General features: G+C 40.3%; 2 protein-coding genes and 4 long non-coding RNA genes across 8 annotated transcripts; 4 read left to right on the top strand and 2 right to left on the bottom strand.

Moving 5' to 3' along the window:
• Positions 1 to 4,310: 4,310 nt before the first annotated feature.
• On the bottom strand, positions 4,311 to 32,411 carry WDR26 (WD repeat domain 26). 3 transcript variants are annotated; one of them, XR_013773262.1, is made up of 15 exons: positions 31,586 to 32,411; positions 29,963 to 30,062; positions 29,787 to 29,843; positions 23,080 to 23,216; positions 22,431 to 22,528; positions 21,437 to 21,593; positions 16,671 to 16,809; positions 13,117 to 13,257; positions 11,718 to 11,837; positions 10,812 to 10,957; positions 10,241 to 10,319; positions 9,533 to 9,662; positions 6,981 to 7,166; positions 6,038 to 6,200; positions 4,311 to 5,621 (listed from the first exon to the last, which is right to left on the bottom strand). XR_013773262.1 is itself a non-coding variant. In XM_079297775.1 (14 exons), exons 1-14 carry the CDS (start codon positions 31,945 to 31,947, stop codon positions 5,596 to 5,598), a joined length of 1,878 nt encoding a protein of 625 aa, XP_079153901.1. In that variant the 5' UTR covers positions 31,948 to 32,411; the 3' UTR covers positions 4,311 to 5,595. The 3 variants fall into 3 exon arrangements, 2 of the variants coding, with proteins under 2 accessions (XP_079153901.1, XP_079153902.1); XM_079297775.1 differs by lacking the exon at positions 6,038 to 6,200; XM_079297776.1 differs by lacking the exons at positions 6,038 to 6,200; positions 31,586 to 32,411 and adding an exon at positions 30,307 to 30,365.
• Positions 32,412 to 33,275: 864 nt separating this feature from the next.
• On the top strand, positions 33,276 to 53,162 carry LOC306798644. Its single transcript, XR_013773423.1, has 3 exons — positions 33,276 to 41,109; positions 49,033 to 49,063; positions 52,960 to 53,162. It is a non-coding gene; the product is annotated as an uncharacterized lncRNA (long non-coding RNA).
• Positions 53,163 to 53,488: 326 nt separating this feature from the next.
• Positions 53,489 to 55,096, top strand: LOC306798460. Its single transcript, XR_013773357.1, has 3 exons — positions 53,489 to 53,563; positions 53,771 to 53,807; positions 55,018 to 55,096. It is a non-coding gene; the product is annotated as an uncharacterized lncRNA (long non-coding RNA).
• An 11,032-nt stretch (positions 55,097 to 66,128) lies between these two features.
• Positions 66,129 to 67,220, bottom strand: LOC306798820. Its single transcript, XR_013773471.1, has 2 exons — positions 67,102 to 67,220; positions 66,129 to 66,309 (listed from the first exon to the last, which is right to left on the bottom strand). It is a non-coding gene; the product is annotated as an uncharacterized lncRNA (long non-coding RNA).
• Positions 66,993 to 110,680, top strand: CNIH3 (cornichon family AMPA receptor auxiliary protein 3). Its single transcript, XM_079299096.1, has 6 exons — positions 66,993 to 67,171; positions 86,431 to 86,499; positions 89,312 to 89,359; positions 105,437 to 105,549; positions 107,945 to 108,088; positions 109,407 to 110,680. The coding sequence occupies exons 1-6, from the start codon at positions 67,091 to 67,093 to the stop codon at positions 109,432 to 109,434; spliced, it is 483 nt and encodes a 160-aa protein (XP_079155222.1). The 5' UTR covers positions 66,993 to 67,090; the 3' UTR covers positions 109,435 to 110,680.
• On the top strand, positions 67,672 to 68,488 carry LOC306798821. The gene is made up of 2 exons (XR_013773472.1): positions 67,672 to 67,762; positions 68,366 to 68,488. It is a non-coding gene; the product is annotated as an uncharacterized lncRNA (long non-coding RNA).
• Positions 110,681 to 110,907: the final 227 nt, after the last annotated feature.

Consider the following 110,907-nt stretch of genomic DNA (forward strand, 5'->3'; position numbering starts at 1 on the left):
TTACCTGGCACATACTGCCTAAACTGTAAGAGAGAGAACAAACTTAATACAAAGGTGCTACTAGAGGGGGTGAAGACCTCTAATCAATATATAACTTAAAAGAATTCAAAAATTGCATGCACATCAGCAAAATGCTTGAGTTGGGAAAAGTTACAGGAAATTCAGGCACAACTTTTTAACACAGCATAAGCTAGAGCTGAATAAAAATGCAGGACAAAGATGAGGTTCTGGTTTAAGGCCCAGGAAGGAGGGACAAGAACATGGGGTCAGGTGGAGGGAATAGAAAGGCAGGAGATCCAAGTACTTTAGGAGACCTCCTCACTGTGAAGTATCAAAAAGCCCCATAAAACTGACAGATCACCTACAGCAAGCAGAGTCTGGTATTTAAGCCAGCTGCAGCATTAAGGAACGATGGATTTCACAGAGCCTCAAGGGAGCAGATGTGGAACAAGTGAGAAGCACAGCCTAGGACATGAACAAGTTGAGTGCTAAAGTACAGCACAAACACAAGGGTGAGCTGGATTAGAGCCAGACAGCAGAGCCTGAGCACAGCACTGAGTGACTCAGCTGCAGCTACACTGCCACAAATTAATTTTCCTAGCAAAGGAGTGAAGTACTATGGCAGAAATCTATAATTAATGATCAATAAATTAACATCCAAGTCAGTCATATAAGTGAAGTTAGGGAAACTAAGAACTATTCATTCCAGTTATTTATTGTTTATTGAATTGAAAGAAAGGGAATACAAACATTTCTGTTAAGTGCTGTGCACCAACATGGAAAAAGTGTATTTTTTTTTAAAAATCCTAATAAAAACAAATCAGAAGTTAATGTAGTTCCAATTGAACAATTTTTAAAGATATGTTTAAAATACTACACATTTATAAAATAAAAAAGTTAAAACGGTGTTCTGTAAATAATTAGTAAAACAAGTGAAAATAAATACGAGACCCAAAGTTCTTATGTTTTTAATGTAATATAGCAAAGAAATTTTTAACTACTTAATAATATCTGAGGAGAGTAACAAAAATCCAGAAAGTTTAAGAACGCAATCCTTTGAAACATTTAATATCAGTCCATAGCAAATAGTCATTACATACCAAAAGCTCTAAGTGTTAACTAGTTCCACCACAACTCCATATAAATCTTGACAATTTAGAAATCTTGAGATCAACAATAAAGTTCTTTTCTTGATCTCTACAGCTTGGTTTGTAAGTACATACATGCTTTGAGGATCCATTTTGTCCCATATGTTTTCAAGGAGCCAATAACTTTTTCCATCTGTGCCTAAAAATGTTAAATTTCAAATCTAGCACGTATACCCTAAAAATGAAAAATGTTTATGAAAAAAGATGGGGCACAATGAATTTCAAATTTATAAAAATATACTGATATTAACCAAAACCTTCTGGTCAAAGGACACTTCACATACACATGACTTAAAGTATGCAATAAAACACGACAAGTACCTAGAACATTTGGTTCTCTGTCTGTTTGTGGAACACATACACACACACACTCACACCAGATGGGAGGAACACTCTCACAGATGTTTTACTGAATCCAGATTATCTGCATGAGTAGACAGAAAACTTGGCTACAGTTTATTTCAACTAGAGGCAGCTACTGCAGCAGTAGTTCAACACTGCATACTTCAATTAAGTCCACCCTGTTTAAAAAAAGTGTCATAGTTAATGATTTTTGCTTTCTAGACAGCGTTAAAAGTAGCAGTTTTCAAAAATCAAGTATGGCAGCTGAAAATGGACTCAAGCCAATGTGGAAAAGACAGGAGGAGGGCAAAAAGAGGATTAGCCATTTATGGGATGGGTGTTCCTCTTAATAGTCGTCTCAAAAGAAATTAGATACAAGTGTATTTTGCAGCTAAAAATATGGACAAACTATTGAAAGTGCATTTTTCCTCCTCCCCCTTGAATTACAGTAGTTTGTTTGTTGGTCAGTAAATCCTGCTTTTTATGTCCATTCTTTTTTCTCTACCTCCCTCCCCATTTGGATCTACAACATATCCCCTCGAGCTACAGCTAATTGCACTTCCTGCTAAGGAAGCCTTTACAACTGATTTTGGGTGGGAGTATCACTTAGCAGTGTAAAAATACACAACTAGACACCAACTCCCAACAGCAGACAGTTTTATTAAACATTACCTGGTTGAAGCCAAGTTGAGAAGTAACTGGCAAGATCTGGGCAGATTCCTAGCTTGCATCTTTGCTCCAATCATAAAGAGAAGTTAACTTTAAAGTTGGAGAACTTTAGAAAAGACAGAGGGAATTTAAAAACAAATGTGTCATTTCCCCAACTTCCCTCCCCTCCAAAACATGAGCAGAGCTACCATTTTCCCTTTTGTGTTCCATTGTGCCTTCAAAATTACTTACCTGAACAGCTAAAGAACATTCAGATAATAAAATGCTTCTTTTTTTTTTTTTTTTTTTTTTTTTTTTTGGCTTCTGCCTTGATAATAACCTGGGGCTACTGTGAATATTTGAAGCCAACAGGTGACCAGAGAAAGTTACAAAATGAGTACACACTTACAGTATTTTCCTCTCTAAAACCATGGGCCTGCTGACTAGAAATACAGTAATTTATTGTGGGTGTGTACTTGTTCCAGACTTACACTCCAGCCTATGAACATTTTTAAGCACATGGAAATCAGTGTGTTGCAAATGAGCAAACTGATTTGGGTCTCCCCCCCCTCCCCCCAGTCTCATTTTATTGTCTGTGCACAAAAAGTATTGGTACTTTTCAATCCATATAGTGTGAATATGCAATGTGTTGGAAATAGTTTAGGTTGCTCTTTCACCTCCAGGTTGAGATGGCACTCATGGCTACACCTCTAATGGCAGCTACTGTTGGACTGAGTAGTGTGGCAAAATGTAGATTAATCTCACCTTTCTGTCCTGCCTGCTCATGGTCCATGAGATGCAAACAGGCTGTCATGAGACACTCTGGAAGCAGTGCCACCTGCCTGGAACTTGCCTTTACATGGCATGGCTGCATCAGAACACTAAGGGAGAGAGATCCCACAAGTGCTTCTCCCTAATTCAGCTTCTAAATACCTCAAGTGTCCTTCAGAGGAGAGAGACAAACCAAGTCCAGAAGAGATGGGCAGTGCTTTGGCAGAGGTCCTATGTTTAAATTCCTAATTGCACTGCTTTGGAAAGCAGGCATCAGCCCACACACCACCCCAGCTGTACCAGCCTCACTCTGGTTAGTTATGGCCACCACATTAGAAATGCCTGAAGTGCACATGAGAATTCAAATCTGCACTTGAGATTTGAACCAGCCTTCACCACCTGCCTAAAGTTCCCACTTTATTTCCATGAGTACATAGTGACAGACCACAGTATGAGACGTTAAGAGACATCAAAACCATTATTCCCCTTACTCTCCCTAAACAAAGTTTGGTTTGAGTTGGTTAAGTTCCAGAGTAAGATAATACTAGAGTAACTTCCAAAGATCCACACACTGGCACTGCTTATGAATTACACCCCATTTTGAACATGTAAAATATTTTTACAATTCACTGCTTACAATTTTTCCTTAAACCCCAAGGTTTAGCATATTCAAATTTGACCATGGGAACTTTTCTGTTTTCCTGCAACATTAAGGCCACAGGCCTAACTCATCTTCCACTGTTTGAACTAGGAAGGGAAATAAAGAGCTTCCTCCAGAACTGATTAAAGGAAAAAGGAACTGATGTATAATCATAAGTTCACACATTTATTCTCAGTGCTGTGAAACAGTAATTGCTATCAAAGCATTCACCTTAGTTTTAAGGCTGAACATGAAGTCCCTACCTGGTTTTGGAGGTATTAGAAGACTCATATGTCAGATTCAGGGCTGGTCTCAACCACATATCAGAATCTTAGCTCATGTTTAAGTTTGCACACAAGGCAAGACACACACACGTCTGGAATCTAAAAGAAAAAAAAATAAATCTAACCTTTGTTTTTCTGGGAAACACCACACTCCCTTTCATCATAGTGGCTACACATCTCTTCCCAGGAATTCCAGCACACCTTCCCCCACCCTTCTTCTACACGTGACTAATAAGGACACTAAATCATTATCTCATGAAAGGATGAAGTCCACACTTCTGCTCACATGACTCCTGGTGGCATGCCCTTCCCTGCTCCTTCTTTACTTTGCAGCAGAACCAACACTACCTTTCCACCCAAGGTGGCAAAAGGGAATCCAGTGCCATCCCATAATGGATTTGTGTGTAGTGCAGAAGCACAGAGATGCCAGGCCATCTGTTTGTCAAAAAGAATAAATATTTAAACTATAAATGTCTCTTCTTTTTTTTTTTAACATGGGACATTAGTGGAACTACTCCTACATGTCTCAAGATGTTCATGGCCCCAGCTTGCAATAAAGTCTGGGAGAGGCATTTTTATCTGCAAACTTAAAAGCATATTCTCAATAAAATAATCTGTCCACCCTCGTTTATCAAATGAAGAAAAAAATTCCATCATAATACAAGTGTTTAATTATGATTTGTACGTAAATTACTTATACAAAGTGTTGACTTTGTGAAGAAAGGACTTGCAACTCATTCTTCCCTCAAAGTGTAGTCTACCTTTTACACCAGCATTGTTGCATATATTTATGTAGTTAAAAAACCAAAAAGACCTCTTCTTGTTTCATCTCTTAGACTGGTGGTGCAGTCTGAATGCTTTTTTCCCCTAACTAATACAGCTTATCTGTTAAGATGGATAGTGAATTCTTCCATCTGAAACAAGCTTCGCTGCCTACACAAATCTCCTTCCAGCCACTGCTTTTGATTGGGTCTCAGGACACTCCAGAAAAGCATCAGTGATACCGTGTTTCACGACACTTCTTGCATTGTTTTAATTCCAAATGTATACAAATGAAGTCATTTTAATCCTATAAATAATTTATTTTTAAAAAATTGTGCTGTTAACCCCTTTGCAGGGCAACGAGCTATGTGAAAAGTACAAAACTTTTTGTCAAATGTGATACTGAGAGTGCTTTTGACATAGTTCATTGGTTTATCCTCTCAATTGATAGATATACTGCGCAACGGGCAAGGCTAGAATCCATGAACCAAGCTGCAAAGATCTCAAGCTAAGTAAGGCGGAGAGAGACTTGAGAAACAAGAGAAGGAAATACTTTCCTATCCAATGTATACTCTTCAGACTAAAGCACTCTTTCTATCAAGCCTTCTAAACTGTTAAATAAAGTGTTCCAAACAAGCATTTAAACTTCATTACACAGAAGAGCAACAAGAACAGTAGCCTGCCAGACAAAAAGGCAGGAGGGAAAAATATATATACTGAGTTCAATGGTTAGCCTGAATGTAGCACAGTTCTTCACAACCGATGGGGGGGTAATTTCAACACGGTGTCCAACAAAGTTCTAAAGACGTGCTTCATCTCGACTGGTTACTATGAAGCAAAGGTGGCAAATGTTTGGCCCCAACCGGGCTTCAGAAATGGTTCTTTTTTCATGACGAGCATGTCTGTCCAGCTATCAATCATGTTTGTTTGCACCAAATCCCAAGCCATTTAAAATACGACTAATTAAGTTAAACTGAAGTCGTCTGCTCCAAATTCGCCATCAACTATCCATGCTACTGCATTCCTCTGAGCAAAAACAAAAACAGAGAGAAAGAAAGAAATCACAGCTTGAAGATCTTAGCAACAGTTCATCATTAATACAGTGTATTTACATAAATTTTAACTGAACATGCACTAGTTAATGGATCTTATACTGTAGCTAAATTCCATGCTTAAAATCACTTATTTTAGATAATATTATTCATAACAATCTAGGAATTATTTTAGCATGTTAGGTGTGGGTACTCCAAAAGCACCTGGTCCAAAAAGAAGTAACACACATTGACATAGAGGTTCACGGGAAGTGTGCTAATTACAGAGCTGTCTTGTCACCCATTCAGGATTCCTAAGTGGTTAGGCATTATTCCATGCACCCACACCTCTTGTGAAAGCACTGCTGTGAGAAATCCATTTGCGGTTGGTTTGGTTTTGATGGCACTTACTGGTTCATTTTCTGGAGGAACTAAGAAAGAGTGAGCAAGCAGCTCAATGGAGAAAACCAAACAACAAAGCCATGAGTAAAACCAGCTGGAGGACAGGCTCTGACTCCTTATGGGGGCATTCCGGGTGTTACGGATTAGCCATGCTGGTCCACCTAGTCCAAGACTAGAAGCAGATATATCAAAGCACTGGAGCAGGGAGAGGAGGTAATTCTTCCTCCTGACAGCCTTCCAACTTTCAGTCATTTTTACCTAAGGAACATTCTTAACCAGAGGTGTTTACTTATCTACCAGCACTTAATGGATTTCTCTTTGATTATTTTTCCCAGGTTCCCCTTGAAGTCACATCCATGAGGTCCTGTGGCAACAGGATATACTATATATCATTTTAATGTTCCCTGTAAATTCTTACTGCAAGACTGAATACATAATGACAGAAACATATAAAGTGCACAATAACTCCCAAGTAGTCATCTCCTTTAACAATCCTGGGGGAGGCAAGAAGGGCTGGGAACACCTGGGTGCATTTTGGCAGCAAAAAAAATAATTGTCTCTCTCCCCTAGACACATATGGTTACTGATGGTTAGTAAAGATTCAATTTTGTGCAGATTTTTTCCAGTAAAACTATACACTCTCTAGACATTGGAAATTCCTTTTTTAACCATCACAATACCATTACTCAATCTGCAGTGTGGTTACAACACACTGTTTAAATTTTAATAACATTGCACATTACTAAACCTAAGCACTGAAAGCAAAGTTTTTATGGAGTAAGTTAATACAATCCTAAGGTCTTAGTGACAGTTTTTCTAGAGGGCCATGTCAGAATAATGGTGGAAACATTGGTTGTGTCTTTTGTATTCTACGATAACTCAGATAAAACCAAGAGAAGCAGTAAAAAGGCCCAAAGCAGCGCCTGCTCTTTCAGACAGGCGTTCATTTTACCTTCGATATCCTGGCTGTCTAGGAAAGGCGCTGGTCCCCATATCCTAACGGTGCCGTCGTCGGAGGCGCTGGCCATCATGGCCGGGAGCTGCGGGTTCCAGCTGACGCAGTTGACGGTGCGCGTGTGGCCCGTCAGCTCGGCGATGGGCAGCTCGCTGCGCTTGTGCCAGATGTACACCTTGTGATCTGCACCGAGCACCGACAGCAGCGTCAGCACCGCCCGCGTGCCCCGGCACTCCCACACTGCTCACACTGGCAGATCTCACCCCCCTCAAATAACTCTATTTTCAAATTAGTAAATGAATTAGAATGTCGTGAGTACTAAGAATAATTATAACCACCTCCTGTTGATGAGTACCAGATAAGATCACAGCTCCACAGTTTATGAAAAATATCTTAATACTAAAAACCTGTAACACACTAATGAAAGTGCAAACAGAGCAAACAAGTGAGGGCAAAGCTTAATGGCTCAAATTGTGAGCTATTACTGTCTTTGACAACCAATTATTGTGTGGTATTTAAAGATATCAATTTGTATATATAAAGTAGACACAAACCCTACACATCCTATTTTGTGATGGGAAGATTTTAATTACTTCTAGCAACATACGAGATATAGAATAGGCAACTGGTTAGACACTCCACTGCAATGGTTAGAGAAGAGTCATTCTTTATAACCAACCACATTTAAGAATAAATTGGGGGTGTTGAGAAGAAGAGGGGAGATGGCCCAGCTGAAGACCAGCAGCCTGTAACAAGTCTGTGGGTTTACCTGTCTAGGAATGCCTGTGGAATATTCTAAATAGAGCCACATAAACTGGACAAGTATCTACTGCTAGTATCACACAAAAGCCTAGCATTGGGATCTAGAAATCAAATGAAAGTATTTAGATCTGGCTGAATGGCTTTCACACAGACGTCACTCTGAAGGCTCAGCAAATAAACCTCCTTCCTCTATTCCTCCTCCCAGCCCCTCATAAAACATTGCTGACTTCCCTGCTAGAAAAGCCTCATGGCTTTTGCCCATGTGGTAACTCCCTTGTCTTGTGCTGAACCAGCTCATTTGAGGGTGCCACCTTTACATGTGCTTGTGTTGATGCAAATGTTCTGTCTGTGCTTCCATTCCACTTAGGATTTCAAGGAGACTACATATCCATGCCATTCACCAAACAACACAATTCACACACTAGACACACACACACAGGCCTCTGCTCTGTCAGATAACCAAAGCCTAAAGACCAAGCAGTTTTTGGAAAAATCCAGATATCTACATTAAGGCAGCATTCAATTCCTCTCTGAGACAGAGACCTCAGTTTTCTTCCTATGTATGCAATTGTTAGAAAAACCCCTACCTAGCTGACAAGATGTTTTAAGAGGTAATGACAAAGTGATCAATGACTTTTTAAAGCCAGCTACGACAATACGACCTGTTATTATTATTTGTTTGTTAAAAATAGTCTCAGTAGCCACATTTACAAAAAGGTGACAGCTTCAGACAGTTGAAATCTAAGGAACCATCAGTTCCTTACCATCAGTTTCAACTACAGTGGTTTTTAAACAATGAAGACAATAGAAAGCAAATAAACTGGGGAAAAAAGGAGTGGTGCATGACAGTATCTACACCTACACAACCACATAGTTATGGCTAAACAAATCCTGAACTTTCAGGCACTCAGGTCTCAAAGAAGCTTGTCCAAACATGAAAAGAGGTTCACACTTGACTGGAGGGTGCTGTCCTTCAGTCATACTCTACTGGATATAGTCTCAGGGTAAAACTTGGTTTTATTTTAGACATATTTAGTATTTTCCAAAAACAGACAGCAGGAAATGCCTTTGCCAACCTTGTTTCCTAAGAACTGTGAGTTACACAGTACTCATAGTAATTTGTTTACATATTACAAGTGCAATTCTTAGCCCTGCATAAGCATGAATTTTAAGTGACCTCCATGGCAGGTTGTGGCACTACACCAGTGACAAAACTGAACCAATTAAACACACAGCCTTTAACAAATTTCTACTCTTGCCACAGACAGCTGAATAAAGACGTACCACAAAGCCTTTAATCACCAAGAAACTCTACCAGACTACGTCAACAACTGCCTAATTTGAGGCTACTCTGTCTGTAATTAAAATGATTCTACTGAAATCAAAATAACCTCACCACACCTGTATCTTCAACAGGCAAATGAAGCTGTTATTCCCCAGAAGTAAATTTTATTCAAACTAGAAGTCTAAATATCATACCACAAAAAGAAAAATACTCAAGAACACCCCACCCACTTCTAATTAAAACTGTGCAGATGCTTTTGCTTTAGAGGAGGAACACAAAAGAGTAATTAATGCATTCTACCTCTGCCATCCTCTCAGAAGATTCTTCCTGCCAGCCCACAATTACTTCTTGAAGTATACCACAATCTCAGCACACCTCAAATTTACTTCATGAGCCAGTTGGTTTGCTTTTATAATGTTGTTGTTAGCAACTAGCATCTATAAGATGAAGGTATAGGAAGGATACAGTGTCCCAGTTTTCTGCTAAGGAGAAGTGGTGTTACCTTCACTGCCACTCGCAATGAAATCTTCATTATGACCTCCAAAACACGAGTGAATTGTGTAAAATCCTTGTGTAACACCTTGATACTTTCTCACTAAAACTCTGTCTTGTAAGTCCCATAAGTGAACTCCCTGGAAATAAGAAATACAAAGAATGTCATCTTATCATTAAATATTATTAATGGCATTTTTCTGAACAATGAAAAAAAATACACATGGAAGTGCACAACTTTAGAGCCAACTTTGGTACTGTTAGTAGGTGAAAAGAGTAAAGAAGCATCAAATTACTAATCCTGACTTTCACCCTTAGGTCCCTTCCATTCTGAAAGCTTTATTCTTACCCACTGTTTCTAAAGAAGAAATAGATACATAAAATCTATGCCCCCAGACATGTAAAACACCACAGTTCTTGCTGTACCTGGCTTCTCAATGCAGCAGCCAGATAATAATATTTAATAGTATATATTTCCCAATATAAAACTCCTGACTATAAATCAGTAAAAAAAAAAAATTTAAAAAATCAGGTCTCAATAATAAGATTACCTTCTTATTAGAGAATTCCATGCTATATTTATGACCATTAAGGCCTTCATATTACACAATACACAACTTTTTAATATCAAACATTCCAGGTCGCATCTAAATATTTACAAACAGGTAGCAGTTGCAAGCAGATCTATTTTCATTTCCTTTCACCATCCCCAACTCACCTGAGTTGCTACATTTAACAAAGCTAAACGGCCATTTTTTGAAATAGTAAACGACATAATAGGATGATCCTCTTGTACTCTGAAATGATAAGACATGAGAGTCAAGATAACCAGATAATTATGCAACACCAAGAGACAACAGGCATATTCTGTCTCTGCAGTATTCTTAGGCAAAAACAGTTACAAATCTGAAATTAGGTATGACTCTATACATCAAGAGAAGGCAGGTCTGCAATGCTTGTTTATATTTAGGCCAAACACCAAGACCAAAAGGGACTTCAGACCTCAACTCCTAAATTCAAGGCAGAATCTACTAAAATGTGGCAGGAATTGAGAGGACTGTAAGTACTCGTGATGACAAATTCCAAAACATCACCAGAAACCGACTCTAGTGTTTATGAAATTATTTCTAATACTTGATCTAATGCTGCTTGCTGAAACTTGCTCACTAATTCTTGTTCCGTCTTTTAATATTGAGTATATAATTTCCCATCCTGTCCTCCACACTCTTCCTCAATTTTCCTCTGGTACTAAGAAGCAGGGATTCAGGACAAAAAGAAGAGGCAGTTACATGTTCCTGTCTGTGAGATCCTCGAAGTTATAACCCCGAATTCGCTGGTGTGTGTCCGACGCTAGAACAGTTTTCCCATCACTCAAGCACCAAAGGCATTGTACTCTCACCCCTTCCCAGGAGTCAAGCAGATTACCATCTAAATCCTGAGCAGAAGTTAAAAAAAAAACAAAACAAAAACATTCAACCATTAGTCTCAGGTTTCTGAGGAGCTGTGACACAAAAGTATTTTTCACTTTCTATTCAGACAATTGCTACAGAAAGCAATCTTACCCTTTACAAAGGAGGGCTTAATGAATTAGGAGTTGGTCGTCTTAACCAAGGGCTTTTGTAGGAATCTGCCTTGGAGAGCAGCAAAGCCCTTCTGTTACTTGTTTTCTTGTGCATGACACATGCCACCTGCACCTCATCACTGAGCAGACCTTCACAGTGAGGTCTGCATACTACATTACTGCTCTGGGAATCAGTTGGAAAAACAACCAATAATATGGTGGAACTGTAACCACCACCCCAAACCAATACCAGTTAAGTAATGAGGGTTTCACATTTCAGTTCTCACTAAGCAAAGACAACATGCAAAATCTAAGAAAGATGTAGTCACAACTCTGGAATAAAAAAAAAACTTGTGGACAAAGATACTGCTTTTTATTAGTGTTTTTTTTTCTGAAGTAGCTAACAAAAAAAAATTCTAGACCACAAATCCTCCTTGAGGCAGACTAAAGATGCTGAAACCCTTCATACTGCTCCATACAAAAATATTGCTGAAATACTTGCATTAATGTATTGCTTCTTTGAATTACAAAGAATCAGAAACTTTAGTGTACACACACACACAAAACCTGAAATGCATCAAACAAACTTTAATCTCTTGCTTTGGTTTCAAAGGGAGAGATGGAGAGAACTTACACACTGATAGAACTGTCCACGCTGCCCTCCTGTTACAAAACGCTTCCCATCAGGATTCCAGGCCACGCTTGTTAAACTGTCTTCATGAGACTGGCTCATCTTTGTCCTCAGCTCCCCAGTCTGGAAAATAAACAAAGGCAGCAGGGCCTTATACCAGAACTTTTCCCAAAAAGGCACTGGTAATTTTATCTGACACGAATAGTGTTTGGAAGTGTATGTATTTCAACAGGTTTATTAAAAAGCATCACATATTTATGAATAATGCAATGAAAAGGCAGGACTACTTTGGCATATCCAGTGAATCTGGACTTGATTTGGGACAATTTCTTTGTCTCTCAAATCAAGAGAGAAGGGATAGCTGGTGTGCTAGACAACTAAAAGATTTTGAGTGGAATGAAAAGAAACTACATGAACGAGCCAAGAGAGTGAAAGAACTACCAAACGAAAAAAAATCAAAAAACTCAAAGAAAGAAGGGAGGGAAAGATTAGAAGAAAAGAGGTGACAAAATACATTTTAGTAAGAAGTTAGGAATATAACAGTAGTTAGAATGTTTTCCTCCCTGAGCTGAAGTTCTCCATGCCAAAATGTAGCTTTCATGCCAAGCATATAAAGCCACCGTTTCACAAGACAGAACACCAATGAGTGGCATTGTCAGTAGAGCTCTTCACTGAGCCAATTTAGTCAATTAAACAGAAGAAAAGTGTTCCAAGGGTGAAGAAAGGGAGTGTTTTTGTTTTAGGAAACTAAATTAGTTCAGAGTCCAAGACAGCACAAGGAAGTTTATACAGCTCTCAACCAAGGCAAGGGAAGCTTTTATATCAACTCAAGTGCCCATAAAATTCAACAGCAGAAAGTGATTTTCAAATTCAGAGGGAATGGCAAAATGCCCAAGTGCCTGACAGAAAGATGAAGCTCTGAAATCATAGATTGAAGCCTCTTTAACATCACTGGGAGGGTTACAGGAAGTAAAATAGTTTTCATCTTTTACTTTTGCTACTTGTTAAAATCATCAATGAGCAATTCCCTTCAATGATAATAATGCCCTCAGCCTCTCTTGATTCATTTGCTGTCCTTTTCTTCAGGAGCTTTCTGACAACCTACACATTAATGCCATCCCTTCTCACAAATGAACAGCACATCAGAATTGCTGCACAATCCCAGACACTTAAGACTTGAAGTCCAATTTCAGTTCTGTCCAAAGTGCAAAGAGCATTTTCAGGCTGCCATAATTATTTTTTCAAACTGAGAGAACAGCAAGATCAGCATCTCTTCTTTACATTCCCACCTTGGCACGAGTTTGCAGCAATTACTTCTTTCACACCTGAAGTATTTAGATATTGAAATAAAAGCAGCAAGCTGACCACAAAGTTTTCTTTTTCACTTTTAGCCACCACTTACTTGTACATTCCAGAGCCAAAGCTCAGAACAATCATCTGGGCCACAGGCAACAAGGTAGTTGTCATCTGGACTCCAGGCAATGTAGGAAACCCCGTACGCGTGACCTTCTAACGTCTTAAGTAGTTTTAGCTGGTGAGTGTCCTGGAACAAGAGAGACAATGCAAATGAAATCCTACCACTTTTCATATCTCCACAGCATCCCTCTACAGTATGACAGGTTTGCTAATTTACAGGGCCAGAAAATGAAAGCAAGAACACTTATAAGTATTTTTGTTCTAATCTTCTGTGATTCTGAACACAGAACTCAAGAAATGCCACTGTGTACAAAGCTTTACATTACATTACACTTGCTTAGTACAGAAGATTTCTGTAGTGCCAAATCTTTCTACACCTGCTGGAATACAAAAGTAGTATTATCTGTATTTGATAGAATTGTTTTCTTAAAAGTAAAGACATGTTGGAAACCTGGTACAGTTAAACAGAGAACCAGAACCTTCAGAGCTGCTTAGAAGTAAAAACCTTGAAGTGCCAATATTTTTATAAATTTGCATTTATCTTGTGTGTGCTGCTCAAGGAAGGAGATTTACAAAAAAGTATTTTTAAAACTTCCTTGAGAGGTGTTCTTATTTCAGAAGTGTTGCCTACAGCAAGCTGTTTTCTGCCAGATTTAGTGAATGAAGCATACTTGGCACATGCAGTATCTTGTATCATCTCTATATTACAACTGTTTTACTGCTGCCTCGTTGTAGGAACTTAACTTTTCAGGAAGCTTGTAAAAATAAATAGTACATCTAGATACTGTGAAACAACCACACACTGGCTTCCTAAATACAGAAACATGCCTCAGTACAGTATTAGCACTGATTCTTGGTAACAGCATACATATACATAAGTAGGACAGAGCCTGTTAAAACACTGATAATAATTATTTTGAAGCCTCTTGGAAAGGGCCAAATTGTCCTCCCTCTACCCACCCTCCTCCATTTTTTTTCCATGCATGGCAGATGCTTATATCTCCAACTTCTTTCCAGAAAGAGTGACTAGTTTGAAAATCTAGCTTGATTTCTCTAATTGTCCCTTCTCTCTCTTTTTTTTTTCCCAGTATTAATCAACAGAGCACTTCTTGATTCTAAAGAGAAAGACCAGAGGAAGAGTGACATGAAGGATTGTTTCCTGGGATCAGCTGTGAGGGATTTGGTGACTCACAGCCAGCCTGCAGCACTGGGGGTTCTGCTGGCTAGAAAAAATAAATTCCTCAAAAGAAAGTGAGCTGAGAATAATCTTCACAGTGCAGAGAAAGAGGGGCAAACGAATGGACCTCCTCAAGACCCCTTTTCCATTCTAATCATTATTCCTGGACTGCATTAGACATTCCTGTGTGTATAGCTAAAGTGATTTTCAAGGGACCTGAGTCATGTCTGACATCATCTCTCATCCTGGAGCTTGTCTGAAAGAGACACATTTCTTTTTACAACAGGATTAAAGTATCTGCCCCTTCAGTGAATTTGAAACTCATGAGAAACAGGATACATAAGATATTCCTCTTGTAAAGGAAGCACTCTGTGGCTGTTACTATCTTCCATACTGCTCTCATACTTCCCTCCAAATTCCATAAAGCTGCTATACCATGCTCTAAAACAGCAGTCAGTGATATTTCAGGCAAACATCCCCAAATGTAGTCAACCTGCCTCCCACACACCACCAAAAGAAATCTCAGCACTTCTATCCCTTACATACAGCTTCCCAAATTTTTGTTGAGTATGACAAGCAACTATTCAGGCATCAGCTCAAGTCTGCAGTATCTGAATGCCTTGGCTGAAATGCCAAAAACCTGTCAACTGCTTTAAGAAAATGCAGAATGGATTTTTAAGGAGCCAGTTAAAGGAGAACTCTTAACAAAGAAGATGCATGTTAGACAAGGTGATGCACAGTGTGCTCATCCTTTGTGCTCCACAGAGATTCTGCCACACTTCCTGACAGTCAAATAATGCATCCCACACAAATCTAGTCAACTCAAGGCACTATTTAATGCTGCTGAGTCTGTGATAGAACTTTGAAATTAGCACACAAAAACGACAACAGAAGCATAGGTTAAGACAGTCTAGACATGTGGCAGAGTCTTAGAAAAGAATAAGAAATTCAAGGTATAAAATTAAGACAACACATTGCAGCAGTGTCCTCACACTTCAAGAAGGGTGATGAAGAAAGGGAGAAATGGATTCTCACACACAAAGTGTGTGTAAAATTCAAACACTGTTCATTTATAACAGGGCTCCCTCACCACTTCCTAGACATTGCTGGACATTTGCTTCCATGTAGTTTATGCAAACAGATTAGAATAATTCTGTATATCTAAAGCCTTGAAAAACAGATTAAATTTATAGGTCAAAAGACACTGTCAACTGCTACAGGAAATGTGAGAAGCATGTTTTGGCAAATACAAAAATGAATCACTTGATGTGGCCTAATGCTATTTAAACATTCACCTGCCTGAAAGGGTTTCAATTTTTTTTAAAACACTCAAAAAAAGAGACAAACCAATAAAACTCAACAAAAGTTTCCCCACTACTTATTTTTTTGAGATTTTTATTCTTTAGCAACACTTGGTCAAAAGGATTAGTCTACACACTCACAAAACATTTATGTGGTTTTACTAAGCAGCTATTAACAATTCAAGATATGCTAATCAAGATGTTGGGTATTAAAACCCAATTATATAGAAAAAAAGATGTGCATCTACAGTCAAATGACAAGTTAACAGTAAATAACTTTAGATCCTTAATTCATCTAAATTACTCTTAAAACCAAAAACAAAACCAACAAACAAAATACAGATAGTTTCCAAACTAAACAACAGAAGTCAGCTTTGCTGCTATGCAGCTCTTGGCCCAGAGCACAACTGGCCCCAGTAAGACACAAACCACAGCAATCTTATGCCTAAAAAAGCCATGGTGTCTGCTGTTAGTTCTGTGGCTACATAACAATTATGCACACAGAACAGGGTTTTAAAGTCCTCCCATCATTTAAATAGTAAAAAAGGACTCAGATTGTATAGCTTCCTAACCTGAAATGAAAGAAAAGGAACTCAGCTTTCAAATCCTACCTAACAGCAGTATGGAAGTGCAGAAACCTTTTGTTATCCACCTCACATACCAGCCTGCAGCTGTGTGGTTAAAAACCCTAAGGATCTTATCTCTGATAGTGTTTCACAAGCATTAGCAACTTCAAATGCTTTGTGTATATGGTCAAGTTTATTCCCAGTCTTCAGTTATTATGAAATACATGGACATACTTCTGTAATTACTTCTACAAGTCAAAACAGGATTAGATTAATCAACCTCTTTATTTATATACTAATAGATATGTGTAGGAAAGATGTACAAAACATCCTATAGCTACAAGACTGACAAGACTTCTGCATCCCAGGGAATAGGATGTAACAGGGCTACAGTCCATGTCAGCCTGTCCTACAAGGATCACACCATCCTAACAGGAGAAGGCTGAGAGGAAAGGGAAAGACAAGTCATACACATTTTCACACTTTGCACACTTACTGGATCAACCTGCCATATAATAACAGTTGTGTCCTTAGATCCTGTTGCTAATTTAGTGCCATCGTTGGAGAATTTACAGAACCACACTTCATTACAGTGCTCCGTTAGGATCTGTTGGGTATAGCATGGAAACTGTTTCCTGGGAAAACAAAGTGATGCATTCACAGATTAGTAAGAAAGCAGTAAGATTTTTTTTTAAATCACACTATTAAAAAAAAAAAAATCAAACAAAAAACTTATTTAAATGCAAGACCAGTCAACTCAGAAAGCCCCTCTCTTAACAGCTGTTTCAAGTAAGTACAGAACAAAGTGTTTTATCTGGCAACAAGCTTACACCATCAAGTCACCATAATTAACCATAAGAACACAGAACTTCTTATTTCACTCATAATTTGTTATGCTTTCATGTAACTTGGAATTAAACTGACATCACCAGGAGTGTAACAGTTTATTTCTATATAATTTTCTACTGTATAGAAAATACTATAGTGTAGGTCTCATTGATCCATAGTTGCAATGTTTTTACTCATGAGGTTTTTGTAGGTATCTACCTCACTTAGCTGTATCTAGTTAAGAAATGATTCTTACATAAAAGTTCCTTTTCCTGAATGTGACCTTGCAATAAATAAGATGTTTCTTTGCCTTTGTTTTGTCATTTTTACTTTGCAGAGTACCACATACAAAGCCTAACTATAACTAGCAAAATACTATTGAGCTTTCAACTTTTCAAATCTAAACTATTTTGTAAAATGCTGTTTATCAAACATATAACATGATAAACTACTGAAGAAGAGTCAAACATTCCTCTAGAGCCAATATTTATTATCTACAATATTTATTACAACAAAGAAAAGGCTAACAGTCAAATTATTCAGATAGGTCAGAACTGGAGACAAGTTTTATTTTATTTAAATCTTGCCTACAAGCTCTCAAGTAAGAATTTCAGAGCTAAGATAAAATAAAAGTAGGCTTTTGCAGCAGATTTCTTTATTTCAAAGTAATACTGCAAGAAGTCAAAGTTCATTGCTCAGATGCACTAAAAGATAGTCTCTAACCACAGACATTTTTCTTCAGCTGCAGAGATCCTGAAGTGGTTTAGTTGTAGGCTGCTTTTACAGCACCCAGTGCAACAGGGCAACACAAATCAGATGGGACACAGTGGTACTGAGGAAATGACAGTGCCCTTGAATGTATAGTTGTATTTATCACTGGAGATAAGCTGTCTTTAAAAAAAACCCAGAGAAACAACAAAACCACATCACAACTCACCCACCAAAGGAAATAAAATAAAAATTTTAAAAGTCAAACAACCCTCCCATTAATTTAAGCAGGAAACTTACTTCCTTCACATTCATGTTTGCAAATACAGTTTGGTGGCAGCCAGGCTGACAGACACCTAAAAAACTACTTGTTCCCCAAAGCCAGAAAAAGTCCTGCTTCACACAGTGTTCTGTACCCTCACAGTCCATGTCCTTTTATCAGAAGAGGCTTCCCAGTCTGTGCTTAAAGACTATCAAGCAGCACTAAACAACCATACAATCTCATTTTCTGTCTCATGGTAGAGAGGGTTAAAATGTACATATAGATGTACACATTTGGCTTCCCTGGGTATGTCCATACTTACTTGTTTATAGAGAAACACAAGTGTGTTCTGCTCCTACTTTCAGCTGACCAGGAACTGCCTGGCTGCCCCTGGAAGAACACTGAACCCAAGGTAAAAAGGCCCACTCATGAAAGAAGACACTGTTTTCCTTCAAGTCTAGAGGGCAGCAGGCAAGCCCTTACACAGAGATGTGCACCTACAGCAGCAGTGTTTCATTATTATTTAGCCATAATGTTATAAATTAATGGTTTTGCTCAGAGCAGCAACCAGCCCTAGGAGGTAAGGCTGCATCCATAATTTACACAAAGTACAAGGGGCATGCTGTGTCCCAGGAAAGTCTTTTCAGCACATTCCATTTCAAAATGGTACTCTATGGAACAATAGCTCTTCCATCTTAAAGCTTAAGAAAAGCAGCCAAGGTTTTGTAGACATGAAAACAAGCAGGATAATGCTAGAGCACACAGTTCTCAGAGTAAGATACTTTCAGGTTCCTAAAAGAGGTGACACACAGTTATTAGGGCTGCTGCAAACACATCCCAACACTGAATTATGCTGCTTACAACTCAGTTGGATCAGGGTGCTGCCACAAAACTGTTCCACTTCACTAGTGAAACAGAACTCAACAAGTTTGACTTCACAGATAGCAAAACCACATTAAATAACCTGGCTGTGGAAGAAAATAGCAGCAGTCTTGAAACAAGAAACCAGAACCAGTTGTCTTAACAGCTTCTAGTTTTGGTAATTAGATAGTACTGAAGCTCAGAGGTTTTTCTTCATCTTATTTGAAGTGTTTCATTACAAATTGTTCTGTGCAGCACAAAACACTTGAATTATGCCATTAACTTACTGAGATAAAGCATCTAATAAAATTGCCTGTTGTTGTATTTGCACAAGTTCAAAAATATAGAATAAAACACTAAATAGCTGCCTTTTTATTCCCTGTACCTACAACAAGAGATTCATTCCTCAACAAAGAAAATCAAAAAAGCAAATGGACAAAAAAACCTCAACACACCCAACTAGGCCAAAGACTCTCAAAACCAAAAATCATGATCCCCAAGAGCATCAATTCTCTACTATCAAAATCTCTGGCATGATAAGATCAAATCCTTCACCTTCACTCCCAGCAGTGCCTCACTCACATTCTCCCAGTCTCATCAAGTGAGTTTTTCCTTAAACATTTTGCCTTATAGTGCAATTCAAGCATGCTTAACCAAAATATTGCCCTAAGTCCAAAAGGGATTAGGTTCCAACTAAAAAGGGCAAACTGAACAGTAGTTCCACCAATTAAACAGCACAGGAGTTAAACTGTCTAAGCTGTTAGGCTACTGTTACTTCTGTCACCTTCATCAAAATTTGGCTTCCACTAACTCACCTCACTATGTCCAAGCATGGCAGCACATACAGCACACCACAAACTGCACTCACACCCCTGCAACAGGCAGCTACAACAGCATGGGGACAGAATGGAAGCCTTTCTTTTCAGGTGGACTTTTAGGTACTTTTTTTGTTGTGTTTTTTTTTAAATTGCAGTAGCCATGTGTATCTATGTATGCATACACACAGCAAACATGTGAGTTTAGGAAGTACTACTTTAGCAGAAAAAAAGGAACCAACAAACCAAAAACCCAAATTATGGCTAAATTTTTATGTCAGCAAACAGATTAAGATGGGGCAAATTCAAACCCAGGTTTGTTGCATGTAGCATTTTTTCTATCTGTCTGTCTGTAGCCTGGCTTCAGTAAAACAAGCTCTTCACAGTGATCTTGAATGCTCCTTGGGATTTGATTAGTAATATCAAACCTGTTGCACAACAGCCAGTACTACTCATGGACTTGCTTAAAGGTTAAATCTCTTCTAGGCAGTCTGATTTTAAGACTCACTTATGAAGGAGGGAAGCCACAATATCAGTATATGATAATTTCCAACAGCTCTTAAAATGGGCAACATTCAAATGTCTGCACACACACACAGCTGCTGAAACAATGCAATGCAGCAAAACTGTAAGCTAAAAGGCTACTTGAATACATCAAGTGCCAAAGACAGTAATTTTCAAACCTTAAGATGGCTACAGCAAAGTACTATGGAAGTCTGCATCTTTAAAAATTGATTTCAAGTAACCCACGAATGCAACTTAAAGCAGAGTACAGAAAATTTCTATAAGCAAGTTTATCAGTTCTTAATTAACTTCCTTAGATGAGCTAACCTTAACTGAAAACAATTCCCCTGTAAAGCCAAGTGTTAGCTTGTTAGGACAAATACATAAGGACATATTGACAAATACATAAGGATATCTCATACAGTCCTTACATTCTAGCCCTTATTATCTTAATCCACCATGCACAGCACAGCAGTTTTCCATAAAAGCTACACTGAGTTTTTAGGTCCTTAGCCAAGTTTTGCTGGATGAAGAAAAACTGCTCAAGTCAGCCATTTGTTAAAAACTAACATCTTCCTGTTTCATGTCTATTTAAGAGTATTGCATTTTGAAGGTTCAGAAGCAGCCTCCATTTTGTCACAAAAAAAATATTATCCAGTCTAAAGAGCCAATGCAAAGGCATAAGAAACACTCAATTCTTACCACCTTATAAATCTGAGAAAACAGTTCTTTATATTATTCATGTTATATATTACGTTAACTCAGAAAAATCCACTGCACATTTCTCCTCTATTTTAACCTTTGTGTCTAATACCTGTGTCCATTCTTAAAAATTACAGGTGAAAATTGAGTTCATGGAAGCCTGCTGAAGCATGCTTTCTGCATTCCAGTAAACTTGAAGACAGAGTCTGTATAAGCAATACACCACTGATTCTCCAGTGAAAAATCACAACAATCCTATGTTGATGAACAAACAGACTGGCTATCCAAAATTATAAGAAATAAATAGCTATGGATAAGCACAGCAGTAATTTTTTTACACCAATCTGATTAAAATTTTTAAGCTTGAGTCTGATCCCATCACCCCACATCCAGACACCAAAACCTCCTCTACACACCATCTTTACTCCCCACCTCCATTGCTCATTTAGCGAGAACTGTTTTTTTTCCCAGCAAAATCCTGTTCAACCAGCTCAGAACAGTTTCCACATTTCTGCTAACAATCAGATTATTTTAAAAGACCATGAGAGAGTGGCCATCTCAGAAGTGAGGAAGGGCTCTTACCTACTACAAACGTGATCTATTAGCAGCGAGACAGAATCTAGATTGCTGTCTAGTTTGGTGTTGTGATATAGGCACCGGTCCCGTTGGAGTTCCACAGCCTGGCGCAGCAGGTTCTGTAAACGCCTCGGAGGAAGCATCACTGATGGGGGTAGGTAGGCTTCAGAGGAGTCAGGAAGAAAAAAAACAAACAAATTGAGAAGTAAAAGACTTACCAAAAGCAAGTGTCAAGTAAGAGCATACTTCGATTGGAGTGGTTTTGGAAGAGACCTTAGTAAATAATAGCACACAGCCTGTTGAATTTACAGCTATACACCTGGAATTAGAAGCATGAACTTCTGGAAAGCAGAGCTGTATGCAAGGCATTTGTTGTTACAGAGTACATTGTCCTGGCCAACAAACACCATTTACACAAGCTAACTCAAAACTCAGTATTTAACAAAATCTATAATGCTGTATAACAACACCATCAGCTGTGCTCCTTTAAGTAATTCTCTATCAGCACTATGAAAATAAAGAACACCATGGGTTTTATGACTCTAGTACAGAGTATTACAACAGCCACAAGAGAGGAGAAATCGTAATTCAGAGCAAAGTATGAGACCACTATCAATCAGTACCAGTATCACTACTGGTTATAGGCCACACTTTGTATCCACCAGTCACTGTGGCTAGCATTTACAACACACACACCCCTCCCTAAACCACGCATTTAATCACCAAGTTGTATCACTACTGCAAGCAGTAGAGCTAAGAAGTAACAGCTCTTATTACAAACAGTTTATCAGAGACAGCAAAAGGTTAGGTACAGAAGACCAAAGGGCAAAGGCACCTAAAGGTATCCCCATGAACCAAGAAAAAAAAAAAAAAAAAAAAAAAAAAAAAAAAAAAAAAAAAAAAGCAACCAACCAGCAAACACAGTCAATTCCCTGGGATGTGCAAGTTATACTGGATTTAACAGAGGTGAGAAGAAATTCTAAACACTTGAACATCTTACTCTGGAGTTTGTCCAAAAGTTTAGATCTGGAAGCTGTTCCTTTCCCTTCCCACTCTGCTTTTGCACGCAAGTCTTCTGCATGGCTACACATCAGGTACCTGTTTCAAAAGTGCACATACACCAACAGACCAAGTCTTTTTGGAATAGTTCTTTTCACTTTTAAGCATGATACAGATCATAACACTTTTAATCAATTGGGAACAGGTAACTTAATCTTGAGACCAACAGAGAAAAAGGCAGGAAACTATTTCTCACAAATGCACATCTTCTGAACAAATGTCTGCGAATTGTCCATACAAAAAGAAAACAAAACACATGCAAATTTAGGAAGGTAGAAATGTCTTATTTTCATCTAAGAACAAACCAGATTATACTCAATTAAATTATAAGGTAACTGGCTAATAATTCTCAAGAACAGATGAGCATACCCGTGTATTAATTTGGGTTCTAGCAGTATTAAAATCATCATAAGGTTATTTTCAAGCATCTACTGTCTACTGAACAACACTTTATCACATCTTGGTACAGCTTATTATTCACCAGGATAGTAGCTTTAAAACAGCTTGAGTCTTCACAACATCAGCTATCAGAAGCTACAGAATTCCTTAAAACACTTCTCTGCAAGAGCTCTCAAAGCCCAAGCACTTACCCACTGAGGACATGAATGCGTTCTGTATTATATTTCAGAGGCGTCAGTTCACAGCGTAGAACCTGAAGTGCCTCCAGGACCTTGCCATCCTCCAGGTATTCCAGGTACTTCTGCTGCAGCAGCAAAAACTTCATCCTCTGACATGACAGAAAGCAGCAGTCAGGGGAAAAAGGTTGACTGAAGTTTCAGAAAACGTTTGAGCCTAAACAGAACAGTAGAAACCATTCTACTATGCCCTTCAGAAACATAGCTCTAAGTAATGTTTCATTACTCAATTTCTTTTGTTGGTTTTTCAACAACAATGCAGCAATTAACCTATCAATGAATTTCCTCCCTGCCTGATGGGGTTCCAAGTATGTTCCTATCTCATTCCTCAGATCCCCACTGCAACTGGTCTCGTTTTCACCTGCTCTCTTGTCATCATCCTTCAAACCCTGCATTAGACAGGCTTTCCAGTGAAATAATATATCAATAAAAGGGCCCCAAATCAACTATTCACATATTTAAGACTGCAAGACAGCACAGAACACAAGAGGACAACTCAACAAGTTCTCACACTGCCTATATAGGTGTTGACAGGGATTGTTTGTGTAGCTGCATAACATAACAGTAACAAACTGACACTGCCTGAGGTTTGGGTTTGGTTGTTTTTTTTTTTTTTTTTGTAGTTCTGTGTTAACTGGTTTTCCTTTGGGGTTGTTTTCAGGATTATAGAAAATAATAATTTCCAATATTTAGGAATCACTTCAACACCCTGAATTAAGTGCTGTTACTTCACCACGTTCCTTTCACTTATACAATTTTTGGTTGTTTTATTTAAAAAATATAATCAAGCCTGCTATTCTATCAACAAATATTCTGTGGGTGAAAAAAAATAGTATTAAAAAAAAAACCCTGAAGGCCTAGAAATTTCTAATACTAATTTTAGTAGAAACACTGGTTGTTTCTGGGCGAAACCAAGTATCTTGTGTTTGTACACACTCTTTACAGCTCCCAGTTATCAGACAGAAATGACAGGTTTAGTCCACAAAACTCACCAGGTTGAAGAGGAAAAGGAGGAAAATGTACATGCTTAGACAAGCTGGTGAGACAGACTGGAGATAAAGTGTACCAAACCACATTTGCTTTTCTAATGAATACACCACCAGCTCAATCACCAGTTTCCTTTGCTTTCATCAGACCTCAGGCACCTCACTGTTTTCATGCTCATATTTGGTCAATGTTTACTTAGTTTCAAACACACTGCCAGCCTCCTTAAGTAGAAGGATAATAGGGAAGTTTAAGATGTTCCTGTCCTATTAAAGCTCACATGAAAGTTTAAGGCTCACTAAATGTTAAATCCAAAGTTAAAACATAAAGCATTTTCATTTCCAGAGACACTCAGTTCTTCAAAAGAATGAGGTTTCCACATACAGTGCCATTAACTTACCACACAGCTTTGTGAAGCATAAAACATGACACAGTAAAGATGATTTATGTTCAAACTTGTCTGTAGTGCTCTGCTGTCCTGCATCTGACAGGCAAACCTGTATTGCACTCCCAATCCAGCTCTTTATTTGAATTTGGAATTATTACACCATTACTCTACAGTTCTTCCAGGTGAGACAACTTTTTTCAATGTTCTGACATGTGAAAAACCAAATGAAAGATATCCCAATTATTTACAAGCCCAGTGGTTGGCTCCATACAGCAGGCCAGCAGACCCCACGCTGTTTGCTTATATACCAGCAGCAGGAGGGATAAGAAATTCCTCCACTAGCTGTGCACATGCTCTCCAGGATACAAGCAGATGCCCAGGTAGCAGACACACACTGTATTTCACTGCTCTTGGTCACCTCACACTGATGATCACCACCAGATAAAAAACAGCCTGATATTTCCAGTTTGTAAGAAACACTGCAATCCCTCCCCATCTTCCTTCTCCATTCACTGCATATAATATTTATTCAATTTATATAATCTTTCCATTAAATGTGATAACCTACCTTTTCTCCCTCCTTACTTCCAGGACTTGGCATATTAAATTCATTTTGTTAGAGGAAAAAGTAAAAAGAGCAGAAAAACCTCTTAACATGGGTTTTATAACATCAGTCCCAGCAATTCCATGAAAGCATTACAGGAATACTACCACTCAGAATGCTGTTGCCAAAGAGGTGTAATTTCAGTTCTAGGCTAAAAAGTATGGTTTAAAAAAAGAGGTCATCAGTGCCACGTGTGATTTAGGCATATCAGGAATATAAAAGCCTCCAGAAAAACAAAGCATTATACATTTCTTGCAGCAATCTAGTGTCCCATAATGGAGAATTAGAATAAGAGATAAGCAACTTGAAATAGTAACTTATCAATAGCAGAGGGCAGGGACTAAAGTCTTGATGGGGAATTTAAATTGAATTTCGAAGCTATTTTGATAACTGCTCCAAAACTTGCCCTACAGCATACTCAAAGAATGGTATGAACCTCCTTAAGCCAAGAGTCACACTCCAGTAACATCACACTGCACGTCATTTTTTAATGTTGGGACACACTGTCTCCTACTTCTCCTTTTTATGCAATTTTTGACTTTGCTGACAAATAGATTTCTCTCAACTCCTCTATGCTGTCCTAAAAGTACTTCTAATTTCTTTCAACATCACCTTCTACAAAATCCAGGACCATTTTGGGTACACCATCTCTTCTGGAGCCCAAAAAACCTCTTCTAGAAGCAGAGAATTGTTTACAATATGGAAGCAAAGAGAACTGTCTATAATGACAACTGTAAAGCAAAAGCACAAACTCCACTAAGTAGCTTATTCTTTCTCCACATTTTTTAGCTGCCTCACAAAGGAGGAAAATCAAAATGATCATAATCAAAACCATACCAAAGTAACACAAGTGCCTGGGATTTCTTATCATCTCAGTGTTTGCAAAGGAAATTCAACATCATTACACTCATTACTGCTGAACAATTTAAAATTCAGACACAACCATTGCTTATATTATAGCCAAGATTCCTCACCCTGAAGGACCCTTGGAAAAGTCCAATCCAAGTGTCAGCACTGCAGTCTGGCTGGTTTTGTTTAGTTATTACTACCTCATCCTGTCTTTCACCTCTACAGAAAGGAAAAGGATAAAGTGCATTACTTTGTTGTTTCTACAAGCTATTATTTAAGTGTAAATTTAACTCTGATTACCCTGGGGCAACACTAAGAGTTAACAGATTTACAGGGTTTTGTTTGTTTGTTTCAAGGAACGCACTATTAGCATTTTCCTTTCTTCAAACTACAGTCTTTGATTACTAACATCAGTGTTTAGTACTGTAATCCTTCCTTGTCCTAAGTGTTAGGAAGGCCCCTTCCAGAATCCTAAATTCTAGGAAGTCTGGCATGTACCATAACTCACATCACCACATAACCAAAGGTGAAAACCTCAGCAAACAAAACTGTGAAAGGAACAGGACAAACAGACTGCCACAGGCAAGAAATTGGGCCATTCTTATCAGTAATTGTAACCAGAAGTGAATCTTCAGAAGTTTAATGAGCAAAATGCAAAATAACCTAAGTTTAGGTCTAGATTTTGGTGTTATTTTCAGCCTGTGTATTTTAACAAGCTCCACAACAGTTTTATTAATGTACTAGGAGTGCAAAATAAGTAAACATTGTTGAAACAACTGCTCTTTGAAATTAAATAGGTAACTAAAATACATGGTGAAATTATCAGCAGATGTTTCAAAACAAACTCAACACAGTAGCTATCTACTTACAGCCTGCAGGACTAAGAGCACAGTTTTCTTTATCCTGTAGTCTTTTACTTTGATAGTTTTGTAAAACACTGATGAAAGGACTTAAAAACAATCCAAAACTTAAATGCCCTGATATGTAAAGGGCAGAAAACATTCTGCTCTACAGAATTCAGCAAGGAATTTAATGAGGCTTCAACCATACCAAGTCCTTCCACACAGGGAGTAATTAACTCCAGTAGGGAACTGTCCTTAATGCTGGTAGCAAGAGGGACATCATGCAGGCAGGTGGAGCACTTCACTCAAATGATAATATTTAACTCACTTTTTAGATTGTATTGCCTGCTGCAGGCTGTATACCTCTGGAATAAGTAAAGAGAACAATTTGAAGGTATTTTCTAGACAACTATAGAAGAATAATCCCAAGTTTCTTCCTAGGTGCAATTAAGTACCCAAGACAGATGCCATCACATGTTTGAGTAGCCCCAAAGTAAGCAGAACCTCAGGGTGGCTTGAAGTTGGTGTTTTCTAACTGTTCCTCAAGGAAAAACATCATGCTTGATTAAATTATCAAGTTTTCCTACAGAATTTCTAAGACAGCTGTATCTTATATGCTGGAAAAATAAACATGACTAATCACATACTGTACAGCACTCAGTTGTGTTGACACAAATAGAAATAGCAAACTGTCCCATGTGCTGCCACACCCTCCTCCCCCCATATCAACACACTGCATCAAAGCTTTAAAAACTGACATCAGCCATGTCACATTTAGTGTTTTCACCTGTAGACCTTAAAGCACTTCGCAGAAATCAGGAAATTAAATGTGAGCAGGATTTTAAAAACACACATGCCTTTCCCCTCACTGACCAGACATTTCAAAAGCAACTATGTATCCTGGTTATTTTGTCCAGGTCATATTAACTACAAGGAAAAAAAAAAAAAAAACCAAAACAAAAAAACAACAAACCCACCCAAACCACAAACCAAAAACAAACCACAAAACACACACCCTACTTAGTTAAATACTCTGTGTCATCTAGATTTTTAGGTACCCATTCTTCTTGTATGCACACATTTCTAAAACATCTAGTCACACAGTGTGAGTCACAACTCAGGAAACTCAATATCCAATTTTCTATTTTTAAAGAGCTACCTGCAGCAGCACCCTGTTTGGACTTTTCCTGATCCAGACATTTATCACCTTCATTAGCTCTGACTTCACTGCAGTGGGGAATACCTACAGAGCACAAAGCATCCCTCCTCACCTGTAATGATCTTTCTCCAGCTTCCCAGCTGCTGACAGCACTGACACCCACCCAAAACCTCAACCATGTGCACAAAAGCTGGACAGGGAGGGAGGAGGAGACTCTGTGCACACAGCAGAACACACACAAGCTCAACTTATCCTTGCAAATAATGCTGTCCTACACGTGTGAGACATTCAAAACTGTTACCTGTTTTAAATTATATCAAGTTTATATAAAGGAGATCAACTTTAAAAGAAAACAGTTAACATTGGTTCAGGTAAAGTTCAGTCTAAAACAAGTATTTTTACTCCACCAAGCTTTACAGAACCAGTTAAGACATCAATACTAAATAATGCTCTTGGAGCCTTTCAGAACAGAAGGAAAACATTCTTTTTTCTCAAACTGAATTCTCAAAAAAGTACAATGTTGATACCTCAATTAAACCTCTTGACTCACTGACATGCAAAACACTTTAATACTACAGACAAACTTTGTAACTTCAGAAACATGAGAAAACATGAGAAAATTTGTTTCAAATGACCATTCATATTCCCATATGGCAATTCCATACTTTCAGGCTGCACCAACTATTGAAAGCTGCACACAATATTCTCAACTCCTTCAGATCTTTGACAAAAGAGAAAGTGAACTACTGGACTAACTAAAGGTGCTAAGCTTTGACCAAATTAATAGAACCAAATGTAAACTTTTGTCAAGTACCCTCTGATGTTTTGCTAAACATCTGTTTTTCCTACTTCATTTCCTGTTCCCTCTTTCTCTCCCTCCCCCACCAGACAGGAAATTGTCTTGACAACAAATGAATCAGCTAGAAGTGGAACTAAGCAGCCATCAGCTGATTCCTCATTGTTTACAGTCACAGAAACTTCAAAAAGCCTTGATACTGTTTGCTTCCTAAGTGACCATAGCTGTTATAACTTCATCTCATTAAAATAAATGCTTAAACACAAGAGAACAAGCTCCTGGAAGAGCCAAGTGATGATTTTTATCTTGAGATCCAAAAATCAAAACAAGAAACACTTTACTCAAAGCAACTGAAATCATAACAACACATATTGTATTTGTCAAGTCACAGGATCCACCAACCTTCTATTTCTAGGTTTATCTTTTTAAAAAAAAAAAAAAAAAAAAAAAAAAAAAAGCAACCCAAAGAGAAAAAGCTCTAAATAAAATCACAAACAGCAATACAAATGCATTTTCTCTCTAAAAGCCATCTGGAAAAGCAACAGTATTGTTCATGGTCTATAGCAGCCTCTATATTCTTGTAATGTGCTATACAATGCCAACTCCACATTAGTACTAGTGCATTTTATTTCTAAACTTCTCTTCCCTCAAGAAAGCCTAACTCCTATAAACAGGATGATTCTAAGAAGCATTTCAAGGTTGAAATTAGTATTCAACATAGGCAGTTTCTACAGAAACTGACCTATTTTAGGACTGTGACAGGATTTATATTTTATCAGTTAGGTATGCTTAATAGAGTGTTAACATTCAGTACACCAAATCTTAGCCTCAATACTTTTGGGCTGCCTATCTCACATTCTACAACAGAATAAAAGAAGTTCAGATTAGTATGATGTTTGAGATAGCATGCAAGCATCTTAAAGTAAAAAAAAAAAAAAGAGAAAACAAGAACTATGGACAATCAACTCCATAGTTAAAGACTACACCACTACAAGTAGTCCAACTATACAGCTCTGAAAGAGTTCAAGTGTGCCTCTTACCACAATTGCATGCGGAGAATGCACTAAGGCCTTAAGTTCATTCAGGTCGTTCTCAGCCTGCAGAAATCAGTATAAGAAAAAAAAAAAAAGTATATAAGGAGGATGAATTTTGAATTGTCTCATAGATACTATAAATTTCAACAGTGGTTAATACAGTCCTATAAGCCCTACGTTACCTTATCCCATTCTCCTTCCATGACATGATTGCGGAATTTGGTAGCTGAAGGATGTTCTAAACGACATCCTGACTCTTGCATGAGGAGATCAACAGTCTGGCTGCAGGAGAGATACAGTGTAAAAAAACCCGACCAGTTTCACCCTCACAAATACACCGCCTGCCATGATAACAGTTTACCATACTTTAAAGTCACTTTAATAAAACAAGAACATGATGACCAGATTCAGATGCTTGTTCGAGATGATCATCTCAGTTGCCTGAGATATGTAAAAAAGCCACCTCTACCTAAGTTGTCAAGGAGCTTGAAAGCTTTGCTGAAGTACCATAAAGTACGTGACTTACCAGCCACCACAAACAGCCAGCCCTGCACAGAAGATAAACTTCATGAAGGAAGATACAGTCTAGAAAGCTATTAGCTACTGGCTGCCATCCCCTGCCCCCTCCCTACCTCCCCCCTACAAGAACAAGGAGAGCTACAACATCTGGCACAGGCCTAATTTTTACTTCTTCATCACTTCTTGAAAGACTGGCTCCTTAAGAAAAAATAAACAAACTCAGGAACCTGTAGCCCTCCCCCTTTTACACTAAAAATAGCTTATTTACTGTGGTGTCTATGAATAGTCACGAGTTGTCTGCTGCTGTAAACTTGCCTCTTGTGTCAGAGGCAATTTATTTTATAGAATATGTTCTTCACAGCTGACCCATTCTGCAGTGTTTTGAAGGTTTCTTTTGTGGCTACATAAGCACTTTGCAGGTCTTCTCTACCCTCCTTCCAAAACATACTGGCTAGCTTTAGCTTTACTCACAAAGTGTTATGATTAAATACTTAACACATCCCCTATTCCACTGGGAAATTATTTTGCCTATTCTGTTTTTAAGAACGGGCCAACATTCTCATTTCTTGTTTACGAGTAAGATTATTAGCAAAAACACGTGTCCAGCACAAATCTAGAGAGGCCTTCACCATTTAGAGGGCCAAAGGTTTCCAGAGCGAAACCAAGCAGGCTGCTTAAGTGGCAGTTTACTTTGTGTCGCTTCCTCCGAGCTGACAAGCCAAATCTTGGAGCTCATCTGCGAAAAGCCGCCCCCCCACGCCCAGCTGCGGGCTCCATTATGTTTACCAGATAACTTCTCCCTCACTAACACATTGGTATTGATCTACCCTTATCGGTGTGCAACTCGACTTCCATATTGCCATCCCTGGCAGGGCAAGCTCCTGTCCTGTCCCTCCGCTAGACACCGGCACGGGCTTGGAAAACACAGCTCCGGCTCCATTTTTCCGGGAGCGGGCCTGCCCCAATGCTCTGCCTGGCAGCCGGGCACTGCTCTCCCCTCGCTGGACACCACCGGGCAGCGATGGGGCGGCTTTGGCCACCAACCCCCCCGCCGGGGCCACCTCGCCGTCCCCTCCTCCCCGCTCCGGGCTGCCCATCCTCCACGGGGACCCCGCGCCGGACCCTCCCCGCGGACGGAGCGGAGGGCGGCGGGGCGGGCGAGCGGGGCTGCCCCGGCCCCGGGGGTCCCTGCGCTCAGGGCGCCGCACAAAAACAAGGAAGGAAGGAAGGAAGGAGCCTGCCCCCCGCCCCGGGCGCGCTGCCCCTCGCCCACCGCGGCCACTTACTTGAGCCCCAGCCCGTGGAGGTGCTGCCCGATCAGCCGGATCACGTCCTCGTCGGACTGCGAGAGCCGCTTCTTCTTCTTCAGGGCGCTGCCGCCGCCGCTGCCCCCCAGCTCGGCGGCGGCCGGGCCGGGCCCCCCGGCGGCGGGCACCCCGTTGTTGACGCCGAGCCCGCCGGGGCTGCCGCCGCCGCCGGGGCCGCCGCTGTTGGCCGAGGGCAGCAGCCCGTTGGCGTGGGCCAGCTGCTCGCCGGCGGCCGTGCCCGCCGAGGCCTCGCCGTTCTGGGCGCCCAGGCAGCCCAGCTCCGGGCCCTGCGGCGGCGGCTGCTGCTGCTGCTGGCCCCCTCCCGCCCCGTTGGCCTGCATGGCGCTGCTGGCGATGCCGCCGCTGCTGCTGCTGCTGCCTCTGAGCGGGGCGGCGGCGGGGGCGAGCCCGGCGGGCACCGAGGGGGACTGGGACGAGGTGAGGCCTGCTCTGCCCGCGGAAGCCCCGGGCTCTCCTGCTCCCTCCACCGCCGCCGCCGGGGAGGCCCGGGCTTTCTTCCGCGGGGGCGGGGAGGCTCCGCCGGTGTCCGAGTCGGAGGAGGAGGAAGCGGAGGCCAGAGTTTCCTCGCCGAGAGCGGCCGTGGTGGGAAGCCGGGGGGGCGAGGAGGGGGAGGCGGCGGGGGCGAGGGGAGGCGGAGCGGGGCCCTGCGCCCGCCGGGGGTCCCGGAGGCAGCGCCGCCGCCCGCTCGGGGCTCCCTCTGGCGATGGCGGCCGCCGCTGCCCTGAGCCCCCGCCCGGCAGCCCCAGGCGCCCGGCCCGCTCCGCTCGCTGCCCGCCGGGTTTGTCTCCTCTCAGCCCAGCTGCACCTAATGGAGTCCGGGCCGGGACGTCACAGGAAATTCCTGCACTGCCCCCTACACACACTTCCGCCGCCCGGGGCCGCGGTGGGCACGGCCCCACGGCTGCCGGGGGGCGGTGGCGGGCCGGCCCGCGGGGGGGACGGGGACGCCCCAACGGCACCGCCCGGGCCGCCGCCCGCCCGCGCGGGGTCCCGCGGCGCTGCGGGGGCCGGGCCGCGGTGCCCGGGGCGTTCCCGGGGGGTTCCCGGGGGTCCCGGGCATGTGCCCGGGGTGTGCCCGCGCCTGGCGGCGCCGGGCTGGCGGACAGGGCACAGGGCAGCAGGTGCGGTGGGCGCCCGCTGCCCCGACGTGTCCCGGTGGGACCGGCTGTCCCTGTGACACCCTGGAGGTGACCGGGTGATTTCCGGCCTCAGGAGTTTCCTGATGCCGTTTGGAGGGGAAAATTAGGTTGGGTGCGCAGGAGAAGTTCTTTGGAGACACTGGCACAGGTTGCCCAGCGAGGTTTGGATGCCCAGCCCTGGAGGTGTCCAAAGCCAGGTTGGACGGGGCTTTGAGCAACCTGGTCTAGTGGAAGGTGTCCCAGCCCATGGCAGGGGTGTTTGGAACAGGATGGGCTTTAAGGTCACTCCATCCCTGATTCTATGATTCTGTGTTTGAGGGTTTTCAAAAAAGCAAAATTCTTAATGAAGTTGCATCCTGGTGTTGCACAGGTTGGTTATGGAAAGGTTTCACACCCGCTGATGGCCTTGTCTTTTGTAGTCTTTGCACGGAAAAAGTGGGGAAATGGCAATTCTGCTGTAGACCTTACAGGGATGTTGAGAGCTGGGGCACATTTGTCAGGACAGGCTGTCAGAAGACAGTGGGAATTGTAAGGGTCCCAGTATCTGCCCCTTGGTTTCTCCCTGCTAACCTTCCTGTGTGGTGGAAGGCAAACTCGAATCCTAAGCCAAGCCTCTGGTCAAGAGTCATGAGATGAGTGAAATCTTGGTCTTTAAAAATAGCATCTTGAAATAATATGTTTTATGTTATTTGATTTAGAGCCTAGAATTTTTATCTTTGGTATGCTCGAACTTTTCTCCAAAACCCAAAGGGAAATAACAAAACTTTTTTTTTTCTTTATTGAAAGCTGAGGTTAATATCTAATTATCTTCCCCTTCAGAAGCTGAGGTTTTAGGAGTACTGGCTTAGGTCAAACTAGCAAGTTTGAACAACAGTGCTTTGTTTTGAATGGAGCTTTGAAAAAGTCCAGCTGAGGGAAACCACAAGACCAGTGGAGAGCTCCATGGAGGGACAAAATGCACAAAAGGAGTGAAACCAGAGAAGGGGATGAGACCTCATGGAGGCCTGGCCAGCTGAAGTAGATATCTTGGCCCTATTTAGAGGCTGCAAAAGATATTTGGCTGATAACAGCCAAAGCACTCTTAGGCTAGAGGGAGAGGTTGGAAAGAGCTTTGTCCCTGACCTCTGCCCAGGTGTGGCTGTAGGGTTAAATTCAACACTGGTCTTCCAGAGAGGAGAATGTTGATTTTGATTTTTTAGCTCACCAGCCATTGCTGGAGAGCACAAGGCTTGTGTTTTAGCCACTTCACTGCTGTATATATTCTCATTGTTGTGTGTTTTCAGCATTCTTGAGTTCTGTCTCGATCTTCCCCAGATGCCATCACTGGATCTGTAATTGAAGGACTTGGGTAAAGATGACAGAAACAGTTACAGAGGGCAGCACAGACCCTGTGAAGGCACCTGAAAGTGAATTTTAAAGATTAAGACTAGGTTTTCAGGAAAGTGAAGTTGCTCATCATTCTTTCCTGCCCTGTGCCTCAGTGTCCAGGGGAAGGGGATGGTAAAACCCCTTCCCACCATCTGCTCCTGCAGTCCTTTGTCACCTATGGCTTTCCTAGTTGTAGAGGTGGTTTTTACTTCTCTTGGGCTTTCCTTAGTCACCAGAAGGGGATTTTGGAAGACAGGTCTGGGGCTGGCACAGTCACAGGAAAAAAGAGAATTGTGAAAGGGGTAATGGCACCATGCTTCGTCGGTTTTTCATCAGCTAAGCCCTGATTTGGATCTGATTCTATTCTGCAGCCAGATGAGAGAGGGCAAATTTAATAATCCAAATAAGTGTGCAGCTTTTTGAGCAATTAGAGAGTCAATTGGTAAATACAAAACATGTCTGACTTGTGACAGATGACTCTTATTATATCAGAAGTGTGAGTTCATCATATTCGGGCATATTTAAAGTTCCCAATAGTAGAGAATTAATGCAACAATTCAGCTATAAAAAAATTACAAACTTATAAACACCCAGAAGAGGAATTTTGAAGAGAAATTTGACAACCTTAAATGTAGTTGTAGTACCAGCCATGTTACTGAAGCAGAGGTGCCATACATAACTGTGCAGGATATGTACAGTTCTGACTCTATTGTAATTCAGACAACTTCCTATTGTGTAGATTCACATCTTTAATAGGAAAAATGTTGCAGAAATACTTCTTATTTATTGTGATAGTTTACAAAACTGGAGAGACCAATCACTCCCTGTCAAAAGCAACCAATGAAATTACCAATGTAGAATATTTTGAACTAATGGTATTTCTTAAATATAAGAAACCTGTCTTTGGACATTCTAGACTAAATAAAAATGCTTGAAAAGCAAGAAACACTTCAACTTTCTATGTCTGGAAAGTCAGAAAAAATCCTTGAATTTATTGTTTATGAGCTGGCTAGAAGTAATAAACTTTGGCTAATTTAGGTTTTGGAGGTTTTTTACTTATTTCCCCCCTCCCCCCACCTTTTTTTTTTTGTTGTTATTTTTTGGGAGGAGGATGGAGCACATAGTCCAGATCTGAATAATAGGAAGGAACTCTCATTAAGGGCCTGGGTTATTTGATAATAACCATGTGAGGCTGCTTCAGCAGAGCTATAATAATACAAAATATTAGAGAAAATCCTCGAGAGATGGATTAGCAGTCAAAGCTGCATGCTGAAGGAAATTAATTGTTTGATTCACTATCAGGTGTGTATACTTTCCCTTTTCTTCTGTACCAAATTTGAGGTTACTGGAAAAAAACCAACCAACAACAAAGAACAAAGAAAGAATAATTTAGAACAGTTGCACTTTCTACAGTATCAGCTAAATAAATGCTTGAACAGGCACCTGGATATGCTTGCAACTTCCAAAAAACAAGATAGGGATGAAAGATAAGCAGCATTTCTAGAAGTCATTCAGCACTTAGTAAGCCAATTATACTGGTCTGAGGTTCCATCACTTCATGCAGAGGAGGATGGTCAGTATTTCTCTAGAGGAGTGGAATATGGGAAGCCAAAACCTGGCTGGAGTTGCAACTGAAGGACATGAAGGGCAACATAAAGAACTTCTACAGGTGAACTGGCAGCAAAAGCAAGACTAGGGAAAATGTGGGCCTGCTGCAGAACTGGATGATCAAACTGGGCCATAAAGGTCAAGGAAGAAGAAGAGAACTCTTTCATCTTGGACTTTGCTGGGAAAAAGCCTTTCCACATCTCCCAAGCTTCTGTGGGTGGTGCAGGGTTTGGGCAGAGGAGGGGAACTACCCACAGAAAGTCCACTCTGTAAACAGGGCATGTACAAGTCCACTGGACCACATGACACTAATTTGAGTGTTAAGGGAGCTGGCCAGTTTTATTTTGTGCTCACACCCTGTGACATTTGAAAGTCCATGGCATTTAAAAGACTGCAGGTGACTGAACAAAGGCTAGTATTACACATTTAAGTTCAGTTCTGTCTGACCCAGTGTCACTGACTTTGGGCTCAGTGAGGACAGGGAAAGCAGGATGCCATTCAAGCTTATCTTTATGAGGGCTTCTGGTGGACTTCCTCAATAACCTTATAACTGAGGAGATGGGGGTGGGGTGGGCAGACTGTGTGTGTGAAAAACTAGCTGTACCCCCAGGCTTGAAGGTTGTGTCTCAATGGTTTGCAGTCTTGACTGATGCCCTGTTAGCAGGGGTCAGGGATCAATACTGGAGCAAGTCTTGTTTGACAAGGTCACTGCACAGGGGGTGGTACAGAGTGCACCCTCAGCAAGTTTTCAGCTGATTTCCTTGCCAAACTGGGGAGATCTGTTGATACACAGGAGGCCACCAGTCAGAGCAGGCTTGCCAAGCTGCAGGAACGAGCCAGGGAGAGCCTTGTGTTGGTCAACACAGACAAGGGCAAAGTCCTGAATGTGAGACAGACTAACCTCATAGGATGCTACAGGCTGAGAACCAGCTGGCTTGGAAGTAGCCCAGCAGAAAAGGACCTGGCCATCCTGGTGGACAAAAGAAGTTCCTCATGGGATTTCAACACCTGCAGGGCTGCATTATCCATATACCCAGCAGGTACAAGCTTTGTGAACAGCACTGGTGAGGCCACACTGTATACACACTGTCCAGTTTGGGAACAGCAGAGGCTGCTGAGGTGGTAGGAGCTGCAGCACATGCTGTGTGAGGAGGTGAATTCTGCCACAGCAGGATCTAATTACAATGTTCACCTTCCCAGAGAGAATTATAGGGAAGATGGCACAAGGCTTCTCTCTGAGATGGTCACTAGCAGGACAAGAAATAGTGAGATGCTGCACTCAGAGATACTCCAATTGTGTGTAAGAAAACAAAAGTTCAAAGTGAGAGTGGTCAAGTAGAACACTTTCCCTGAGTGGCTGTGGATTTTCCATCCTTGGAAACAAAACTAGACAGGAAAATACTTTGAGCAATCTAGTTTATCTTTGAAGATAGCTGTGGAGGGAGCACAAGGTTGAACCAGATATGCAAAATATCTTGCCCAACTTTAATTTTTATGTGATTATAAATATACTTTCTACAAGACTATCCTTGTGTTAGGGGAGGAACAGTATTGGTGACTGGATAATCATCACGACTCAGGGGTTACTGATATCATATCCCAAAGCTTTAGTGCAGCCATCATGTTGCTTTGTAGCTGTGCTTGCCTGGTGCTATTGTTGCAGCCTAATTAAATATTAGGTAATCACACAGTGTCTTCTGTCCACCAAATTCATGTGCATACACTGATGTTGACCTCTGCACTCTCCTGGGTAAGCACAGCGTGGTGTGGTCACAAAAATAAATGTCAGAAAGGGCCGAGGATCCCGTGTGGTACAGAACGTCCTGTTTGACACAGGGTGGGTCATGTTATTACATGGCCAGTGCAATTTCTCATAGGAAGAGCATACATGGAACAGCTTCCCCTGTATTTCTGTTGCCACAGGTGTCTTTCTGGATGTGCAGGATGCAGTGCATTGGGAGAACTCAGACTTCCCTGCAAGGACAGATAAAACATGCATGTGCAAGGGGAGTGCTGACAGATTGGTATTTACTGTGCAGCTTCTCTGAGCAAGAGACAATATTGCATATGCTGTGAATCTGACATGTCAGACTTGCTTTGCATGCAGGGTTTATCTGTCTGGGACTATCCTAGATATCACCTTGCATAATCTATCTGTGTATCCTGTGATGTATAAGGCATCTTCAGGTATATTCAGAAGTTATGTGTAGCCAGGATTTGAAAAGACAGTAGGCCACCATGTCAGTGGATTGCAATGGACAATAACAGCGTGCTTGGATTTTTCTTTTTTTATTCTCCACATCTTGATAGGTGTAAATGTTCACTCTAACACTTATGAAATCCCCTTCTGACCCCTGTGTGCAGCAGGAGCTGGCAGATATTCCACAGAAAAGCCCATCACTGATTTTATTCCCTGGAGGTTTCCAAGCTTGTTGTTTCTTATGGTCTGTGTTCCTTAATATCAGCGTGTCGATTTCATGTCCAGGTCTCAGATGGGTTATTGGTGTTTTTATGTGAGATTAGATTTGTCCTGCTATTATTTTAGTTATTTTACTTTTCCTACTTGAGGGCTGCTCCCCTGCCTTTTATTTTGTGCTGGCTCTCAAGGCAATTGTTATTTCAGGCTTGTTAATTGTGTCTGCCAACTCCCACATGGCTCCCACAGCCTAACCCTGAGTGAGGTGACACGCCACCTTCTATTGCCTATCCTTGGAATTAGGTCCTGTCTCTCCCAGAATGACATGTATACTTGGCCTTTCTCTAAGCAACTGCAATGAGCTCTCACACCTGGAAGTAAACATTCAAGACCAGGCATGCAGACTGTAGTATCTCATATACACTTTGGAATGGGCAGAGGGGAAATTATTATGTAATCACCAGAAGATTACATCTTAACATTAAGTTTGTGAATAGCTCCTTGGAGCCCTGGGATTACTTACTAATTTTTTCCCCTTCTTAATCAGGAATATATGGTTTTCCAAGTCCATGGTTAAAAAAGCAAGTGAACCAGACCCTCCTTACTTTGGGCAAGAGATGAAAGGCTTGTGTCACAAGAGTGTCATTGCACTATTTAAGTCCCCCTTATTTTAAGGGAAATCATTACTTTTTCTTGTAACTGTACTTTTACTTAAAATACTATTTCCTGTACAAACTCCTCCTTCCTTGTTGGTGCATAGCATTTACATCAGAAATAAAGAGCCACAAAATTAGAGAAAAGATTCCTTTGTGTGGCTCCATACATTTCTGTAGTAAAAAGTCTTCACCTCTTCATCTAATGTTTTCTGGTACATCAGCTCTGGCACTTACTCTCAGACTTAAGACCTCAGGAAGTTTCAAATACCTACCCTGGTAAAGAACCCAAGACACCACCACTAGTCCAGCACAAAAATGCTTTTCCTGCATGCTTGAAAAAGGGTGTTGTTGTAGAACTAGACTGGCCTGAGATGCAGGAGTGGGTGAGAGTATTGCATGGTACTGCAGTCTGGTCACTCAGGCTTTCAGGAGGACACTCATGCAAGACGCAAGTTCTGTCTGAGGCTAACATCAGGCAGTAAGCTGTCAAATCCATGTGATCCAATAACCTTTATTTTGATTTATTTTGATTTCCAGATGAGTTTCTTCAGGTCCTTTTCCAAAGGCTCTTAGTATCAGAGTGTCAGTTTTTTGTCTTTGACTAATGTGTTTTGGCCTTTTGTACTAAACCAACATGATTTCTCCAATCGAAAATGTAACATTCATGAAATTTTCTATAATACTTGAGGGTTTTTTGAAGAAGGTACAATCTGTGGAATGTAGGCAGAGATAATTTTTTGCTAAGACATATTTGGAGGAACTAATATACCTTATTTGAATCTGCCTCATAAATAACATTAATAATTTCAAATACATGCAGATGAAACCTTTACGGTTTCATGGCTTTTCTCTTAAAGAAGAGTGCCAAGAGGGTTTCTGAAGCATGGTGTGGTAGGTAGGATTTACTGACATGCATTTGGCTACATTACTCATCACCAGTTGGACTAATGGGCAGGACACCCTAGATATTGTCATTCCTATTTTTATCCAGCAGGACAAGTTGATACAATAGACACAATTACATCTGTAGAATTTCCAAGGTAGTTCCTCATTTTCTATAAATACCAACACCTTCTTTGTCAGTAACTCTGATTTAACAGCACTTCTTCAGAATGCCACATTTGAGAGGGGAGTGTGTCCTGCTGGAAACTGTCAGTGCTGGGAGGCATGGTGGGAAATAGTTCCAGCTGGAAGGAGGAAGGGAAGTTTCCTAAAATTAGCATCAAGGGCTTGGACTTTTAAATATTTCAGTGCATGCATAGACATTACTTCTGTGGGCAGTACTGTTTACTGTTTTTTCACATTTGGAACCTGGTTTTATGAATTATAACAAATCTGTCACCTCAAAATAACTAATTATATTACACACCATGGCCTCTCAAAATGTTACAAATGCATCCTGAAATGAGCTCAAGTTTTCTGTCCTAAAAGACAAAGACTCCTCTCCCTGAAGCTAAAAGAATACCCATGTGTTGTTAGGAGTCTCCTGCCAAAGATTTGCAGTGCCAAAGACACAGCTGAACAGAGCTAATTTCATTTTGCCAGGAGCATTGACAGAAATGCAAAGTAGGTAGCTTGATAAATCTGCTTTGCTGTTATTGTAACAACAGTGTTAGCAGGAAAACCTTGATAGAACTTTCTTTTTGAAAAACACAGTCCATGGCATTAATCTAGCCTGACTTTGTACATCTCTAAGTTAAGTAGTTAGCCCAAGCTATTTTTCTAGGCTTCCTCTGGAGAGGTGAAGGCAGCCACAGAGGTGATTCATCCCAGATCCTTATCATAGGATGGGATGTGCCACTTTCTGATGTCTTGCAGTGACACTGCAGGAGCCTAGCCCAGAGATGTTAGAGTACATCACTAACTTGTAGCTGAGCAGAGTTAAAAGAGGTGAATTCTGGCCTACATTCTACCACTGTGATTGTAAATTTGGAAATCCAGAGAGTGTCATATTGGCTGAGAGATGCCAATGTGCCATGGACAGCCCAGTGAGCTGTGGCAATGCAGCATTTACTCCTGTGTTATGGGAAGCCAGCCTGTGGCTCATGGATTGCAGAGCTGTGCCATCACACCCCTTCTTGGTCACAATGGCTCCTAAACCCAGCTGTGGGAGGAAACCAGCCACACAGGGATGCTCAGGCCAGTATTGACAGAACACCTGAAGAAACAGAAGGTCTCCAAGGATGTTAGCAGGAAGGATCCAAGGATGACCTTTGGGCATTTCTGAGGGTCTAGACCTACCACATCTTATCTTGAAGCTGCTCCCAGAGCTCTCCATCCTCTTGACTCCTCAGGGTATCTGTCTTGTGACTCCTGGGCCCAACTAGAGCCTATGTGCAGTTCATTCGATAGTAAAGGGTAGTCACTGAGGCTTAATTAGTTATAAAAATATATACACTATTAAAATTATTATGGAAATATTATCAGAGGAACAAAAAGCAAGGGGAAAGCTTAAAAACTTTCCTGATTAAATGCAGTAAGCATTCTGTGTATACAGAACTGCCAGCAGCTTCTTCCTTCCCACCATCTCTTATCTTTTGTAAAAATAAAAAAGAAATACAAGTATCCCATCTTGAAAATAAAGCCTTTTTAACAAAACTCTAAAATAGGAACTTTTGTTCACTAAACACATTCATTTTTCATATTAATTTTTGTATTTTATAAGCTCAAGTACCCCATAACACATGCGTGCATGCCTTCTTCAACAGCATTTTGATAGATTTATTTCAACACTGAGAAGGGACTTTAGATAATCTACTTCATTGTTAAAGTTTGACCATGCAGATATCCCAAATTGTCTGGTATAAACACATTATGACTTCCCTGAAATCTTAATGAGTTATTTGATACTAAAACATCCTTAATCTGTCTTCTACACAGAACTAACAAATTACTCTACATCTTACTTTTATAATGTATTAAATGTGTGTGTTTTATCAATATTAACAAAATATTAATAATGAAACACATTGCAAATATTTTGTGAAAAATAAGACCATGCTTCTTCACATATGTTCTGAAGTTTGTTGTAGGAATAGAAATTTTAGCTTTACCCTTCAACACTTTTAATGTTTTTTTATCATTGTACCTATATCACATGAATACATATAAACATTAATTTAAATTATAAATAATTTAATATATGAAACAAAGCCTATGGATACTCAGTCTTGATTTTTTTCAACTAGAAGACAATAAATTGAGGCAGATTCAGATTGTCAGCAACTGCTTCCATGACTAGGCTTTTGAAATGAGTCTTGATGAATAATATTGCACAGTTATTGCACTATCAAGCATTTTCAAGACATAATAAAAATATTAATTTTTTAAAATAAAACTTTCTGGAATGCTCAACCTACTGAATTTTACACTGGACCTTTGTATTCCATAGGGAATAACACAAATGATATTTTAAAAAGGAGCATTTTCAGGGGCAAGGCAATATAAAGCCTCTGAGATGGGGAATTTTTGCTGCTTGGATAAACATAATCAAAAATAGATAGAACAGTAGAAATCATGTCTTCTCTGGTGTACAACCTGTGCTGATTTATGATTTTTGGTTTTTTATCAGTGGATGTCAGACTGATATCAGTCTTCTTATCTCTAGAGATGTTTTTGTTAAGGGTTTTCAAGTTCACCTATAATTTTTATTTGTCATTACATTGGATTTCTCTTTGTCCAGATCAGGCAGAAAATTCTTCTTTCAGTTTTTTCCAATGTTTTCATAGGGAGGAAAGAGGATTGTATTGTTCTGAGTGACACTGGCATGCAAATAAATAACACTGAAACTTGGAAGAGTGTTAATTAAAAATTATTATAACCTGACTGACCTGACTTGGCATCATGGTATCTTGCCAAACTGGCTCTTTATTCTCACGCGTGTCTGATTTGTGTTTGTGGTGTGAAGCTAATGAGCTCATGGAATTGTTTGGCCTAATCCTGCTCTCTTTACACTGCAGAAGTTTTATGTGAGGAAGAACAAGGAAGATCAGAATGAGGTTCACTGGGTATGACTCATTAACCCAAGTAATATTTGGCATAGACTGCTATTTTTATAAATTTAGGTAGATGATATATTTGGCCTGTTCTTTGTTTACCTAAATGAGATTTACATTGTTTTAAGACTGGCTTACACTGGTGTAGGCTCTGCTGGCTTCAGTGCACATTTTCTGTGCCACATAGGGTCCACTAAAACAAATTGGGATGCGTTTAATGATGTAATTAATCAACAACAATGTAACACTCAATTTGCTGTGACTTCTGATCACATTGTAGCTCTGTAAAAGAAGAGCAATTTGGGTGGTTGTGAACAAGAAGGACTGGAATCTGACTTAGAGAGGTCTCTCAGTTAAAAGAGAAGCAGATCTTATCTTTACATCCGTGTGTGCTACATAGACATCAAAAGGCTGTTTCTTAAAGTCTTTGAAGTGAGATAGGTCTAATGATCGTCCTGTTCCTCATTCCCACTCCCAGAGGGACACTGGGCTGTGGGCTGGGGCTGTGGAAGATGCAGGTGTCCCACCTCAGCCCGCCTTCCCAGCCGGCTGCTGCGCTCATTATCCGGGGTGGAGCGCCCTGGTGACACACCTCTGCAGCATCTTGTTTTGGAGTCAGTAGGTAGGAGTGCTGTGCTGAGCTGTGCAGCCATATCCTGCATTTAACTATAGGGTTACAGGAGTAATAAGGTAGGAGGTTCAACCAAAGTTACTCAGGATATGTATCACAGGTGATGCAATTACCAAACACACGCTGTGGGACCCCACTCCATGGCCAGTTCTGTATTCAGTAATTGTCAGTGTGGTTTGGCATGTGACCAGCACATTCTCTATATGATTTATCACTGTCCTTTTTTTGCATCTCCTTTGTTTCATAATTTTTTGTAATATTTCAAGAAGAATTCCTGGAGGTTATTTTCTCTGTTTCCTGAGGTATGCAGCAGTAACCACAATTTGACATTACATTACATTGCATTATTTACAATACATAAATGTAATCTCTTTAACCATTAATGTACCAGTAACCCCAGCAGGCCCAGGCAAAGTGAGCCCTACTTTTGTAGGTATTTAGTTTGAATTTATATATATCCATGCCCTTGCAAACTTACAGTTTAGAAAGAGGAGACAAAAATTGAAAGGTAACATGGACAGAACAGGTTGGATAGGGGCAATTCCCTTGCAGGTTTATTCTTAACATTGTTATCGGTCTTTCAAACTATTGGAAGGGAAGTTACTGATGAGAAGTGACAGGAATGGGAAAGGCAAATAGTGGCCTACAGTAGTGTGAAGGAAAAGAGCAGAAAGAATGGATTTGACTCAGAGAAGCTTTTAGTGACTGACTTCATAGAAATAATACAATAGAAAGTGGAGAAAAAGTCCATGGTCAAATCACATGAGGAGTCAGTCCAAAATTTCCAAATAGGTCGCTGATGTTTGCTGGCAGTTTTTAACTTCAGCTGGAAGAAAAGAGCCTCTTTTCTCCACAAACCAGAATTAATCTGTAATGCTTTTCTCCTCCAACTCAAGTGACTTGTGTTAAGAGGGCAGCTTTCAGACAAGGACCTTGGACCAAGTCCTGTTTGGGTACAGTGGAAGATTTCCAGCTGTATTTTAAAGCGCCATTCACCTCTTGTGTCTGAACTGTTAATTTGCAGTGGGGTCACTCCCAAATTCCACTACTGCTAGGACATTAAGGGTCTAAATAACTGCACCTGCTATGTTAATGAAAGTGTGCAGAAAAGCTCAAGTAATTTAGAAAATTATGTATTGTGTTGGGGTGCCAAGAAGGACAGAAAGGTACAAGTGGCAAAGAGCTGGTCAAAAGAAATGGGATTTCAAATCACTTGCTGAATTATTGCCATGGTGTTAGCAGTGCTGCTAATGCTTTCAGTATTTTACTGTCTATTCAGCTTTGTAATTGAATGTGTTGCAGAGTGGGAGGGCTTTTTGACTAAGTTTATTTTTTAAGAAGTCCTTCTTATTATTTTACTGGCAAGTTTTTAAGATTGTGAGATTTGTTTGAGACCAATCCCTAGCAAGAAAATAGGTCATTAGGCATCTTTGGATCAAAAAATCAGAGGAAAACAGAACTGAAATGGACTTTAACCAATCCATTCCTTGCTCCAGTCAGCAAACATGTATACCAATATGATTCCTGATAAATGTTCGTCTAATCTGTTTTTGAAATCCTTTGCAGCCTCCTCAAGCCATCTATTCAAGTCCTTATTATGCCTACTGTTAAAAGAAGCCATTTCTAATGTCTAATCTAAAACTCCCACCTGCAGTTCACACCCATTACTTTTTATCATGCCATGCTGGGCATGAAGAACAGCTTAATTCTCTTCCTCTCTGCATCCTTCTTTTATATATTAGATAATGCTTGCATTCTTCTGCATGTGCCTTTTTCTGTGCAGCTGGACTTGGATGAATATAGATTAAAGGAAAAAAAAAAAAAAGAAAAAATTCACATTTCTGGCTGAGACAGTCATTTTAGCTGCTCAGGCAGCAAGTGGCTGAAATGGAGGAGTTAGAAAATTCTGGGCAGGGCAGGGTGATTTGCTTAAGGCAATCTGAGGCCCTAAACATAGTGCTTGAGAGAGAGGCTGGTGCCTGCCATGTGTTGCACATCTCTCATGACAGTGCCTGTTTGGCATTTCTGTCTCACCTGCCCATGTCTCAGCCTGCATCCCTCACCCATCACCTGAACTGTGGCCAGGAGCCTGATTTTCAGGGACTAGGTTAGTTCTCTGCTTCCATTTTTAGTTGTCTCCATTTTTTAACTCAGAATCCCTAAGTAAGAAAAAGTAGGGAATGAGAAATGTGGCAGCTGGTAACTGACCCACACTCCTTAATTCAGTCCTTAAAAGTCATATTCCAAGATATCCATATCCATGAAATAGATAAACCTTCCTCCTTCCTTCTTCCCATCTTACAGGTCCTGGCAGAAATCCCCAAAACTCTGTTGTCCAGAATTAACCCAAACATGAATCGCTGACTGCTCTGAGCATCTGCTCCAGACCAATATTCCTTAGCATGGGTACAACAGAGGCTTCCCAAGTGTCCTGCAGACATTCCTAAGCACGTAGGAGCACCAATCCTTTGGCTGTCCACTCTGTCTTCTCCCAAGTGTCCCAGCCATGCCAGCCTTTCCTCATGAATCATTTGGGTCACAGATGTGGTGACACAGTTTCTAAAATAATCAAGTTTACTTGGTGCTTGGTTTACTTGGTGCTGCCCATGCTGTGGAAGCACGGAGCAGCTCTCCAGTTCTCCAGGTGTGAGGCACACACCTTAGTGGGTGAAATCCTCATCTCACTGGGATTTTGTAGGGTGAACAGTGATGTGGCATGAAGTGGTGGTGAAGTGCCACAACCCTGCAAAAGTGTCTTCAGTAAAGGAGGAAGGCCGCTTCAATGGCACAGGCTCACTCACAGGGGAAAACAAAGCCACACGCTCCAGATAATCCGAACAACAAATGAAGGAGAAGGGTCTGTATGGGGTTCCACAGAGCTGATTCATCCCAGTCAAAAGTGAAGGGCCCAAGGACAATGACTGGTGGAGGGTCCAAGTTTAAATATGGGGGACAAGGGGGTGGAACAGAGCATCAGGGCCAATGGGCTGAGGGCCCAGGGGTGGGGCAAAGGATGACAGCCAATAGGATAAAAGGGGTGGGGCACTGCAGCAAAATGGGGCCAATGGGTGATCAGGGAAGGGAGAATGTTCTAGGAACGTACATATAAGGGGAAAAGGGTGGAGAGGCAATGGGCCAACCGGGGATACAGAACTGGGGATATTAACATGAAACTGCAAAGGACTGTGGGGAGGAAGTAGTTCTTAGCCATCTCCTCAGTGTCCTTCCAACAGCTTAGGGCCACTTTCCCCATTGCATAGAGGCTTGTACCAGTTGGGATGATTCCAGGGTTCCCAAAGAACAGTGCTTTGTTACCTTGGGACTGACAACTGAACAAAGACACAGAGCAGTTTGTGTGATTCTAAGCTGTTGTTTGCAAACCTGAGTAGTCACTGAGGTCACATTTTCTCTTCTGTGATGCAGACCATAAACTTACTTTTAAATTAAGAAAACTCACGTTCTTCTGCTAGTTGTGTGATTCCTAGAGCTGAGATCTGAAGCATAAAGCTATAGTGCTATTTTATAATACCAAAATATTTTATATGAATGGGATTCTTACAAAGTGGAGAGGAAATAATTGTTTCTCACGTTACTTAATTTTTGAAAGAGAAAGCCTTTTTCCTCCAGTCCATGAAGTCTAGAATTGCCTCATTCCACTCCAGTGGAGAACTTCACAAATGTGCAGTATGACAAAATCTTACCTGTAGGCTAAATTTGAAAGGTAAATCTCCATTATGCTACTTTGATATTTTCTAAAAGAACACAGTTTGTATTAACTCTGATTTTTAATTTTTTTTTTTTATTTTTTTAATTGAGGGAGCCATTTTCTCATCTTGAAATGGGAGCGGGTATTAACATTACAAGTATAGGAATAGGTGTTATCTCTGATGATATGAATCTCAATTGAAATGAACCTGGAGAAGTCCCCCAAGCATTTTCTGTTGATAACTGTGACACCCAGTGGTTATTTAAAGAAGTATAAAAATGTAGTACAGTAGGATTGCAGTGAATCTAAAGACTGCACAAAATACTGAGGTTTATACAATAAATGTGTGCTTTTAGAGTAGTACTCTTTTCCTAGGTAATGTGTACAGGTACTAAATATAAGCTTTTTTAGGAATTGTGAGGCTTTGTTCCATTAAGTTAATGTTTTGCCCTATTTAAAACACACACACACATACATACATATATTTATACATACATATATTTATGTATTTACTTGTACAAAGCTTTTAAATACATTGTGAGGCTGAGATTATAACTCCAGTGAAACACTGACAAAAAGTAGCTATGAAATATGAAATGGCTTTTATTTCTTGTTGGCTGGCTCAGAAGTCTTGGAGATAAAGGAACCCTGTTTCCTCTCCTTTGTTTGCCACTGACTCATTGTGTGGCTTAGAACAAATTGCTTGTGTGCATGGCTGATAAGTGCTTCAGCCAGTCTGTTCATAAAGGTGCAAGGTGTAATTAGTATTAATCTAGGTGGCATTCACCTCCAACCATTTATGCCAGAGTTAAGAATGATTAAGTTATATGCTGTGTGTAATGCCTCATATTTATATTCCAAAGCATAATATTACTTTATGAGCTGTGTTTTATTACAGAGCACTGAACATGGATTTACTCCCATATACCTGGTAAATGAGAAATTAAACTCTATTGTTTAGGGATCACTGATTATTAAATATTTACTCTTGGTGGCATGTTTAAAATAAAGGAATGCCATCAAAATTCAGAATATCTAATTACAGTGGACCAAACAGCAAGTGCCCATTATAAATAGATTACTATACTATTGTTTGGGAATGTCTCAGGAAACTGCTGAAGCTTTTCCTTGCAGGTAAGAAGAGTTAACACAGCAAAAGGAGCAATGTCAGAAGGCATCCAGTTCTAAGCCTGGAGATTAGACAGAGCTGCAAAGTCACTTGCTGCCTAAGGCTGTCTTGGCTGCATTAGCTGTGGTTGTACTGCATGCCTCAGCAGTGCTCTTCAGCTCCTAGTGTGTGCCTTGTCTTCATCCAGACCTGGGGTGACACCTGTATTCCCACCCTTATTTAGCTCTACCCTACCCAGTCTTCATGCAGGGAAACTGCAGCCAGAAAGGGAGAAATGAGACATTCTGGCAAGTCCAGCAGTATCAGGGTGGGGAGAGAACCAAAACACACATACACAAAAAACGACAAGCTGAATGGCTGTGCTACAGCATCACTTTGCACGAACATCAATATTATCTATTTCACACTGGGTTTTTTTTATTTTTATGAACATCAGTGTTTCATATTTAATAGGATCATATTTAAAAGGTGAAGTATCTAATTGTCTTTAAATCCTTAAATGCTAAGTTCAGGATAAAAATACCTTAAAATAACTGCATATGTTGGAGCTAAACTTGTTTATTATGAAAAAACAGGGTTTGGATGTTATCACTTGTAATTCTGTAACATTTAGTAGTCTTTGTTTCATATTTGCTGCTCCAGTCTTTACAAGGACACAAAGAGATGGAAACAGGAGAGTGAAAATGAAGTAATGCTTGATAAAGTGCACTGTTTACTCTGTTGCTAACAGATTGTCACCCATTGTTGTTAACTGCAGGATGAAGAGTTCTTTTGTCTTCCAGCTTCTGGTAAGAATAAATGTACGTGATAAAATGTTGTTCTAACATAAGAGTATATACTGGTGCTTACTAATATACTAACATATATATATATACACATGGCTCAATCCTGGTTTTCTCTCCAGAAGGATATGGTGAGCAGATCTTTTGCTCTTTAACCTAACCCTGAAATATAGATTTGCAGAAATTTGGTTTTGCTTGGTGTCCCTCCACTGTTTACTCTATACTCAAATGACTTGAATTCTGACTCTGGGTCATTGATGCCTACTTTTGGTTTTTTGAATTATACATAGCTCATTTCAGTCCTTCCACTAGGTTGGCTGGTTGATTGTGTTGGGTTAGCTTTAAAAAATTCGGTTTTATTCCTCAAAGACTGGACAAATCATGTTAGAAACCAGCTTGTCTTCTGCTTTGTTTATAGCATATTTTGCTAGCCAGCATAAACAAAGCCTAGGGCAATTTGCCATCCTATTCTATGCAGGATGTCCAACAAGTGGAGTAAATGCAGTCTTTTGTTTATACTGTGAGCTGAGTTAGGAGTTTTTTGTTTCCCTGTTTTGGATTCTTTATCCTAAAAGTGATTTGTTATCCTATGAAGAGAAATCTACAGCTCAGAGTGTGCAAATCTGCTTTTTTTAGGTAAAAGATATGTAGTAGGTGGAAGAAATGTGTCCCAATACTTGGATTACAGGAAAAAGAGCATGCTGTGAGAAGAAAGAAGTCTGCCATGTATGTTGATATTTACCTTAGTTTCTGCATTGGGAATAGCATGCTTGACATGAGTAGTGATGTGCTTTACCCCTTCCCACACACTGGGGCTTGGCATGCCCTGGAAGAGTCTCCCAGTAATTGTTATTAATTGCTATGATGCTGCACTCCAGTGGCTCAGAAGTGCCTCTGGTGTCTCACTGAAATGGAATGTTTCAGATACAGACACGAATATCATAAAAGACACTTTTCCCAATAAAGCTACACCCCTGCTGATTAGCCAGTGCCCTGAGGTCTTGTGATAATAAGATCTGACTTAAACCTCCACACTCATCCTCTGCACGCCTCCCTTCTGTGTCAAAGCAGCTCTCCCAGCACTCGAGTTCATTTCAGTAGTTAAAATTTGGCTCATTGCTCTCATGAACATTGAGTCTGGCTCTTTGAGAGTGGTGGCTGCTAGACATGCACAGTAATTTATTAATTTCAGTGAGAGAAACAAGGAAAGGGGGAAAAGAAGAGAGCTTAGGAGTGGAAAAAGAGCAGGAAGGTGACTGCAGGAGCAGCCCCAAAGCTTGGTGGTAGCAGGGTGAGCCACAGTGCTCTGTCGGGAGATCAAAACAAGTGGATCCACCCTCATAATCTTCTTCTTGCACAACCCCTGGCATGGCTGTGTGTGGCTGTGTTTCACACTGAAAAGAGGTGAATAGAGGACATTTTGGACAGTCCCTGCAGCCAGATCACTGAGTAAACTGACAAATATAAAGGATATAGTAAGCAAGTTGATTTTGTATCAGGGTGCAACTAATTTAATAGTTACCAGACCAAACTCCTGCCTTATGGTGTTTTGAATTCTGAGGTATGAAAATAAAATGTGTGAAGTACAAAATAAGATTTCTAGATGGTGGGAGTGAGCAAGATTTTATTAAGGATTTTTGTTTAAATACTGCTACAGCAGATGTAATACAGACCATGCTATCTCACTCACAGGAGTTCAAGAGTTAAAAATGACCATTTAAAACTTGTGTGTATAAAGAAGTGTTACAGAAACTGAATAAATTCTCTTCTCTTGAAGTCAAAAAATCTTTTCAGGCACTACAAATGACAGAAATTTCATCTTATTCACCAGAAAGCCTTTCCAGAGCAGTCAGTGACTCACAGATTCAATGTCAGTCTTAAAAGCCTTCCAACCTGAGGAGAATATGAAATGATGAAGTATCCTCTGCTGCACATCTGCTTGAAGTACAGCATAATGCTGTATGAACACTCTTGATTTCAGGAATACAGACACCAGTCTCAAGTCACTGAGCACCTCTGTTGTGGCAAGACAGGACTGTCTTTTTTCTGTGGAGATTTTTTTTTAGTTTGGTTTGTTTTGTTGTTTTCTGGGTTTTTTTCCCATCTTCAAGCATAGATAGACAAGGGAGGAAGTAACTGACTGATTATTTGTGACTACTGAATGAAGGCCCCTTTAAAGAAATGTCTTTGAGCTTAAGCAGACAAAGTCATCACTTGATAGCCTGTTGATTTGCAGTAGGAAATTACTTAGATAGATATTCTTCCTGGAAAAGTCCTGTCTGCCACTCTGCAGCAGCTCAGATAGAGCAGGGTGTTTTGCTTCATCATCACTTACATTGTGTGGTGTTCTTATAGGAGTGCGAAAAACAGGCAAGAGACCAACAGAGAAATTTTTAAAAGCAATATAGTATCTCAGCCATTGATTACAGCAGGATTTCAACCCAGCTGGAAATGTGCTCCATTAGTTTGGACAAGCCATTGCACCCATTGGCACCTCACAGCTGTATTGGATTGAGGACACAAGTTTCATGATTCACTTGGTCTGAGACTGTACTGCTGCCAAAGGGACATTCCTCCCCCTCTTACATCAGACCAGGCACCCACATGACCATACAATAAACTGACCCATCTGAAAACCAGCCCTGGCGGGGGGAAAAGAGGAAGAGATTACTTTTTTAAGCCAGAAGCAAGAACCCAGAAGGTTGCTGGGGCTTATGAAATGGTTGGACTGGCAACAAACAGCTAGGGGGATGGAGAGGTGAGACAGCCACCTCTGAGGCAGTGGGATTCATCAGGTGAGTTCATTTGCAGTCCCTTTAGCACACAGTGTGGCCCAAGAAGGTGTGTCTGGAGAGAGAAGCAGGTTGTGCTGCCACAGCAGCAGTGCTGAGTGTTTTGGAGGGGTTGTACTTCAGGTTGGCTCTGGGCTTGTCCCATGCAGGAGCCTGCTGTACTGGGTGTGCTCCTGGAGCGTGTCTTACACCTCAGTTGATAACACAAACTTGGCAGATGCATCCAGTGTGTACCTGGGGGCACCACTGGTACTTGTGCTTTTTGACACTTTGAGATGCTCCCATCATACGAAAGTATTTAGAGTCTGTTTAAACTCTCCTGTTTGGGGATGAGAGGCAGGAATATAGCAGAGCCAGTGTTGAGCAAGAAAAGAGAGACCACAGAGATTTCATGTGGTTTTACCCCCACAAAAAACGGAGTGTTTTCTGTGGTCCTGGTTTGAAGCAATGGAGATGTGCCAAGGCTGAAGCTCAGCTCTCTGTGTGGTTCCTGTTGGCCATGGTGCACTCGATGTTTTTCCTCCTTGTGATCATTCCCAACACAGAGCTCTGCTCTTCTCGGCTCCTGGGTGCTTCACCAAAGCAGCCTGTGAACTCATACTCTAGTTTAAATGTGCCTTTTTGATCAGCAGCCTTACTTTGCCCTTTGGGGGTGTTTTGTGCAGTTCTGTGTGTTTAATCACTCATATTTTTCATGGGTCACTCTGGTAGTAAAAGACAGCAGGGGGCACCAAATCTGCATAATTCTGTTAAAATTGCAACATCTAGGCCCATGCTCATAAAATTTAAGTTATTATGCATACTTTCAGTTTACCAGTTATTATGCATGCTTTCAGTTTAACATCTGTAATTTTATTCTAGCACTGATATTTTCTAAGATACCTTCTTGCTTCTCAAGAGTTGCAGTGGTGGAAGTTGGGGTTGAATTTCCACAAAAGTATACATTTGGGAAGTAGCAGAGTTTTCTCCTGTCAGTTATTATCCCATTTCCTTCCCTACTTAGAGCTGTGGGCTCCAGAGCTCATGCCCAGGAAGATACTCTCTCTAATACTTATTCAGGAAGCTGTTTGTATTTGCAGAATTGGATTAACTGAAGGCTTTGCTTTTCAGCTCCAAAGTATCCTGATATTGGCATTGTGAAAAGATTTTGTGCTGAAATCAGTGTTGGACTACCTAAGGGACTTCTCAATGGCCATGCAAAATGTTTTCAAGCCTGGAATAAGTGATGTAGCTGCCTCTGTTCTTCTGGAGAAGCTGGAACTCAATAGTCTAACAGGATTTTAAGGAAAAATCCTCTGAAAAATAAAAATGAAACACAAAATATATTCTCTCATGGTTTTTTTGAGTATTGGTTTAAAAGTCATCTGTGAACATGGATCTGATTCAAAATTCTTCCTGAATTGATTGGTTCACACTCATAAAGCAGCTGTGGGTACACTCAAGTAAACACTATTATTTGTTTATACAACAATAAGTATTATTTGTATTTTGGATTAATTGTGTGCTACTAGTAGTGTAACACACTCAAGCCTTGATAAGATGGCCATCATATGATTTTTTTTTTTTCTGCCCTGCATTCCCAGTATTGGATTTCTATTCTACTGTATTTAAAATCCTTCTTTGAAAAATCAGGCCATGAAGAGAGAACAAGTCATGCACCTACAAAGAGAACCTAGGTCTGAGATATGACTGCTCATGCTGTAGCTTCTGCTAAGTCATTTTAGTGTCAGATTCATAAAATAATCTGGTTATTTGAATTGTAAGTTAAGATGGGTAGCTGCATGCCTAAATAAATAGCATTTCCAGGCTTATTTATCTGCTTTAAATGTAACCACTCATTGAATAAAACAGGTAAACAACAGACCTGCTAAGCTTTGCAGAACAGTGTGTTCTTACAGGCAATTGCTATTGTTTCAGTCAGCAGGAAAAGAACATCTCATCAGATGACCAAGACTCAGGTGAGAGCAATTAATGTGCATATTAACAGCCTGCTAAGTGTCTAACAGTACCTGTCCTGCTCCGTGCTGAACTGATGGCACACGCTCCACTGATATGTGCGTGCCCAACCTATTGGAATTCAGTGATTTGGGCAGATCTGAAATGTTAAAAGCAGCAGCTAGAAGTGTGATTTCCTCCAAGGAGATACCACTGGATTACTCTTTATGGTTGGTTTACTGAACATTTTCTCTTTGGGTTCACAAATCTTTTATTTTCACTTGTGTGGTTTCACAAATTCGTTGACCTTAGAGCATTATTGTGAAGAGAAATTGTCTCGGTTTGAAAGACAGGTGTCTGTTAGGGGAAGCAGAGCCCTCTCTTGAAATGGAGAAGGTAAATCCTCTCCCTCCGAATCGGTGTAATGTTGAAATTAAGGGGCAAAGATTGGGGAATAGGATAGAGCAGGAGCCGGAGCGCAGCTGGGCGCTCTCCCGGTGCAGTTCCCGTCCCAGCCGGCAGCGGCGCTGCGGCTCCCGGCGGGCGGGGCGGGTGCGGTGGCGCCGAGGCGGCTGCAGGGGGCGCTGTGCCGGGCCGGGAGCGGCGGCCATGGCAGCGAGATGGCGGCGGTGCCCCGGGCAGCGATGGGAAGGAGAGGCGGGCGGCTTGGAACAGCGAGCTGAAATGGCAGAGAGGCCTGGAAACCCGGGATGGGTCTGACGGCAGGAGAAACAGCAGCTCCCAGCGTTGGGATGGCGGTGGCATCGAATGAGAGAGCGAATGCCCCCGCTCTGCTTTCACCTGCTTTTAATCCCACCGTGTTTCCCTCCATCCGAAAGAAACTCCAAACAACCAGAGGGATTCTCCCTCCCCCATCGCCAGGACCTAGCCATCAGTGCTTCTTAGCATGTCAGAGGGAAAAATTCCACAGGCAAAGAGGAAAGGAGAAAACCCACCCCAGCAGAAGTACATTCAATATTGAGAACAGTACTAATACTGCCATAATGGGGATTGCATAAATACCTTGTGTAGGTAGACTCTACATTGCCATTGATTTCTTTAGAGAAAGTTCACACCCCTGAACTTTTGGCTTCTCACAATAGCGGGTTAAAATAATGATTTCAAACCCACATTTTACAGTCACCTGTCAAAAACTGTGTAAGACTATAAATAATAGATTTGGATGGTTCCTTAATCATCTGTAGGGTTGCTGTGTTTTTTCTGTCTCCATAGCTCTTAAACCTTGTCAGCTGGAATATCCCTGGAAGCATCCAAGGTCAGGCTGGATGAGCCTTTGAACAACCTGTTGAAGGTTGTAGTCTTTGTAGTTTTTCTAACTCCTAATTTAAATCACTTTATGTAATTTCAGATATTATATTTCCACACTCATTACCACTTTACATTTATGTTTTCATGTGTGCCTCCAGTGTTTTCTTTTGGTGGAATGAGCTCAGTTCTTTCTGCCTTATCTCCAGGGCCAATAGGTCTAATATCTCCTAATTCTCAAATATGTGCATGCAGCTTTCAAAACTGTAATGTCCCAAAATGTCACTTCTTCACATCTTCAGTGCTACATTTTGGCTTGTTCATCTCAGTACAATGTTTTCTGTTTTCGTTCTGGATTGATATTATTCCATTCGTTCTATTTGTGATGAAACATGCAGCTATATTTCTGAGTGCTGCTGCATCATGTTGGGAAAATGCAGCTGCTTTTGCTAACCATGATTCATCATCAAAATGAAAGGTTTCTGCACATGGGATTGTGTAGAATCTTACCTCAGGTCCAGCACTAGTCAGGACTTCCATTAATATTTTGGTTAACATGGGGAGAGGATTATTAAATAGCATCCAGCCATCAGGATCCCTTATTTGCCCATGAAAGGGTAGGATGTAAATTGAGAATCATCATGAGGGTTCAAGAAATCAGTGTGAAAAATATGCACAACCCAAAAAATTAAAATGAGAGCTATTTCATTTAGTAGGAATAATTAAATACACAACAGTAAGAGTGGGAACAATCAGGCAGCACTGTGAAACAGATTGCAGAGCTAGCATACATGACTTTAATTGCTCATTCTTTTTTTCCAAGACTTTTTTTTTTTTTTTTTTTTGTTATAGAAAGAATTTTGTTTAGTTTCATACAATTTTCCTTTTATTATTTTATTTTATTGTTCTCTTCTGGATACTTGCTTAATTTAAATCAACAGACAAATAATGAAATAAACAATTAAACATGCCAAAATGTTGACCATTCCAAGGCTGTTCCTTTTTTTTAAGATGGTTTTTATCTTTACCAGTCTTCTGAAACCTCATCTGTCTTTCAGGATTTCTCAAATATGTAGTGAGTCTGAGATTACAACAACTCCTAAAATACAAACCAGACTGGAAATATGTGCCAGTCTCCTTAAATAAACTCTCTTTCCTGAGGGGACATGTCATGCATATCTCAGACTGCCTCATAAAGTTCTATAGTATGTAAGAAGCATTTTTATTGCTGTCAAAGATAGTAAAATATTACTTTTTGTGGAGAAGCACATTTTCACAGTATATAGAGATGCCATAAAACTTGCACATTGAAGCAGAATCTCATTCAAGAAATTGTATGGACAGAAGGGAGAATATCTGCTGTTAGCACTAGTGAATTTGAGAAATATTCAGATATGAAGTTGTGTGGCAATCCACTTTCACAACACAATATGACAGTAAATTCACACACCTCAGATTTGCAGGGTTTAGAATTCACATATGCTGTCCAGAGACAGAAGACATTAAAAAAGTTAACAGAAGCAACTGTGCATAAAATGAGTTTATACAACTATGATCTGTGCAGCTTTGGACTGAAATACAGCCAGGGAATTGCTCTTGTTTTATCTGGAGACTCCCTCCAGTTTGGTTTCACACCTTGCCTAGGAATTCAAACAAACTGAATGTATCTTTGCCTTGCAGCACTGTTAAATTAATGTTCCTACAACTGGAATTTCTAAACTCAAAGTTATCTTTTTAAAGAGGACCCTGGCTTTGTAGAGGGGAGCAATGGAAGATTTCATGCAATTTCCATATGGTTTTGTAGTTAAGAGCATATTTTTATTGATTTAAAATAAAGTCCTGCAGCTGGCAACAAAGAATATTGATAAATATAAGCAAAGAACTGCAAACAGTCTGATGTGTTTGGGTTCAATTCAGGCCTGGCAGCCCTGCAGGATGAAATAATCCATGTAGGATAATTCTGGGATGGTCAAAGGCATAGATGGTCCCCAGTGCAGTCTCTGGATTTTAGTGTGGAGGTACCATTTGTTGGAGCAGAAGGATAATTAAGTTTTTGTTCCTCTTTGTTTGCACCAGGATGATTAGCAGGGGAATCTCATGCTTCTGAGTTTTGCAAGGCAGACACTTTCCTGATAAGAATTGAATTTGCTCATTCCAGTCAGTCTGGCAAACAAGCATCAGAGGACAGTTTCTGCCAGCCTCTGTGTCAGGCTGTGAGGTGACACTCACACCTTGCCCTGCTCAGCTCTCTTGGCTCCTCAGGTGAGCAGTTAGTTAGCAGGCACTTCAAACTCTTTACTCAGCTACTTCAGGTCATTTGCAGTAATTTGCCTTCCTTCCTTGGGGTGCATTACTTCCTCCTCTTCAAGGTGAAATGAGCTCAGTAACAGCATTTGTGGACGTAACTCATATTAATTCTTTTCCCTTTCAGGGCATTTATTACCCTGTCAGTCTGCTTCAGCCACCTGCCCTATTTATGGGCATTTTAACAGAAGGAAGTTAATAGAAACTCACATTGGGTGTGAATTTCCATTTCACTAATTCACACTATTCTTGCTGGGGACACTTCAGTGTTAAAAGAAAAATAGCTTACAGTACTTTCAAAGCCAGATTACTTTCTCCCAGCAAGACAAAGTGGCCTTAGTGGGAACTAGGGCAGCTAAGCTGCAATGCTTGGAAATTTACACCCTAATTATCACAAATTAGCTTCTCCATCCGGGCCAGAACAAATATATGAAGAAACTAAGAAGGTTGTCCAATGCGTTGCCTTTTCCTACAGGATGATCTCTGAGTGCATGTGGGTCATACTGGGAGCATCAGAGTGGAAAACCCTTTTGCAGTTCAAATTAGCAAAAGTGCTTTCTGATTTTCAGTTACCTGAAAGTTCAAAGTACCTCTCAGAATGCAGCATGCATGTAAATTACAACAGTAACTGATGGATTGGAAACACCAGTACTGCTAAAATGTTGTATTTGCTCTCATTTCAAGCTCAAGTCCCCCAGCTTGGCTGGCTTTGCTTAACTCAATGGCTTTGCTTGTGTTAATTCCTTCAATGGACATGGAATTACTGTCACTAAAATGAATGCTTCAGAAGCCAAAATAACCCCTCACTGGAATAATTGTTGAAAAATATTTTTCCTTTAGAACACTATGTCCTCAAAGAAAACCTACCTGGAGTTCATTTGATTTTGAGACTTGCTTTACTTGCAATCCAAAGCAAACTTGTACAAAATCTCTTCGGGAAGCAAAAAGAAAAAATAATTTCTGTTATGTGTTGTTTCACAGAAGTTTATAGGTCAACAATTTATGTAGCCCAGTCAGCAAGAAACACACATATATTGTGTCTACTTCTCTGAATCAGAGAGCTGGCTGATGCCAAGGAAATTACATTGATGTAAGGCTGTTGTATGTTCAAGGAGATGAGAGCTGAGTTTCCCTATAGAGGAACTAAATGCCTTGAACAGAGAAGAAGATTCTGTGTATATGAGTGAGTGTGTATGCAGTACCTGTGAGTCATGATGATTTCTAAAAGGCTGTTTAACTTTCTGAAGCTGATGTGAGTCACAGTTCTCTTCCCAGGTAATGAGTAGTTAAGATCACATTTAGCTCTTGCATTTCTCTAGTAATCTCTGAGATCTGTGTTTCATTGATCTTCCAGTGAACTTCCAGAGCTTCAGAGCTCTGAGTGACAAGTGAAAGCTTTGTGAAACAACACAGATCATTCCATTTGGAGAGCATAGATGACTAGAGCTGGAACCTGTCACTGCTCAGCCACTTCTGTCACGTAAAAGTGACAATTGGTTTAACAAAAGAAAGCTTGTACTAAGTGTTTAATGTGGGTACAAAACATACGGGATTGGGAAAAAGGTGACTTTGAATGACACAGAATAAAATTAGGCACAGGTTTTTTACTTATGACATCACAAACTCTTTCTCCTACCTATTCCTAGAGTTAAACTGAGTATTTCAGAGGGCATACTGAATATATTAAGGATCTAGACCCAAACTTATCTTGTGGATTAGGCAAGTTTATCTAGACATCTCAAGGTTACAGAAAGAAAAAGAATCACAGAGTGGGTCAGGTTGGAAAGGACCACAGTGGGTCATCTGGTCCAACCTCCCTGCTCGGGCAGGTGCATTGTGTCCAGATGGCTTTGAAATTCCAGGGAAGATTCCACAACCTCCCTGGGTGACCTGTTCCAGTGCTCTGTCTCTTGTACAGTAAGGAAATTCTTCCTCATGTGCAGGGGGAGCCTTCCTGTCTTCCAGCTTCTGCCTCTTGCCTCTTATTGCTTGGTAGAAGGCAGAACAGAAATTGAAATGTGTGCAATACAAAATGCACTGGAACCTTCAACCAGGATTTCAAACCTTCTCTTCTTTGCAAGAGATAGGTAAATTGCGGAGAATCACCTTGTCTTGCTTTTTCTTCTTCAGACTGGCAATAAAAATATATTAGGATGTTAAAGCCAGGATTGCTAATGTATTAAAGATTTATATTTAGAATAAAAATGATCTTTCAGCACAGTGTTCTCATGAGATTTCTTGCTAAACGTGTTCCCAACTCCTCCATCGCCACCTCCAACCTTTTCTTCTGGTATTTTTCCAATTTACAATATGAATTCTTCAGTACTTGTTGTCAAATGCTAAAATAGTTTTTCTAAGGGATTTTAGCTGAAGTGACTAGAAATTCTAAGTGATATAGAGTGCTGTAATCATTAGTTTTACTCCTACAGTTAAAAATATCCCTATTTATGGATTTTCTATTTTCTCTGGTTTAACATGAAGAATATGTTTCAAAGTTACAAAAGCTTAGGGGATCAGTTTGGAGAGGGTTTAAATTCAGTGCTTGATCGAGAGTTGCATTGCTGATGTGCTAATAATACAAGTCATGTTTTTTGACAACTGATTTATTTATTTCCTTTAAATAGAGGCCAGTCAAACCTGATACTGATTTAGTGAGTTAGAGGACAAGGAGACAGGCTATAGGGGTTCTGAGCTGTTGCAACCAGATCATTCCTACTGTTACTGCTGCACATGCTACTGTACCTGCATGGCCCCTCCTTCCTTTTGTACTCACCTCTCATAAAACTGCATCAAAAAACAACTTTTCTGAACAAATAAAGCCATAATTTAATGTTTATGTATTCATTAGTCAACACTGTTAGTTATGCAGACCATATTGTAGCTATTCACTTATGCCTGCAAGTTAAAAATGACTAAGACCATTAATTCACTGAGAACACATATGTCAGTCTGGTGAAATACTGGAATTTTTTTTTCCTCAATTATAGCAAAGACACCAGGTCTAGGTTTTCTGCAACAGATTGTTGTTTTTTGGGACAGCAGGGATGAGCATTCAGTATCAGTGACAGTACAGAAAGGCAAAGAGGAAGAGCATTTGGTTTAATAGGAGATAATTTAATCATCCTCTGAGAAGGAGAACTTTTGAAGGGCATCGCAGATTTGACTTTGTTCTGGCATCTCTGTTCAGAATGATGGAGCCATGGAGTGTGATCTGATACAGCCTGCAGTGGGTGGGAGCACCAGCAGGTCTTGGAGATTAGCAGAGTGTTACAGGGTGGGAAAAAATTGTCAAAAATATTGTCAAAATCAGAGGAATCTAGCCCAGAATGTTATTTCAGGGTTTGGACAAAGGCATATCTTATGCAAATTGTCTTATTAGAGGTCTGCAGGGTCTTCAGTGACTAATGAAGGATTTCTTATGAGAAAGGTTATTCAGAAAATTTGTTATTCCTTTTTCATTTATTTGGTGGAATTTAGTTATTCAGAACTGATAAAGTTGTAACCCACTCTCTCCCCAGCACAGACACAAATTAAATTCCTTCTTGGCAGGATTAAGCAATGTTAGCAAGAATTACTTCTTTATGCTTTCCATGTATTGATTTGAAGCGAAATAGGCAATTAAAACTGTTTCAGATATTCCACATTAGGATCTTACTTTCTCTTCCCTTCATGGGCTCCTATTTCTACGTTGGGTTTCCCCTTCAGACTAAAGTCTTGACCAGTTCAGAAAAATCTTCTTGGGAAAAACAGAGATGCTATTTTTCCAATGCTGAAAATGTCACTACTAATTTATGGAAGATTCCTGCCTTCCATGCATTGGAAGGATTTCACATCTGAAGGGAGGTAACTTCTGAAGATGACTTCTACTGTTGCCATGAATAATTATGGTTTTGTCTAATCCTAATCCCCCTGAAAATTCCACACATAGTTGTTAGAGATGTAATTAAGCAAATCCTTTCCCCAATCCATTTCATTTTAAAGCAGGACCTCCCCTGCAATTGCTTTTTCCACTTGCTTTTTCTACTCTGTCCTGGAACCAAGGGCAGAGATCCTGTCTTTCTAGGAGGAATTAACATCCTGTCAGATATTTCATCACTGGTGGGGAAGCAGTCTTGATGAGCTCCCAGGAGATAAAAGCTGGATTTGGAGGAGTTATGGAAGTGAGAGGCCAGGTTGAGATGGACCAGGGTAAGACAATGAGCTAACAAGAAAATAAGGGAAAAATGGGCTAATGGGAAAGAACTGTGCAGTAGAAGGACAGAGGTGGCTGGAGCAACAGAGGAGAAAATCATATCTTAAGAATTAAGAGGTGGAATGGTAACCATGCTCACAAAGTTGCTCCACTAACCCTGCAGGTCATGGAAAAAGTCACAGATTCCCTGATGACAAACATCTGTTTGCTAGAAGATCATGAAGAATCAACACGTGTGTCCTGCCTCTGTGGTGCTGGTTATCAGAGCACAGCACAGAACTGAGATCACTGAGTTCAGGAGGGCAAACCTGCTCATTAGGAACATTTCTGTATTGTATATTAATCCATGCTTTTAAAAGTGGATTTCAATAATAAGGAGTTTATAGCCTAACAGGAACCTTACAAACTACAAATGTAAAGTTGTGTACTAAGCAGAGAATAATTCCTGGCAATGAAACAGACCTGGACCTGACAATTCTGCTGAAGATGACCTGAGACAGGGAGTGGAACAGGCTGCCCATGGAGGCTTTCAAGACTTTCAAGATGAAGCCTTGAGCAATAAGCCTGACCTTGTGTTTGTCACTGCTTTGCACAGGAGGTTGGACTAGGGACAGCCTGGAGTCCCTTCTGACATAAACTTTCCTGTGATCTTATGATAATATAAGTAAAATTTATTCATCCAAGTCCTACAAAAAAAGGTGGGAACAGCTGGCAGTAAAACGAGATTATAGTCAGTGGGTTTGTGAACTATCTTATTCTTGGTATCTGAAAATGAGACTTCATTAACAAAATGTCACTTGCTTTTATTATTGCAAAAGTAACCTTTTGAAAATGAACTGACCATGAAATAATAGAGTAATTTCATGTAGAATCTGCAGATAATCTGAAATAATAATGCACAAGGGTATGAAATGCTTCTATTAATCTCTGTGGGATATTAGCAGTAAAGCCCGATGATGGCAATTTATATATAAGCATTGTTAATAATTTAGTATTACTTAAGGTTCACAAAAGAGAGAGTCACACATATTATTAAAATTAATCTACGAATGAGAGTTCTCTACTATAATTAATATAATGGCTTTTACTCAAACAGGCACTCAGTATGCATGTAACACTCACATGTTACACTTAAACAGGAATGTAGCAATAATATATAAATCTTAAAGCTATGAACTCATTTGGCTGAGGGTGTATCACCTTGTGGGTGGATTTACAGTGATTTTAGCCTCCCACTTCAGGGATTGCAAGCCTCTTAAAAACTTCTCCTTTAGGTTTATCCAGTTGTGGTAATTATTTGGGAGTTGAAAGACTCATTAGCAGTCCCTTCTCATCTCTGATGCCATTCTGTAAATTAGCCACTGGAAATTTAAATGCCTTCAAATTCTTTCATTACCTAGCACAAAAGGTCATTTCATATAAAATCAAGTGCTCTGAGACCTGCTAATCTAAGGACATCCTGAACTCATGAATCTGTTAAATTATTTTCACAATCTGTTTTCACAACTGGATGCTGTTTGTTTTTGAGGGCTGTCTGCTGCTCACCAGATGTACTCCTGTTATTATTTATCTGAAATTAAATTTTTATAGTACCTTCATAGAGGTCCTCACAAAGTAAAACCCCATGCTTAAGTAAAAAAGTTCCTGATCCTGTTTGTGTTTTGAGATATGGTCATATTTGCAGAGTTATAGCTTTGAAAATCAGCATCTCAGTACTTCTTGTACAAATGCATCACCACCATCTATCCTCTTGTGATGACTCTCTGTGAAATTGGGATCAGACTGTACTGCAGTCATATTTTTCAACAAATATGCAAAATAAAGAGAAATTCTTTCTTTTTACAAGCACCAAATCCAAAGAGGGATAACTAGCATTCCAAAATTTAATCTGCTCAAGGAAATCAAGAGTCCTAACAGCCTTTGTAAAACCCTTTTCTCCTCAGGGTGTACAAATGCATTGTCACGATCTGTTTGTGGGTACTGTGGGACAAAGCAAACTAATTGTGCTAGGAACTATTGCCAAGCTGGAAATGCCTTGTGTACCCATCATCAAATATATTTAAAAGAAAGAGCCTCTAGTTAAATATCAGAGGAGAGAATACAAACCCTTTTAAAATCAGTCTGAACAGAAATTTACTTTCCATTTCTTACTGACTTTCTACTTAGTCTGCAATTCATCTCGTGGTTCAGCTTCCTGACTCTTTTTTCTGTTGCATTCCTGGGTTACAGGTGGGAGCCACAGAGAGACCAGCAATCCCTTGTGGAAATGACTTGGGAATACCATGGAGGAAGCAGGAGCATTGGTAAGATTTTGAAGATGGAAGAGTGAAAGATGAGGTGCTAAATCTGAGACTGTGGCTGCTAAAATGAGCATCAGAGAGCAGGAATTACTGCATTCCCTAAGAGTGCTGCAGAACCTCTGAGCCTTTTATTTCTAGTAATAGAAATCCATGTGGGTCTCAAGAAGTGTTAAAATAACAGTTTTTGAAAGCAAGAGTTTTTGATAAAGGCAAAAATCTATTTTATATATATAAACTGTGTACCCTGTGCTCTGTGTTTATCTGGTTTGCCCGTTCCAGGTCCCCTGAGTAGACAATGCTGCATCCTCAGCTCCCACACCCTCCACCCTCAGTTCCCTCACCCTCCATCCTGGCTGCTGTGCTGTACATTATTTCAAAGGAGCACAGCTGGGTGCTGGACTGTAATTTCTCATGCAGCTCAGATCAGATCCATTAATTTATTTGAAGACCATAGAAGTGCACGAGGAGCTAATAGACAGACTGGTGTTCCTGTTGTGTTCACAGGGGCTTAAACCAGGGAGAAAATAGTCAGGCACATACTTATTATTTTGCCTTGTGCTTCCCAATTTGCAGTAGTCTCATTCATAAATGACAAAGAAACAGCTCCCTGCTGTGAGGTCCTCGTACCACAGAGAGCTGTAATGAGTTTGCAACGAGATGGAGATAAGGAAGATTTTTAGCCATTACTCAGACAAATCTCTGAGTGCAAATCAGAGGGGTATATCTTTCCATCACCCTCTTAAACATTTAAACATCTGAGGATACTTAAGGTATTCTCATGGTATTATGTAACAAGAACTCAGTAAGGCAAAAATGTCCTAAATGTATCTTTATGGATTTTTTTGCCTTCTCTGTATGCCAGAAACTTTTGTAATTTGACAGCCACTAGCAGTGATTAATGGCTAGCAATATGGCTAGGGGCAAAGTATGTTTCAAAGTCAGTATCAGGAAAGTCCCTGTGATCTGGGAAGTCTTTGGCTGTGGAGCCGTCTCCTTGCAAAGTCAGGAACAAGTGTTTTGCCTTGAAGAGCTCCAAATAAATAGCTGGAATATTAATGAAGATGAGAGTGAAAAACAGGGGAGTGTTTACCTTGGAGTGTGGTGCTAAACTGAGATTTAAGGGTTATTTCTGTTCATAAATGATAGCTACAGTATATTTGTATTTTTCATAGGTATGCATATACGTATGTGGAGATGTATCCATGTAAGTGGTCCAGAAAAAAATGTTTTATTTTCATTTTCTTAGAAGCAGCAGGTGTTTTCTGTGTTGAATCTTAGCATCGGTAATATATATCCAGATATTAAAGTAACCATGGCAAAATAAATAAATAAATAAATATTTCCAAAGATGACTCCTGTACTTCATTTACTGCTCTTTTCAAAATGTGTGCTTATGAATAAACCATTTACTTCCACAAGTATATGCTCTGCAGGATTTCAGGTACAAAAAAATTAAAAAGTCAGAGAGTTACAATAAATAGGTTTACTGCATCCCTGTATAACATGAATCTCATTTCTATTTGCCTTATTCTGTCCTTCTTAATTAAAACATCAGACCACATGTACAGTCTGGAGCAGCTCAATTATGAAAGGTTAGATCCATCAGTTTATTCCTAATTGGTTTATTAATAGCTGTCCTTGACTCTTGATTCAAATCAACACTCTTGTCTCAGGATAAAAGTGCATATTATGTTGCAAATAATATACTGTCCTTTTTAACAAAAATATATTGGAAACATTTACAAAGAAAGCATCCACTTAACTTGGCTTTGATGGAATTGTATTCTCCTGTGCCATGAAATCTGACTTTGACAGGTGACCACCGGCAAATTTCTAAACAGTGTTACTGAATCCCTTTAATCCATAAAAGGAATGAAAAAGGCTGTGAACTGAAACTCTGTTTCAGTTTTGTAAGGATATTTCAAATACATGACTTTCATTAATGTTTTTCAAGATATTTTTAAATGGGACTTCTGATGGTTCTCTGGTATTTTCTCATGAAAACTTTTTGCATGCAAACCTGCTGTATTGTGCCAGCTGATGTGCTTCAAAGAAGTGGAAGAACTTTGGATGGTAAATCTAAACCAGATCTGCAGAAATGGCTAAATTGTATCTGGAGACACTGTGGGTGCCGTTAAAGACAAGGTATGAAGGAATCCATCCATTAAAGATAAGGCAGGAGCTTGCTCTTCCTTTGTTATTTGACATATGTACTCCAGCAATTTGGATATCACATATATCTGAAAGCAGTAGCTGTTAAGGAGGGCTTTATTTATTTACTCCAACAGTAAATGCCTTTTTCACCTGGTGGAATAGGCAGGCTGATCCTGCTTTGCTAAGCTGCTCCGCTTTGCTTCATGAACTCTTGTGCTGGGTTCCTGTCCCCTCTCTATCAGAGGATGGACACTCCACCGCTGGTCCACCCACTGAGCCTGGGGGATGTTTCACCCGATTTAACCGACCCTGAGAGGAGAAAAAAAATGAAACAAAAAAACACCAAAGCGCTTCAAGTTTAGGCACATAATTATCTTCTCAAGATTTGGCCTGAACTGATCCCAGCCTACGCTCCTTCCTCTCACGCTGTCGTGACAGGATTTCAGTCAGGAACACGCGGCTGCAGACGCTCGAGCGGCGGCAGCAGCCCCGCACCGCCGAGCCCCGAACCCCCAGCGCATCCTGACCCCAAGCGCATCCAGACCCCAGCGCATCCGGACCGCCGAGCCCCGAACCCCCAGCGCATCCTGACCCCAAGCGCATCCAGACCCCAGCGCATCCGAACCGCCGAGCCCCGAATCCCCAGCGCATCCTGACCCCAAGCGCATCCAGACCCCAGCGCATCCGGACCGCCGAGCCCCGGTCCCCAAGCGCATCCGGATCCAAGCTCATCAGACCCCAGCGCATCCGCACCCCCGCGCATCCGGACCCCAGAGCATCCCGCCCCGCCCGCCCCGCCGAGACCCGGACCCCCGCGCATCCCGACCCCCAGCGCATCCCGATCCCCCGCGCATCCCGACCCCCAGCGCATCCCGCCCCGCACCGAGGGTCCCTCCCCTGGTGGCCGCCCACCGCGGCGCCTTGGCGGGGAGGGGATCGCGGCGGAGGGGCCGGGCCGGGGGCGTTGCGGGGGTCGGGGCGGGCCCGGCCCCGGGTGCGTGCGGTTCTGCCCGCCCCGCTCGCCCCGCTCGCCGCTCGCCCGCTGGCACAGCCCGCCCGGCGGAGGGGGGCGCGGAGGGCTCTCCCCGCCATGGCCTTCACCTTCGCCGCCTTCTGCTACATGCTGTCGCTGGTCCTCTGCGCCGCCCTCATCTTCTTCGCCATCTGGCATGTGAGTAGCCCAGCCCCGCAGCCCCGGGCGGAGGGTCCTGCCGGGGGGGAGCGGGGCTGAGGCGGGGGAGACGGAGCTTGCCGTGCGACAAGCGTGGGGGACGGTGTTTGTGACATTGCTGAGAGCGCAAGGAGCCGTGACGGCTTGGGGTCTGTGGCACCTGGGGTCTGTGGCACCTGGGCTCTGTGACGCTTGGGGTCTGTGAACTGGGGTCTGTGGTAGTCTGGGGACTGTGACACCTGGGCTCCGTGACACCTGGGCTCAGTGCCACTCGGGCTCTGTGACACCTGGGCTTTGTGACACTTGGACTGAGTGACACTTGGACTCAGTAACACTTGGACTGAGTGACACTTGGACTGAGTGACACTTGCCTCAGTGGCAGCTCTGTCGCCGCGCCGGGAGCGCTCGCAGGCTGAGCGCTGCCCCAGCCCCGCGCTGCCCCAGCCCCGTGTCTGATGGAGCAGATACAGTGTTTTCCCTCCAGTAATTGCTATGTTAATGTTAATAACTTCCTAAAAAGTCGGGGTTGAATGGGAAACTCATCCTGCTGATGCATATCGTGGTCCACCTTCATTAATTGAACTCCACAGGGTCTGTGCTCCTTCCTTACTGTTCGCTGGGTGTCTGTGGTAGGTGTGTGTAACTCAGATGTGAGATCATTCTAATGCATAACTTGCAATTCTTTTGAGCTGTTACATATTTTAGAATTAATTCCACTTTATGTGTGCTACACATAACTCCGTGCTGTAAGCATTCAGGGTGGGGCAGGATGAATTGGAAAATAGAGCAAGTCTCATGGATGCTTCCACAGCTACCTGATGGAGTATGATAAAAGAAAAATCCTCCTTTGACTAACAAGCAAGGGAGATGCAGAATTTATTTTTATTGAAATGAAAGCAAAGCTGCTAGCTTGGTTGTATGAAATAAATCCTTCTGCTGTGAGAATACTTTGCAATTTAATTATTTTGTATTCTTTGTGGGACTGTTACAAGTTTGTTAGTCTTTTGTTTTTTGTTTTTTTAAATAAGGAAACCACAAAGGTGTGATTGTAGTGCCAAGTGCTGTTGTGATGTCAAGTACTGCAAAGCTGGAAGGGATCTCTAGCAGCCAGCTACTGCACTACTCTGAAAAAAGGAGTAGTAAAATTTAGATTATTACTCATGTTTTCTCTCCTCCTCTTCTGCAAACCTTTAGGTCTCTGAAAGTGAGAATTCCACAGCTTCCTCAAGGGGCTTAGAGTTAGAAGTGTGTTCTCCTCTGAATTTCTAGCTTCAAATTAAACTGCAGCAATTTTAATGGTTGCTTTATATATTTGAAGTCTGACGCTGTGTCCTCCTTTTTTGGGTCTCAAATGGTCATCATGTGAATTCATAAAGGACCTGAAGCAAATATGGCAAATTATTCTTTCATAAATAAGTGCAGTTACTGCAAATTTACTCTTAGTGAAACAATTTTAAAACTTTCAGTCTATAAACTCGTGAAGAGCAATCCCTCAGTACGAGAGCTCTGTAAAGGCAACTAGGAAAGAAAACCTTTTCTCAATACATGTAGGTTTGTGCTGCATGTTTCTTATACCTGTTAAAAAATTGTTGAGGGGTTGAAATGGAAAATGTCTGGAAATGCTCTTCTGTTGTAAGAGAGGAAGAATTGGTACTATCTTTCCTAGTAAATAGGAAAAAAATCTATTAAAATACATGTTTTGGGAAGGAAAGTCATAGAATAACAGTTTTAACACCCTGCCAAAATAAACTTTTAGGCTATCCGTGCAGACAGAACACAAGGATTTTTTGTTATCCTTTCTATAAGAACTGGTCCAGTCTGGTTTCTTCTGTAAGTTATGTATTGAGTCATAGGAGTTTCTTTTACCTTAAACATCTCAGTTATGAAAATCTTCCCAAGAAACAAAACTCCTACTCCTTTCCTGTGACCTGATTTTTCTTCCACTATAATATACTGGTAAGGGACAGTAAATATATTGTACATAGGTTCTAATAGTGGCAGAGGAGTGTTTCAATAATTATGTTTTCTTGTTTTCTTTTTTTTAAAGACATTCTGCTGTAAGAATAAGTTGGTGAATAATCTGAACGTCTCATCACTTTGAAAGATTTCTGAGAATGAGAATTTGTATTTTGTAAATTATTTTCAAGGATAAGAAAAAACTGTAGTATTTGGACTTGATATTGTTCTAACCTGAAGCTGAGTGAGGTTTGGGCATATATCTGGAATGCTTTAATAGCAGATCAAATAAAACTTCATTTTCTTCCTGCTGGCAAGTCAGATGAATTATAGGTTTTTTTCATATTGATCTAATAGGTTCAATAAAAACTGTACAACCAAAACAGGAGAGTAAGATGAGGATTTTTATTTTTGGACACTGTCCTCCTTATCTGGTGCCTTTCCTCTAGGAAGTTAAAGACTGTCTATACATTCCTGTGCTCCTTATTCCTTGGAAGCAGATGAAATGAAGCTGGTCAGAGCATTTTAAAGGACTTGTAAGCAAAATGCACACAGTCCTCCAGATATCTGGAATATATTACAATTTTTTTCCTGCCTCTGAGTGATCTTCTTGTATAGGTAGCCAGAAGTGTCTTTTGTAAAAAGTTATTTTTTTATAAAAAAACCTCCCAACAAAACCAAATTAGGTATTATCAGAAACACTTGTTTAAACTCTGCATAAGAATTATCTTCATGTATTATTGCTGTAATTTCAGTCATATATATTCAATGAAAGAAAAGGAATTTAAAATCTCCATGTACTACATTAAACCAATGTGATATTCTGTGGTAGAGGAATTTTTCAAGCATTTAGGTTGTTCAGTGACCACATTACCTCTAGCTGTAATGTCACAGTATTAGAAATACCATGTAGAAATGCATGATCAGCTAATAGCAGAATTTGTTCTACTAACTACCTAATTTGGTATCCTCCTCTGATCCTGTTCTATGCTCAAGAACAGTGTTAGTCTTCCTGCTGGCTATCACAGACACTTTGTTTTGCTGTCCTCAGCTCTTGTTCTTTATATACAGCTTTTTCCTGGTCAGTTTTCTTCCATTCCTGAATGATCTTGAGCTAAGATTTTAGCTGAGCTGAGTCAGGTCTGCTTGAGCTTCCAATAAGGCTTAACACACCACATTCATCTCCAGTATAGCTCCACTGAGTTGTGTCTCAAGTGAAGTTGACTAAAGTTGACCAAGTTGTGCCTTATTTGTTCTCAGTTAAAAAGGGGTGTGCTTGTGTTGAGTCCTGCAGCACTATGTTATCTTAAAACATATTGGTTTGGAGGAATCTGAGTCCTTCCCTTCTGGTGGTATTTTAAGATAAAAAGAGCTTTTCAAAGTGGTCTGTCTTACAATACCATGGCAAAACAATCCACAAATACCAATAACATTTCTGTTAAAAAGAAAAGAATGTCCATGGTGGAAATTTCCATGGTGGGCCATCTCTTTTTCAAGTAGCACAAGCATATCTTTGCATGTGACTGCTTCATAACCTAGGGATTGCCAGAAAGTATCAGAGGTATCCTGCCAGTGAGAAAGCTGGCAGTGCCAGCCTGAGAAGTTGTACCACCCTGGATGCATTTTGGAGTATTTTGATATAGTTGTGAATGCAGATGAATCCAGGAACAGCTCTTTGGCAAAGAAACAGCAGTGTGTGTTGAAAGTGATGGCAGCTACCTGAGCCAAGCATAAGGAGAATAAAGCAGCAGAAGATGGAGCTTTTTTTTGTTTATGCCCCCTACACCACCTTATTTTTGAATTGTGAGGATAGTATTAATATTGATAAACTACCTTAACATAACTTTGGCTCCACTTTACAGTTACAAGTTCACAAGTATAATTAAAAACAGTGATAGGCAGTGACTGAACAGAGTAATACAGCCTAAGATTGACTTGTAGTTTAAATCAAAGCATCATTTTTTTTTTTTTTTCAAACACCAGGCAATGAAGCTGTTGGAATCTGTATTCAGTGTTGTTTCTGCTAATGGCTTTGTGTGTTGTGTTTATCAGACACCTTGAGTTATCTATGCCTTGTTTTCTCATTTGCTAAGTTTTTACAATGGAACTAAACTGCAAGTACTGCCTGTCACTTTATTTAAGGGCTATTCCTAAAATGTCTTTGCTTTCTGACAGAAGGTGCTATACACATCTAACATGTTGCCACTTCTGTTTTTTGTCACTGTACTGCCCTGGTGATGTGGACTGTATTTTATTAGCACTCAAGTTTCAATAGCTCAAGTAAAAAATTAAAAAGCTCTCAAAGAGTTATGGATGTGCAATTTGGTGAGTATTTGGTTTCTGACTTACTTAGGCTTGCTCAAAAAATTCCTAGCCTAATTTTTGATAAATTGTACAGCCTTAATTTTGAAGGCACATAAAAAGCACATAAGGCTGGCTTGATAGCAAATTCAGTTGAGCAAAACACTTTGGTCACAAACTGTGCTCTGATCTATCAGTGTTCTCTGTGTACCTGTGTATTACTGTTTCTGTGACTTGCTTTGGAGGAGAGCTCTGCCCTGTAACCTGTAAAGAGATCTATGATTTAACTTTTCACCTAACCTGGTGAAAGCTACCAGCCCGCTCAATTTAACCTCTTTGCAATTCTTTAGAAAGAAATCTTAGAAAGAAAGTAATTTTCTTTCCTTGTGGTCAAGCCTGAATTTCTTTCAGATATTGAAGTTCAGTACTGTTCTTTAATGAGTCATTAATGCATTTCCCTCAGAATGTTGGATAATTATGTGCTTAAAAATAAAATAGGATTAAGGTTTGATGAAGAGGAACACAGATGCTGTTGCTGTATGTTTTATATATTACTTGAAAATGTCTTTTCTTGCCTAAGCAGCTAAGCACATTGTCCCTGAAGGTTTTATAGCCAGGACAGTTTAAGGAATGAGTTTGATATTTCCACTCTTTTTAAAGACAGCACAGATTGCCCTGGCTATAACACAGCTTGACAGCTCCCTTACAACTTTTCTTTCAGAAGTTTGTCACATTAATGCTGACAGAGATATTAGTCCAGGCAGCACAGGCTGTGAAGCAAATTGTTATATATTGGGAAAGAAGTGTATCTCAGTTTAGTAACTTTGCCATGCTCAAATAATAATTAAAATTATCATAGAAGTCTATGAGCTCCAACACAAACAAATACTGTGGAAAGACTAAGCAGGATCTCTGTGTATGCTTGAACTGTCACAATGAGATTTATTTGGAGAAAGATTTTAAATGGTGTGTGTTTGCCACTGGCTGTAATTCTGGATGCCTCACAAGTCACAGTGACTCCATTATCTGTGTAAAATAAATTATTCTGTGGAGTCTCGTGCCTCCCACAATATGTGCAGAGAGCTATTTAAATGTTATTTGGTTGTCACATATCCGAGGGGTTTTTGGTCTTAGGATTAGTTGTAAAATCTACTTACTAAAGGGATTTATATCCAAATTGGTAAATAATGTATTTCTAGTGTTTTTAGATAAGTCCTATGCTTGCTAATAAGCAAGGCAATACAGCTGTCATGTTTTATTAGACCATGAGTAAAACTCTTAGATTGAGTTGGAGACATGAGTTTATAGCTCATTATGTGTATTTGTTTATTCAGCCACCACACACTACTTTAATCACATTTAAAACATTGAATTCAGCCCTCAGCTTAGTGGATTACTGTGACCCCAACATAAATACCATTTTAGCAAAGTATTTTTCAGGAGGAGGAAGAAGCTCAGCAGAGAATGTTTTCCATACTGATAACAGACATCCCTTTGGCCCATTCCTTTTTGCCAGTGCCTGTGATGTGCCCCTCCTTTATAACAAATGTGCTGCTGACAGCTGGAGGTAACTCTAGCAGGCAATGGAACTAGGTTTCACTAAAGCTGTAAACTGGGGATACTGGGAGGTTTACTCTTCTGGTGATGGTAATTTGGAAAACACTTCCCAATCCTGTGGAAAGTATCTGTCCCACATGAAACAGGCAAGAATTATTGTTATTCCCATTCTGAAAAGAGTCACTTAAAGTCACAGGGTAGAGTCAACTGATGGGATAAAGGCAGAAGAATGTCAAATATGGTTTGATTTACTAGGTCACCTTCCAGTGTTTCACAGTTGGAAGTTCCCTGTAGAAAATTCAACTTGTGACTGTGATGGTGTGCAGAGAGCAAGAAGAAATTTTATTAACAGAACAGTTCCTGTGTTCCTTGATAGTAATTACAACTTCAGACATGTCCTGTTCCTGTTACAACAGATAATAAAAGGTTCATAGAATAATTTTGATTGGAAGGAATCTAGGAAGTCATCTAGTCAAATCTCTTCTTCAAGGCAGGGCTAATTTCAAAGATAGGCCAGGCTGCTCGAGGTCCTGTCCAGATCAGTTATGATCTCTCCATGGGTGAAGAGATGAAACAGTGCCTGGATGGATGAGGGGAGAGCAGTGGGTGTTGCCCAGAAGGACCGCAACAGAAATAGGCAGAGAGGGACTGTCTGAAGGTCATAAGGGCAAATGCAGGGTCCTGTGCCTGGGCAGGAATAACCCCAGGCACCCCCAGGCTGGGGGTCAACCTGCTGGGAAGCAGCTCTGTGGAGAAGGACCTGGGGGTCTGGTTTAACAATAAGTGTCCCTGAGCCAGCAGCATGTTCTTGTGGCCAAGAAGACCAATAGTATTCACAGATATATTCATTAGGAAAACTGCTGCCAGCAGGTCAAGGGAGGTGATCCTGCCCCTCTGCTCAGCCCTGGTGAGGCACATCTGGAGAGCTGTGTCCACTTCTGGGCTCCTCAGTACAAAACTGTGGAGTGTCCCTCACTGAAGAGATTCCAGAGCCATGTGGACACAATCCATGTGCTCTGGCTTGACCCTGCTTGAACAGGAGATTGGACCAGATGACCCGTGTGGTCCCTTCCAATCTGATCCACTCTGGGATTCTGCAAGACTGAGAACTTGTTCCAGTACTTTACTCTTTGCACTGTGAGCATTGTTTTCTTACACATGGCTGGAATTTCTGTGCTGCAGCTTCTGACTTTTATGTCATCCTCATGGTGCACTCCCCTGAGAAAAATTTTGTGCTGTATTCTGTGGAACCCACCCCAGGAAACTGAATGGAAGATCATGGAGCAAATCTTCCTAGATGCCATACTAAGGCACATGGAAAAGAATAAAATGACTGGTGACAGCCAACATGGCCTCACTAAGGGCAATTTGAGAAATTTGAGAAATTTGGTGATGTTTTACAACAAGATTACAGTGTTGGTGGGTGAGGGAGGAGAAGCATGTCATCTGCATGGACTTGTGGAAAGCATTTGACACTGTCCTGAATGACATCCTTGCCTCTAAACTGGAGAGACATAGATTAGAAAGATGGATAAGGAATTGGCTGGATAGTTGCACTCTCAGCAACAGAACAAACAGCTCAATTGTTGAGACCAGTGACAAGGGCTGTTCCTCAGGAGTGGGAATTGGAACCAGCACAGTTCAGTGACTCTGTCAGTGGCATGGAGAATGGAACCAAGGTCACCCTCAGTGGGTTTAATGCACTGTGGGGTGTGGTCAGCCCATGGGAGGGAAGGGATGCCATCCCCAGGGACCCTGGCAGCTGAGAGCTGAGCCTGTGTGAGCCTCCTGACATTCAACAGGGACAAGGACCAGATCCTGCCCCTGTGCCAGGGCAATCCCAGCCACAAACACAGCCAGGGTGGAGAATGGAGGGAGGGCAGCCCTGGGGAGAAGGACTCAGGGGCCCTGGTTGGTGAGAGCTCAGCCTGACCTGGCAATGTGAGCTCACAGCCAGAAAGACAAACGTGTCCTGGGCTGCATCAGAGGAGGCAGCGGCAGCAGATCAGGGGGGGATTCTCCCCTGTACTGTGCTCCCATGAGAACACACCTGGAGTGCTGTCTCCAGCTCTGGGCCATCAATGCACGAACAATGTGACTCTTAGAGTGGGTCCAGTGTAGTTCAGCAGCTTGGAGCACCCTGAGAAGGCTGAAAGAATTGGAATTGTTCAGCCTGGAGCAGAGAAGGCTCCAGGGAGATACTATAACTGGAAAAGTGCCTACAAGAAAGCTGGAGAGGGACTTTTTACTAGGACATGTAGTGAAAGAAAAGAGGGAATGGCTTTAAACACAGGGTAGGTTTAAATTCAGAGAGGCATCAGTGCACCTTGTGCAGGCAGGACAAAATCTCTACATTTTTCTTTGCTTCCCATTGAAAAGGTATTGCTATAAAGCAAGGGTTTATTTTAGGAGTGTCATTGTGGAAAGTTACATTTAAATCATAAATCATTTACAATAGAAGTAGGCTTTCTCAGCAAGATACTGCAGGAGTGCTGAACTTGTAGCTCCAGTTTTGATAATGTGAACACATGAAGCAGAACATAAGGGAGATGAAGAAGTAGTGCCATCACTGAATTCTTCCACTGTACACAGCTTGCAACTCCCCCACCAATGTAACAGGTCATGAAAAATCTGAGTTGGTTTTGGGTCCTTCTGTATTTCTATGCTTTTGCAGGTCATGTCATATTCTAGCTGTCAAATATAGATTGTTTTTTTTAAATACATCTGGAAGGCTAAGCACGTTGCTGGAGAAATCAAAGCTTAAAGAATTGAGGAAACCTACAGTAAAATTCTGATAATTAGAAACTTATAGCCCCTGCAATTATCTCATACCAGATAGTGTGCAAGTGCCAGGCCTTGTTGATACAAGCAGCATTTTTTTTTAATAGAATGACATTTGATTTTTAAAATGCATTTAAATGCCAACCATCTTCACGCTGTGTGTGAGTCACAGTTTCGAGTGTGTAATTGTTTAGTCAATCTTCTGTTGCATTATTATTTTATCACGCTATGAGTTTGGGCTAAATAGTTCACATTGTATCACCATCTAACTAGAAACTTCTTTATACATTCACAGAGTGGGCATTTATAAGCAAACATAATGAAGGCTCCACTGAAACCAATTTGATTGCCTGTACTTCAGAGTTGTTCTTCCCTCAGAATTATATAAACACTATTAGCAGATCCTTTAGAAAATTGATTTGCTGATCATCCAAGTGACAGGCCTGTTTGGAGCTATGCTGAAATGTATCCTTAATCATGCTCCTGTAATTAAACTGAGGAGTTTTATGAGAACATAGCTGAACAGATGAGGATGCTTTTTGGGTTGCTGTTCTTTTAATCTCAATTTTTGGTCACTTCTGCACATATCTGTGCCGCTTTCCCTTCCCTCTTTTCTGCACCCACAGCTCCAGTGCTGCTTTATTGCTTCCCCTTGCCTTAGCCCTGCAAACACAGCTGTGTGGCTGAAGGTTATTTTACATTTGTGTGTGTGTGTCTTAGCCTTGGATTTATTTCCTCCAAGGTCTGCCTGGCCTCTTTTTGGCAAAGAAAGAAAACTTGGAAAGTCTTTAATGTAGTCATCCCTGCCTGATGCTGCCCTGCCTGTTCCATTGTCCTGCCTCTTGCTGGTCCAGCTGGGCTCCTGCTGTGCCACTGAAAGCCAGGAAGCACAGATCCAGCAGAATTTCTGCCTGCCACAGGCTTCTGAGACAGCATTAGTAGAACCCCCACTGCTGAGTGGGTAATGGGGAATAAAAATGATTGGAAAGGGGGAAAATGGAACCATGGGAGGGAGAATTTCAGGGAGAAAGATGTGAAGGAAAGAGGAAATGAGAGGAAGAAAATCCATCTATGAACAAGGGGCTAACAAGAAGGAAGATTGCTGTGTTCTCATTCTCATTTGGGAGGCAGTTATTTGAGGCTGCCTGAGTCCAGAAGGTATGGTTAATTCAGGTGGTGGATGTTTTTGGACAGCCTGTGTCATGAGTCTTGTGTGTGGGTATGGTGTAATGTGTGACATGCTTGAGCAGATTTTTTAGTGGCAGAACCCAGATTCCTTTATGTGACTTCAGGATTTTGGTGAATGTGCACAAATTGCTTCTGGTATGGATGGAGAACACGTGAGAAAGGAGGAAAAGCCTCAGCAGCAATGAGAAATCTGAGAGGAAAACTAAGGAGTGTGTGGGGGAAAGGAAGGTAATGCTTCTCCCAGCATTTATCAGCATAGCAGAACTTTAAAATATCAAAATAATAACTTGCAGCAATATGTAGGAGTCTTTGGAAGCACAATAAAAGAACAAATTGTGTTGTGGTGGTAAGATTGCATACTTGCTTAGAGACAGCACCAGCCAGCTGGCCACTTTCACCCATGACTTTTATCTACTGATACTGAAAAGAATCTTCTCTTTTGATCTCATTCTCTTACCATCATCTTTGGGGCAAATATTTTTTCTAGCTGTACCTATATTGGTGCATTCTCCCATCTGTTTACTACCCTTTCCCTGAATTTATTCTGCAGAAACAGCCTGTTTATTCCTAGCTTTGGATTATCAGCTTTGGGCTCTTAAGTAATAGAAAAAGCTCTTCAGTTCATTTTGAGAATAATTTATGAAGATGGAGCTTTGTGACTGTAATGCATCTGTGTGTTTCTCTTTGCATATACTAGAATTCTGATGAGAATAAAAAAGATAAGTAGAAACATTGCATGGGAACACACTCTATTTAAGGTGAGATAAATTAGAAATTATTTGTAATTTTGAGGAAAACAAGAGCAGAAAAACAAATGCTCTCACATTTATATCTTGCTTCCAGACAGAGTAAACCAACTATAGGTCCACTGTAACCAGGCCACCTTTCCTCCTGTGTTTTGCACCTGACTCTTGTACAGGTGTTTCACCAGTTCATGTTTAGCCTGTCCCCAGTTTGATGTGGAAAATACTGGATAGTGAAGAATTTGGCCTATGCAAGTAGTAGATGTACAAGTCTGTAGTGATGCATCTGTGATATAGAGGCAGTGAGAAAGGCATCAAAGTTGTTTCATTTCTTACTGTGTTTTCTTAGTTGATATGGAATTTAGGATAAAGAGAAGCAAGGGCAAAGCACTGCTATCTCTTGTGCTGAAAAGAGAGTTCCCCAGCCTCTCTTGGGCATGGATAGAAAATAATGCTTATTTTATCTTCCCCTGCTTGGTTGGGGGATCTGCAAACCAATTCATCTGCACTAGATATTCTCTGAATCAGAGCCACAGGTCTGAGTTTGACACCTCAGGTGTAAAGCTTGGATCCAAACTCCCATAATTTCCTCTTGGCCCATTGAAGAGATCCAGACTAGGGGTGAAGCCTTGGCTTAAGTTTAGACACATGCTTGCTCAGTTTATCTGCAGATGTGGCCCTTGTTTACATCCTTTCCAGGACAGAAGGAAAAGCTAGTGCAAGAATCTGTATGATTTTGTTACGATGACCTTTGTTTTGATCAAGGGACTGGAGGATCTCCCTTATGAGGAAAGGCTGGGGGAGCTGAGCCTGTTCAGCCTCAAGAAGGGGTGGCTGAGAGGGGACCTCATCAATGTCAGCCAGTATCTCAAGGGAGGGTGCCAAGAGGAAGGATCCAGGCTCTTCTTAGTGATGCCAGGCAATGGGACAAGAGGCAATGGGCAGAAACTGATGCACACAAGTTCCACCTGAATAGGAGGGAAAACATTTCCTGTGCAGTGACTGAGCACTGGGACAGACTGCCCAGAGAGGGTGTGGTGTGTCCCTCACTGGAGATATTCCATATGGACACAATCCTGTGCCATGTGCTCTGGGATGATCCTGCTTGAGCAGGGAGGTTGGACACACTGTGGTCCCTTCCAATCTGACACATGCTGTGATCCTGTGATGCCTTCTCTTAGTTTGCTGAATGTGGCTGTGACTGGGAATCCTCACTTTGTTGTAGCAGATTGTTTGCTTTTCCAATCCTGGCCATCAAATCAATTTAATATCTAACTAAGAAGTGACAGCATTCCCAGAATGATGTTTGGTGTCACTGGTGCTCTGTCAATAACTGATCTTGGGGTTTTGGTGCTGAACCAGAGATCTGAAATGATTAAAGGATTTTGATCTTGTTGTCTAAATGGAAAAACCTGTTTGTTTCATAAAGAATCCACATTAAATACCCCATTGCATGTAGGAGGAGGAGACCATATGCAGGAAGAGAATATTGGCGGCGTACTTGTGTCAGAAGTACAAGGAGTGTGGGAGATTTATCCTCTCTTCCCTGTTGCTGCAGAGATTCCACCCATATTTCCCCCAGCCTGCAAGGATGCATAGATTTTGTGCCTTTGGGGCTGGTGGGAAACACTGTCAAATCCTCTGTAGGATTTTAATGGAAAAAAGAGAAGAGCACACATACAAGTGCTTGGGAATACCAACCATACCTGCTGCCTTTGGTTCAGACCCTGACAATAATTTCACCACTGACCCATGGAGTCACCAGTCAGCTGAGGTAGAATTGTTTCTACCACACTGAATGTAATTAAATGGAAGTATTGCATCTCTGCTTAGACAAAAGTTTCCATTCTGTTCAGAGCCATGTGATGTATTCACCAGTTGAGGTGCTAATTGAAAATGTGGGGTTTTATCTTTTGTGTTGGTAGGAAGTGTTTGTGTCCCACTGAGGGGTGAGTTGTGGGGTGTTTGATCCACAGAACACTGCTGGTTTCTGAACTGGTTCCCTGTAGTGAATGCAGTAAAGTAAGGTTAAAAAAAAAAAAAAAAAGAAGAATCGTGACAACAGAATTATGCAATCCTTTGGGAGAAATCCTTTGGGAGGGAAGGAGGGATGGGAGTCTGGACTTACCTTAAAAATTCCTCCTCCGCTTGTGGTCTGTTTGGAAATGTGTTCTAGCTGCAGGGAGCAAAACTATTAACCTATTTAGAAACAGGCTCTGTACAGCTATATTAGCATCATCCCTCCTGCACAGCTTGCTGCTTGTCTTCCTTCTCTGAACAAAATGCACTTTTTATGTGCACAGCTGATTTTTGTCTGGCTGGATTTCAGCTGGTGTAGACTGGAAGACAGTGAGTGGGTATGAAGTTGTGATAAAAGCACAGGTCATCTCTGTCTATGGTGAATCAGTGGGACATTTGTCTCTCTGCTGCAGGAGAGGAGGTTGACATCTCAGTTTCAGGATGACTAGGGAAGATATTTCAGTATCTGTGGTAAGCGAGTGAAATCTGTGACCAGAATCCTGTTGTTAGCCAGTAAAAACTCTTTCACCTTGCAGTTAGATGAAATTATTTTTAAAAGCCCATTTCATAGCAGTTGTAGAAATCTGTCAGTAGATGCTTGTCATATCATCCTTCTGGAAACATTGTGTGCACAACAGAATTTTGCAGTTGCTGAGGGTTTTTAGAGGTTTTGTCAAAATTTACAATATGAATTCTTTACATTCAGGAATCAGGTTGCTTTTCCACACTGTGATCTCCAGTGTTGCAACAATGACCAGTACCATGGATGCAGTAACTTTTCAATCAAAGGTCTGTACAGCGAGATTGCGTTTCTGAAGATAAATTTCTGTGGTTTTCATTGTGTGGAGTTTTTCATGCTTGTTCTATTAGGTGTGGACTGTTTTGGGCAGTTGCCAAATAGTTGTTCTTAATTCTTAGTGGTTTCCCCTGCATCTCTCTGCAGGCTTGGAAATCTGATTTCTGTAGTTGATACAGTAATATTGCTTTTGTCCATCTGTATAGGGTTGGCATGCTTCTAAATTTTGTTACATTTTCACTCATACAGTTTTTATCTATGCAGAATAAATACAGAGGTTTAAATATAGCAGTGCAGGCTGGCATGTCTGTGCACACATGCTCTCAGCAAAAGAGCCTTCCTCTTCCCTCTATGGATTTTCATCAGTATTTACTTTGAGTAGTACAATTACACCTCCATGTTTCCATAGGTAGGTAGGAAATAATTTTGAGTCATGCTTACAGAATTATGCATTTTTAAATTTGCATATTGGACTTTCTATTGGAAAAGCCTTAGCATCTGGCTTAAATACTTAAGAAATTACACAAGGTTTTCATGACTTAAGTTAGCTTAAGCTTCCAGTTAGAGCCTAAAAAGTTTAAATTGTGTTGTCCTAAATGTATCATCCTTTTACAGACAGAAGAACTTCAGTAGAGAGATATAGACTGGGTGCTCAGGTGTTTGTGCAGCCCTGGATGGAGCCACATTTTGGGTTTTTGTGTGGAGGGCTGTTTGATGGTGGCAGCATGTGAGGTTCAAGCTAAGTAGAGCAAGGAAATGCCATGCAATTGTTAGTGTGAAATCTGACAAATAGAACAATTTTCTACCCTTGAGTGACTTAAAACCATTTGCAACCTTAATCCAAAAAGGCTCTGCTTAAAGCAGTGCTCTGCTCTAGAAATGAACAACAAAGCAAAATAATCTAGACAGATGTGCATGGTTGCAATTCTCATGTTATTAGTGTACTGACAATATTCTCTGTTTCCCCTAAACTTGAGAGGGTGCAACAATCCAGAGGCCTTGCTCTTCTGCCACTGATTCTGTAAATAATTCAATTTCTTTGAGCTTCACTTTTTCCCTTTTATAAAAAATGAAAAATATTTTTTCCTTTATTAAGACCTTCATTGCTTTGGAGGCAGATTTTTAACTGCAAAGCGTTGTTATTACTGTTGTTTACTTTTATTAATATGTGGTGAATTAATAACTGTAATACTCAGAAAATTAAATACTTGGGGAAAGAAAAGAGAAGAAAGGAATACTTTTCATCTCACTTTTTTCTTTGCCCTTGATTTGGCTCTATTGCTAAGATTCTTATCACCAGCATTTCAGATCCACTGGTCTGGGAAGCTACTGTGTTGCATGCAGAGGTGTGGTGAAAACCAAAACTTGAGACTTCTTCCCTTTTTTAATAGGAGATGCTTCACAAATGGATATAGACAGGAAATACAGCATGATAAAAAGCATAAAATTCACTGGAATTTGAGGCAGGTCACCCCTCCATTCATAGAATTTTGAATTATCTTTCATGCTTGGTAACATTAAGCAGATCAATTGAACCAGAGAACAAAGAGGGATGAGGAACACCTCATAGGTAAATTTCTTATTCAGGTTCATTTCATATCATGGTAAGAATTGGGTAGCAAGAAAAAACATTCTCTCAGTCTGTCACTGTTGTTCACTGTTCTCTGCAGCTCTTTATGGGCTCCCTCACTCCCCTTCCCTTCCAGGTCCTTTCTCATTCCTTCCCAACAAAACCCAGCAGTGTACCCCAGCCAGTTTGGACCAGCTCAGGTCCAAACACTTTTTCCTGACACAGTTCATGTCTGTGCCTCAGCTGCTGGGCAGGCAAGCCTTTAGGAGCACAGCCTGCTCCTGCCTTCTGTCCATGTGCTTGCAGCCACAGCCCAGCCTGTGAACGGCCTGGGAGAGGGAGGGGAGACAAATTGTCTAAATTAACCATTAAACACTGTTCCTCCAATTGGGGTGGTGGTGCACTGACAGGGTGGTGGCAAGGAAGCATATGTTAGGTGTTACTGTTCTGTTCTCTGGTTGGTGTGGTTGTCATCAAGTTCTGTTTTATCTTAACTTTCCTGAGATGCCAGTAGGCAATAATATCCAACTTCTTTGCTGTCACTGCATTCACACCTACACCAACTTCACTGCCACCTTAAACCACCACATTCTCAATTAAAATATGTTTTTGTAAGAGCTCAGTGATTAAAAAAAAATGTATCTTCCCTAAAAATGAGGTATCATAGCTAATTTCTAGTTTAAAGGGAAATTTTCATTTTGATGGGTACATAAGCATAGAAAGCAAAATTCATGTTCAATCTTGTGAGAGTAGTTCCTTATTCAAAGCCGTTATGGTCTCTCTGATAAGCAGAGAGAGTGCAGGTAATTAAAACAAATTTAATAAATACACTTGCAATTGAAACATGCATTGTCATCATGATCTCATTGGTGCATTATGTGTATAAATTGGGGCAAACTCCTTGCTGCCTTGTACTGGGAGTTTTGAGATTTGCAGATGGTGTGAATCACCAGAGACTGCCAGCAGTATTTTTATAGAATTTTAGTTTTATTAGGTGGAAAACACACACAAGGGCACTTCTCTCACCAGGAAAAAGCATGGCTAGGACAGAGGCAGGACAAAGTTCCTGCAGTGATTTGCAATGTGGAAAATTCTCCAGGACAGAAGATAGTGCATTATCCATTCCATCCCTGGCCTGTTTCTGCAGTAGTTATAAAATATTGCTAAACATGATGCACTTTTTCTTTTCCTCATAAGGCTTTGTGTGTCAACAGATAACTTGGTGTTTTGGGGCTTTTTTTCCTTCAAGTTCCTAAATAAATGTCAGATGGTCCTTCTCTTGTCTATGAAGCTGTACATGACATTAATATTTACTAACAGAAATAAATTTCTCCTTTTTTGTCCAGTCCTTAGCATGTGTTTCCAAATTCTGTTCATCTTTGTGACCAGGGGCTGGTCATTTTTCTTTGGAGCAGTGGATTTATTGTATGGCCTTTGGAGAGGTTGGGCTGCTGATATCCATGCAGGTGCATGATTTGTTGTCTTGATTGCCACCCCCCATCAAATTAGACAGGATAACTACTAGATGAGGAATGCTTTATAAAATACATTCATTTACAAAGGGAAAAGGATAGAATTTCTCATGGAGTGCCCTGACTGGGATCCATTACATTGTCCCAAGACAAGGTGAGATGAACTGCTCAGCTCAAGATGCTGCTAAAAAGAAATGTGCAGTTTTTGAGGTGAGCATGTCCAGCTCAGCAGATGTGTGGGCATCAGGCAGCTGAACTGCATCCAGCTGAAAAGGGAGCAGGCAGGAGGTTCTTCCTCTGGCTGTGGTCAGAGCACTGCAGCTCCCCTGGGAGCTTTGTGAAATGCTTCATGGAGACAAGCACTTGGTTATTTGGGGTCTGGATGCAAAAATGGCAGCTCCAGCCACTCAATGCCCCAGGGCATTAAACTGCTTCAGAAGGCAAATTATAATTGAAAGAGGAAAATGTTTCCTAATTAATTATGTAAACCCTGCTGCAGCACAGCCCAGCTGTATTTTCAGTAATATAATATCATTTGTTGCACAGTTACTCAGTGTGTTGTGAGCAACTGCTAATCTTAAGAAGCTACAGTTTTACTCAGTTGTGGCTTTAGATTTAGTACAAACAACATTGTAAGATTTAAGAACAACAAAAATACCCTCAGCACACCCCACTCCCAACAGCAAAACAAAAGCAAACCATGCCCCCAAAATGCTTTGGGAGTTTCTATATATTTCTGTAATCGTGGGCCTACCTATGCTTTATGTTTTTCCACTGTACTGAGAAACTGGAAATATGAATGTGCTTTTTCATAAATTAAAATAGATATTTTCATGTTGTCACTAGACTTCTGTTTCTAAAGATTTAACAAAATATAAACTATTGTGGGACTTTTTTTTAAAAATAGCTTGAGGAGAATTTATCTTTTTCAGCCTCCTTCCAGAGAGACGTTGAAACTTGTATTGAAGAAACTTTCCTCCAGTCATGTGTGCTTGAAACCAGACCTCAGACTCTTTCAGGTGTAGCAGGAATGTCTCTTAGCATTGTCATAACTTGCAGGCATCAAATAAAGAGGGGAGGTTTAGGTACAGAGCTGGGAATGTTAGTGAAGGGGGGGGAAAAAAAAGGAGGAAAAAGAAAGAAAAATACAAGCAAACATAAATATGCAGTGTATTTGAAGCTAACCTTTTTTCCATCCTTCTCCATTTCTGTTAGTGCTGATGCTGATATCCAGTTGCAGGGAGATATTCAATTCTATGTGTGCCTCATGTGTAACCCTCTTAGCAGTCCAGCTGGAGGATATGAAGACCTGTCCAAGAAATATTAAATACAGAGGTGTCATGAGCCTTATTCCTCACAAATGTACTGCAAGCCCCTCACAGCTTCTGTTGGTTGCTCTTTTACCATTGCAGATCTAATTCCTGACTTGGAGAGATACTGCATCCATAGGGAAAAATGCTTCACTTGTAATCACATTTTATAGTTCCTTTTGTGGTTTATTCTGCCACTTTGACTTGTCATAGTTGAATAAATTGAATTCTGTGGAGTGCTCTTGCAAAATGCCACACTTTTGATTTTTAAATGTGCTTCAGTGGCATGAATGCAGCATTAGAGTGGGATGAGGAGTGGAGCTGAAATTCATGGATTGTAGCTCTGGGTTTTGTTCTCGAGCCTCTCACCAGATTATTATGACTCAGGGCCAGGTCACTTGCAGGTTTTCTGCTCCTGCCTTCCATCTCTGCTAAAGGGATGTGTTTTGGCTATGCAGCAGGTCTGTGCTGACCAACACCCAGCTGTTTTTTTCCTGAGCAGCCAGGCTGCAGGCACGCTGTTAGACACCAAGGAATGGCTGTTGCACTCATAATTACCAGACTGTACTCCCTGCCCTGTTCTCCCATCTTCTTTTATTAAGAACAGACACATTGGTTTGTAAAGTGCCTAAAAAGAAATCATTGTTTTAACATCTGTTTATGTGAGGTCTGTCAATGAGCTTTCCTTCCTTGGGTGAAGCAGGACAAAAGCAGCAGAAAAGGTATTGCTAGAAGGCAAACACAAATTTAAGAATGTGCTTTGAGATCTTTGAGTGAAGTGTGCTGAGGATTATTACAGCTGTTTTCTTTCCAAGAAAACAGTTCTTCCAAGAAAACTCCAGCTCTTCACTTGATCTAACAGAAGATTTTCCAAGAAAAAGCTATCAAATACTATTATTTTTACAGACAACTTATCTGCTGTGCTTTAAAAGCACCAGAAATGTCTCAATCCATCTGTTAATGGAGGAAACAGAATGACCTGAGTAAAAGACATCTCTCCATTAATGAGAGACCAGAATTTAAGAAGGGGATGTTTGCTCTAGAGTTCTTTACTTTTTGAGGAGTGTGCTTATTAATGAATAGCAGCTTAATGGTGAAGTTGATACTGATTCAGAATTAGCAACTGTGGTAGGTTTAACAACTAAAAAAAATGGACTGCTTATGTACTAAACCTGGAACATCAGATGCATCTCTATGTTTTAGGCAGCTAATGACTTTTCCATAAAAAAGAGATGTATTCGTTTGTGAAGTAGTTTTGTGTCATGTGGGAATCTGAGAAAAGAAATCTTGCTGATAAGAGGGAAGAAATATGGAAAGCAGCAACACTGAAAAGGCTATAGATATGATTTTGCAGAGTGACAAATTAATGAGCTCTAGGTGTCACACGTAGGAGTATCCCATGTTTTGTTTTAACTGCTTAGTTCTAAAGGCACTTTGTGGGGAAGCAATTTTTCCATATTTCCCCTGGAAAGCGAGGAAGGCAGGCAACGCACCTAATTAGTCCCTTAAGGAAAATAAGTGTTTGAAGGAGCACTCATGACAGGACTTGAAAAACCTGTTTTTCAGATAATTGCCTTTGATGAGCTTCGGACAGACTTCAAGAGCCCCATCGACCAGTGCAACCCGGCACATGCAGTGAGTACAGCCTGGGGCTGGGGCTGGGGCTGGGGCTGGGGCTGGCCCCGGGGAGTGAGGCTGGGATGAGCAGGGACACTCTGGGAACTCAGCTGGGCTTTGCAAAACTGATTTACTGGGCCGGTCTTAGGGAGCCAGATGGTGATTTTTATGTTAATGGCTTTCCTCTTTGCTGGAGGAGGCAGGAAAGTAATTTGGAAATTCAAAAACCGAAGGATGTCATGTGATGCTAATGCTTTATTTTTTACTTTTTCATTCAGTGGCACAAGTTTTCCTTTTTGAAATACTTTCCTTTCTCTGTGCTCAAGCATAGGATGACCACCTTCTCCCATACTGTCTGTATCAATGAGCCAAAAACTTGAAAGAATTTGTTAAGAGGTGCATGATTTGACCTCTCTGTCCCACATCAGGGCTCTGGATTCTCTGATGCTTTAGGAGTAAATATCATTTTCTGCTGCATCTGCTATAGGAGAGCATTAAATACCTGGGACTGTAAAGTCAGTTTTAACTAATGAACCAGACAGGCAGTCTAGGTTTAAGCCTATCCAAATTCCTCTGCTAATTAAAACTGTAATCTAGGGTGATTTAGCTGACTACAGCTACACGTGCCAGTTTGTGCCACCAGAACTGAGAGCAGAACTTGGCTTCCCATCACTGGCAATGACAATGATTATGACAGGTGCTGAATTTGATCTCTGCAGGATATCACATTTTTAATTGCCTACAATTGATAACCAGATTCAGTAGCTAGTACTTTGCCATTTAATCTTGTTTCATAACTTGTATTGCTTAGACCACTGATGATATTAAGCATAAATTTTATAAACATAGAATAAAATTATATTTTTTTACTGTTCACTAGCACATAAGCAAAGAGTGAGAAGAAAGAAATTATATTAAAAACCCTATGGAGGACATCAGTGGAAGCAATCTGGTTTTGAATTTACTGGAAGCAATCTGATTTCCAGTCCACTTTATCTGTTTTTACTTCCTATCTGAGAACTGCACACTGAATTTGTTGGTACCAAATTCCAGTAAATTTTTCACTTTCTAAAACTTGAGATGATCAATGGAGATAATCTCATTTTATTTTAAAATGGTGATGGAATTGGTCTCCATGATAAAAAAAATTAACAAGTCCCTTATTCAGTTGTATTAGTTGAGGAATCAAAAAGTGAATCATAAAGTAAAGCACAGCAGAGTATTCTGTGGTTGGTTCACATCCTTGACTTCCATGAAACCTTCTGTGATAATTCAATCAATAATCTCAGATTGCTTTTTACTGCACAGTATATGTGTTTATGCCTCTTATATTGTTGTGAAAGGAAGATTTTTAGAAGGGACTTTTTGTATCTTTGGTCAAGTGTGTTTCCTTTTTTCCCTCTGCACTGTTGCTTGTGCCCATATTCCATTTAATTGGTGGGGTAGTTTTCTCTATTGCACTGTAAGGGTGTCTGAAGGTTACCCATGTGCCCTCCACAATGTTTTTATGAGAGAGGGTAGAGCCTTTTTGACAAGAAGAGGCTGAATTAAAGACAAATCAGATGCAAAACAATGTCAGTAGTGAGAATTTAATTCCAATTTCCTGGTTTGCTCTCTATTACCTTCAGTTCAGAGATAGACTTCCTGCTTGTCCAAAGCCAGCTGCAGTTGGCATCTGTCTTTCCCTCTCCACTTTGAAAGGCAGGGGAGCTTTCTGCAGCTTCTCAGGCACATCTGCACACATCCATTCTCATCTTCACAACTGTGAGTCAGAAATTTCTGACTCTCTTGTAGCTCAGAGACCCCAAAAAGAGACACAGTATTTTTCTGGTGCCTATCAGGCTGCCACTGCCTCATTGTCTTTCCAAGGTAATACTTTTTTTTTTAATGGCTTAAATCTGGGGATGGGAAATCAAAAAAGATATTTATTTGCAGACTAGAATTAAATTTGCCCCAAGCTTGAGTTTTAAAACATTTGAAAAGCAAAAAAGCTTAGGGAAAGTTTGCTTCTCACATGGTTAAAGTAGTTTAGTTTTAAAAAGCTCATTGTTTGGAATATTTTTCCCATATCCAAATGAAAGTATCAGGTAGTCATCTGAGGACAGCAAACCCACTCTGCCTTCTGCAGTGTAATTAACAGGAGAATCTTTCACAGTAACTTCAGTCATGGGGTTATGCAGTGAATTTTGGTTTTGCTGGTGAGCTTCTCATTATGAGCCATTGAAAAGAAAGCCTGGCTTTGATTTGACTTCTTTCTTTGAGCTGAGTTTAAATCATTTTTGAGTCACAATGCTTAATTACAGCGATTTTCAGTATTTATGAATGCATCTGTTGTTTAAAGCAGCATTTCTAGGCCATCTCAGATATTTTTCACTAATGTGCTGAATCCTGGTATCACATGCTCAGGCACCATCTTAGTGATAGAGGAAGAGCTGCCATGCAAACTTCATTGTTGTTTTTCCCATTCAGGTTTATCTTGAAGCCAGAGGTTGGGTACCTGAAATGACATAAATTGGCACAATTGGATAGAGCCACAAATGCTGACTTTTTTTAGAAAGAGTTGCAACCTCTGGTTGAAGGTTAGCACAGACTTGGATCCCCAGCTGATATTGTTACGCCCAGTAACAAATGAAAAATAGTTTATTGAGAAATAAGAAATGGGAAAATCGCTGGGTTTGCAAGTAGTAGGTAAGAAGTGAATGCTGTAGATCCAGATTAATGACCTGGGCTGCCTCATTAATTAAAACATTGACCCCTTGTAATTGTAATAGATTGTCTTCATTTGTAACACCAGCTAATCTCCTGCCTTTCCCCCACTTTCTCTTGACAGAGGGAGCGGCTGAGGAATATTGAGAGGATTTGCTTCCTCCTGAGAAAGGTGAGCCTGAACCAGCCAAGGATTTCTGGAGTTTATGAATTAAAACCATCCAGTGGCAATGTGCATTTATTTTCTCTGTGACCCTCATATACTCTATTGATGGAAAGCTGGGTTCTACTGAGAAGTGAAAGTCAGGATGACCTTGTAAAGACAGAGTAAGACAAATTATAAAAGGTTGACATAATAGAGGGTGTCTGGATAAAAAGTGGGCTTCAGAACATCAGCTCATTTATTTTGGAACAAGCTTTTCCAAGGTGCTGAGTCCTTTTACAGTTGCAGCTGGAGGTTCTTTAATAGCCCTATAAAACTGCTGTTATTGTTCTAGTACAGGCTTTAAAAACATCCTTTGTTTGAACAGTGGCTTACTATTTGACATGCTGAACATTTTTATTAATTACATATCTAATGTTCAAGGTTTATGGTTGATTCAATAGAAAAGTTGATAACAGTATGTATTTTAGCTTGACACAGGTGAGGTGCTGAGTGCCTCAGCTTCGGAGAGATTCAAAGGAGCTGATGGATTGTGGGTTACTTATTTGTGGCTTCAAGTAGGATTTTCATAAGTAATCTTTGTTTTTCCTGGCTGTGTCTCGTTGAAGTAAAAATAATCATGGTTCTGAACTATTTTATTCTGTGTTCAATTTCTACACATTGTGTTCTGCAGAGTGGTAACAAAGCCACCTAAATCCTGCATTTTTCCTTGAAAAGGTCATCACTGCAGTGTGGTTTGCTGAAGGCACCTTAATCAAGCTAAGACCTAAATTCAGATGGGGCTTTAAGAAACTGGTGGCATCATCCTCAGAGGGTTTGGGAAAGCCAGTGCTGGGGATTATCACTTTGGGCTGATCCAAAGGCATGACAGTGATTGCAAACAGAACCTATGGCTGCCATCCTCTGCTCATCCAGAGCCTGGGCTGTGTCTGTTTGGCACCACTGGGAGCATGTGATAGCCAGGAGCCACATTCAAGTACTTCCTGAGCCTGCTTGTGCCACTTGGGATATGAAAATAAGAGAAAATACTTATCACCAGTGGCTTTCCAGTTTATCAAATAGGCAGCCAGCCAGTCTCAAGCTGTGTCCCAGTTTCTTAGACATAAAGCAACTCTTGAGTGGTAATGGTTTAATATGTGTGAGCCCCGTGGGGATGCCTTGCCTGCATCAATGTTTAATTTTTATTGCCTCAGCCTTGTTGTGAATGGCAAAATGGAGCATTTTGGCTAATTGCAGACTCTGTATTCATAAGGGATTGGCTTGCTTCTGGTTCACTTAAATGGTTTGTTAATTCAGCCTCTTCTTCCAAGTTCTTTGGGGACACATTTGTTTTAATTGAGAGATTATATGCAAGAAGAGGAGGGTGCAATAACTACAGAGATTTGTAGCCTTCAAATCTGACAACCACTAAAAATAGCTGTGTTTTATGTAGTGTAGAGGAAAATTGAGGAAAAACAGTAAAGAACTGAGTGCCAGCTATATTGATACAGGAAAATAGCTGTTAGGATTCTTCCAGCAAGTACTAAATATATCCTTCAATATTGTGTGGCTTTAGGGTCTGTTTCTATTTCTCTGCAACGACATCATACCTGTTTTGAAGTCAGGAAGTTCTTTTATAGGGCTTTGAAAACAGAGGTATCATGCTATTTATGGCATTAGAACTTAATGCTTAGGAGCTGATGTAAATTTGTTTTTTTAAAGAGGTTATAGTTGGGCTATAAAAGTATGCTGAATTTCATTATATGCTGGTTTTAGAAGGGGTTATTGGGAATTGATAAATTCTTAAATATGTCATAGAAATCTGACTCCAGTGAACAAAGACTTTTTAAGGATGTGTTTTGGGGTTTATCTCCAAAATACTCTGAGGATTTTATTGACAAACTGTGACCAGGTGTGTGATATTTCACCAGATATTATATAATTTATCTAGCTTATTTCCAAAACAGAATGGAGGATGCAACTGTTCTGCAGCCAGGCATTTTCTGGTGTTTAGTTTGGGGAAAATGTTTCTATGCCATTAAAACCAGCAGGATTTGTGTGAAACAGATCTATGGGATGCTGGCATGCAGGAACACATCAGTCCTTGTTTCTATGGTGCTGTAGGATTAGATAAACCCAAATTTTCTGGTTGCTGGAGAATGATTGATTTGGCACAAAGAAGCTATGAACATTTATAGCCACCATCAGACCTCTCCTGCCCAGAAGTAAATGAGAAGAAGATTTCTTTTGTGAACCCAGCACCATGTCAGGTCCTCTCAGGTGCCCCATTTCATTCAGTGCTGTGGGGATGGATTCCTTTGTTTCCTGAGGATGTGATTCCATGGCTCACTGCAGTGCTGGACACAATCTAGTGGTGGGAGGGAGCAGAGCAGCACAAGAGGCATATAATAGAGGTGCAATAGGCAAGATGCTCCTGTGAGTTCCACCAGGATTTTTACAGTCAAATATTTTGGTGGGGTTGTTAAAATATATTCTCAGTTACTGATGACAGCAATATTATTTAATTGTAATTGCAGTTGTATTTCAAGAAATCCACCTAACCGATTGATTCCTTATTTTTTAATACCTAATTGATACTTATGTTAACACTAAGGACAATTAGGAATTTCCTAGATTAAAATACAGTCAAATTCATTAATCAAGCACTGTAATATTATTACTTTACCTTGGAGCAAATTTAAATTAAGTTTTGATTAGATTATTCATCATAATTTTTGAATTAATTCAATAAATCCTTACTAAGGAGGAGAGTTGACTGAACCTCTTGCTCAGTGATCACATTTCAGGTTTCAGTTTGCTCCTGCCAGACACTGCTCAACAATTTAAGTAACCCTTCTCCCATTATCAGCAAATATTTGTTTATAAAGCCTATTAAGCTAAAATAAGAGTGATTTCTGAACATCAGAGCTGGAATTTAACTGTGAGGGAGTAGAGGTAGATACAAGATAGGCTTTTACTCATTTTTCTAATGTAGTGCAGCATTTTAGTTAAGTTTTGCCTAAAATTCCTAAAACTGCAAATGTAAGAAAACACAGTACCAGAGCTCAATCCTTTTTCTTGATTTTGTTGGGGGCTTTTTGGCTTTTTTTTTTAACAGCTCCTGCGGGGACAATGGAAGAGAGTAAATTCAGCAAGAATTCTAACTGCAGGCAAGGTGACATTAATCTCAAAGATGTTCCAGATGAACTTGAACTGTCTTGAAAAATGCAAACAAATATGCAGACAAAAACCCTGCAGAAATTGTATTTGAGTAACCAAACTCTGCCAGTTCAGCACTCCAGTACTAGCAGTAGTAAAGTAGATAGTGAATTGGGAGTTGGGGTGTTTAAAACAAAACAAAACAAAACAAACTTGAAAACCTCTTCACCTAATATTTCTTGAAGCAAGTTTTAATGTTTTAATTAGGTGGTTGGGTAGTGCCAGTGCTTGGTCTGGTCTTGTACCTCTGTCACTGTGGTTTCCAGTGGAGCTGGATCTGCTGTAGTAATGGTGGAAATTTATTCTGCATTCAGTAGTTCTGGTGTTTACAAGGTTCAATTCTGCTTTTTACCACTTTGCAGAAGTAAAATAAGTGTCTATTTTAAATTTACATTTCATTCTATATGACCTAATACCCGTGATAGTTATGTTTTACTGTATTTACAGGTTTTGGTAAATAACCAAAACTCATTTTAGCTCAAAGAGTGATTGTAGAAGCCATTCCATTCAGACTGAGATAGTGTAAATAAAATGTAAAACCTAGTAAGTGTAATACAGAGTGTCTGTACAGTTTAGTTTTGGTACATTTCAATATTTATGTATTTTGTGAAAAAAGTTAAAATTACTCACATGTATGCAAGTAACAGTAATCCAGAGACATGAGCAAACAGGAGCTTGAAGGGCTGTGGGTTAACACCATGTGTTCAGAGCACTCTGAGGATGAAGATAAGGCTTGATCCTGTCTGTGTCATGCCTGTTTGTCACCACTGGATAGAGACTCTCCAAGTTTGGACTAAACCCCACAATGTGTTCAGTGAAACATTACTGAACTTGTTGGATCAGCTAACAGGGAACAAGTTAGATTTTAGGCTTTTCCTTAATGGCAGAAGATGATTATTTGAGTATGGAGGTTCTTTTTCTTTATATGTATCTAAATTTGTGAAATCAACCTTGTTAAAAAGCCCTGTCTTTCCTTGTTTACCCTTATCCATCTGACTTTTTATTCCTCCCATATTTTGGATGAAGGAGACTGACCAATATGCACTAGAGTAATTGCCATATGAAATAATTTTTTTACTTGGACCTTGACAGGCTCCAGACCTTCACCTTCCAGTGGCTCCTACATTCACTCCCTGCTTGCAGCAGCTACAGTGGCCACTCTCCTTTGAGGAGTGTCAGGTGTCCCAGTAGCTCATTTCAGCTGACTGATCATATTCTTTTCTTCTTGATAAATTTCCTGGTTATTATGAGGATCACTCTCTCTCTTGTTCTGCTTCATAGTCACTGGCAAGACTGACATGATGTGATGGATTTTAAGAGTGTGGTTTTGGGTCTGTCTGTTGATTGCTTCATCGGGCATTTAGGGATTTATGGATGTGTGACATTCTTTTACCCAGTCTGCAGGCTGATAGTCATTAGCAGAGCACTTCTGTAAGCCTATAGCATGGCTCATTAAAATGCTTAATGTGAGGTTATATAAGCAAATTTAGCAAATGTGGTGCATAATCACAAGGAATTTTGAAAGTGGTGTACAACCATCCATATTGTAAGGATCACACTCTCTCCCTGGGGCTGAGAATTCTCCCAGGTGAAAGCTACAGCAGCAAGACAATTAGTTTGTTGTGAAATTGGGAATAGCAGCAATGGTTTTATCTTGGTAGTGCTATACAGTTTTTACAACCTCAATAAAAATGTTTAAATTCCTCATGAAGTTGGACTTAACAGAAAAAGATAATGTTGCAGCATAGCCACACTTAGAGGGTTAAGTCTGCAGGGTTAATATATCCCAGGTTTCCTCTTATCTGGTAGTGGACATTCAGTCTTTGAAGCTTAGGTGCTTTGTTATCTAAGAGGAAAACAGAATTTTCAGTCTAATTATAAGGCATTTTTGGGCTGTGGAAATGGCAGTGATATTCTGCCTTGCAGGAGAAAGAGGCTGATGTTTCCAGAGTTCTGATAAACTGCTGCTCCAACAAAGATCACAAAAGGGAACAAAAAATGGCAGCGTGTGACATTTTTCCTGTTAATAGTGATTGTTACAATGATGGGGCACATGAACTTTGTCCACTCTCATTAGAGACCAAGGAGTTCATCATTGTTACTGACTTCCCAGTACATGTCGTGTTTCTTGATGCATCTAATCTCTCTCTCTTCACACCTCATCAGTGTGATGGAACTGCTGAGCTTTGAGTAATCTGGGCAGTAGAACTGTCAGGAGACCCTTCCCACAGAGTGGCTGGGAGCATAAACCCCAATCAAGAGGCAACGTGGATTTCTTCTGAAGAGTGAACATAAAATTCCGTGTGTAAAAAAAAATACTGCAGATACCAAGGTTATTCAATGTCTCCCTGTGTCTCTGTGCAATAGAGAAGGTTACACCCAGGCAGTGTATAAAACTATTTAAGTAAATCCTATGCATTTTAAAGATTATTTTTATCATCTTTATTTTTTCTCCTCAATCTTTGCACTGCAATTTCAGAATAGAGTTGAATCCTTTTGATTGGATCACATTAGATATTTTTGTCAAGATCTGAACTTCCTATTAACTGGCCTGATAAGCAAAGTGAATCTGAAACAGGGGTTCATTAATCCTATTTTTTAAAAGAGGCTTAAACATATGACCTGTTATTGGGACTGCAGTGATATTCTGAGTTAACATTATCAGATGAAAACTTCACATTTTAAAACTGTCTTAAGTCAAAAGGGTAGTTTTAGACTGTTTCATTGGTCTTTCTGGAAGAAAATATAATAGAGGAGCAACTCTGCTTTTGTTGTCTTACATTTTGCCACTTTTTGAATTTTGCTTTCTGTTCTCTTAGTTGGATACTTTGATCTTTTAAAGGTTGTGTGGTGCTTCAGCCAAGATGACTTTCAGCAAGACTTGGCTCTCCTTTTCCTTTTTTGTGTTAGTGTTACAGCAGCCCTTTTGGTGTCAGGTAAAGAATAAAGCCTTGATGTGCCTGATGCTGCAAAAACCACATGGCAATAAATATGAAAAACATTTGTTTACACTCACAAGACATGTACAAGGGAAAGGGAAAGGGAAAGGGAAAGGAAAGGAAAGGAAAGGAAAGGAAAGGAAAGGAAAGGAAAGGAAAGGAAAGGAAAGGAAAGGAAAGGAAAGGAAAGGAAAGGAAAGGAAAGGAAAGGAAAGGAAAGGAAAGGAAAGGAAAGGAAAGGAAAGGAAAGGAAAGGAAAGGAAAGGAAAGGAAAGGAAAGGAAAGGAAAGGAAAGGAATGGTTGCACAGTTGTTCTGATTGTAAAAATCTTGCTTTTGGAGACCTACTTAGTTTTGTGTTAGCTTGCTGTTAGCAGGCAGATCTTGAATCTTTATTTTTAACTGAAGGTAAAGATTTGTTTGCTGTATTTGAGGGGTCTGATGTTTTGTTCTGCCAATACTTGCATCTTGAATCTCTGCAGCAGCTGTTCAAATCCAGCCCAGTTTGGAGTCAGACTCAGGCTACTGTGGTCACATTGATGATTGCTGGGAATGAAGCTATCAGGTATTGTGTGCTTAGAGGCTTGGGATGTTTGCTCTACAGAAATAATAGTGAACACAGGCAATAAGATGAGATAGATCACTGTCAGCATCACACTGAGTATGAGCTACACTCTTCTGCTGTACATCCACACACAAAATTAGCTTCCAAACTGCCTCAGAAGAAATTCCAGGGTTCGCATGCAGCCACTGGAATAAAGGATTTTGCTGTTTCCAAGGCAATTATTAATTATACCTGCAGATTTTGGAGGATGTAAGTTTGCCATGCTGTGCATATTCTGTCAATTAGGATTTGGACTGTGATTGCATCACACTTCATAAAACTAAATTCATTGAAGTTCTCCTTTGTTTGAAGTGCCCCAAAAGTTTTTAAAATGCATTAGACTCTGAGCATGTGTGAGAAACCCAAAACTGCTCTGTATTTCAGTGTTCCATCCTTATGTGAAAGGTGCTGCTAAACTTTTACTGCATGACAATGCCAACTTTATTCTGGCCTTCAGAGTGGCTCTGACAAGATATTTTTACATTAGGAAAGAGTATTTTTACACTGCAGGGACAAAATTTGAAGTTAGCTAAAAATATATTAGTACACAATTTTAAGTTTATGAAAACCATTACTTATGGTGGAGTTCTTTTCAGGCAACTTTAGCACAGCATCTCTCATTAGTCAAAAGAGGCAGGAGATAAATTCTAAATCTCTTATTCATGTAAATAATGGGGCTATCCTTAGGTTTTACAAGGGGAAGAAAGAAGAATGATGACAGGAGAAGTGGAGATACAAGAAAAGGAAGTAAAATATTTGTAATTGAAATATGACACGCTTTCACTAGCTCTGTGTTGGTTTAATTGTTTTCTGCAGCTTGCCTAAATGAGGAGGGAGTTAATATATTCACAGTGATTCACACTTGGTAGAGGTTTTGTTTGCACCAGAAGGATGAAGGACATAATGATTTTCCCTGAATCTTGTAATAGATTTCCAGTGCAGACAAAACCTGGGCTTTCAGTACCTGTGTTACTGAGCTGCCTTTTTCAATTCTGCACTTTGACAGGGAATTCAGTACAGATCACCTAAAAGCTTCTCTCTTTCCCCCTCTTCAGTCTTGTCTGCCTACTTCTTTGTTACATCTGTTATCTATTAAGTGTGGAATTGGGCTTTCCCTATTCAGTTAGTCTTTTGGGCACCCACATAGTTTGAATTTGATCAGAAAGAGTGGAACTTGGCACATGAGCTGTTTTTCAGAACTAATAATAGAATTGGGATCAAAGAGCTGGCACTATTCATATTTTGTACACAAATTATCCCATAAATTTTGCTTGACTAGAGGTAGTGCATCTCTTCTTCACACTTTCTGTTATATTTTAAAGAGATTACATTCATATTTACTAAAAAAAGTATTGCTATTGCAGTAAAAATACTGAATATAATCCCTTTTGTCCTTTCTTTGGGTACAATATCATATCTGGAAAGAAAGTCCTTAAAATAGGACTAAAGAACTGAGAGGAATTGTAGTATTTCTGGCAGGCAATTCATTCACTACTGACACTCATTGATTAAGTGAATTGGGCCAATGCTATTTTTAGTCAATTTTACAAGTTCCTGAAACTTTTGAAAAGTTAGAACATAACAATTGTTATTTTTAGCAATAATTGCCTAAGGATGTCTGTGTGCTTGCCCAGGGATAATGAGAAGATAGATCCTGCTGTGTCTGCCAGGTGCTCATAGCAGGGGGAGCTTCTAAGGAGAGAAGTTATGAAAACTATTGCAAAAATAAAGAGTTCAGACTTGTGACTCAGCCACAGTTTGGTCCTTACCCCTTTTCTGCTCCAGTGGGGGGAAGTAGGATTTACCAGAGTGATGCCTGATGAAAACTGGAATATCCTTTGAAGGGAGATATTCATAGTGTTATTACTCATGAAAATATTTATGTATAAAACTATTTCAGTGTAACTCACTGTATTTTGCTGCTAGTCTCATCTCTGAGTGTTTAGTCAGTAATCAAAGTGCCAAACAAAGTGTCACTCTGTAACTGATGACCTCTTGCTCTACAGTTCAGCTTCTCCCAGTTCTGTCCTGGAGGATTTGTAAACTCCTTACAGTGGGAGAACATCACAAGCAGCAGCAGAATAAGCTGAAGATGCAGCAGCAAAAATGTGGATGGGTAATATCTGTACTGTGCTCCTGAGAGCAGTGTACTTCTCAGCCCCTTGGGGTGATGCAATTTATGCATCTGTTCCTCAGAGCATGCGGAAATATTGACAGAATTTGACTTGCTAATGGCCTGTATTTGCTCTAATTCAGTATGCAATAAAGTAAGTACTTGCATTTTAATAAAACAAAGGAAGTTAAACCAAAGGTCACTGTTACATTTGACAGAATGCTCACTGTGGGTTTAAGTTGGGATCACACTCTATGAAGCTACTATGCAATTCCAAAAAGCAATATAATTCCTAGATGTAGAGCACAATGATTTTACACCCTATCTGTTTATGGATGCAATTTTTTTTCTGCTGTGAGTTAAATGTCCTACCTTGCATCTCATTGCTGATGTTTTCTGTAAAGCTGTTGTAGTGCCAGGGAAGGAAATGTCTTTGCCACGTCTGCACTGCACCAAACCTGCATCCTCAGGCACAGCCCATACAGAAGCAGCCCTGTAGCAAACACTGAGTTTTCAGCACTTATGGAGGTGCCAATCTTGGGCAGACCCCCAGGAGGAGGCCTGAGGGCCTTTCCTGAGCTGTGCAGATGGCTGAACTTCATTTTGATCATCCCTGAGTTTCTGCATTCACAGCCCTGCCTGTGAGCTGGGGCTGCTCTGTAGCTTTAATGAGCAGCTGCTGTGCTAATTGCCACCCTCTGCAGTTTGGGGAGGGCAGACAAAGGCAGCAGGAGCTCTTGGAACAGCCCAGCTGTGGGGTGTCCTGTGCCTGAAATGCCAAAGTGAGGCAGGGCAAGGAGGGGTTTATTACCCTGCTTTCTGCCAGTGCTGTGGAAATCAGAGGAGGTGGCATTCCAGGGTTGCTAACCCAGCTTCTGTTACTGGTTCTGAATTAGCTGAGGAAAAGGAAGGTCATAGAGATGTCTCCTGATCCCTGCTGAGTGGAAAAGAACAGTTTGCAGAGGAGATACACTTGTAAGATCACAGCACATCTGCCCTAATGACGTGCCTTCCAAGGATGGGGCACTTCTTGAATTGTGCTGGTGCCCTGCAGACCTTTCAGGCTTTTTTTAAATCTCTTTCATAACCTTTTTACCTGTTGGCTGCTATGACCTCCCATGGGCTCTGCAATACCGAAATATTTATAGATACTCCTGATGAGTGTCCTGTAAAGACCTGATTCTCATCTGTCACTCCTGTTGGAGTTATTACTGATCTTAAGAAAAAGCTTACATATTCTAGTCATAAACTAGCTCCAGTGGAATATATGGAATGGAACATAATTATCCCCATGTTGCAGAAGAGAGAAAGAGACAATGAAAAGTGAAATGATAGGCCTAAATATAAATGTGTTTAGTAGCTGAGATGGAAAGAGCATCCAGAAATCCTATATTGTAATATTAGATCTGCTACTGTGTCACAGATGGATATGGAGTGAGAATAGTAATTAGGCTCTTTTTGTTAGTCATGCCATTGTCTGGTATTTGTGCTGTGGAGTGACTTACATTCACTTCCACTTAAAAGAAATGTTTAAAGAAATTCCAATAGCTCTTTAGAGTAATTAAATTGCCTTCATAAAGTTTTTTGCTGCTTTCATTGTGATCCTGAGCAGTGGGTGAAGAGGTGAAAACACAGATGTTGTATGCCTTTTTTAAAAAATTTGTGCCCTGCTTTTGATTTGTAACATTAGGTCTTGTGTGTGTGTGCTGCTGTTCTTCCCCAGATAATTATAAAGCTGTATAGGTGAACATAGTAGGTTCAGCTGCATGTTGTCCTTTTGATGATCTTCATTTCCCAGGCATTTTCTTTTGAGCTGCACAAATCTACCTATCAAACTGCTAAATACTTCTAGAGGTTTGCATAACGTGGTTTTGAATTACTTAAAATGGTTTTGTTACATGTTTGTATTATAACAATTTGATGCTACTGAATTAATAACTAGCAAACAGTCTGTAGAGACACAAACAAGTGTGGATTTTAACAGGAGAATTGAAATAAATTGGACCTGAATATTTGGACAGAAAACCTTAGTATATTTACTGTGACAGCATTGTATTGGGCTCTAGGGCAGCCTTTCAGAAGAGGTTTTGAAAGTCAAGTAACCCAAATTATTTAGAGTAGATTAGAAAGATACACTAGAAAAGTGGAAAGACTTCTTGTATTTCAAGAGTAAATTTAGTGTTTTGTGTGTTTGATCAGTGCAAACAGTATGTTTAAAACTGTTGGAATTATTAAGATGCATGGTCTGTATGTTTAAATTACACACAGTTGACCCTTCTTCTTTGGTTTGTGCACCAGCAGGAGGAAACAGATTATTTGTTTCAGAGTATGTACATTCCACATACACAAACAGTCTGGGCTACGGCACATGCTGCTACTATTTTTTGTGTGGTTTTGCCTTCTTTTTTTCACTTTCTTCCCTTCTGATCTTTCTGGTCTGTGCTGTTCAGTTAGGGGAATTTTGGAGTCATTAAATAATCTCCCTTTGATCTCCAAGTGTCTTTAACTCAGCTGACACTCCCCAGTAACCCAGGGTAGCTCTGGCAGGCTCTGCAGGGATGGGCTTTACAGTGTTATTGAAATAACTCCTGTGTCCTGAAAACCTTGGGTACACCTCCACCCCCTCTTTCCCTGCTACTGAGGAGGACATTTCTGTCAGCTTTTCTGAGGGATGTGGTGGAAAAAGCAGCAGATGAGCACCACAGTGACAAGCTGCAGTCATCCTCCAGTGCAAGCAGATGCAGGAGCAATAACCACTGCAATAAAGCAGCGTGCACTAAGATCAGACCTAACGTGGGGCCTGGGAGTGATTCCACACTTGCATGATGCTTTCAGGTCCTTTGTTGCTTTCAGGTGGATGGAAAGGGCTTTGTGTGTTTTCAAGGTGAGCAACTTGTTTCCTGTTGGAGTGGGTGAGTCAGGGGTCTCTCTGAATTCTTCAGAGAAATCAGAGTGCAGGGATTGAATTAAAGCCCGTGGGTGCATTGAAGTACATTAAACCACTCACGCATAAAGTAGAGGTGTAAGTTTAAATTTTAGGGTAAGTCAGTAAATTTTAGTATGAGCTCTAATGTTTTTAGTAAGTGAAAGGTTCAAATGCCAGAGTGGAAGTGCAAGTTCTAGTGAAGGTTGAAAAGCATAGTAATGTTTTCAGTGGGGGCTCCACGATGGTAATTGTAGGCAGTGTTTAGTCATAATAGAGCTATAGTAAGAATATTGCTTACATTTTCTAGATAGAACAAGATATATTGTATGAGTAGTCTATACATAACCTGGTGTGCTAAGAAACTAGAATTCTAATAGGTTAAGGAGTGGTGGTCTGAATTTGCATCTTAGCCTGTTGGAAAAATCCTATACAAGAGTATGTATTGGGGAGAGTGGGTGCTTCTAGCCACTTGCTTTTGCCATTTGCTTTTACTTTTGTTGCTGCTTTTGCCATTGCTTTTCTGCTTGCCTTTTGAGACTGATGTGCTTTGTAATAAGATGTGCTTTGTAATAAATTACCTTTTTAGGAACTGTTAGCTGCTTCACTAATTTAAGATAACCTGACAAAGTTGGTGCCAAGAGCACAGGAGGCTCGTAACCTCACAGTTTCCTCTGGGGTGATCAACAGAGTTCTTCATGCTACATGAAGGAGGTTCAGCCCCCACTTCCCTCCAGGATTGTCCTGCCCTCTGTAGGAGGAGAAGGCAGGCATTAGGAAGGGGAGTTGTTTCACCTCTAGCAGTAGTGAAGACTCAGAAGCTCTGGGAGGGTAGAGGGTGCAATGGCTGGCAATTTCTGGGAGCAGTGTAAAATCTGTGATTGCAGTGAGGAGGCTGACATGCACAGGTGGAGACTGATGTAGGCTCCTGAGTGTTTTGGGGTTAGGAACAGAAATTCAGTGAGAATAATTATTATTATTGTGTAGCACTCAGGAGTGTTGGTCTAAGCAAAGTGCTGGAAAGAAGCATCTTGACATTTCAGTGGCTTAAGAGTGGGGAAAACTGTTTGATTCACTTGTTGCAATTGATTTTCTAACTGTGAGATTTAATAGCATTGATGAAGGGATATTATTATTCCTGTTGTAATACTTTCCCAGTTCTGTGTTCTGTGAGGTATTTTATGGGCCTGTTCACTGGTGAGACAAACTGTAAGAGTCATTCCATGTAAAAACGATACAGTGCCTTGTAAAATCAAAATTACTTTTGAGAATGAGGAATCCGTATGTAATAAGCAGAATAAGGAGGAAGGATTCAGACAGAAAAATACAGATTTATCTTTTGTATAAGAACAGCAAAATGGATTTAGGAAATAGGAAACAGAATAACATTATTTAGGACTCAGCTTCTCAAAAGTGATCTTCATATTCCTGTAAACAGAAAAAAGCTGCTGATAGGTGCTTAAATCAGTGCTTGTTTTCCTGCTCCTAGTTCAGCCAAACCTAGATGTCTATCCATAGCAAAGCCTGCCTTATTTTCTTTGGAATTAGAGAAGGATCAAACTGCATGTGCAGTGTGTGTGCACAACTTTGTATGAGAATGAATTCTTGGGGTGAGATGGTAATGAGTTTGATATCCACCTAAGGTTTTACATATTTCATGTGAATGATGAATTGTAAATAAGAGTTTATGTGGACATTTACTTAACTACACAGTTACATCAGAGCAAAACTAAGAAAGTTACAGTGGTTTCTCTTTCCCTTGCTTATGTTGTAGCAAAAGGCATTTTTGATTAGCAGCAATTTTTTTTGGTCTAGAAGCGGACTTCCTTTTCAGCCTTTCCTGTGGTTTTCCACAGGGAAATATCAGCCAACTGAATTTCTAGTGGTAAATTTGCTGTGCCATTTGAGTTTGGGACTCAAAGTGACCAAGTTGTGTCCCTTAAGAATTGTGCTGCTATGCCAGTTTCTCCTTCTTCTCCATGTTTCATAACCATCACAAGCTTTATCTTCAGCTGTGTCAGAAAGCAGAGGTCGTTATTTGAATCAGGATGTTCCTGCTTCAAAATAGAAGTGTACTATTTATATCCTAACATGTTTACCATCTGACAGCTTCCTGTGCTCTCACAGGAATGAATTAAAGACATTGGTTTAATTCCTGTTGCAGTTATCTGTATCACTGAAGTTGCTCTTCAGTTGAGTACCTCAGCAGGAGCAAGGATTGACTGCTGCTTGTGTCTCAGCCAGCTTTCTTCTCTCCAGGAGCTGAACCCCATGTTTGCTGAAGCTGATTTCAAGTTTCCATTGCTTTCAGAGAATATAGTGTCAAACTACAGGATGATTCTTACAGCCAAGAACTGAGGCAGTGTTTTATTTTAGTTATTTACTTGACCTCATAAGCCTTGCTGTTAGTTAGTGCCTTTCCATACTTCATGCTTCAAAGTCTCTCAGCTCCTTTTAGAATTGATCTCTGAAGTACATCAGCTGAAGGTAACTGGTTTTGCAGGCTGGGCTTTGTTTGCTTCTTTGCATGAATTCTCTCCAGAAACAGTGATCAGCAATGATACTTTCTTTATTTATGTCTACAGGAAAATACCACTCCACAAAAAGGGTGAAGGGACATAAATGACCCACTTATGTTCTACCAGAAGTGTAGATAGATTTAATTTGCACCAGAAACTGTGACTGGAAAGTGAGCCTGCTCCTGAGAGTCCTCTGCTTCCTTTGTTTCCTTTCTAGTTTCACTGCAGATTTTTGTGTTGTTCTTCAAGCTCTGCATAAATATTCACCATGGGTTTCCTTCCCTGTTATTACCAGCCCAGCCTGCAGTCTCACTAAGTTTGTGTATTGTGTTGGAAAAAAATCAAATATGTGAAAATGAATGTAATATGCTTTTAAGTGTTGTGATGTTTAGTGGGCAGATGTACATCATGAAGACCTTTCTTGTCTACAATTTGTTATGAAGATGAATCATTCTTTGGGAAAAGGTTATAGTCATGTTGTAAATCATATTCTAAAGCTGGAAAAAAAAAAAAAAAAAGATCCAGCAGTGATAAATAAGTACCATCTGGAATCTGAACTATATAATTGCATTATGATTTGTCATCCACATAAGAGAAGCCCTTGAGAATGTTTAAGTTGAAGGCTCTGTCACAGAGATACCCAAATCTGTTAACTTCTTCAAGTCCTGAAGTGAAATGAATTAAAAAAGTATGTTCCATGTGAGGTGGAATGACTCCTAGAACCAAAATTATGAAATTCCTTGCAGCACAGCTGTATGGGTATTTGGAGAAGCTGTATATTGCATTTTACCTTGTTTAAAAAAAAATAGGGCTCACTTTAATTATTTGACAGATGATAATGAATTGTCATCCAAAAAAGTCCACAAATGCATTTTGTGACTTAATTTTGGTTGATGTATCTCCAAGATGAAGCAGTGGATGCAGATGAGTTGTGTATTAGTTTGTCTAGCTGTGAAAAATATGTACTGCTGAAAATTAGTCTTTTCTATGACTTGAAGAAAAGAAACAGAGATTGCTCAGAAAAGACATGGGAAGAAAATAAGAGAAGAAAGGCAGTTAAGAAATGGGAAAGCAGAGAAGAAAGCAAAGTGCCTTTTGAAATAACTGCTCTGAATCAACATTACATACATTTCTGCTTCTGCCAGCTGCCCACTCATTTTCTCTTTTAATAGAAAGAATCATCATGGCTCTGAAACAAGTAGTGTAGGGAGCCATGGATTTTCTTAGGAAGTGAGTTTCCTGTCTTAGTGGGTTTGTGCTTGCAAGACTGACTTGGTAATGGATTTGATCTCTTTATGGTGTATATAATATATACAAAATGGTAGAAACAGCACTTTGTTTTTCCAAAGACACTCCTCCAATATAGAAATAAAGCTTCAGGAATAGCTTTGTTTCCTTTCTGAATGATTCAGTAATAAAACTTTGTTCTCTGAAAGCTCTTTTACTGGCATTTATTTAGTCTCAAAATGTTTGTGTGAGGGAGGCATTAATATAATGTGTGTTTTGTAGACATAAATCTGGAACACCAGATAGGACAGTAAGTGATTTGTCCCATGTCTTTCAACCAGCCCTTGGAGTACAAACTTGGGTAGAACCTCAACAAACGTGCCCCTGGGTCTTGTGCTGCTTGCTCAAAGCTGTCTGCCAGCTGAGGTGTGTCCAGGGACAGACACACAGGAGACCTGCAAGACTTGCAGAGCTGATTTGTTCTCTGAAAAACTACCTAGGTGACTAAAATCAAAGAAGTATTTGTTTTACTGACTCCTGTTGTTTCTATTCCTTCCCTTCTAGCTGGTGCTGCCAGAGTACTCCATCCACAGTCTCTTCTGCATAATGTTTTTATGTGCTCAGGAGTGGCTCACACTGGGGTTAAATGTTCCTTTGCTTTTTTATCACTTGTGGAGGTAAGCCCTTCTTTTATATGCTGACTGCTTGTTAGCTTTGCTTGCCTAGCTCAGCACCCATGCAGATTGTGTGAACAATGAAGGACAGTGATAGGAGTGTAGATTAGTACCTCTTGCCTCGAGGCTCTTGCCTGTAAGCAGCTGAAACTTATATTTCTAGAGAAAAAGGAAATTTTTTCATTATTTAGGATGGCTAAGGAAAACATATAACAATACATCTGTGGCTTTCAGTTATTTAGATGAATATTCTGAAGGGTGTCAGGATGCACTCATTGTGAGTGAGTGAAAACATGGAAGTGAAATAGGCTGGAATCTGAACGTGGAACTTGGTGAGGCTCTAAGTACTTCTCAGTTGGGGAGTTGTAAGACAGTTCCTATCTGAAAAGACTTGGACCTCTTCATTCAGTTCTAACAAGGAAACATTTCTATTGTTGTGAAATAGAGACTGGGAAGGTTTGACAGGTTTTTGTGTCTCATCTTCTTTGGCAGCACTTTGTTGGCATGGTTTTGAAGTGTAAAGTAAGTTGTTTCTTTACAGTAGTGAATTTCTGTTCTGCAAGGGAATTCTCTTTTAGAGACTCATGGAGGAGGGCTTGGAGTAGGTGAGGAACTGTTTCTCACACTGCCCATATGAAGAAGTGGGTGTGTTCCCACTCTGGATCTCTGAATTGTGTTTATATTCACCGAGGGGCTTCCAGAACTGAACATAAACCTGCTGTTGTTTTCCAGACAGGCAGTGCAGCTGCTGCTGCTGCATCTTCCTCAGCATTCTATGGAGGATCAGCCTTCTGTTGCTTCTGAAAATAACCAAGAGACATCAGTGGTTGTCAGTCTAGAGACTTCCCTAGCTTTGCATTTTCACAATGTTTGTAAAAGCACAGATGATTTTTGTCTGTCAGGGTCTCTTTATGTTACAAAGGTACATATGGTAGCAGAAGAATAATTCTGTAAAGAAGTCAAAATCATCATCTCAACCAGGAACTGAAAAGCAGTAGCTTTTTTGCACATTTTTTCTGTAAAAGCTTGGTAGTAATGAAGAGGCATATGAGAAAGTGTATTATTCAGAAATTAGAGTGCCAGTATAGTTCTCAGAAAGCTAAAATAAATCAAACTACAAATGCTTTTCTCCCTACTGCTCTGCTGCAATAAAAATCGTAATACTAGCAGTTAAGGGTTAACAGTCCTCAGTGTGACAATGACACCCATTTTAAAAATTTCTGATAACAAATATATCCAAGAGGAAAATGGTCAGATTCTAAGTAATGAATCAACCTTTGGAGAGAAATTTTGATTATTTTTTTTTCTATGATTCTTCATATGCTTTGCTATAAGTACTCCATAATTACTCCTGCTTTAACCACAGACAGGTTTGGGTTCATTGTGTAAAATTCTGGGAGGACACTGTGTAAAGTCTTCATCCAAGAGAGTTAAGCAAGATTTGACCTATGGTTCTCCATAAAAGAACTTATGATCTCATTAGAGATTGTAAGTGGCTGTGACTAACACTGGAAGGGAGAAAGGCAAAGTTATTTTGAGAACATCTTCTTTAGAAGTTTGTTGCTGGTTACTTGCTAGGTGTTTTTTATATCTTCCTATATATCTGTTTATCCATCTGTAAGCAATCAGCAATCTTCTGCTTACTTTGTCAAAACAGCAGAAATAATATTTCCTCTGATTTATGCTGATCTTAGAGCAGTTTATTAACTTTGCTGAGGAGTCCTTTTTTGTTGTTGTTTTGCTTTTTACTGCAAACTGAGACAAAAGCTCTTTTGCCAAAGAAGTTATTTTGTCATTATTTTCTCAAACATTCAGTCATTTGCTGAGAATCATTAGAAATTTCTCCTGTGTAAGAAGAAAAATATTTTCTGAAGAAAATTATTTGGATGATAAATTCTTGAGCAGTGCCACATGTAGAAAACATTAGTCAGCCACTTCTTGCATTACTCCATATTGACATTTTTCCTTTCCAGAGTTGGAGGAACTTAGCTAGCAGTTGGTTGGGACTGTCACCTTTCATCATGTCTGAAATCAATTGTGTAGGTGCAGTAAAAGCCCAGTAATCATTTCTGCAGTCTGTGATCACAAACCACCATGTATTGTCACTCACAACGTGCAAGTTATTAGTGGATAAGCCAGAAATAACTCTGTAGGAAGGGGAAATGTTTTGATGTGAAGAACTGATAGAACATAGAAAATCCACATTCATTAATTGCTTGGTTCTGTAAGGAAGAAGTGCTTAGAGTAGCATCCTGATTTTTACAATGTCTGGAAACAGAGGCTTGAGAAAGAAAGGGGAATTCCTCCTATATCATGGAAGGTGGTAGTCAGTGTGTACCTGCACATACTAAATACAGATTTTTAGAGTCTTTCTGGGTGTTTTCTCCTGCTGTTTCAGGTATTTTCGTTGCCCAGCAGACAGCTCAGAGCTGGCCTATGATCCACCTGCAGTCATGAATGCTGACACCTTGAGTTACTGCCAAAAAGAGGCCTGGTGTAAGCTGGCCTTCTACCTCCTTTCCTTCTTCTACTATCTCTACTGGTAAGTCTGCCCATTTCACTAAGGGAATAGCAGCTGCTTTTCTTTTCACTTGTGAAATTGCTTTTAGGAATGGTTGGAACGGATTGGACAATTTCCTTGTCTCATAAAATGTTGCTGCTTCTTCTATTATCTTTTGTTGTTGATGCTGGTTCAGGAGAGCACTCCCACTGACTGCTGGCACTTCAGTACAGAATATTTAGTGTTTACCTAAGGCCTGAGCCAGGCCCTAGCACCAAACAAGGGAAATAACTTTTGCTTCTCTGTATGGTCTCTTAGGATGGGTGAAATAGCAGTTATGCTAATGGCATTGCATCCAATTAAAAAAAATGTAATTCCTTATGATTCAAGAGACTCATAAGAAAAATACTACACCTCTGGTGTAGTAATAGCCAAGATGGTAAATAATGGGTAGGTAGGTGTGGGGTGGGAACATGGGATGCACCATGCCTGCAATGATTCCTACAGGCTCCCTTTCATGACAAGGGAAAGCCTGGTGTCTTACCTGTTCTGCTGTTTCCCACATCTTGAGGATTGTTGTTTCTCAATATTCCTTTTAAATGCTACTGATGTTTGTGGAGAAAAGCATTTTTTTAACCCCATATTTTTGTGTTGGGATCAAAGTCAGGTCTGTAGTGTGGTGTAGCATTTCTCCTGAGATTTTACTGCTGTGCTGCTTCCTCTGAGCTCTTCATTCTGAAACATGGCCACCATCCAAAATCCACTGCCTGGTGCTAGATAAAATAGTATAAATTACAAACACTTTTTCAATGCTTTCCTGGATATAGGCAGAATTAGAATTGCAGTAAAATGGAGCTGTGGCAATATACTCTGTTTTCTCCACTTTTCAGAATTGCATTTAATATGTATGCATTCAGTCCAGCTGGTGGCTGCATTTTATGTTTCTTCTAGTGCACAGAGGTTTTTTCCAAAGGCATCAAAACAATGCAATTTCATGGAAAAAACCTCTCCTGCTCTGCTGAGAGTTGCTGGTTGAAGTTTTAAAGATCAAACACACTAAAGCAAAATGGTTTTGTTTCTTCACTGTTCAAATCCAGACATCAGACTGAGCTTTAAAAAGCTCAAGCACAGCTTGTGGTGCAGTAGGATGTCGATAATGAATTTGTTATTTCTTGAGTGCCTTTTGATACCCATCTTGAATACACAATAATTAAGATGCTTTAGAGATAGAAGGAATGCAAAAGAAAGCACAGGCCATACAGTCAGACCTGAGGAACAGACAGCAAAGGGTTATAAAAATCAAAGTGCTCTGCATGCTTCAAAGGGATACTTTCATATTGTGTCTTTCTTTTACATTCAGCATGATCTACACTCTGGTGAGCTCTTAACTGAAAGATCATCTCTAAAGACTGAAAACAACAAAGGCTGGAGGTGCAAGGACGAGTGAACCAAGGGATGCATGATTAAAAAAAAGCAAAGAGGAAAACTTTGAACCCAAGCCGTAAATACGGTACATGAAAGAGAGATCCAGCAAAGAGAAGCAGAATATCATGGGAGAATGGCTGAGTTAATTGTGTTTGTCTCCTGTTTCTCAATGTATTGCAGCAAATGATTTTCAAAACCCAAGCAAACAATAAAAAATAATAAAATAAAAAAAAAATTGCAACAACGTGGGCCAAATTATACAACTATTCACCTCTGCAGGGATAATGCTGCTTGTTTTAGTGGACTCATTAAAACTGTAATCCCTACAGCTCCTGCTGTCTTCCAGGAAGCAATGTTTCTTTTCTTAAGGACTATTCTGGACTGAGGAAGCACAGGACAAGATGATCTTACACAAGAAGAGCTGTACAACACATTCTGAAAATGGGCACTGAGTGGACTTGAGATAAGATGTGTGACTGTCCTGCAGGGCTGTTCTCGTGACACTAGTCAAACAGGGATGTCAAATCTCATGGAACTGCTTCAGTGGTTTTGGTTTGTTGGGGTTTTTTAATCCAACCAAAACAAGAATAACAAGAATTTGCAGTTTCAGTGTTCTGTATTCTAACTATATGCTCTTCCTGCAGGTGAACATCCTGCAGTATATTTCTGTACTTCATTTGTGATGCACCAACACCATACAGTGAGATGTAAAATTGCATTTGGTTTAACCTAGACAGGTCAAGCACTTATTGAAATAGTGTTCCTCTGACTGAAAAAAACCAAAACCCAAACCAGGTAAAAGCTTGCATATATTTAAAGAGGATTTTAACGTAGCTATTATATTCATCCCAATGCTGGATAGCAAATACCAGACCAGCTAATTGTGGTCTGTAATTCTGCTTTGCAGTTTTACTTCTGCTGTAAAATTTAAGCTGGAACAAATACACAAAATGTCTTTGTCTTGTATGAGGTTCCTCTTTGAAAGATGTTCAGTTTTTTTATAATTTAAAAGTTTTTAAATTTTGTCATAGAGTTCTCATTCAAATTCATTTATATGGGCTGCATATCTTTATACATATGTATGTATGTATATAGAAATATGTATCTACATAAATACAATCTATTTACATTTTAGGTTAATCTGTTTGACAGGGCAAAGGTATCAAGTGTCCAGAACTGCTGCTTCTGAAATAAATCTTTTTCAGTGCTGACCCAGGTGAAGCCAGACTCACTCCCTCAAAGTCACTGGTGCTGTGGGTAGTATCAAGGCTGTAAACTCAAGACTAACACCAGAGTGTTCACATGGCTCTTGCATTGGGAATGAGCTGATAAGGGTTGACATTCTTTTATTTACAATAGTTTCATTAATTTTCAGTCGTTTTTATTGGATGCATTTTATCTTCATGCAATGTAGTATGCCCAGTTCTAGGATCATA

Source organism: Erithacus rubecula (assembly GCF_903797595.1).
Source record: "Erithacus rubecula genome assembly, chromosome: 2".
Lineage (NCBI taxonomy): Eukaryota > Metazoa > Chordata > Aves > Passeriformes > Muscicapidae > Erithacus > Erithacus rubecula.

Bases quoted from the DNA above. Each gene is read 5' to 3' on its own strand.
- WDR26 (XM_079297775.1), bottom strand. From the start codon at position 31,947: ATGCAGGCCAACGGGGCGGGAGGGGGCCAGCAGCAGCAGCAGCCGCCG. The intron at 30,063-31,585 runs GTAAGTGGCCGC...TCTCTCCTGCAG, and splicing joins CTCCACGGGCTGGGGCTCAA to CCAGACTGTTGATCTCCTCA. The intron at 10,320-10,811 runs GTAACTGCCTCT...TTATCATTTCAG, and splicing joins GATCTCACAGACAGGAACAT to AGTACAAGAGGATCATCCTA.
- CNIH3 (XM_079299096.1), top strand. From the start codon at position 67,091: ATGGCCTTCACCTTCGCCGCCTTCTGCTACATGCTGTCGCTGGTCCTC. The intron at 67,172-86,430 runs GTGAGTAGCCCA...CCTGTTTTTCAG, and splicing joins TCTTCTTCGCCATCTGGCAT to ATAATTGCCTTTGATGAGCT. The intron at 89,360-105,436 runs GTGAGCCTGAAC...CTTCCCTTCTAG, and splicing joins TTTGCTTCCTCCTGAGAAAG to CTGGTGCTGCCAGAGTACTC.